Consider the following 144,179-nt stretch of genomic DNA (forward strand, 5'->3'; position numbering starts at 1 on the left):
ACCTGCCAACAACTCAATCTCCATTAAAATGATAAATTCCATGATTGCATACAGGCATAGTCTTTGTGTCTTAGAACATTCTCCCAGAAGTCACAGAAAGTATGTTAATAAATTGCTGTGCTATTTCAGGAACGATTTGATTTATACATTATTCATTTCCTAAACAATGGAACTAAAAAATCACACTTATGCCTTCCACTGGAAGTCATGTGATCCCTATTGTACGTGTTCATATTATTCTCTAATTAAACATACTTACCTCTGCAATATTTATCAGTTTGGCTCCCTGTTTGCTCATGAATCAACTCAACCTTGCTTGCCCTTTTAGGACAAAATCCTGCTAAGAACTGGACGTGAAACGTTAGCTATCGACATTTTGAAACTATATAATGAGAGTTGTACTTTGAAGGAAGCAGGGAGAACTTGATTGAGAGCCAGGAGAAGTGGACTTTCACTCCTACTATGCTCCCAACAACATGTTTGTGACTCTGAGTAATTTCTGTCTCTCGTTCTCGGTCTCCTCATCTTCAAAACAATAATTTGCCAATGGAACATGTTTATTGTACACAGCACAATAAAAATATCAGAAATTGCCAGAAGTGCGTACTATAGAAAGCATGTGTAAAAGCCAGAACAGAGATATGGGACAAAATGTATCCTATTTTTAAAGAGAGAAGGATATTTAATGATCTTTAATTTGCTACAAACTCCCTATTTTTCTTATTCAGATCCATATTTCCAGGAGAGAACAATGACCTTAGAGTACAACAGCAAGATATTCTCTCCCCAGAAGCAATTTTTCTGTGATACTGCAGTAAGAGAAGGGAGTATGATTTCTATTACTTGAATCATGACTCAAGCTCACAAGCAGCAGGACCTCTGTGTGGCAAAGCTCCTATCAGCATGAAGTAAACCAAGAAGAGAGGTGCTCTCCCAAGGAGTGGGTTTTCCTCTAATACATTCACTTTTAGTGAGAGCTTTCTCATCCCCAAGTTCTAAGTTAGACTCTAGAAAACTTCATATTAAAGAATAAACGGGACATGTACTTTTGAGCTGGCCATACTGAGCCTTTCTTCAAGACTGAGATCTCAAGGTGGGACACCTCACCTATAAAAACCCAGAAAACTTTACTATTTTAGTTTACAAATGGGAGACTCGTTAGACAAGAAACTCAAGTGTGATTTAACTAGCACTTAAAACAAAAGTTAGTTTTCGATTTTAAAATAGCAGACAGAACTATGCCAACTAGGGATGCTTTTTGATATCATAATATAATGATTTCCCCCTTTCTCTTTCTGTCCCCAATAGCTCCCATGTACACACACACACACACACACACACACACACACACACAGACACACAGACACACACACATATCCTACTGTAATTTAAATCTGTAGCTTCTTATCCTTTAATTGTCTGTACACTCATACATACACTCATTATATATATATATATATATATATATATATATAGAGAGAGAGAGAGAGAGAGAGAGAGAGAGAGAGAGAGAGAGAGAGAGAGAGAGAGAGGGAGGGAGGAAGGGAGGGAGAGAGGGAGGGAGGGAGAGGGAGAGGGAGATAGATAGATAGATAGATAGATAGATAGATAGATAGATAGATAAATGGATGGATGGATGGATGGATGGATGGATGGATGGATGGATGGATGGATAGATAGATAGATAGATAGATAGATAGATAGATAGATAGATAGATAGATAGATAGATAGATGGATGGATAGATGGATAGATAGATGGATGGATAGATAGATAGATAGATAGATAGATAGATAGATAGATAGATAGATAGATAGATGGATGGATAGATGGATAGATATACATATACTATTCTGTGTAAATACCACCTGCCCAGACTGTATAATGTTACTCTTATATGATTTTCAGGGCTAAACATTTGGTATTGGATCACCAGTTGGTGTGATCTTTCAGGTTTCAGTTTCCCTGCTAGTTACACAATTAAAAAAAGTCAGATTCTGCCTTCCAAGAAGACTGAAACAATAAAAAGTTAAGGAAGCAAAGAAATGCTAACATTGTTTTTGTATTAGTGTACACATTTTAATTAGCAAAATATAGAATAAAGATCTCAACAATATTTTCAAACACCCTATCTTTTAAGTTTTTACTGTTAAATCTTTAGTACTATTTATGGATAATGTGATATATTCAGACAAATTTTTATTTGATTAATTGCAAATTGCAAGTTCTACAAGCTGATTTTACTGTATATTGTTTTCTTTGTAACACTGAGGGTCATCAGTTGGATTATCAACATTAAGGATTTGGGGTATGTATGGTTTAAATATGCTTGGACTATAAAAAGTGGCATTATTAAGAGGTATGTCCTTGTTGAAACAGGTATGGCCTTCTTGGAAGAAGTACATCACTATGAGGATGGGCTTTGAGACCCTAGGTTAAAGCTCTGCCCAGTTTGAAAGAAACATCCCCACTCATGTCTGCCTGTAGAAATGAGTCTCTTTCTAGATGCCTTCAATCAACATGTAGAACTCTCAGCTCCTTCTCTAACACCATGTCTGTCTTGGAAGCTGCCATGTTATTACTGCATACCATAATGATGGATTGAGTCTTGGAACCTGCAAGCCAGCCACAGTTAAACCTTTGTCTGTATAAGAGTTTTGTTTGCCATGCTGCCTCTGCACAGCAATGGAAACCCTCATGAAGACAGGGCAATTCTGCTAAAAGTTGGGAAGGTACTAAATAGGTCACTCAGATAACTAAATTTGGGGTGTAGGATTCCGGTGAAGGATGGACTTGCCTGCCTAAGCTGGGTGGTTATTTAAGGAATGAAAGAATGGGGGTGGGAAGTAAACATACAGAGAAGCAGAGATAACACTTCAAAAGACCTTTTTTTTTTACTTTTTAAAAATTACATATTCTCTGTATTTATATTTCAAATATTATCCTTCACTCCCATCCCCCTCACCTTCTCTTTGCCTCCATGAAGGTGCACCCTCTCCAAAAGACCCTCTCCCACTTCAGTGCCTTCCCCTACACTGGGAAAAGGAGCCTTCACTGGACCAAAGGCCTCACCTCCAATTGACAATGCTATCCTCTGCTACATATGCAACCAGAGCCATGGGTCTCTCCATGTGTGCTCATTGGTTGGTGTTTTAGTCCCTGGGAGCTCTGGAGAGTTTGGTGGTTGATATTGTTGTTCTTCCCATAGGGATGCAAACCTTTTTAGCTCCTTTAGTCCTTTCTCTAGCTCCTTCATTAGGGTCCCCTTGTTCAGTTCGATGGTTAGCTGCAAGCATCCTCATCTATATCAGTATGACTCTGGCAGAGTCTCTGAGGACTCATCCATGTCAGACTCCTGCCAGTAAGCACATCTTGGCATCAGCAATAGGGCTTGGGTTTGGTGACTACATATGGGATGGATCCACAGGTAAGGTAGTCTCTGGACAATCTTTCCTCCAATCCCTGCTCCTCTATTTGTCCCTGTACTTCCTCCCATGAGTGTTTTGTTCTCCCTTTTAAGAAGGACTGAGGTATCCACCATCTGGCCTTTCTTCTTTTTGAGTTTCATAAGGTCTATGGATTGCTTCTTGGGTACTCAGAGCTTTCTGGGGTTAGTATCCACTTATCAGTGAGTGCATACCATGTGTATTTTTTTGTGACTGGGTTATCTCACTCGGAATGTTTGCTTCTTGTGCCATCCATTTGCTTAGAAATTTCATGAAGTCATTGTTTTCAATAGCTGAGTAGTACTCCATTGTTTAAATGTGCCACAATTTCTGTATCCATTCGTCTACACATTTTTCCAGCTTCTGGCTATTATAAATAAGGCTGCTATGAACATGGTGGAGCATGTGTCCTTGTTATATGTTGGAGGATCTTTGGGGTATATGCTCAGGAGTAGCCTTGATGTGTAGTTCGTCCCTCCTTTTTCTATTCATTTTTTGCATGCTTGAGTGTTATATGTACCAAGAAAAACCTAGGTTTTACAGACCATGAAAGAACTCCACTCTTCCTGAGGCTAAAATAGTCACTAAATTTACCTGCTAGTCTATCCTGCCCCCCCCCACACACACACACTAAAACCCACCTAGCACATGCTTTGCTTCAGGATTTTTCTCTACTGAAATTCTCCTGCTAGATTTAGCTGAGAATTTCCAAGAATCTAATGAAAATTTAATGACACTAGACAAGCTATCGGGTGAAATTATAAATACATTCAGGGTTGTAACAGTGTGTGTACATGTAGGTATATGTGTGTGGAGTGTGTGTGCATGTGTGTGTGTGGTGTGGGTCAATAATCATCATAGTGTTTCAAATTAGTTATTTTATGCCATATAGATAAAATCTTAGTCATGTGCAGTCCCTTCTTAAGGACTCAGCCTACATAGGCACATTAATTATACCTAAGTAACCTTGTTTGGGAAAACTGAGGTAACAGAAAATAAAAGAAAGTAAGACAATCAGTAGTATAGTGGCTACTTTTTCTCCTTTCAAGTGCCTGAGGGAAGTCTTTAGTTGTATACCAAAGAACTTTTTAACTAAAAAGTTAAAGAACAGTGATTATATGAAGTTTCAAGTTTCCAAGCCATATCACAAACTATATTTCAACATTTGTGAGTATAAAGATTTAACTTTCTGGTGACAATAAATCACAATGGGATGAATTCATGAGGAAACCACTTTGGAATGATGGAAAACAGTGACTCTGGCTTGCTGTGTGAAAATAGAATCATTTTTTATGCAACCGTCTGATTCCGAGACAGGAATACCAATAAAATTAATTCTGAATATGAAAACAATTTGAAATACACTTGAAAAGAAGTAAAATTTTGAGAAAACATGATGATATAATCCAAACTAACAATAAAGTATACTTTATTATATACAATGAATATTTTGGTAGAGAAGCAAATGTGTCCAAAAAAATAGAAGCAACTTTAGAACATGAAAGATTAAAAGTGACCACCCCCCAGATAAACTGGAGAAATAATCAGGGGTGAACTTAGCAAAATGATGGAGACAAAAATAAAAGAAAATTCTTAAATAAATTAAAATAATCTAAAGCCCCCATGACACTGTAAACAATGAAAATGGCAGGCTAAACATGATACTAAACAGGCAGCCTCATTGGCTGCACCATCTCAGCTTGGTGTCAGTTTGACTATGGTTGTCAGCTTGACTATGGTTGTCAGCTTGACTATGTTTAGAATGAACTACAACCCAGAATTGGAAGGTTCACCAGAAATCCTCATCTTGAGGCTGGGAAATACAAGTTTCTGACCAGATCTTGGCATGGAGACCTTGAGGCATAGCAACTATGAATCCCAGGAAACTAAGGCAAGGAGATCTCTGAGTTCAAGGTCATCTGGGACAAAGTAAGTCCCTTATCTAGGGTGGTGGTGCACACCTTTAATCTGGGACACACCTTCTGCTGAAGATCTACATAAACTCTTTGAAAGAAGGAAGATTCTTTATTCTTTCTTTTCCTCTCCTGCCTGCCTTGTGGGACTGAGCAATTACTAGATCCTTGGACTTCCATTCACAGCTGCTGTTGACCATTGTTGGGGAGTTCGACTACAACCCTTAAGTAATCAGCAAATCCCCTTACTATATAGAGACTAACCATTGGTTCTGTGACTCTAGAGAACCCTGACTGATATACCAGCCTATCTCAAAAGTCCTAATCATCACTAGAAAACAAAGTTTAAGTCAGAGAACCAGAAATGTCTTGGAATCTCTAATGAGATGTAAGAAAAAACAGAGAAAAGCATGTCAGAAGGACTTGGGCCATAGCTTCTTAGGAGAGTAAGTGCCTAGCATGCTTGAAGTCTTGAGTTTGATGTCTACCATTACAGAGGATAAGGAGAAGAAAGAGCCAAGGGAAGGTGCAGAAAGAAGATGGCTGAAAATACTGAAGAAAACAGTTGATGTTACTGTAATTTCAGGATCATGCTAGGCAAGACTCAGGTAAATGTACTGGGGGGATTGACAGAAAGTGAGTTGGAAAACCACAACCGAGTCCTTTAATACCATAAGTTCCCAAACCTGTTCTGTTCATACACACGTCAGTGTCTCTTAGTGGTTGTGACTATTGTTGTTTTCATCCTGTCCCGAGGCCAAAAGAAACACTTATCAACTCCAACTGATAAGTAGTGGTCTTGAGTAGGTGTCGTTTCACATTTTATGGACATTTGAAAAGGTAATTAATTTTTTTTTACTTTATTCTTAAATGACCCCAAATATTTACTAACATTATGCGTGCATACAGTTATTGAGTAGTAGAAATCATTTCAAATATTGGCATCAGGATTGACATTTTGTTCTTCATTTCTTGATTCATGTAAATCTTTATAGTAGTTTTCTTTTTATTACTGGCAGATTCCCAAAGATATAATGCATTGTAGAAGGATTGCAGCTCAATCCAGCACTGAAGTTCTGAGATTGATGGTCCAGTAGTATCTGAAAAAATGGGAAGATCATCCTTTGTCCTCAAATTTTTTAATATCCCATGATGTTCCCCTCAGTTTTTCATGATGCCCGGAGCATTTGAAAACCAGGTAAGGATGCAGTCAGAGGAATAAAGCTTCAGAAATAAGAAACACATGGTTAGAGCAAAGCTCTTGAGAGCACAGCTCACAAAAGTTCATAAACAGGTCATCAGTGTCCATGGATGCTTGATTGGAGAAAGTGTTGAGACCAATGGTCTGGTATTTCCTGCCTAAGCTATAGGCCATAGGCTTCTTAATTGACAGGTGATGCATCCATATAATACACAAGATATTCTGTCTATAGCTACACGTACACATAGCTAATATTAATTATTAAAAATAAAATATAAAAAAATATTAGCTTTGATATTAGGTGATCTGCCTGCACCTTCCGCTATACAATGTGTCCTGATCTTTTCCCAAAAATCAGCAACTACTTAAACAAAAGTAGAAATGTTAAAGCAATCCTTTCCATTCTAAAGGATTGTCTGTAGAACTATCTTCAGCAAATAGAAACTTTAAAAGTGTAAAATAATTAATATTCCAAAGGACACAAAAATGAGATGCTTGTTTCTGAATCCCTAAAACAAGACTGGGTGGTATGAAAAGGGAGTAAAATAAATTCTGATTGGCAAACACTAATAGGCAACACATAGAACCAAATAGAAGAAAAACAGCAAGACGAAATTTTGACTTGGATTATTTTCCATGTCATAAATGTTATGAATGTAAGTAATGACACAGTTGAGATGTGCCTAGCATGTTACTACTGGGCAAATAGGAAATAACCATGCCACTTCCATTTCTACTTTCCTGGACCATGGTTGGGGGTGGGAGTAGACATGACCATTAGAGGAGGGAATAGTAGACACAGTTTATATGAAGAGAAATTTGAAAAATGGGTTGATAATGGGAAGGGAGACCAACACAGAGGGAGAGGGAAGAAGGAGGGATAAATATAATTAAGGATATTTGAAAAAGCCTTAGGGAATTAGTCAAACAAGTTGCCAAGAGAGAAACACAGTCTGTAGTCCTATCTGGCTATAATATGTAAAAGCCACAAAAACCACCAGCACAGCAAGAGACTCTGAAAAGGACAGTAGTGGCAACCAACAGTGACCTAGTTGGACTTAGGCTCAGGGAATACAGCAGAAGGGGTGACAGAAAAATTGTAAGAGGCCAGGACATGTGCTGCTTTGTTCTTCATGAAGGGAGTGGCGTGCAGTGGAGGGAGGGGGAAGGAGGAATAAGTGAATCTGGGAAAAGCTGCGGGAAGAAGAGTGGGAGAGAAAATGATTAAGATCCATTGTATGAAATTCTGAAAACAATACATGATCATGTTATTCTTTTAAATATTACTCATTTCTGCCTTGAATATTTAAGTTGAATAGTTTAACTTGACTACCAAATACAAGTATACACACATACACACACATACATGTGCTCTCACATACAACTATGGATGTTTACGCCCCTCTTCAATTCATATGTTTAGATCCTAACCACAGCCTTCTGTAATAACATTAAGTTGGGCTTTGGGTAGTTAATTTTCACCTCGAGGGCAGTCTCCAATGAGATGAGTGTCATTAAGAGAAAGTCAGGAGAAAGGCTGTTTCGTCTCTTCTCCGAGTGCAGTCACAGGGAGACACCCACTGTCAAATGAAGACATAAGCCCTGACCAAGCATCGAATTCAAGAGTGTTGTTCTTGGACTCTCCAGCCTTAAATACTGTGAGAAATTCATTCTACTTTTGAAATTGACTGGTCTATTGCATTTTGTTATAACATCCCAAACTAGCTCACACACGCATGCACACCCTCATACATGCATGCATGCACACATCTACCTACCAACATCCTGCAAAACTATGATTATCCCAATTTAACACATGGAGAAATGCAAAACAACTACTTATGGGATTTAATTATAGTGTCACAGCAAATAACAGTGACAGAGCTTGGCCCAAATACTAAGATTACTGGTTTGTGACACTCTCTTCATTTTATGTACATTAAACAATTGGAAAAAATGATGGAAAAATGGAAATACTTCCTTTCATGGCAGCTTAGTGAAGACACTGGAAAATGTGATGTTTCGAACAATTACAGGGCACCGTAGAGTCTAGACCTACTTTACAGGAAGGTAATGCACAAGTCACCTGCTTTACCTGATATTCTTTCAAAGGTTGTCTTAAAGTACTTATGTGTGTTAGTGATAAACATTCAGAAATTTGATACACTTTCTTATGCATATCCTGAACAACCTGTATCTCTTGTTGGTAGCACAAACACCGTTTGTGAAAAATCATCTAGATTTCATCAGAGATTGTGGCTTCCATTCTTAGCAAATAGGAAAGATATGTTTAAATGCAAAGGATCCAAGGATCCGTTTTCCTAGAACACAAGCACTCATCTGTTTTAGATGAAATATAGTATGGAAAATATAAGAAGAAAGCATGTACCATGAATAAAAATGTGTCTTAAGAAGGCACACATGGGAAATTGTTGTTTGTTGTTGTTCTTTTTTAAATTGTTTTTTCAAGACAGGGTATTTTTGTGTATCCCTGGCTGTCCTAGAGCTCACTCTGTAGACCAGGCTGGCCTCGAACTCAGAGATCTGCCTGCCTCTACTTCTCATAAGTTAGGATTAAAGTCACACCCCAACACTGCCAAGCAGAGGATTTGGATTATATGACAGTGTTATTCAGAGACACAATTTAAGTAGGCTTTTGAAATAATGAATAAGAGAAAATATCTTAGTTACTAAAGATGAGTAGGAAATGAATTAAATAGGAGAAACCATCATACGTCTAAATTCATTTATGCCAGAATACACAGTAATTCCACAAATCTTCAGAGCTGTTTTGTTTAACAACTCAAAGATTTAAATGGAAGGCTTGAAAAAAAAAACTACAAGTTGATATATATAAAATCTTTTTAAAAAGGTCATCAAGAGATCTGTGGCACATTGTAACTAAAGTTAGCTTTACTTAAAAGAATTTCTCAAAATAGTTTCAAATGAGATGCCCATGTACACAAGAGAACCTAGGCCCCCCACCAAACACCAGATCCAGGAGTATTACACCAATATTGATCCAGGCACCAATCTTGGCATAGATAGTACATTTTTGAGTCTAAATATTAATGAAATGTACTTGGGGAAAATAACTTCAAATATACCACCAAGAGAAAGAATTCTAAGCTATTAGGCACAAGCAAAAAAAAAAAAGAAACGAGTGTCATCATAACCCATTCTGTAAAGAACTTATATGTGAAAAAATAGTTCCAAAATACACTTTCTTAAACACTAAGTGTCAGATATTATGTTGAATTCTTTATATACTTTATCTGATTTAATCCTTCAGTAGCTATAATGGAGACACTAATGTTTTTCCAAATCCAGGTGCTTTTATCTCTGAAGCCGTTAGACTGCAATAGTGAAAAATTCTAAAGTAAAGCAGGAAGCTTCTGCAACTAAGAGAAGAAGGGTTTTCTGTGGAGACAGCTAAATAAATTTAGTAGTTCTTTTACTGAGGACAGATAAGAGTTAACAGCATTAGAAACAAAGATAATAAAATAATAAATCATATGTGTTTCCCAAATAGCAGAATTCAGCATCAAGAGAACATGTAATTAAATTACATTCACCATAAAAAAAGACATGATACATTGCAGTGGTTGGTGTCAGACTTAATGCAGTCAGGATTCGGTGGAGACCAAAGCTATAATTAATTCCAAGAATAGTTTGCATGAATTAATTTTTGAGAGAAGATAGAAACAAGCACAAAGTTTTAATTTCATCATTTAAAAAATTGTTTCTTTATATTACCAAATTCTAGGCTCTGGGCACATAAAAGCAACGTTGCTATCTTGACCTCTGAGCAGATAGGCAAAGCTTTACCACTTTCATCATGATCTGTATAACTGTCCTTTCTAGAAGCCCCCTCTTTGCCTGTAGGGACAGATTTAGCAGGACTAGAACGTTAGTTTCTTAGCAAATCCAGATTTGTTCTGTCTCTAAGAGAGCCATAAAATTTAGGTCAAATTCATCAAGATCAAATTTAAGAACTGACACCCACAGACTACATAAACAGCTGTGACATCCTCAAAGACCTAGATACACTTCCCCAGCTCAGGAGCTTTACAGAGAATTTAAGTTATAGTCAGAATATTGTTTGGAGAATGTGGAATCAAAACTGAAAAAAAAAAAATAAATGGTCAGAAATTTTCTTAACCTAAATCCTTGCATGCCCGAGATTAGATGGACATCAGAGACTGACCCATCTCGGTCAATCCCTCAGTCTGGTTATAATCATTGTCAATCCAAAAGACAATGTAAAATGCCTCTTTGCTCTTTATCCAGAACTGTCATATACTCATCTGTAGTTAAATATGTGGGGTATAGAAGGCATTGCCTTTTCCAAGCTCTGTTGATTACCTTCTGCTCACCTCACAAAACCCAAAGAGGTTTCTATTAACTTTTCTTTACTTCCCTTTAAATAAAAAGGCTACACCTTGGGTCAGCTATAATATTGGTCTGTCAGGGAATTTATTGTAATCTTAGGCAACAAGATTGGGAAGACAAGAGTAGCATTAACACATCTGAGGGGAGAGGTGGGGAGAACATGCCTAGAACCCATGGGGACAGCCTCACTCTGAAGTGAGGTCATAGCCACACTGTTTTGTTATTTATGTATGTGTATGTTTCCATTAACATCCCATAAGACAACACTGAATACAGCTAAAAACTTAACATAAGAGGCATCATACTTAAAAGTACCTTTAGAAGAAGTAAAGAAAGTTGCCATGCAAAATTGCAGCATGTCCCCAGAAGAAAACATGTCACTTTTATGATTTCAAATAGCACAAAGTCATCCATAGGCTGAAATAGTCAATGCTCCTCACTTGCTTTTGGTTGCCAGTTATGTGCAAATTGTAATAAAGCTGCCTTTAATCAAGGTTCTCTTCCAAAGTGGACAACCCAGATCACCTAACCCAGATGCCTGATCTAAGATACTATTGCCATGACTACCAGAAATTGGCCTCCAAACACTTGCCAGTCATTCTGAGCTGCTTCAAACCAACAACTCAGTCAGTTTGTAGAATCAAATATACATATGTAAAAACAAAAGTTAAAAAAAAAAAAAACTTCTCTTCTGTGTGTGTGTTTTTAATACTAGTCGGAGAAATAATAGCATCATCCACATCCTTAGGCTGTTGAGCCAAGATGTAATCAAGTAAAGAAATCAATAAGCAAACCAGAGAAAGTTAATAAGGAACCTGAAACTATTCATGTCCACAAAGCAGGTAGGCATCATATGGCCAGGAAAATCGATGAGTGGCCTGTGTGGTCTCTGCATCCAGGTGTATAGGAAGTACAGGCTGCTTGGTGCCGCCAAGGAGGATCCTGCAGTATCTGAAGGTCAGGGCTAGACACCAGTAAACACCCAGCATAGCTTCCAACTCTGACCTTTACAGAAGGTGCTAGGAAAGCAAGGCGTGGGGGAGGGGAGTCTTTAATCAAAACCCACAGAGGCCAGGATCTATCACACAGCTGTCCTTGTGGTGCCCCAGAATGAATGCTTGCTGACAGTTTCTGCATCGGGTGGATTGCAAAATGTCCTGCTTTTCTTCCAGCAATGGGCAATTGATCTAGGAACAAAGATCCCGAATCCTGGGCTGAAGAAATGGAACCTGATTTGGCAAACCAATGACGTGTGTGAGACCAACAGACACTGAGTGGCAAGCGACAAAGGAAATTACAAATGGCTCTAAACACTGTTTTTCCATAGATCACAAAGAGAAACTGTGGTAGACAGGGGAGATGGAGCATAAAATTGGGCGGACTGATTCAGGGTTTGTTTTGATATTTCAAGTCATTTATTTTAAAAAAAAAAGTGTGTCTGTGTGTGTGTGTGTGTGTGTGTGTGTGTGTGTGTGTGTGTGTGTGTGTACACGTGAGGGGAGGAGGAAAAAGACTCTAATGCGAAGGGGCTGTCGGCAGACGATGCACAAATGAAAGCGCGCTTTCTCAGTTTCCAAAGCTCTAAATGTAGAGAAACGCGCAATTATCCTGGGACGAGGTGGAGAGAGCAGCCTCGGGAGTTAAAGGCAATCGGGTCTCTGTTGGAGGAAAGCTGGCGCTGGGGCTGAACTTCAGCGGCCTCCCGAGGTGAGCATCAGGAGGGAACCTGGCCTTGCAAGTGCGCCCACTGTGCACAGCATTCAGAGCTGCTTGATCCCCAGCCGGTCCCCGCAGGCGTCCAGGGAAAGGCACAAAGCAGAGCGTCCGGGAACCCCAGGCTCACCCTTCCAGGTCCGCTGAGCAACAGGCTGTCCAATAAAATTAAAGGATAATAAGAACGTCTGGAGGCGGACAAAACCAGAGTATGCTTCTCAGTTCTGGGGTTTCGGGCATATTCAAGGTCCCCAGGATGGGACATGGGTCCTAGGTGGTGTCTCCTTTAAAGGCACGGGCTTCGGTTGGTAGTGTGACGAGGCATCAACCCAGATCCTAAAAACCTGGGCATAACTTCCCACCCCGCGGATGGCTGCCGGGTGTCCGCCGAGGTCTGCCGGGCTTCTGGTTCCTGGGAAGCTCGCACCGATTTGGAGCTGCGCTTGCCTCCGTTGCTTGTGCCTGGAGGCCTCCGGACTGGCTTGCTGCTCTAGACCTCATTCTCTTTCAGGCACTTGACGATATACATGTTTCTTCTTCTTCTTTTTTTTTTTTTTTTTTTTCTTTTCTTTTTTCTTGCCAACAGACTATTTATTTATTTATTTATTTATTCATTTATTTATAGAACGTGTTCAATCTTTCAGAGGCAGCAACTCGTTCATTCGGTATCCGTGGATAATCAGATAAACTCACGCCTGCCTTTGTATTCTTGAAGCTTTAAACTCTGAAAATATTGATGTCCCTTCACCGAAAAGGCATTCTCAGTCCAGTCCCAACCCCCTTCGACTTTTTTTTTTCTTTCCGTGAGCATGCAGGAGAACTAGGGGTCAGCCTGGACTTTCTGATCCCACAATTAAACAGGAACAATTGGGTTTGGTTTAGAATGACCAGTTTGTCCCGCTCTTGAAAGAGAATGTTTATTTTGTGATTTGTTTTTTAAAAATGTATTGTGTAGCCAAAGAAACTTCGTCTTTTAAGCAAAGGTATTGTTCCACAGCCTCTGGGGTGTGAGTTCCGGTCCTGGGCACTACTTTTTCTGTTTTACTCTCTTCGCATTTCATCTAACTATTCTAGGTACACGCCAAATCGTTTGTCCTTAGCCGCACCCCTCCCTCCAATTGCTCTGTTCTTCAATTTGTCTTGTGTTAGCTTTGGGTCAGCAAGTCTTTTGTGCTGGGGCTCTGGGCCTCAGTGTGTGTGTGTGTGTGTGTGTGTGTGTGTGTGTGTGTGTGTGTGTGTGTGTGTGTTTCTTTTGTTACTTTCCACCCTAACACTGCAGAAATGAAACACACATGCCGCGTTGTCGCCTCATATTTTCAGATGTTTTTCACACTATTGTCTTCCCCAGCCCGTTGAAAGTGCAAAGTGGAAACACATGTACCCAAAAAAGAATTTTTTTTTGAAAGGGGACAGTCCTAGGATGGAGACTAACCTCGTGAATAAAGATAAGCAATAAATATAATATCAGATTTATAACGTGCATTGAACAGTCTTGATCAGCACTAAGGCGAGCCTCGGTGAGCTTTTCATCATTTCCATGTGTCTGGACTACAAGAAAAAATCAGTGGAGGGGGGGGCTCTATAAATCAGCGTTCATGTCAAGACAAATCAAAATAATGCTTCTATTATTTCAATCAATAAACCATTCTTATCCCCTGCATCTGATACACACAGTGTCTGTCCATCTGTTTGTGTTTGGAACTGGCAGCTTTGCCTTAGACCAAAACAACCCTTCCACGTCATGTCAATGAAATTAAAATGTTAAAAAAACAGAAATCAACTTCTCCTTCCATTTCTGTCTCGCCATTCTAGGCTCCCCTTTGAAAGCCGGGCTTGCCCAGATCAGTAAGAAATCCTTGAAAACTATGCAGACAGTGGCTGAAAAGCAACTTAGAAAGGGGATTTCCAGAGAAACCGAAAGCTCCCACCAGCAACAATCAGATCTAGGGAAGCCTCCTGGGTTAGTGCTCCCATAGAAGCCCAAGGACCTCCTACAGAGGTTGAAGGCAGGTTTGACTTGGGACTCCCCTTGGCTTCTGAAAATGCAAACTCTCCATTTCTCAGCAGCAGCAGCATCAAGATCCTTCCAGCAGGTGTACATGGCTGACAAGTTGGGTTATAATTGGGGGCAAGGCTAGCTAGAAGAGAGAAGGATGGGGTGGGAGAGAAAGGGGGATAGAGAGGCGAAGGGAAGGGAGGAGAGAGACTAGCTGGTCTGTAGCTTTGTTGGTTTCTGGTGGATTTACAAGCCTTATTTCAGAAAAAGTCTTGCCTGTAGGTTGGGCTTCTGCATAATCTTGTGCGACAGGGCCACAGCTCTTGAGAGATGGAAGAAAAGCGGAGGTGAGATGGTTTAGTACTGCACAATAACCTGAGCTTTGGGTATTCTCAAAGCTTTTGTGTTATTTTTGTTTCCATTTCGGCATCCCAAGGAACAAAATCTCAATGCTTTTTCTTGCTTAGAGTTCATTCTGTCCTGTTCTGTCTGTCCTCCATAAACATAATTTAATCGCCGGGATCTGAATCCATTCCTCTCCAGTGGGATGGGAGGAGAAGTCCTCCCATAGGGAGCCTCACACAGTGTCAGGTCTGGTAAGGTCTTTGTTTAGGTCCAACAAGCGCTTTATCCACCACACCATCGGCGCAGTAGACCAAAAAGCCCATCATTTGAGGGGGGAGGAGGAGCTCTGTTGTTTTGTTTAACAAAAATCGGTACTTTTACAAACTAAAACACACCACCACCGAGAGCACTGAGACTATAATGGATAATCTCTGAGATGAGATTTTCGTCCTACGAACTGTTCCCAAATAAACCCACGCAATGAAGGGGGGAGGGGGAAACCGGGTCAGTAATCTAGATGCACAGAGGTTTGTTTTCTTTGCTTGCTTCTGGTTTTGTTATGAAAGGCTTGCGGGTTTTCTCTCCGTGCCTCCTTCCCTGCTTCCCAGTCTCTGCTTTGTACTAGGAAGGGGCGGGAGAGAGCGTGGATGGGGTGGGGGTCGGTCAGGCGCGGAGAACCTCAGGGCCCTGGGATTTTAAGGAAAGAGAAATAACTCGGGTGAGAGGTGCGGGTTGTCTGTTCGTTTCTTTCTCTAAGGCGTCTCTCCTCTGGGTCAGAGCGATAATGAGGACCTCGTTCTTACAATCTAGGACTCGGGTGCTTTCAAACCAAAGACTCCCGACCTCCAGCTTTCTCCCATAGGTGCCCTTAGCTCTCCTTTACCTTGGTCTTTTCCCTCTCTCCTGGCCTGCCTGGCTTTCCCAGTAAGTCTCTCCTCCAGTTTCCAGTCCTTGCTTTCCTTCCCCAGGTCTCTTCCAGTTTTCAGGAGAGGATTTTGAACTCCATTATCTTACTCTGACAAGCAAGCAAATTCTCTTTCCCAGAGGCTTTTCCCATCTCCAGCTTGGGGCCCAGGAATAAATCTAAAGACCCTCCACCCCACCCCACGCAATCGGATTGGTTCACCGTTTCACACCTCAGTCTGCCCCACAAGCTAGCAAGGTTTCCAGAGATCTTCTTCTTTGCATAACCCCATTTCTAAACACACAAAAACTCACAAAAGGACTGGATATACAATGGGGGGAAAACAAAACAAAACACAAACTTTTCCTCAAGAAAAGTAATGGGCATGAAACCAGTCTGCTCACAGCGGGGGGGATTAGGGGGTGGTTCTGGAAGGGAGGAGAGCCTAATGAATCTGGGTGGCCCTGGAGACCAGCAAGCATCTTAGGGTCCAATGTGGGAGGGGAGCAGGCCAGGCTGGACCTGCTCCGCCCCTTCCCTAGACTTCTTGGTTGGGTGCTTCCAATAGCTAGTATTGAACTCTCCTGCGCCTTCTCAAGAGCTCCAGGCCAATTTACGAAGTTTCTGGGAAGAAATGCTCCGAACTAGCTCTGTTCTGGCAGAGATGTGTAGATACGGAGCCACTTAAAAGAGAGGTGGTGTTTGGGATGGTGGAGTTCAAAGAGGAGTTCCGGAACACCTACCCTACAAGCATATCACACCTAGCGCTGCCTGGGGTTTCAGACCCCAGATCTTGATAGAGGAACCTGGTCCCAGGCTGCCAAGGTGGTTCTAAGAAACCCACAAAAGGAACTGCTTTTAAGTCACAGATTCCCGTTCCTCATACGGGATTTCAGAAAACTCTATAAACGTTCCCCGTGCCTGCCAACTGAAAAACTTTCCTAGATTTTGAATATTTAGAAGACAAAACATCGATTTTTTTCCCCCTCTTTAATTATCTCTTCTCCAGATGCTCTAGGCACTGATTTCTGGGGAAAAGTAAAGGCAGAAATTTTAGATTGGAAAGCAAGGGGGGTGTTCTTCTATTTCTTTTAAAGTGGATTTTTTTTTAATTTTTTAATTTTTTACCTTTGGGTTTGTTATTTCGAGATTCATTTGCAGGACTCGGGACTCCGCTACGAATAAAACATTTTTGTTTTGTTTTAGATTTTCAAACTGACATAAGCGTTGGATCATCAGGTTTTCTTTTGTCTGCCCTGGTTGTAAATAATGGCCTTGAGATTAGCTAATTAAGGGGCATTAATCACTGATAGAAAGGGAATAAATCAAAGCCTTGTTCTAAATTTCAAACTTGCCCGTGTAGATGTACATAGCTGCTCTATCTGCAGCAGATAGGTGCTGTTTGAATTACTGGTCTTCAGAGTAAACCAAATCCACTTCACTTTTAAAAAATGAATATTGTATTTATACAGCCTGGCGGGGTCGTTGCATTAAGCGCCCCCCCTTTCTTCCTCCATTTCATAAACACAGTGTAGACCGCAGCTATTATGAGCTAAAAGGAGACACATCGTGGCTTTTCCTCTTAGCGCTATGCTTACCTTTTTTGAGACTGGAGGGGTCAGTTAAAAGAAAAGAAGAAGTAATGAAGGACGAAAGAAAGAAATAAAGGAAGGAAGGAAGGAAGGAGGAAAGACAGGAGGAAGAAAGAAAGAAAGAAAGAAAAGAAATAACCCCTAAAGGTATAAAGATGGAAGGAGGTTAGTGTGGAGGCTTGTTTTGAATCACAAATCTGTTTCTGAGGAAGTTTTCAAGGTGCTGTGACAGGTACATTTCTTAGGCTACATTCTCTGAGGTGTGTGTGTGTGTGTGTGTGTGTGTGTGTGTGTGTGTGTGTACTTGCTGGGTGGAGCCTTAGGGATGCCAGAAGCTTGGCACTCTAAGGTCTGCAAAGTTTTGAGAGCTTGGGTCGTTTCGTTCAGGACCAGAGAGGTTTTTAAATAAGTACAGCCTTTAAAAAGCAAGCCAGCCCTTGGGAGAAAGTGAAAATCTATTCCTTTCACATCAAGTCCTTGGAGTCAGCCAACACAACACAGCAGACAGTCCAGCACCCGACAGCGATCTGCTTGCTCTTAGCTCTGTATCTGTGCTCCCTGAGAGAGCCGCCCTCTCCCCACCTTTGCGCAGAAAATCTTGGGCTTCATCATACTCTTCCTCCGCCTCCTTTTAGGCCATGTCTCCTCTTAGCAGAGACCCACAGCTGAGGATTCAAGTTCAGAATCTTCTCTATGTATAGACCCGAAGGTTAGACTGGTGTCCCGAGGCCAGACTGGAGATCTAACCCTCCTGGAAGGTCTCCCCTGGAAGACCTCCCCTCCCCCAGCCCTCAAAGCTGATGTTTGGAGAAAATCTCCCCTCACAGCCTCCAACCCCTCGCCACACAGTGGGTTCTGTCCTTCACGGAACAAGCCTGGCTGCCAAGGCAGGTGCCAGTTCGCTGGAAGCTAACTCTCTAACAGCCCCCGGCTGCGCCACCCCCAACCCCCGCCTCTCTGCAGCTGCCCTTACTTCCCCCTTTTTAATCTTTTAAAAACTCCAGAACCCTCATCATTTTTTAAAAGGTCCTCAACGTACCGTGTTATTAAAAAAAAAAAAAAAAAAAAAAAAAAAAGAGGCACTGGGTCTGCAGGGGTGTCAGCAACCCAGGGGGCTAGGGGATAAGGGGACAAGGCCAGGCCCAGGGAAGAAGTGTCTGGAAGAGAAGGGGGACATTTGCATAAAGCTTTGTCTTGAGAGGGCCGAGGGTTATAACGCTAATTACTCAAGATTAATGTGAAGATCGTTCTCCATTGCTCACTAAGATTTATTTAAACACTGAACTGCCGGAGGTCCGGGCTGTAAACCATCCCACCCGGCCTCGGGGCGGGGCTTTCTCCTTGTGTGAAGTTTTTTATTTTATTTTTTTTCCAAGTCCACCGGAGACAGAAGGAGAGCTGCGGTCGGTGAGACGCTCAGAAAAGCCATCCTCGAGGATATTGTTCTCTAAAGTAACACCTCCCGGCCTCGGATGTATAAACACACCAAGAGCATTTCCCAGTCTTTTCCCTTTGCAGACTTTCAAATGAAAAAAAAAAAAAAAAAAAAAAAAACCTTTTTTGCGTTGTGGGTACAGACGCAAAAAGGAGCAAACTTGATGCTGGCGCGCCTCCTAGCGTCACCAAAGGGAAGAGACGCCATAAAGGTAAAAGCTCAGGGTTCGGTCTCTTGACCACTAGAGCTGTGGGCTTCTGGCTCCTGTGTAAGCTTGCTGACACTCATGAAGGTGTGACTGATTGTTTACTTTGAGCATGCACACGCACATACGTCCGCGGCTGCGCCCAGGCTCACTCCCAGTCAGGACTTCTGATTCCATTTCAGACTATAGAAACAAACATTATTTTCTTTCAAATATGTAACTTAATGTAGGGAGACTGGAGAGTCAGTAGTTAAAGTTTTTCTAACCTTCCCAAAGTAACACCAGACTGGAATCCAATTTAAAAAAAAATCAGTTGGTTTAATACTTAATTTTTTAATATACCTTATTTGATATTTGCTATTTTTCTGTAGAAAGCCACAGGCTTGCCGTTTCTCTCTAGGTTACTTGGAGATATTGCAAGATTCTTATCAATGTGTAAAAAAAAAAAAAAACAAAAAAAAAAAACGTGTATTTTAAGCTTTAGTATCAGGCTGTGACTTGAAGCAATTTAAGATCTCAGACAGTAAGTCCTCACTTTGCAGCTTTTTTTCCCTTGGGGGTAAATTATGTCCGCGGGAACTTCAACTTCGATAAAACAACGTCAACACAAAATTACTACTGGGAAAAGGGCAGGAAGAAGCAGGGGACTGTAAGCAAAAGACTGGAGCTTTATTCCAGAAAGCCACCGACTCGCTTTGGGCAAATATTTTCAGTAAAGGACATAATCCCAGTTAGCTTGCTAACACATCTCCTCCGCTCAGATAATGTACAAACCCCAGAGACACAAAGAACAAACATGGCTTCACAGGGAAGACCGAAGATATTTTTATGAGGTGTTAAATTCATTTCCCTCAGAGCCAAGTCATGCAAACCCAGATTGTGAACTTGCTTTGAAATGTGGATGATTTTTAAAGCTTTTACAGTATCCTTAGCAACATTTTTTTTAAAATGCTATTTTTCATAGTTTCTTAAAATATTTTCAGCTGGAATATTTAGGCAAAACAGAAAGTCTATAAATAAAATGCTCTCCTTTTATGGTAATTTTACACAAGGATTTGAGACATAAAGAACTTGGGAGAAAGACAGAGCATGTAATGGTGGGAAATACACATTCGTGGGTATCTGTCTGATTCCTGGGTATCTGTATGATTCCTAGTATCACTCTCAGAATTTTACTAGTCAAGACTTGAACTTGTAAAGCCATGGTTTCTGAAACTCATTTGTCCCTAATTACTCCCTGCCTTCTACCTACCTCAATAGTCCAGGAAGACAGGTGTCTCTTTTGAAAGATTTTGTTAAAAAAAAAAAAAAGTCAACTTCTTTTAGGATCATAAAACTGGGATTCAAAGTCTCAGTGGAGAGGACCACAACTTAAAACTACATTAGAGTGACCTTGATTGCCTGATGTATTTTGTGGTGACATATCAGGCACATAGTGACACTGTATTAATCCTCCAGATATACTGTGTCCACCTAAAGTCAGGACTGCACAATAAGAAATTCTGATGAAGCAGAAGATGATAAGGAACAAGTTTTCTGAGATATTCTTCAAAGCATAGCAATTTGTTTGGGAAAGTTACAGAAGGAAGAAAAGGAAAAAAAAGTTCACAAAGAAGCAAGTATTTGATGATTGTTGTATGTAACCACTGGGCAGTCTAACCATAGGAGTAGCTTTACATGCCCATTTTAAATCAGGAATCTGGGACATGAGAATCTCACAGCTTGGCTAACATCCAACCTAGTTATTCTGGAGCTGAAATTGTGTTTGGAGAATAATAAATGGCTATAATTAAAAAAATAACTAGCACAATTCTGCTATATGCCTTCCCTTCAATAGATTAGCTTTCAAAAATAGTTGGGGATGCATTCAGTTACACTCTGTCAAATTGGGCACCGAGGAAAACAAACCAACCACAGTTGAGTCTGAAGGAAATGGTGCTCTTCAAAAGCTGATTCCTTAGACCAGCTTGGCTCACTCTGAACTCCAGAAGCTGGCTGGCTTTCATCTGGAATTATGCTAACTGGAGGTTACGCCCTTGTTCTACAATTATTCAAAGGTATCCACATTCTGCTTGTGATCCACTCTTACTAAGTCAGCACCCATTGTCTTTGTATTTTATCTTCTATACCCGTGGGCAACAAACCCTCGTTGTTCTTTTTACCATCCAGCTGTTCTTGCATCACTATGACATTCGAAAAGCGCCCACTCATACTGAGTTGCTTCACTGTTTATGAACTCTAGGATATGGATATTCTTCCACTAATTCTTCTGAACCAAGAAACAAAGCACCTTCCATCTGGCATGTCCCCGTGCCAGCATGAATTAAAAATTTTATAATAACTATTATATGTCATTGGTTATTATAAAATTTTACCCTCAGAATGAATGTCTGTCTTGTAAGATGATTAGCTGCGATTTTCTGTAGGACACTGGTATTTTTTATAAATTTTACAACTATCTCACTTAGTCAGAAGTTAGTCCAAATGGTAGCAAAGCGTTTAAACTTAATCAATCGCAGCCCCCCTTGCAGGCAGTTTGGATTTTTTTTGTCATATTCTTGACTGGGGGCCAAAAAGAGCTGTCACCTTCCACTGTTCTCTACCTGAACCTCATCAAGCCAGAAACATTCTATAATTTTAAATACTGTGAACAGGCCGGTTCTCTTACCATGTCCTTTGCTGCCACCTGCTGTCCGCCCTACATTTTTAATGGTTTTGGGGACATTACAGAATAAGGACGCTAAGAGCATCACGACATGCTCTTTAGATCTTTAATGCACTTGGTGTCTGTAGAAGTTGTTTTTTCCTTGCCATACTCTTTATTTCAAATCAGTATAATGTAAGGAAGATTATTTCTAATTTCTTCCCAACCACAGCTGGCTGCTGAATGTTTGGATTTTCTTGTAATCCTATTATGGGCAAGGGCAGAATTTTAAGCTGAGATCACCAGTTATCGTAGAGAACTAGTTAATAGATTTTCTCTGTTCTCCCTGCTGACTTGGCACTGGGAGTGGGTTGTAAATCTGTCCTTGTCCCTTTGTCCTTACAGTTGGCCTGAAGATCTTCCTATGCACTTCGATACTATTTAACAGACCTAATTTATACATTAGATTGAAAATATAAAGAGATGTGGTTCACAGATTTTTATTATAGATCAAGTCCTATGATGATGCTCAGCCTGGACAGTTCATTTAATAATAATTAAATTAACAATAATTAAGGTGATTTCTGCAACATTTCTGGAGTACTTACTGACATTTTGGTACAGACTCAAGATTAAAACTAAGTATTAGATACAGAAATTGCATGGACCAGGTGACTCTTTTTTGTTAGTGGTATTTTACACTTGCAACTGAAACAGCAAACTTTACCATGGTACTAAAAGGTAAATGAAATCAGTGTATACTTTTCTATCAAACTCACTCTCCTTGGTCAGCAAACTGGTCCCCAGAAATGATGTTAAAGTTCTTCCCAAGGACACAGGACTTGATTCATCTTCCGTAAATGTTCAATTTCTTTATGGTGAAGTTTTCCCACCACCATGACCACCACATATTACATTTAGACCCAGATAAATCATCTCACTCAACTAAGCATTTCAGAAGCACCTGGTATACTTTGTGATGAGCCTTCTAAAATTCTGTAGGGCAAGACTCTAACTGAAAGACATCCATAAAGGTCAGCACATCCAACTTCATCTTGGGCAGAAGGCAACTCTATGCTGACCCTGAAAAATGCATTTCCCAAACAAGTTGTTGTTCTCCCTCTTGCAAAATTTTAGAATCTGATTTGTCTTTCAAATTTATCACAACCTTCCAAGGAGTGTTTTTGACAATGTTTGTGGAATAAGAAATAGTCCAAATGCTGTAAAGTGATTTAAGTGTTCCTGACTTTGAAGTAAGTGACTATTAAAGATATTTAACTAACTTCAAATGTCTTACATATTGCCGTATGTGTGTGTGTGTGTGTGTGTGTGTGTGTGTGTGTGTGTGTGTTTTCCAAAATACTATTCTTCAGAGCACCAAGCCAATCATTTTTTATGGTGGAATGTGGAAATTTAGGACTTTGTAGGTTCACTACTTGCATAGGCTTTTTTTTCCCAGAGTGGCCAGAAGTTGCCATTTTTCATTTTTGCTAACAAGCTTTCAAAAGGCTTTGCCTCCTACATTCCTTTCTTGATACAGTGTACAAAGGGGGTCTGCCTTTGTGAGCTGGAATTCTTCTAGCTGCTTCTGTAGCACCAACACATCATGAGAGTTTAACTTCAGGGGTCAAGAACAAGGGGGTAAATAATGTGCTAATCAGTGACCTGACAGTTCTCACTTAATGAGAGCCTGAGTCACATATGTGTTTGCTCATTTCAGTCATGAATTTGTTCACCAAGGTTTGCTGGAAATGTGCTGAGGGCTGGGCCTTCTTCTTGGGGCTGAGTTATACCCATCAATTAATTGATGAGTGAGTAGGAATAACACTCAAGATCCAAGAGCGTACCGTACCACATGCTTTTGAGAGGCAAGTCTGACAGAGGCTCAAAGTATGTGTTTTTGAAGGCTCAACGTTGGGTTTCAGTTTGAGCTCTATATCTTTCTCTCTCTGCTTTCTTATAGAATTTGCTTTATCCTTGTATCTTATCCCCATCTATAGAAGAGCAAATAAGAAAAGTAACCATCTCTCCAAGTTATGAAATGAGTGCACGGACACAGCATGTCCGCCCAGGTGCCTGGGATTGCATTCGTCGTGGGCTTCTTCTCACTATGCACGCTTCAGTTCAAACGCCACAGCTTCCTTTGGAATTCTGCCCATCACTGACCAGCCATGAAACACAATCTTCTCGGGACTTGACGTACATTTGTTATGTCTTTAATTTCTTATTGTTGTATCCCTCCATTGCTTTTACTTGTATTTGCCTTCTTTCTATATGTATTCATTTTTAGTTATGTGTGTGCACATGATGTGTGTTGGAGAGGGAGTGTTTGCCCTTCTATGGTGGACATCAAAGAACAGTCTCAGATATCAATTCTGCATGTCCAACTTGTCTGAGGCAGGGTCTCTTGTGTTGTTTGTAATATGCCAGGCTAGCTGGCCCAGGAGCTTCATGGAATTTCTCCTGTCTCTGCCTCCCATCCTACAATAAGAATACTTTGATTACATGCTTGAACCAGTACCCAGGTCCAACTTATGAAATGGCTCTGAGGGGTATGAACTAGGCATGTTGACCTGTTGAGCCATTTCATGGCTTTTACTTACTGTCTTTTTTTTTTTCTTTGTGGCCCACTATATTACAAAAACCACACTGACAGAGACCTCTCATTTGATTCACGTTTATGTTTTCAAACCTTACAATAATTCATAGCTACATATTCACTCCTCTTTTATAATTTGTGTGCTGAGTTGCCAATGTTGAGACCTAGGATAGGGTAGCCTAGAACTCTATACCAGAGTACACTAGCGAAATTACTATCCTTGTCATGGAAGGTGTCAGATAATTTCCAAAGAGAAATGGCATGCTCTAAGCATCTGTGGACTGTTCATCATTAGGTTGGAGCCCCGAGGACGAGACTTCAGGAAAACAAGAGTATCACCTAGAGAGTGCACACCGAGTCTTCACAGTGGCTGTGTAAATTGGGCATTTGTATCTATATTTTCTGAGACTGGAAGTTGAAAGTGAGCCATGTGAACTTACCCAGAGCCACACTGCTAGTGTCATAGTCGAGACTAAATTATTCCATCAAACATATCAACACAGAAAATTACCTTGAAACCAGATATAATATCTAATGCCTGAAATTGTCCCTTATGGACCTAATTTACTCAGAGATGCTGTGATTTTTTTTCTTGGAGTATAATGACCATCACAGCACACCACTCTTTGCTTCAGAGAAAAAGCAATTGCCATGTCTTCAGCACACCTATTTTTCTATCTTTCTGAGTTGATATGAACACAGAAACAAAACCACAAGGCAAATGAAAACATTTCTCTGAACCATGCAGAAAACTCAGACAGTATCATTCCAGAGCAGCCATTCCTTTCTGCAGGAAGATAGGGTTGCTTACATCGAACGTGATGCAGTCAACTGGGTGTGTTCATCAGCCTAACAACTGCTCATATATGGGGGCTAAGTACGACTTGGAGGATGAAGAGTCCATGCTTCAAAAGCAACAGAAGGCTCATGCCTAAGATGTAGCACGTTCTTTTGTAGTGTGTTTTACACTTTTTAATGTAACATTTTTAACTCTGTGGCAAAGACCTTATTTTCTGTTCATGTGCAGCTAGCTCTCTCACAGTATCATTTTTAAAAAAGATCTCTTTTTATTGTTTTATGTGAGTACCCTGGATCTGTCAAAGAAACACCAGAAGAGGACATAGGATCTCATTACAAGGTTGTGAGCCACCATATGGTTGCTGGGAATTGACCTCAGGAATTCTAGAAGAGCAGACAGTATTCCTAAATGCTGAGCCCTATCTCCAGCCCTCAATATCATTTTAATCTATGTCATAGCTGATGTGATTATTATGCACTTTCCAATGCTAATTCATCAGGTGTGCTTCTTGGGCTCAGTACGGCCCAAAGAGGTAACTGACTTGTCTTCTCTTGTATTGATTTTGCCCAAGGAAAATATGTTAGCACGAATACTTGAAAGTAATTAAACACCTACATTAGTATTATCATAGTATCCCGAGCCAACTGTATCAGTTTAAAATAAATTTGTTATTACAATCAATTTCCAGTATGAGTGGAGATGGAGACTTTGACAAGAAATTAAGGAATAGGGAAAAGTCATTCCTAGAGAATTGTCCTCAGTACCATAGTTGTGAGTCTGATTCTTGTTTATTGTTTTTGGGTTTTGGATTTGTTGGTATTTGTGTTGGTTTGTTGTTGTTGATGTTGTTGGCAAATTCTTTAGCTACCACTGAAAGAAAATTGTCTTTGTCTCCCTCCATTGAATTTGAGTGGCCATGTAAGTTTCAGTGACATGTGGCTTTCTGCCCGAGTCTCGGGACATGCTTGCCAGTGGAGATCATCTCTTTCAGAGTCTAGCCATCAGGCCGTGTGAGGTGTTCTGGGCAATAGATTCGCTCCCCGCCAACCAAAGCAGCTCCCAAAGAAGCTCGATTTCCTTATGAGAAGGTCTTACTCTAACCACACACACCCTCTGGCCTCTGAAGATCCTGACACTGCAACAAAAACAAACTGTCCCAAATGGAGCCTCTCTGAGCTATGCTACTGTCCAACACAACATGCCTTCATCAAAATGCCAATAGGTTTGCCACTAAGCTTTTGGAACTTTGTCACATGACTGGCATAATCAGAGTAATTGCTCTTTATCTACATTTGTTAAATATCTACATAGTAAGGATATTTCTAAGTAAAAATCATAATTCTTGAGCAGTATTGCTGACAATTCCATTAAAACTGGCTTAATAAATACTTATCCTAAATCTCCTATTTCATATTTTTATGAGGGGAAAAACAAGATCTCCAAGTTTCCAGTTATATTAGATATCTTTCCATTGCTATAACAAAATGCTCTAGAAAATGATCTTTACAAAACAAAGACTTTTTTTGCTTCCAGTACAGAGTTGCTTTGTTGGTACACACACACACACACACACACACACACACACACACATATATATATATATATATCTCCCCCTAAAGCATTCTGTTATACAAAATACTTTGTAGTATATATAATTAATATTACATTATTGACATACATTATTAATATATAATAGGTTGTATGATTATTATATATTCTATATATTATACAATTACATGTGTAATGTATATAATGTATTATATATTACATATACATATATTACATATGTAGTAAATATTTATTCAATGATACTAAAAGTAAGAAGAGGGGAAGTGACTCAGATAGAAAAAAAGATAAGGTAGAGAGAAGGAGAAAGAAGTACAAAATTTTCTTCTGCCAAATGTCTCCTCTTTGAGAGAGACTTTGAAGAACACATTTAGCATTTAAGAGTCACACTGGAAGCATTTCTGTGCTCCATGTGTTCACTGTACACAGCACTGTGTTTCATATGAATACTCTTACTCAAACATAGGATGTACGTGGACCATTTTCTCCACATAGCCTTCAACTTTGCCCTCATCTTTCTTCCATTAGTCTACTCCACCCCCTTAGACAGCATTACTTTTACTTTCCTGTCAAATATACAAATACAACTTTATGTATCTATATAAATCTATATAAACAAAGAAGAGAGAAATTCAATGTTTGTGCTTCTAAATCTTACTTAGTTCACTTACTCTGAGAATTTCCACCCACATCCATTTGCCTACCAATGACCCAATTTTTTATGATCAAATACATTTTATTATGTACATACAGCATTTTAATTAACCAACCATCTCCTGATAAACAATCAGTTTGTTCTATATCTCAACAATTGTGAACAATGTTGCCTAAACTCTGCGGTTTGGGTATTATGTGATGTCACATGGCACTATTTGATGACTGACTTCTGTCTCTAAGGCCAGCAATACTGACCAAATAATTCCATCATTATCCTCCACTAGTAAGAAAGTTCCTGGTAGAAGGAAGCATAAATAAGTAGGAATTTCATGTACATCAACTCTCTAATGTGTTTTCCCCTTGATGAAACCTTATTTCACGTTATAGTCTTGACTAACATTTTAACTAGGTCTTTATTTTGCTTCTAGACAAGAGCAGGTGTATACCTTTCCAATTCATTTCACTACAGTGTTTACTCTTGAGTTAACTGCATTTCTCTTATGCCTTTCCCAAGCAGTTATCATATATTCTGTTTACACTTACACACCTGGGCATACATATGAGTTTCTTAATGGCAATCGCTTTAACCCAATATAGTTATAGAGGCTACAACTGAGCAGCATGATGGCTTGCTTATAGTGACTGGTGGCCAGACAATTGTGTGCTACAGCAGAGCCACTAGTGCCCAGAAACCGGCTAATTGGCATCTTGTTTGTTGCATAAAACTAGTGAATGCCCACTATTGCTAGTTATTTTTATGTGTTTATTATTATACTGGTCATATCATAAACAAACCAAAAGGAAAAGCATAAAACAATGATTCCAGACCCAAAGAAGAGGAACGATTGTAAACGGACAAGGAAAAAATTAAAGAACAAAGACCATTAAAATCTCTTTACACTTTCTAGAGTAATGTTTCAGGTTGTGCTTCATGTATACTTATCCCAGCAAATATACCCAGTGCATAATTCTTTACAATGTATGTGTATATGTATATGATATATATATATATATATGTATATATATATATATATATATATATATATATATATATATATATATATATATGGCTTGGACTTAGATGAACTGCCAATTTTCGTCTGTATAATAATGTATCATTTAAAATATGAGTAGTTCTGCTACCCTGCTTTGCCTTACACAACAAATTATATCATTTTGGACTGTAAAAATCAATTTAAAATGTGGATGAATAACTAGTTATTTCCAAGTGATGACAGTAAACAGCGAGATACATCTTTTTTTTTAAAAAAAGAGATACCAAGCATGTTTCATCATCCTAAAGGTGACTAGACATAGCAGAAGACAGTAGTCATGTGCCTGTTTGAAACAAACTTGGTATTTTTTCTATTTCCTTTAAGTATAATTTCATTTATATATGTAATTGATCAAAAGCAGCAATACTCTTCTTTTTATCTCTTGCTTAAATAAGTTAATAGAAGTCTGTATCTATATCATGTAGACCTGTGTGACTAAAATTTAATTATGTCCTTGATAAGAGCAGACATCTGTGTTTTATTCACTGTTCAGTCTCTATGAAGAGATGCCTTGACCAAGGCAACTCTTATAAGAGAAAGTATTTGATTGGGGATATGCTTAGTTTTAGAGGGTTAGACCATCATTATCATGGTAGGAAACATAGTGCCCTGCAGACAGGCACTGACACAGTAGATGAGAGCTACAACCTGATCCTTAGGCAGAGAGAGGCATTGGCCTGGCATAAGCTTTTCAAACCTCAAAACCCATCCCCACGGATACACTTCCTCTAACAAGGCCAAGCCTGATCCAGTATGACCATGCATCCTCATCCTTCTCAGCTAGTGCTACTTCCTGGTGACTAAGCATTCAACTATATAACCCTATAGCTCCCAGTCTTATTTAAACCACCATACTCAGTGGTAAAGAACATTGATTGCTCTCCTAGAGGACCTGCGCTCAGTTCTAAGCACCCACATGACAGCTAACAGACATCTGTAACCCCAGTGCCAGAGAATCTTATGTCCTTTTTTGGATTCCATGTGCACCAGACACACATGTGTCACCCACATATACATTCGGGCAAAACATATACACACAGAAAATAAATATATCTCTTTTTTGTAAAGGAGACACTGTATTAAGTGTTTCCATTGTCAGGATGAGAAGTAAGCGTTGCATAATGTTGAGAAAGAATTCACTGCTGCGTTTTCAGGCACCAAACAACTGGGACAATGTAGGTATAAACTTGAAGAATGATTTCTTCTTCAGAAGCAATAGCTTCTTCATTATGATAATTGCCATGGTATGTGCTCCTGTCATCTAAGCGCTGTCTCTATAAGGCATCTTTTCTTTAACTGCAGAGACAATTTCATCAAGCAACCAGCTCTGGGAGTAAACTAACAGAATGTCTAATCCTCCACACTGAAACAAGGAAGGGTCAGGAAAGGAACCATTTTTGGAATAAACCACGAGTGGGTCACCCAGACCTAAGCAATGGTGACATGAAAGGGACATAACTATTAAAATGACGGTTACATTAGAGCCTGGTAGGATCCGAGACATGCCAGCGATTTATGTAACATAATAAGAACTCGGTATGCACGCACTTAATGAGCTATTGTGGGTGCCAGAGGATGGGTCATCGTGAGTCTCTGAGGTGGAAGAGTCTTCAGAGAAAATGCTTCTGATTCATCAACAAGAAGGGCAGCATCTGTCGCCAGAAGATTTGGGTCCTTCTTTGAAATTCTGAAATACTTCCTGTGACGATGTCACTTTAATCCCGTACGTGTTTGGGATGAAACACTTCTATAGACTGTATTAATCTGGAGAACGTGCTCATGGTAGCCCAGAGGTTTGTAAACAGTCTTTAGAATCCTGGCTTCCTTCTCCTGATAGATACTAAAGCCAAAGCCCCACCTGCTGGTGCTCCCAGCACACTGCAGTGCTCCCATGCTGTGGTACCTTGTGTACTTGTAAATCCCCCCATTAAAAAAAAAAAAAGGCCCGACCTTTTGTGAAACCAGGACACCCCAGCAGTGAGTCCAGCTCTGAAGATGACACAGAAGCAAACCTTGACCTTTTTCTTACCCCTGGCTTTCCCAGAAGCATCTTCCCGTCCAATGACACACTGCACCTCATGCAGAAGCTTTACCTCTCCCCCCCCCCCCTTTCAATTTTCTTCTCAGCAGGTTGGGCTTTGGCTGCCTGCCAGCCTGCGCTGAGAGCTCAGCATGCTGACTTGGTGCCACCGCACATTTCTTCTTCCACATAATTGTCTACAAAGATGGGTTTGGTTTGCTTACATAAAGGCATTCTTCCCCACCACGAGGCCGTGTGTGCGTTTAAGCCATTGCCTATGTAGTCTGTTTGCTACTGAGTAAAATATTTCCTGACGTGTACTTACTACTTTGATGTTTTGCACTATTTTCCATAATTATACCGTCATCGCCTTCGTCATGTGACCTGACTATATTTATTTCCATGAAAATGTTATTTTGATGTAATGCGTCAGGGCCCTCCAGAATCAAAATCTTCATTCATGCCGATATAATATGTTCTTAGGCAACATCCTCATGTCTGAATCTTATGTTGTTTTAAAGCAGGTAAGAGAGAAAGAGCAGGAAATTTTAAATAACAATTTAAATGTCAAGTCTGAGAATATTTCAAATATCAATGTGACTATCCTTTTATTTTATCAAATGGTAGCAATATCATCAGCAGGTAGGAATAAGCTTCCTCTAGGTTATTAGTGACATCTAGCTATTATTTTTTATATTTCTCTATGGAAAAAATATTTTTGCCATGTGTATCTTGTCCTTGTGATTGTATATTTTATTTGTGTGACTCTTCTTAACTCTGAGTGTAAATTGTCTGATGCTCTGAATAAAATTGCCGTTGCCTGAGACTTTATTCCACCCCAGTTTCAGGCTGTGCTCTCCCAGGTGCTTGTAGCCGACTAGAGTGGTTGATAGCCTGCTCACTGATAATAAGGTCCACATGAAAGTGTATTGGGCACAGTCTCACAAGAGTCTTCCTCCAATAATTTTTCAATTTGATATGCAAAAGTCTGGTTTTTTTAAAGAAATAAAACACAGCACAGACGAATCGAATTCTTAATTTCATTCCTTACGTTTTTGTTGTTGTTCACTTGTTTTTGGTTATTTGAGCCAGAGTATCTATCATTTTATAGTTCAGGCTAGCCTTACACTCTCAGTCCTCCAGCTTCGGCCGCTGGAGCACTGGGTTTACAGGCTGGGCTTTAGCCCTCTAGTTTCTATTAAGTTTATTATTTATTTTATTTATAATTCTCTTCAAAGCACCAGATGATTCTAGCAAGAGACCAAAAAAATTACAGAGATGAAAACTACTTCCACGTGTTTTTTTGGACCTCCAGCCGACCCTCCGCCTCTGTAATACCTTTTTATATTCCTGCAAACACTTTTATTTCTGGATGTTGCACTTGACCCCCTTGTGCTTAGGAGGTGGAAACTGGATCATTATCCTAAATGCATGATCGATTTATAGCTTCTGAGTTTCATTTTCATGTATCAACTGTACCTGACAATGAGAGACATACTTTACTGAGTACCTAGGTATAGAATAAGTTAGGTCATCAGTAAGCTAACTTGTTCCTAATGTGACCTTAGCATCACTCCTGTCCCATGGTTACCAGTGCAACTGATCAACCAAAGCGGGGTGTGTGGCATGCCAGACGAGGTATGAAGAAATTAAGAGAAAAAGGCATTGTTTAATTTTAGAGGCTCATTAGACACAGCTATAAATGTCCAAATAGACTTCTACATCATATCTATCAATGAAAATTCCCTCAGAGTTTTAAGGAGTTTTTATTAAACTTTCATGTCAGGGTGCTTCTTAGAATTTTGCAAATACATTACATAGCAGTTGGCTTTAAAAATTCCATCCCATATCTGAGTGAATTTTTATTAGTTAGCTCAGTGATGTACCAAGTCATCCAACTACCAAACAATAGGGTTTGGCCTTAGTTGGCATGGGTAAACATTCGGGCATAAAAAGGTAGGGTAGGAGATTGGGCTAGCCTCATAGAGAATCTCTTTAATCCCAGCACTCAGGAAGCAGAGGCAGGTATATCTCTGCGAGTTCAAGGCCAGCCAAGTCTACGCAGTGAATTTGAAGTCAGCTACCCACAGTAGTAAGTAATAAGTAGTAAGAACCTATTAAGTGGAACTTTCTGGTTTCTTTGGAGACTGTTGTGTCAGGTGATGTTGTTTTCTGGAAACTGTCTTATGAGAGGATGACTTTCCTGAAGCATAAACGTGGGAGCGTGTTTTGCTGAGAACAGACACATGTTTTTCTGGAAGCATCCTGGAAAGGGAACATGAGACCTTTGGCTAGAGCAGACACTTGAGAGAAAATGTAATGTTTGGAAAGAATGTAAATACAATTCAACAGGCAGTGGACGACACTCTGGTATTGGTTAGCTTGCCATTTTTTGCTAATCATCATTTTTTACGAATTAACAGAAAGAAATGCGTCAAAGAACTTCTGGTGGTATTCTGGTTGGCTTCTTGCTTCTTTGGCAAATGTGGGCCAATTGGCAGAGCCTTGTGGTTTCTTCTGGATCAAACTGCCATTGCTAATTCATGAATGGTATTTGCAAGTGAATCAAGCTACCCTTAAAGATTCCTGTAGACTGCCACTATCCTGACAAGGAAGATTGGAATTGCCCCAAAGAAATGGTTCTAAACAGGTCCAAATCCTCCCTTTTGCCCTATTAACTTTACCTTTCCAGTACTTCTGGGTGGTGGGAGGAAAGAAGGGAGATTAAAGCATTTAACAACCATTATTAAAGTAAGTTTTGAAAAATCTAAGCCTTCAATCTTATATTAATTTATTAGTTAATTTATTAATAAAGTTTATATGAGAGGATAAAATCCAATATTTGGGAGAGCAGGGAATTGAGAAGCTAGGGACTGGAAATGACATTTCAAATTTCTTCTGCATGCTGCACCAATTAAGTTCTGTACTTACTACCTTGAAATCAGAGATCATAAATACAATACTCAGTCAGATATAGGATATTTAGCTAAAAATGGCCAATGGCAAGGTTCTGAAAATCACCTCCAATCCCCTCTCTCTGTCTCAAGAAAGGAAATACTTGACACATAACAAAGAAACCAGTAAAACTGAAAAGAGATTGCTTAGCCAACTCTGAAGGAAAGCAATGTAAAGGTCATAGAACCTGGACGCATCCAGCTCAGCCAAAACATGGCTTTCACCCCTACAATTAAGAGGGTACAGGAAAAGGGTGACCTTATGCTAGAAGCCTGATTACCCCAGCTCCTTCAAACAGTGATTCCAAACATTTTTCTTTTCTGATATGCAGCTCCCAGCAGATTTCTTCCAGTCTCTTCGGGTTTTTGCTGCTCCAGTTCCATGAAGCAACCAAGAGTACAGTATATAAAATTGTCCCAGAGAAAGGAAGTAACTTGCCCTTGTGTGTTCAGAGATGCTCTTTTATGTCTGAACAACGTGAAGATGGAAAAAGAAATAGACCTTATTCAAAACCCTGGCATTCTCCTTGAAAATTTATTCTGAGAAAATGGAAGAAGGCACAAGTATAAAAGAAAATAAACAAGGTACTCTATTTTGAAACCTCTCTCAATTTAGGATCCTTTATCAGTAAGTTAACCTTATTTTATGTCTACAGCCAATATAATATTCAGTCATAGTTATGAGTTTGTACCTGTGAATAAAAAAGCTAGGACACAGGGTGAATACTAGATGAGTTTCCTTTCTGAACTTGTGGGTATTACAAAGAAGAGAAAGGAGACTGTTGAGTGTCATTTTCAGGTACATGGAGAAGGTGAGGGATGCTCAGCATGATCTACACAAAGCTGAGTCATTTGGGTGAGTCCACGAGTAAATAGTGAAAGTAAGAAAAAGAGTAGACAGTATCCAACCTAAATGAATATGCCAGTAGGAGAAGCAGGAGGCAAAGGTCATCACCACAGAGATGAGTCAAGAGTGTTAAGGTGTCACATGGATTTCTGGGCCCCTCCTATGATCTGATAAGGACAAGGGAAATTTTGCTACCTTTATTCACCTTATGTCCTTTTGATAAAGTGTAGATAAAGAGGGCACAAGTCTGAGGTTATTTTTACCAGAAGACAAGCATTACCTAAAGGGACTGCTTAATTTACCCTGGACTTTAATTACTAGTTGGTTCATTAGTGTTGATGGTTTAACCTATGAACAGGGACCGAAAATTTTAGAAAATAAAAAGTTTCAAGTTCTCCATTCATCTACATACTGTATTAGAACATTTATAGCAATATTCATATTATAAACTGTTTACTATGACATATCAGGAACCCATATATCCATATTAAATGAAGATCAGCATGATGTTTTACAGAAGCAGGTTCTATAATCTGAGATGACAAAGGTACTTGCAAGACTTTAATACAGGCTATTCTGGTGTTGGTTTTTTACAGGCTTTGCCACCATGAGATGCTCTTTCCTTCATAGTTCTCTGTGCAGTACCCTGAAATATTTCTGATGATCATGGGTTATTAAATGACCACACATTTCATATTTAACTGTGCCACTCTCTGGAAGCTGTACCAACTCTGTGTTAAGATCAAGTATTAAGAAGCCCAAATGCTTGTCCCATCTTGATTTGTTTCCTGTTGCTATAGGAAAATAATTGAGAGTGAGAAATTTACACTATAAGGAAGATTGTTCAGATAATGCATTTGAAAGCTGAAAATCTAAGCTCAGCAAGGCTGGCTATACATGACAACACAGTAGCAAAGCAGCATTATTCAAGAGCGATGGTTCAGCAACATAATTCGCTGCTGTGAGTCTTTATTTTACACACACACACATATATATACATATGTGTATATATGTATTATATATTTATATGTATATATTTATTTCAATTATGTACATAATACACTTTTATTATTTTCTGTCACCGTGTCTCTTAGTTCCTCCCATTTTTAAATTTTCTTTTTAAAAATTTATTGACTAGGGATGTAGAAATTTCTTTAGGTGCTTCTTGGCCATTCGGTATTCCTCACTTGAGAATTCTTTGTTTAGCTCTGTACGCCATTTGGTAATAGGATTGTTTAATTCTCTGAAGTCTAACTTCTTGAGTTGTTTGTATATATTGGATATTAGAACTCTTATCAGATGTTGGATTGGTAAAGATCCTTTCACAGTCTGTTGGTTGCTGTTTTGGTTTTTTGATGGTGTCCTTAGCCTTACAAAAAATGTTCAAATTCATGAGGTCCCATTTATCCATTCTTGATTTTAGAGCATAGTTCATTTGTGCTCTGTTCAGGAAATTATCCCCTGTGCCTATGTGTTCTAAGCTTTTCCCCACATTCTCTTCTAATAGTTTCTGTGTACCTGGTTTTATGTGGAGATCTTTGATCCATTTGTAATTGATCTTTGTACAAAGAGATAGAAATGATGGATTTGCATTCTTCTGCATGGTGACTGCCAGTTGAAACAACACCATTTTCCATTGAATGTTTTTAGCTCCTTTGTCAAAGATCAAGTGTCCATTGGTGTGAGGGTATTTTTCTGGGTCTTCAATTCTGTTCCATTGATCTATCTGCCAATCTCTGTACCAATACCATGCGGTTTTAACACAATTGCTTTGTAATATATCTTGAGGTCAAGAACGGTGATTCCCTCAGAAGTTTTCTTATTGATGAGAATAGATTTTGCTATCCTTGGTATTTTGATATTCCAGATGAATTTGCAAATTGTTCTTTCCAACTTTATGAAAAATTGAGTTGGGATTTTGATGGTGATTGCATTTAATCTGTAGATTGCTTTTGGTAAGAAGGCTATTTTTACATTGTTGATCCTTCCAATGTTCTTCAATTTTCTTCTTCAGAGATTTGAAGTTCTTGTCATTCAGATCTTTCACTTGCTTAGTTAGCTTCACACCAAGGTATTTCATATTGTGTGTGACTATTGTGAAGGGTATCTTTTCCTTCATTTCTTTCTCAGCATGTTTATCATTTGAGTAGAGGAAGGATACTGATTTGTTTGAGTTAATATTATGTGCAGCCACTTGCCTTATCAGGTGCTTATCATCTGTAAAAGTTCTCTGGTGGAATTTTGGGGGTCACTTAAGTTTATTAATCATGTCATCTGCAAATAGTGATATATTTTTTTAAGTTACTCTCTCCCCCTTTTTCTCTCTCCCTCCATCTCTCTTTCTTTCCACCTCTCCACCTACCTTCACATTCATTTATTTATCCATTCATCCCTGTACCTGCACCTAAGATTCTCTCTTTATTTCTTGTCTTCCATGGACAAAGTAAGCAGTATAAACAAAAGAGTTGAAGCCTTGTTCCCTCCACGTATTATGGTTTAAAAAAAAAATTGTTTTTGTCTGCGTTGAGTTTACTACCGAACTGATGACATGTAATTAATTTTTTATTTTCTTATTTTAAAAAACAGAGATAAATGTACAAATTTTAAGCATTTTTGCATAAAAGAATATGAATACATTTTTTTTCAGTACTTGATTTTTTTTAAAGGTCTGACAGTATGGATTAAAATCTTGCTAGTTACACTGAGCATAAAGTACATGTAAAACAAGATGTAACCTGGAAATAGTCAAGATTTTCTTGGTGGGTAAAGATTAAACATAATGATTTTTCACTTTTTTTGGCCTTTGCTTTTCTTGAACTTCATATAGTCTGTGAGTTGTTTTTAGGGGTGTTCAGAGCTTTCTGGGGTTAGTATCCAATTATTAGTGACTGTATATTATGTCTGTTTTGTTTTTCTGACTGGGCTACCACACTCAGGATAATATTCTCTAAATGCATCCATTTTCTTAAGAATTTCATGAAGTCATTGTTTCTGATAGATGAGTAGAACTCCATTGTGTAAATATATCACAATTTTTGTATCCATTCATCTACTGAAGGACATCTGGGTTCTTTCCAGCATCTGGCTATTATAAATAGAGCTGCTATGAACATTGCGGTGCATGTGTTCTTGTTGTATGTTGAAGCGTCTCTGGGGTTTATGCCCAGAAGTGCAATAACTGGGTCTCCAGTTATGTCCAATTTTCTGAGGAATCACCAGACTTGTTTCCAGAGTGGTTGTAAGAGCTTACAACCCCACCAACAGTGGAGAAGTGTTCGTCTCTGTCCACATTTGTGCCAGCATCTGCTGTCATCTGAATTTTTGATCTTGGCCAATCTGAGTGGTATGAGGTGGAATCTCATGGTTGTTTTGATTTGCATTTCCCTGATGGCTAATGATGTCAAGCACTTCCTTAGATGATTCTCAGCCATTCGATATTCCTCAATTGAGAACGTTTTATTTAGCTCTGTACCCCATTTTTAATAGGGTTGTTTGATTCTCTGGTGTCTAGCTTCTTGAGTTCTTTTTATACCTTGGATATTAGGCCTCTATCAGATGTGGGGTTGGTAAAGATCTTTTCCCACTCTGTTTGCTGCCGTTTTGTTTTCTTGACAGTGTCCTTAAATTTAGAGAAACTTTGCAATCTCATTAAGTCCCATTTGTCGATATTTGACCTTAGAGCATGAGCCATTGGTTTTCTGTTCAGGAAATTTTCTCCTGTGCCTATATGTTCTAGGTTTTCTCTACTTTCTCTTCTAATACTTTCAGTGTACCTGGTTTAATGTGGAGATCTTTGATCCACTTGCACTTGAGCTTTGTACAAGGGGATAAGAAAGGGTCTATTTGTTTTCTTCTGCATGCTGAGTGCCAGTTGGACCAACACCATTTGTTGAATAGGCTGTCCTTTTGCCATTGAATGTTTATAGCTATTTTGTCAAAAATCAGTTGACCATATACGTGAGGGCTCATTTCTGGATCTTCTATTCTATTCCATTGATCCACATGCCTATTTCTGTGCCAGTACCATGCAGTTTTCAGCACAATTGCCTTGTAATATAGCTTGAGGTCAGGGATAGTGATTTCCACAAATGTTTTCTTGTTGTTGAGGATGGATTTTGCTATTCTAGGTCTTTTGTTATTCCAGATGAAATTGCACATTGCTCTTTCCAACTCTATGAAGAATTGGGTTGGAATTTTGTTAGAGATTGCATTGAATCTGTAGATTGCTTTTGGTAAGATGTCCATTTTTACCATGTTGATCCTTCCAATCTATGAACATTGGAGATCTTTCCATTTTCTGAGATATTCCTTGATTTCCTTCTTTAGAGATTTGAAGTTCTTGTCATACAGGTTCTTCACCTGATTAGTTAGAGTCACACCAAGGCATTTCATATTTTTTGTGACGATTGTGAAGGGTATCTTTTCCCTAGTTTTTTTTCTCCACATATTTGTCCTTTGAGTAGAGGAAGGCTACAGATATGTTTGAGTTAATTTTATTTCCAGCCACTTTGCTGAACTTGTTTATCACCTGTAAGAGTTCTCTGGTGGAAGTTGTGGGGTCACTTATGTACATTATCATGTCATATGCAAACAGTGATGTTTTTACTTCTTTCTTTCCAATTTGCATCGCTTTGATTTCCTTTTGCTGTCTAATTGCTGTGGCCAGGACTTCCAGTACTATGTTGAATAGGTAGGGGGAGAGTGCGCATTCTTGTCTAGTCCCTGATTTTAGTGGGATTGCTTCAAGTTTCTCACCGTTATGTTTGATGTTGGCTATTGGTTTACTGTATATTGCTTTTATTATGTTTATGTATGGGCCATGGATTCCTGTTCTTCCCAGGACTTTTAACATAAAGGGTTGTTGAATTTTGTCAAATGCCTTCTTAGACTCCAGTAAGATGACCATGTGTGTTTTTTTTTCTTTGAGTTTGTTTATAGCATGGATTACACTGATGGATTTCCATATATTAAACCATCCCTGCATCCCAGGGATGAAGCCTACTTGATCATGGTGAATGGTCGTTTGCTTAGGCCATTTTCTTGGAAGGATTTTTCTCAACCTTTTACTCTGAGATAGTGTCTGTCTTTGTCTCTGAAATACATTTCCTCTATGCAGCAAAATACTGAGTTCTGTTTATGTATTCAGTCTGATAGCCTATATCGTTTTATTGGGGAATTGAATCCATTTATGTTAACAGATATTAAGAATAGTGGTTGTTGTTTCCTGCTATTTTTGCTTTTACAGGTAGAATTGTGCCTGTGTGTCTTTCTTCTTTTGGTTTTCTTGCTTAGGTATTTTCCTGTTTTTACTAGGATGTAGTTTTCCTCCTTGTATTTGGTTTTCCACCTATAATTCATTATAGTGCTGGGTTTGTGGTCAGATATTGTGTAAATTTAGTTTTGTCCTGGAATATCTTGGTCTCTCCATCTATGGTGATTGAGAGTTTTTCTGGTATAGCAGCTTGGGTTGACACTTGTGTTCTCTTAGGGTCTGTATGATGTCTGTCCAGTATCTTCAAGCTTTCATAGTCTCTGTTGAGAAGTCGGGTGTGATTCTGGTTGATCTGTTTTTATATATTACATGACCTTATTCCCTTACTGCTTTTAGTATTCTTTCTTTGCTTTTGGCACTTGGTGTTTTGACTATTATGTGTTGGGAAGAATTTCTTCTGGTTTACTCTATTTGGAGTTCTGTAGGCTTCTTTTATGCTCCTGGTGATCTCATTCTTAAGTGTAAGAAAGTTTACTTCTACAATTTTGTTGAAGATATTTACTGTGCCTCTTAGTTGATATTCTTTACCCTCTTCTATTCCTATTATCCTTAGGTTTGTTCTTCTCATTTTGTTCTGGTTCTCGTGGACATTTTGGGTTAAGAGCTTTTTGGCTTTTGCATCTTCTCTGACTGTTTTGTCTATGTTTACAATGTTTTCTTCGGGCCCTGGGATGCTCTATTCCATCTCTTGTAGCCTCTTTAAGATGCTTGCATCTGTGATTCCTGATTTCTTTTTAGGTTTTCTACCTCCAGAGTTGTCTCTTTTAGTATTTTCTTTATTGTTTCCATTTCCATTTTAATTTTTTTCTTCAATTCCTTCATCTCTTCAGTTCTGTTTTCCTCTAGTTCTTTGAGTTCTTTGATAGTTTTTCATGTTTCATCTTTAAAAGCTTCTATTTCTTTATGCTTTTCTTCCCGTTCTTGATTAAAGATCTCCATCATCATTGAGGTATGATTTCAGGTCTGAGTCTTTTTCTTTTTCTGAAATGTTTGGCATTCTGCTGTTTGCTGTGATGGGAGAGCTGGGTTCTGATTTTACCTGGTTGTCTTGGATTCCTTTGGGTAAGTTCTTTAGCTTTCTTCTTGCCATCTTGTTGTCTGTGATTATAAGTAGTCTTATTGTCAGTGTCTCTCCCGTATACCTGGCCTGTGTCCCTGTATCTCTGCTGTTTTAGCTGGCGAATGGCTTGAGCGTTTGGTCCGCACGGAAGGACCTTGGGGTGGACCCAAGTCTCTATGGCAGAGATCCTGCTCCCCTAGACCAACCGGAGGTCTCCACCTACTGCACTCTAGGCCTAGCCCTAGCCCTCTCTGTGTCCTGGCTACTAGCAGTACAGTCTCACCAGGCCTGTGTCTCTGGATCTCCACTGTTCCTGGTGGCAAATGGCCTGAGGATCAGCATGTGAAGCCCTTCTGGGTGTAAATCGAGTCCCTATGGCAGAGTTTCTGCTCCCTTGAGGCAATCGGGGACCGCACTTTCCACACGCTCAACCCAGACCTCTCTGCGCCCCAGCCACTAGCAGTGCAGTTTCACCAGGCCTGTGTCCCTGGATCTCAGCTGTTCCTGTTGGCCAATAGTGATATTTTGACATCTACCTTTCTGATTTGTATCCCTTTGATTTCCTTTTGTTGTTCAATTGCTCTGGCCAGGAATTCCAGTACTATATCTAACAGGTAGAAGAAAGTAGGCAGCCTTGTCTAGTCCCCGATTTTAGTGGGATTGCTTCAAGTTTCTCATCATTTAGTTTGAAGCTGGTTATTGGTTTTCTGTACATTGATTTTATTATGTTTAGGTATGGGCCTTGGACTTTTGCTCTTTCCAAGACTTTTAACATGAAGGGGTCTTGAATTTTGTCAAATGCTTTCTCAAAATCTAGTGAGATGATCATATGATTTTTTTTTTTTACCTTTGAGTTTGTTTATATGGTGGATTACATTGACGGATTTCTGTATATTGAGCCATCTCTGCATCCCAGGGATGAAGCCTACTTGATCATGGTAAATGATCATTTTGATGTGTTATTGGATTTGGTTTGCAAGAATTTTATTGAGTATTTTTATATCAATGCTCATGAGGGAAATTGGTCTGAAGTTCTCTTTTCTTGTAGGGTCTTTGTGTGGTTCAGGAATGAGAGTAATTTTGGCTTTGAAAAGTGAGTTGAGTAGTATCCCACCTGACTCTATTTTGCAGAACAGTTTGGAGAGTATTGGTATTAGGTCTTCTATGAAGGTCTGATAGAATTCTGCATTGAACCCATCTGGTCCTTGCTTTTTCTGTTTGTTTGTTTGTTTGGGAGGTTTTTGATGACTGCTTCTATTTCTTTAGCTGTTATGGGACTATTTAGATGGTTTATGTAATCCTGATTTAACTTTGGTATCTGGTATCTGCCCAGAAATTTATTCATTTTTTCCAGATTTTCTAGTTTTGTTGAGTACAGGCTTTTGTAGTAAGATCTGATGATTTCTTGAATTTGCTCAGTTTCTGTTTTTATGTTTTACCTTTTCTTTTCTGATTTTGTTAATTGGATATTCTCTCTGCACCCTCTGGCTTGCCTGTCTAATGGTTTATCGATCTTGTTGATTTTTTCTCCAGTTTCTTTTTGGAGGCACTCAGCTATGAGTTTTCCTCTTAGTACTGCTTTCATTGCATCTCATAATTTTGGGTATGACCTCTGCTATTTTTTCTGTGTCTCTGTTCAGTTTCTCTTCCATGATTTGTCCATTGATGAGAGTGGGTGTTGAAGTCTCCCACTATTATTGTGTGTGGTGCCATATATGCTTTGAGCTTTATTAGGGCTTCTTTAATGAATGTGGGTGCTCTTGTGTTTGGAGCATGAATATTTCGGATTGAGAATTCATCTTGATAGATATTTTTCCTGTAATGAGTAAAAAGTGTCCTTCCTTATCTTTTTTGATAACTCTTGGTTTAAAATCTATTTTATTCACTATTAGAATGACTACTCAAGCTTGGTTCTTGGAACTATTTGCTTGGAAGTTTTTCCCCCCAGCCTTTTACTCTGAAGTAGTGTCTGTCTTTGTCTCTAAGATGAGTTTTCTGTATGCAACAAATTGCTGGATCCTGTTTACATATCCAGTCTGATAGTCTTTGTCTCTTTATTGGGGAATTGAGTACATTGATCTTAACATATATTAAGGAATAGTCATTGTTGTTTGCTGTTAATTTTGTTGTTAGAGGTAGAATCATACTTCGATGTCTTTCTTCTTTTTTTTTTTTTTTTCATGATTATTTTCTTGCTTTTCCTAGGGTGTAGTATTCCTCCCTGTGTTGGATTTTCCATCTATTATTCATATAGGTTTGAATTTATGGTCAGATATTGTGTAAATTTGGTTTTGTCCTGGAATATCTTGATATCTCCATCTATGGTAATTGAGAGTTTTGCTGGATATAGAACCTGTGCTGGCATTTGTGTTCTCTTAGAGTCTGTATGATATCTGTCCAGGATCTTCTAGCTTTCATAGTCTCTACTGAGAAGTCTGGATTAATTCTGAATGGTCAGTCTTTATATGTTCCTTTTTTTCCCTTACTGCTTTTATATTCTTTCTTTGTTTTGAACATTTTGTGTTTTGATTGTTATGTGTCTGGAAGAAGTTCTTTTCTGGTCCAATCTATTTGGAGTTCTGTAGGCTTCTTGTATATTCATTGTCATCTCGTTCTTAAGGGTAAGAAAGTTTTCTTCTATTATTTTGTTGAAGATATTTACTGTGCCTCTTAGTTGATATTTTTTGCCTTCTTCTATGCCTATTATCCTTAGGTTTGGTCTTCTCATTGTGTCCCGGATCTCCTGGACATTTTGGGTTAGGAGCTTTTTGGTTTTTGCATCTTCTCTGACTCCTTTGTCTATGCTTTCTATGTTGTTGTTGGCCCCTAATATCCTCTCTTCCATCTCTTGTAGTCTGGGGGTGATGCTTGTATCTATGACTCCTGATTTTTTTCTTCGGTTTTTTATTTCCAGCACTGTCTTTTTGTGATTTCATTATTGTATTTATTTCCATTTTTGTTTCATTTATCTGTTTGGTTGTGTTTTTCTGTAGTTCTTTGGATGATTTCTCCTGGTTCTCTTGCAATTGTTTAAGGGAGTTGTTCATGAGCTTCTCTAAGATCTCCATCATCATCATGAAGTATGATTTTAAATCTAAATCTTCTTTTTCTGAAGTGTTGGAAAATCCACTACTTGCTGTCCTGGGAGAACTCGGTTCTAATATTGCCAGTTTGTGTTGGTTTCCATTGCTTGGGTTCTTAAGCTTTCCTCTTGTCATCTTATTTTCAGTGATTGTAGGTGATTTTTTTTTTTTTATGACTGGTACTTGTCTCTCCTGTGGGTCTCAAGGCCCATGGGCTCACAAGAGAGATTGCCTCTCGGTTTTCAGTTCTTTGTAAGCAGGCAGTGAATTCTGATGGCAGTGACTCAGTTCTGGCTTCCTGGGCTCAGATGTAAGATCTGTTGTGAGGCTATCCTGAGAGCTCAGACCTCTGCCCACAGGTCATGAGTCCTAATGATGGATTCATGGCTCTCTCTTTCTCAGCCAAAAAGGACCCTTTTCCAGAGAGTACCACACTCCCTGCATTCTGAGAACTCCTGGCGTTCCCTTGCCAGGCAACCAGCAGACCTGTGCATCAGGCTCACCCTTGGCCCAGGTAGAAAAGCACCTGTGCAGATGACCTGGGAGCTCAGCCTCCTGCAGCCAGATCTTGAGTCCAGGTGGTAGAAACCCAGCCCTCTCTGTGGGCTGGAAAGGACCCTTTACCAAAGAGCACTGTGCTCTGAGAACCCCTGGTGTTCCCCAACTCCTTCCAATTTTTATTAACACTGTCCCCTCAAACCTATCCATAGCAGTCCTTTCCCTGGATTCATGATTTTCAGGTTTGTTTGCAACCCATTTAGTTAAATCAGGGCCATTAGTGTAACCATTGGATTGGAATTTTCCACTGTAGCCAGATCCCATCAGTAGGTATAAACATGCAGACAATGAGTTCCACTCTAATCTAGTGATTAAAAACAAACAATCCAGCCATGAGAGGTAAGAGACCCCAAGCTTCTTCTCCATCTATGCCTGATTTTTGACAGCATGTTCTGATTACTAAAAGCACTACTACCACACAGCAAGACTACACTGGAGACCAACACATGAATCTGAGAAACACATCCAACAGATGTAAACCACAGAATCTTATATCAATTAACTTTAGGACACATAACAAAAGAAAAATCGAGATTCTGTAATAACTATTGGAGACTTATTTTTCTCTCTAATTTTAGGATAATTTTCACTGAGCGACATGGATGTTTCTTAGCAAAAACAGCTTAGGTAAGGTCTTTGGCACTAAGGTTCTTTAGCCAGGGTTAACATTTCCAGAATGTAATGATTATTATTGGTTGTGGACTTGATCATAACTGGAATAAACTGGATAATCTCTGATATATATGTGAGGAAGATCTGCTAAGTGGGAAAAACCTTCCCCTGGAATGAGCAGCACCTACTGATTGACCCAGATATTAGAAGTCTATGATGCCTTCTGCTGTTTGCCTGATGACCATAGTCCTGTGTGAATAACTTATGCTGTTGCTACCACAGCCACTGTCATCCTTTGCTGATATCCTAACACTTCTTCTTTGGTTTACCATCAGGAATTCAAGACCTATGATTCTCCAAGAAATCCACTAGGCCTTCAGTGTCAGATTGAGACTTCTGATACATACAGCATTGTAGACTGGACAGCTACTGGGTTGTCAAAAACAGCCATCATTGGACTACCCAGCCCAAATGGTGTATGCCAATCTAATAAGCACCTTTTGTAATATATATTCATTCTGTCAGTTCTGTGTTTTTAGAGAACTGTAATTTAGGCTCACTCAGAGGTCTGCCACTTGGTTACTTCCAGCCACAATGAAGTAGTTCACAACCAAGCTTAACCATCCTATCATGGAACTGATTTTCCTGAGCTATTGAAATGATATAACTGCCTAGCTGCCTTTTCCAAAAGACCATCCAGGTCACTCATTGAAATTGATAACCACTGTCAGGTACTGGCATAGAATGTTTTGGAATTACCTAATCAGTTACGGTATCTCTATGTCCTTTGGTTTTTGTTGTTGTTGTTTGTTTGTTTTGTTTTCGCTATTTGTTTGTTTTTTTAGCACAATTCCCATTATCTATTTGCTCTTTAGGTCAGTCAGAGAGCAAGTGCAGGTTGTGAAAATCAAGTACTGTTTATGGGAAGACAAGGTAACTATTCATCTCCAAGGACACCAGGTTGAATTGAAGAATCAGAAATTCTGGGAACAATATGACCCAGCACTGGAAAAGGCAGTTACAATTCAGCTGCCTGCCAACTCTGAACACAGCCTAGAAAATGGTCTATCATAAACAATTAAATTTTCAAGAAAGACTGATTTGTTATAATATTTTGCATATGACAATTCCTGATGTGACTATATCCAGAGAACTCTGTGAAGGGATTGATGCATTCTCCATGCTGGGAAATTATAACAGAGAGGCACAATGTGAATAGGAATCAACCCACAAATCAGTTCCTGAGCCAAGAATAGACCACAGCTGCCATTTAGCAATGGAAAGCAATCTCCCACGACATCCAAAAGGTCATTAGGATTTTCCAAGCCTGCAATAAATGCACCCCAGGGACTAGCTCCTGAAGAACTGTAATTTAGTATGAGGACTAGAATGCTGCATGTCCCATTGATTTTCTAGATTAAGAAAGGGTGAGGAATCAGCCTGGAGATTACAATATGATCATTGTATAAATTGCTATGGGGAAGTTCAGAAGGATTCCCCCTGGAGAGATTTTACACCAAATGAAAGATAAATATTTTCACTCAGCTATCTAAGATGTTATGAAAATTCTTCACGCAAACTTGCAGTTTTAAATTTAGAAAGCAATCAAAGGGGACAACAAAGTAATAATCTGATTAAATAATTTAGTAATTTGCTTTCATGACGAAAATGTGAAGATTCACGATTAACAGACACTTCAGAATTCACGGCATCCAACAGCTCAGTTCATAGGATTTCCCATCCGCCTTTGTCCAGCGTGGTGAATGATTAGTGTGTCACTACATGTCACCGAGTGCGGACCTACATGCACATGCCGCTGCTCCTTACTTCTTTCCTAAAATAGGTTATTCACTTTTCCTTCCTCCAAATCCTCTCATATATCCCTTTGTGCACATATATATGCACACACACACACACACACACACACACACACACACACATTCATACATTCTTAAAATATAAACATACTTGCCCAGTCTATTGTTCCAGGGAGAAGGGGATCCAATACCCTTTCTGAATTCTGTGGCTTCCAGTCACACATGTGCTGCACACACATACACGCAGGTAAAAACACGCATATGCATTAAACCTTGTAACTTCTTAAGAAACTTTTTACTCCTGGTTTCCAGGAAACCAAATGATATCCCCCTGTGTCTGCTCCTCCTCAACCTTACTCACGTTGATTACCTTTCACCCCGTCTGGAAACTGGGACGCTTTTCAGGACTGGCCTTGTCTTTTCACAGACTGACACTTTCCTCCCCACTGCCATGATTACCCTTCCTATCACTCAATTCAGAATCTTTGCCTTTGGTCTAGATTGGTTCTCAGCCCCATGTGAGTGTGAACAAATTCTTCACTTTAACCCTTGGTTTGATTCTGTAGAACACTTTATCAATTATCTAGGTGTTTGCATCCAAACTCATGATCTTCCCTGCCTGCCCCACCTCCCCACCATCCATCATTCCTCCTACTTGCTTCTTTCTGTCTTCCTCCTTTCCTTCCTCTCTTTTTCTTGTCTTTTCTTTCTTTCTTTTTGTCTTTCTTTCTTTCTTTCTTCTTCTTCTTTTTGTTGCTTTTCCTCTTTTTATCTCTTTTTCTTTGAGACAGCGTCTCAGGTAGTTCAGGCCTCTCACTTCGTAGTTTAATTTGGGATCTTTTCTCTTTCTCCCTAGTTAGGATTACAAGTGGCTGTTTCTCCAACACCCAATTTATATCATGATTGGGATGAATTCAGGGCTTCTTGCATGATAAACAATCATTGTATCAGCCAAACTATATCTCCTTTTTGGGGTGGTTTTAAAATTCACTCTTTTCTCCCTTTCTCCATTGTCTGCTGTCCAGACTAAGCAAGTGACACCAATTATATTTCATATCCTCTCCCTTCACATAATTCTGTTCCCCTTCAGTGAATTTTCACTTCAGCCTCAGCAGAATGATGTTCTGAAAATGCATGTGGAATTATAATGCTTCCTTAAGATATTTTTTAGCAACCCAATATTCTTAGGGGAAAATATGACCCAAAACCATCACAAAAGTTAAATAGCTCTCAAGGTGGCCAGTGACAACTGCAACCTCATCACTAACCTATCACCCCTCCTACTCAACATGTGTCCCTCCCACTCCCCGCAAAAGCAGATCTTGGACCACGGTTGCTTACGACAAATCAGCAGATTAGTGTTCGGGGAGTGTTTGTTGAGCAGAATGAGTGGTTCAGAGAGGTGGGCCGACTTCCTGTCAAAGAAAAATGTGTTTTAGTCAAGAGGTTGAAGCTGAGAGCACAGGGCCATTTCTCACTAGTGTTTTATTTGCAAATAATCTTCAGAACATTGTGGAGAAATTGTTATGATTTAATCTACATGTGAAGTGCTCCTGTGACCTCCAGATCCAGAGATTCCTTTCTCTTGAATTTAAATAAGCTCAATGTTGGGATTCCTTTTTTTTTTCAGTAGCCTAGTCATCTTTTCTTTTTAATTAATCAACTTTATTTTTTAAAATAGAGATAAATGTACAGATTTTAAAAGCATTATAAAACTATATGAATATATTGTCAGTACTTAATTTTTTAAAGGTTTGATAGTATACATTGAAAACTAGTCACTGATAATTGGATACTAGCCGCAGAAAGCTCTGAATACCCAAGAAACAACTTATGAATTTCAAAAAGAAGGAAGATCAAAAAGTGAAAGCCTCAGTCCTTCTTAGGAAAAAAAAAGTGTATAACGCACTCTCAGAGTGCGGTACACCTAGACCTTAAATCATTAATAATTCAAGAACTAAGAATGCAGCCTTGTGGTAACCCTCGGTATTTAAAAATTATTATGTTTAATCTTTACACACCAAGAAAACTTTGACTATTTCCATGTTATGTTTTGTTTTATATGTATTTTATGCTCATTATAGCTAGTAAGTTTTCAATGCATGCTATCAAACCTTTAAAAATAAAATCATGTACTGACAATGTGTGGGATTTTATAAGGTTTACCTTGAAATAAAAAGTCAAGAAGCATAAATCAAAGCAAAAACAAACAAGATTCTAATCTCCAGGAGTTGATTCTGTCAGAAGTTTGCCAGATCTCAAAGTTACAGATTTAAGATTAACATATTCATTGAATTTTAAGAGATCACTCTTTTGAATGCCTTAAACAAGACAAAAGATATATAGAAAGTATTAAAACCAAAATGATCCCTGAGTATACCTGACCTCATGAGCACATATCCACCCCCACAGACACATATACATGGAAACACAACAATTAAAATCATCTTTAGATAAAAAGCAAAATGGAGTTTGCTGGCCCTCTTTTCTTCTACTGACTCTCAAACTTAAAACTCTCCTTCCTGCTCTAAGAAAACTTCTGAAAATCAGGATTGAAAAATAATGAGATGGGGACAGCAGAGACAGAGACACAGAGAGAAACCCAGAGACAGAGAAACAGAAAGACTCGGATACTGTTTTGTATATTTAGTGGTCTACTATAATTTTGAATGGGGTTTTTATTTACGTAATTCATGATATTCATGAATAAAGAAAGTTGTGTCTTTGGTTTAGAGCTAGAAGAAAACTTTCCTGAGAAAGTATTGACCTCAGTGTATATTGTGTATTCAATTCTTAACTAAAATATAGCCTCTGATTGGTTAGATTTAAATTCATGCTACTTTAGAAAATGCCATTGGCACAGTGCTTTCTCACTATACTCTTTAAGAACCATATACATTAGCATTCTCTCATACCAGGACACATGCTTTAAAATAATTTTTTTTAAATATTTGGATTGTTAAGGATTAAGGAGTCCATATTTAGACTGGATGAAAGTTACTGCCAAGAAGATTCTAAACTGCACCTCTGTTCATGTCTCTTTAAACACACACACACACACACACACACACACACACACACACACACACACACACACACACACAAACACACAAACCCTTTTATGAGGCAATTTGAACTGAGGCTGACATTGTGGTCATCACAGTACTTTTAATCAAGCCTTTTTCTCCCCTCTCTCTTTCTCTAATTCTCTCTTTCCTTCAGGAAAACATCCTCCCTTGATCAGGTTCACTGAACAATCTGTGCTGCTGATGCCCTGTGGTTCAGCATGTGCTGTGTTGCAGCTGTGGAGAGGAGATGCTCATCAGTCAGTACTTCCAGGGTGCTAATCCTTGCCCCAGTTAGCTGATTTGGTCCTTGGGATTCTGACCACTGCAGTGGTCAATCACGCAGCTGCTCCATTCAACCTCATCATCTCCTTATTCTTACAGACTATTGCATCATGCTCCCAAGACAAAGGGAAAGAGAAGGAGGACATGGTCATCAAAACCTTGTGTCCTGAAAGAAATACTCAACGTGACTAGAATTTTCCATCTAACTGGCATAGCACTAAAGACTATTTCTGCCAAATACTTTGCAATCAAATGAATGTAATTGTAAGTAATTAAAAATTGGATCTCGCTGGTGTGGAAGGGGAAGTTTTTGCAATTTGCTTTGGTTCCATTCAAGATGTGTATTAATTTTGTCTCTTTTGTTTTAAAGCTATTTCTTTAACCCTTAATAAGTTTAATATTGTTTTAACTAAACAAATTTAGTTCAGAAACAAAAATATTTCTGAATTCATAATACACCCAACAAAATACAAGGCTGGTGCAGATATAATCCTTTTGTGAAAATTACTTATCACATGTCAATTAACTTCTCCAATAATCATCCAGTGTTTTTGTCACATTTATCACACTCAAAAGAAATTTAATGAAAAATCACTTATCTTAACAACTTCAATGAGTTTGTGAAATATTTGTTTAATGTTTTGGTATTTGTACAAGTAACAGAAATAACTGTTGCAAAGATCTCACTGAGCTGAGCTAATGTCAATCAATTCTCAGTAAGAAATCTATTTTATTATTGTATATAAAAAGTAATCAAGTCTTTTAAAGTTGGTTTGTATGAAGAAACTTTTAATCTCTTTATTCTGATAAGAGTAACTCTAGACCTTAAAATTTAGTATTACTTAAATCTTACTAAAAGTATTACTTTAATTAGACTATAGATTCTCCTCTTTTTACTCCTCCCTAGTTTTCCCAACTCCTTTCTGGATCAACTCCACTCTGTCTTATATTAAAAAGGAACAGGCTTCTAAGGGATAACAGCCAAACATGACAAAATAAAATATAAGATAAACCAAAACACACCACATTGAGACTAGACTAAAAAATGTAGCAGAAAGGAAAGTGAGCTAAAGACAGGTACAGAAATCAGAGATCCACTCATCCATACACTCAGGCACCCCATATCTGTTCCAGAGACAGTCACGATTCGTGCAGTGCTAGCCTCATCCCTTAGACAAGATGGTGTGAGCAGATTTGACCGTATTAGGCGCCTGGTTACAAGGGCTGCCTTTAGCTCTGCACCTGGCAAAATGGAGATATTGTCATCAACGATTTCTTCATTGGCCTTAACTACATGGTCTACATGTTCCAGTATGACTCTACCCATCGCAAATTCAATGGCACAGTCAAGACGTAGAGTGGAAAGCTTGTCTTCAAAGGGAAGCCCATCACCATCTTCCAGGAGCGAGATCCCACTAACATCTAATGGGATGATGCTGGTGCTGTGTATGTTGTGGAGTCTCCTGGCATCTTCACCACCATGGGAAAGTTCGGGGCCCACTTGAAGGGTGAGGACAAAAGGGTCATCATCTCTGCTCTTTTGGCCAATGCTCTATATTTGTGATGGGTGTGAACCACTAGAAATATGACAACTAACTCAAGACTGTCAGCAATGCATTCTGAGCCACCAACTTACTAGCCCCCTGACTAAGGTCATACATGACAATTTTGGGATCATGGAAGGGCTCATGACCACAGTTCATGCCATCACTGCCACCCAGAAGACTGGAAGGCCCCACTGGAAAGCTGTGGTGTGATGGCCATGGGGCAGCCCAGAACATCATCCCTGCATCCACTGGTGCTGCCATGGCTGTGGGCAAGGTCATCCCAGTGCTGAATGAGAAACTCACTGGAATGGCTTTCCATGTTCTTACCCCAATGTATATGTTGTGGATCTGACATGCTGTCTGGAGAAACCTTCCAAATGTAATGACATCAAAAAGGTGGTGAAGCAGGAAGCCTAGGGCCCACTAAAGAGCATCCTGGGCTACACAGAGAACAAGGTTGTCTCCTGAAACTTCAATAGCAACTCCCACTCTTATACCTTTGATGCTGGTGGAGAGTTGGCATTACTCTCAATGACAACTTTGTGAAGCTCATTTCCTAGTATGACAATGAATACGACTACAGCAACAGGGTGGTCAACCTAATGGCCTACATGGCCTCCAAGGAGTAAGATAACCTGGACCACCCACTCTCAGCAAGAACACTGAAAGCAAGAGAGAGGTCTTCAGTTGCTGAGGAGTCCCCATCCCAACTCCGCCCCCAACACAGAGCATCTCCCTCACAATTTCTATCCCAGACCCCCATAATAAAAGGAGGAGCCTAGAGAGCCCTCCCTACTCTCTTGAATAGCGTTAAAGTTCAATTGCATCTCCCCCCCAATACAGGAAGCTATAATATATACACACAGGACCTGGTACAGACTTGTGTATGCACTGTGCTTGCTGCTTCAGTTCTGTGAAATCATATGAACCCTGCTGCATTCATTTAGAGGGCCTTATTCTCCTAATATCCTCCATTCCCTCTGGCTCTTACCCTACCTTAGGGTTCCCCGCTCTTTAACGGGAGGATTTGATGGAAACATCTCATTTAGAGCTGTGTATTCAATGAACTCCCTCCTCCCTCTCTCTTTCTCTCTCGCTCTGTCTATCTCTCTGTCTCTCTCTGTCTCTCTCTGTGTGTGTCTCTCTCTTTCTTTGTGTGTGCACATGTGTGTGTGCACGTGTGTGTGTGCACGGGTGTGTGTGTGTGTGTGTATAATGTCTTGCTGTAGGTCTGTGCATCTGTTCTTACCTGCTGCAGGAGGAATCGACTCTGATGATAATGACAAGACACTGACCGACAAGACACTGATGGATGAGTATAGCAGAATATCATTAGGCAAAAGTTTACTGATACTATTTTCTAGACCAGTAATGTTTGATTTTACCCTAAATGTCTAAATTATCTAGTCTATGGTTCTTGGTTATCCAAGCAGTATCTGGTATGTATTCCATCTTGTGGAGTAGGTCTTTAAACCTTTCTCTTTTGTGATAAAACACCTTAGCTTACTGAGATTATTTTTTCTTTTCTAAAAGAACCAATTTCTTTTTAAACTATAATGAATTTATGTTAACATACAGTTGACAGATAAAAATATATATTGAGTGATATGCATGATGTTTTGACATAACATACGTAGGAAAATGATTGAATCAAGCAAGCTAATGCATTATCTACTCTCCTTTTTCAACAATATTCAAGCACATAGCACAGTAGTCTTAAATACAGTCACCATGCTACATACCAGATGTCCTGGCTTATTCATTCTAACTGGAAATTTGTACCCTTTGATTCATAGTCCCAAGTTCCCTTGATCTTGACCTTTACACCCTCATTCAGCTGCACTTCTGTGGCTCTGGCTTCTCTCATATTCTGTATAATGAGATCATATAGAAGTTGTTTTTCTTTTCCCTTGCCTTTTTCACCTAGCTTCACATCCTCCAGTTTGCCATCCTGAAAATGACAGCCTTTCCTTTTTATAGTTTAAGGTAGAATATCATTCTCCTTATATACATAAAATATTTTCCTTACCCAGTCACAGCTCAGTGAAATATAGGCTGACTTTGTATATCAACTACTATGAATGCTGCTGCCATGAACATGGGAGTGTAGACAGTTTCTTAAATACTAGACCCCCACAGTAAAACAGCTAGATCATGTAGAAATTCTGCCTTGAGGCTTCTGAGGTGTTAAAGTGTTTGCTTTCTTCTACATCCTCACCAACATTTGTTCTTCTGTCCTTTTGACAATAGCCATTCAACCAGAAGTGATGTGACATTTGAAACAGAAACTGCCTTTGCTGAAAGTCTGACTCCTTATTTGGACTCCTGTAACGGAAAGTAGATGAAAGCCTGTCAGTTCTGCTTCCTTCTGTATCAGTCTGTCCCCTTTCCTTTACCCAAAGGCATAGAGAGAAGTCATTGTCTTGAACTTTTTCTCCCAAGTCACCTTGTATTCCCAGAACAGAAGAGCCTTGTAGGACAACCACACACATGCATGGCATGAAAGTAATTATATATGATGTAGCAGCTTCAAGATAGACCAGCAGTTACCAATCTCCTAGACAAATCTAACCCAACAAGCAATAGGGACCTGTCTATACCACCGTGTAGGTCTGTAGCTGAGACAATCATGAAGGACCCACCTTCATCCACAATGCTTGTCTGTGTAAACGCTTGCCTCTTGTGCTAATTATTCCTCTATTGGAACCTCAAGTTCATGTCAGTATCAGGAAAATTAAGGTAGGGGACACTGGACTTATTTAACTGCTTTTCTTTCCATATTGACTGAATGTTTTTCTACTTTAAAAATATGCACCTGTTTAATGAATTGGCATCTAATGATAATCTGGCTTAGTCTGTTAGGACCTCAGAAGCCCAGGATACACCTACTGGTCATTTAGAAGTCTAATTTTAAGATACGTCTGCATAAGTATTTTGTCTACTCTTAGTTGGCTAATTTCTGGTTTTGCTAGTGAGTTGTTTAAATTTTCATATGTATTTTGTATACTATGCTTTTGTAAGGTACTAGTTGGAAATATTTCTTATTATACAGAAAATAAATCTGTAAGTTTTTCCCTTACTGCCTTGGTTGTTTCCTTTTCTGTATAAAAGCTGTGAGGTTTGATATAATCTTATACATCTGCTTTAACATTTTATGGAATGCTTTTGAGATCATCCCAAAATAAATTCATGGCTTATATTGATGTCATACAGCTTTCACTCTGAACAATCCTGACAGTATTTTAGTCTTTTTTTTAATAATAAGTATTAAATATATATTATTAAATAATAAAATTTTAGTGGTTTTTAATTTTTTGCTAATGTGTGTGATATGTATATATATGCACACATTAGTGAATAGTGTCAGTCCTCTACTTCCATCTTATTTAAGTCAGGGACTCTTGCTCACGCCTGCATCTATCAGATTATCTGGGATTCTCCTGTCTCTATCTCACACCTCAACACAGAAATGGCAGGGTCCACATCTAGATTTACATGAATCCCATAGATCTAAATTCATGTCTTCACACTTATGCACCAGACGCTTGGCCCACCAGGCAGTTTCACCAAGTCTTATTCTCAAAGCCTTACAGTTTCATGCTTTAAGTTTTAATCTAGTCTTACTTGTTTTTTTTTTTTTTTTTTTTTTGTGGGATAAAACAAGATCTAGTTTTATTCTTCTGCACAGGACTATTTAAATTTCACAATGATGTTTATTGAAGAGACTGAATGATACAGGTTGATCCTCTGTTATTTTGTGAAGGATCAGTTGACTATAAGTGTATAAAGTTGTTTGGGGTAAATGAAAATAGAATTTTTTAATTGAACAACCTCATTTTAAAAAGCAAAGATAAATGTACAGATTATAATAATTTTTGCATAAAAGTATACGAATACATTTTTGTAATTGCTTGGTTTTTTTAAAGGTTTGATAGTATGCATTAAGATCTTACTAGTTACAATGAGCATACAGTACATGTAAAACAAGATGTAACCTGGAATTAGTCAAAGTTTTCTTGGTGTGTAAAGATTAAGCATAATGGTTTTTCATTTCCTTTTTTCTTTTTTCTTTTTTTTCTTTTCTTGAATTTCATGTAGTCTGTGAGTTTTTTGTGGGGTGTTCAGAGCTTTCTGGGGTAAGTATTCAATTATCAGTAACTGCATATTATGTCTGTTTTTTTGTGACTGGGTTATCTCACTTAGTATGATATTCTCCAGATGCATCCATTTTCTTAAGAATTTCATAAAGTCATTGTTTCTGATAGCTGAGTAGTACTCCATTGTGTAAATATACCACAACTTTTGTATCTATTCGTCTACTGAAAGACATCTGGGTTCTTTCCAGCTTCTGGTTATTATAAATAGAGCTGCAATGAACATTGTGGTGCATGTGACTTTGTTGTATGTTGGAGCTTCTCTGAGGTATATGCCCAGAAGTGGAAAAACTGGGTCTTCAGGTAGTACTGTGTCCAATTTACTGAGGAATCGCCAGACAGGTTTCCAGAGTGGTTGTACCAGTTTACAATCCCACCAACAGTGAAGAAGTGTTCCTCTTTATCCATATCCTCGCCAGCATCTCCTGTCATCTGAATTTTTGATCTTAGCCATTCTGGTTGGTGTGGGGTAGAATCTCAGGGTTGTTTTGATTTGCATTTCCCTGGTGGCTAATGATGTCGAGCACTTCCTTAGATGATTCTCAGCCATTTGATATTCCTCAACTGAAAACATTTTGTTTAGCTCTGTACCCATTTTTAATAGGGTTCTTTGATTCTCTGGTGTTTAGCTTCTTGAGTTCATTGTATACCTTGGATATTAGGCCTCTATCTGATGTGGGGCTGGTGGAAAAAGATCTTTTCCCACTCTGTTGGCTGCCGTTTTGTTTTCTTGACAGTGTCCTTAGCCTTACAGAAACTTTGCAATCTCATTAAGTCCCATTTGTCAATATTAGACCTTAAAGCAGGAGCCATTGGTGTTCTGTTCAGGAAATTTTCTCCTGTGCCTATGTGTTCTAAGGTTTTTCCTGCTTTCTCATCTAATAGTTTCAGTGTATCTGGTTTAATGTGGAGATCTTTGATCCACTTACACTTGAGCTTTGTACAAGGAGATAAGAAAGGGTCTGTTTTCATTCTTCCGCATGCTGAGTGCCAGTTGGACCAACATCATTTGTTGAAGAGGCTGTTCTTTTTCCATTGAATGTTTACATCTCCTTCATCAAAAATCAAGAGACTGTATATGTGAGGGCTCATTTCTGGGATTTCCATTCTATTCCATTGATCCACATGCCTATCTCTGTACCATTACCATGCAGTTTTCAGCACAATTGCCTTGTAATATAGCTTAAGGTCAGGAATGGTGATTCCTGCAGATGTTTCCTTGTTGTTAAGGATGTATTTCTCTATTCTAGGTCTTTTGTTCCAGATGAAATTGCATATTGCTCTTTCCAACTCAATGAAGAATTGGGTTGGAATTTTGATGGGGATTGCATTGAATCTGTAGATAGCTTTGGTAAGATGGCCATTTTTACAATGTTGATCCTTCAAATCCATGGACAATGGAATTTTTATATGGATAGTTCAAATTTGTAGATCATGTAGAATAACAGCAACATTTTATCAGTATTCATTTTTCAAATCCATGAATATGAAATACTGTTTTTTGGATCTTCTTCAATTTCTCTCATAATATCATAAATATACTTCTCAGTGTATAAACATCACTTCCTTATTTAAATTCACTCAAGCATTTCTGAAATTATAAACAGGACAATTTTCTAGAAATGCTACTGATTTCATACATTGAGTCAGTATTCTATAATTTTACTGAAAGATTTATTAGTTCTACAAATAGTTTTCAGTGAGGTTATTGCAAAAGTTGGCTTAAAAGATCATGTCAAATTTTCTTGTCCTTTTTTTTCTTCCTACTTTCTTCTTCTTCTCCTTCTCCTTCTTTTTCTCCTTTTCCTTCTCCTCCTCCTCCTCCTCCTTCTCCTCCATCTTCTTCTTCTTCCTGTTCCTCTTCTTTCTACTCCTCACATTTCTTCTCCTTCCCCTTCTCATTCTCCTCTCCTCTTCTAAGCTCCCACTTCACAAATAAAATTTTAGAAAATAACTTTCTCATCTTACATGGAAAAATTTCTATATTTTTTATTAAATATGATGTCCACTATACATTTATTATATGAGCCTCTATTATTTGGTGTTCATCCTTTGTGCATCAAATTTATTGCTTACCCTTCTGTTTTCCTTTTTATAAAATTATGAAAGAATATCTATTTCTGCCAAGTACCTTGACTATGTCTATTGATTTCTATCATGATTCCACATGATTTCTGTCATCCAAGTTCCATAATTGTAATATATCACTTTTACTGACTTTTTCTGAACCACTCCTGAATCCCAGGGATAAACTCTACTGAGTCGTGATGTTTGACTTTTTTCAATGAATCGATAAATTTATCTGGATGTTTGGCTATGAATTTTTTCATGTACTGTCATCTGGATTAGAAATCAGTGATCAGATTTTCTTGTAGTATATTTAACTGAGTAGTTTTGACATCAGGGTAATAGTATCTTTACAAGACAAGATTAAAAATGTCCTTTCATCTTCCACTGCCCTAAAGATGTGTGCAAATAATTGGTGTTGGTTCTTTTTCCAGTGTTTCATAGAGATCACTATCAATGCCATATGGTCAAGACATGTCTTTGCTGGGAGGTTTTGTTTTTGTTTTTGTCTTTTCTTTTACCTTATTTTATTGATTGATTGCAAATTGCTCCCGACAATTTACTCTGCCCAGTTCCCCCTCACCTCTCATTGGAGAACAGAAAGTCACATAAGGGATAAAACAAATATCAATACATTGGACTAGAAAAAACAAACTGAAAGGAAAAGGTCACCAGAAACGGCATATGAAAATGGTATAAACTTAGAAAACCCCTCATTCCTAACTCAGGAATTGCAGAAAATAAAGGCTAAGCTGGGGTCCATCATATGCAAAGGACCTGTAGGGGAGAAAGAGAGAAAGAGAAAGAGAGAAGGAGGAAGGGAGAAAAAGAGAGACGGAGGGAGGGAGACAGAGACACAGAGAGACACAGATAGAGATTAAGAGAGACAGAGATATAAAGAGAGACAAATAGTGAGCCAGAGAGAGGAAGAGAGAGAGAGGGAGAGAGAGAGAGAGAGTGTAATGAGACAAAACACCTCCAATGATGCCATTAAGATTTTGTTTTTCATTGACTATCTACTGCTGGGCTTTCAGCCTTAAGATAGTTTGTTTTCCTTGTGATACTCCTTTGGAGAAAACTAAATTTTCATTCTCACGTGGTTATCAATTGGAAATAGCTTCTGGGTTAATGACGGAATAGGTGTTTACTTCTCCTTTCAGCTACAGTACCCCATGTAGTGTAGAGCAGTGAAGGTCCTGCACTTGCTGCCTCAGCCTCTGTGAGTTTATGCACGCCTCGGTCTTGTTTGTTTACAAGGCATTGTTCACTTAGTACACTCCATCCCCTCAGATTCCCACACTCTTCAGCCTCCACTTCAGGGTTTCCTGAAAACTGAGAGAGGGGTTCGATGGAGATGTCCCGTGTCAAGATGAGTGCTCCAGGGTCTCTCATAATCTGCATGTTGTCTAAATGTGAGTCTCTGTATTTGTTCTCGTCCATTGCAAGAAGAAGCTTCTCTGATGATACATAAGGAAGACATCAATTTTTAACATAAAAAAGTCATTAGATGTTCTCTGTATTTACAATTCAAATATTATCTCCTTTCTCTCCTCTCTCATCCCCCCTCCCAACTCACCTTGCTTCCATGAAGATGTTCTCACTCCCAAGCACCACTCCCACCTCGGCTCCTTGCCATTCCCCTACACTGGGAAAATGAGTCTTCACTGGACCAAAGGCCTTTCCTCCCATTGATGCCAGAAAATGACATTTATTATCTGCTACTTATGCAACTGGAGCCATGGGACTCTCCATGCATGCTCAGTGGTTGGTGATTTAGTCCCTAGAATCTTTGGGGTGTTTGGTTGGTTGATATTGTTGTTCTTCCCATGGGTTTGCAAACCCTTTCAACTCTTGCAGTCTTTACTCTAGCTCCTCCATTGGAGTCCTTGGGCTCAGTACAATGATTAGCATCAAGAATCCGCCTCTCTGTATCAGTATGGCTCTGGAAGAGCCTCCAGGGAGGCATCCATATTAGGCTCCTGCCAGTAAGCACTTCTTGGCACCAGCAATAGTGACTATGTTTGATGGCTGCATATGGGATGGATCAGAGGTGAGTCTCTGGATGACCTTTGCTTCAGTCCCTGCTCCTCTATTTGCTTCTGTATGTCCTATATTGAGTATTTTGTTCTTTCTTCTAAGGACTGAAGCATCCACATTCTGCGCTTCCTTCTTTTTGAGCTTCATAAGGTCTGTGAGTTGTTTCTTGGGCATTCAGTGCTTTTGAGCTAATATCCACTTATCAGTGAGTGCATACCATGTGTGTTCTTTTGTCACTGGGTTACCTCACTTAGGATGATATTTTCTAGTTTCATTCATTTGGCTAACCAAGAATTTCATGAACTAGTTGTTTTTAATAGCTGAGTAGTACTCCATTGTGTAATACAATTTCTGTATCCATTCCTCTGTTGAAGGACATCTGGGTTCTTTCAGATTCTGGCTATTATAAATGAGGTTGCTGCCAGTGAGCAAAGAGATCTCTTCGGAGTGCACACGGAAAGCACACCCCCACTCTGCCTGATCCAGGGACCAGGAACACAACATTGGAACCTCTGTTTCCACCCGGCGACTTTGGGGCGCAGAACAGGGTTCGGCCCATCTGCCACCTGGACCAACAGTTCCTAAAGTTTTAAAGACTGGTGAGTAGGAGATCTGGGCAGCCAGGGAGCAGAGAGACCTCTGCCGAATGTGAACAGAAAGCACACCCCCACCCTGCCTGACCCAGGTACCAGGAACACAGCATTGGAACCTCTGTTTCTACCCAGCGAATTTGGGGCACAGAACAGGGCTCGGCGCAGCTACCACCTGGACCAGTGGAGATCCAGGGACACAGACCAGATACAAGGGAAAGGCAAGAACATATTACTGACAAGATGGCAAGAGGAAAGCAAAAGAGTATATCCCAAGGAAACCAAGACAACCTGGCAACACCAGAACCCAGCTCTCCTATAACAGCAAACAGCGGAATGCCAAACAATCCAGAAAAAGAAGACCCAGACCTGAAATCATACCTCAACACACTGATAGAGATACTTAAACAACGATGGGAGGAAAAGCAAAAAGAATCAGAAGCTTTTAAAGAAGAAACAAGAAAAACACTCAAAGAACTCAAAGAACTAGAGGAAAACAGAACCAAAGAGATGAAGGAATGGAAGAGGGAATTTAAAACAGAAATTGACACAATAAAGAAAACACTAAAAGAGATAACCCTAGAGGTAGAACACCTAAAAAAGAAATCAGGAGTCACAGAAGCAAGCATTTCCAATAGACTACAAGAGATGGAAGAGAGAATCTCGGGGGCAGAAGACAACATTGTAAACATAGACAAAACAGCCAGAGAAGATGCAAAAAAACAAAAAGCTCCTAACCCAAAATGTCCAGGAGATCCAGGACACAATGAGAAGACCGAACCTAAGGATAATAGGAATAGAAGAGGGAGAATATTATCAACTAAGAGACACAGTAAATATCTCCAACAAAATCGTAGAAGAAAACTTCCCTACCCTTAAGAATGAGATAACCACAAGCATAAAAGAAGCCTTCAGAACTCCAAATAGGTTGGACCAGAAAAGAAATACCCCCGACACATAATAGTCAAAACACCAAGTACCCAAAGAAAAGAAAGAATATTAAAGCAGTAAGGGATAAAGGTCAGGTAACATATAAAGGCAGACCAATCAGAATCACAACCGATTTCTCAACAGAGACTATGAAATCTAGAAGAACCTAGACAGACATCATGCACACCCTAAGAGAGCACAAGTGCCAGCCCAAGCTGCTATACCAAGCAAAATTATCAATCACCATAGATGGAGAGATGAAGATATTTAAAGACAAATCAAAATTTACACAATATCTGACCACAAACCCAGCACTACAACGAATTGTAGGTGGAAAACACTATACAATGAGGGGAACTACATCTTAGTAAAAACAAGAAAACTCCTAAGCAAGAAAACCAAAAAGAGAAAAAGACACAGACACAACTCAACCTACAAAAGCAATAATAGCAGGAAACAGAAACAACTATTCCTTGATATCTATTAACATAAATGCACTCAATTCCCCATTACAGAGACATAGGCTATCAGACTGGATACGTAAACAAAATTCAGCATTTTGCTGCATACAGGAAACTCATCTCAGAGACAAAGACAGACACTATCTCAGAGTAAAAGGGTGGGAAAAAAAACTTTCAAGCAATCATCCTCAAGAAGCAACCTGGAGTGGCTATTCTAATATCGAATAAAGTAAATTTCCAACCAAAAGTTATCAAAAAAGATAAGAAAGGACACTTTTTACTCATTACCGGGGAAATCTGTAAGGAGGAACTCTCAATTCTTAACATATATGCTCCAAAAAAAAAAGCACCCACATTCATAAAAGAAACCCTACTAAAGCTCAAAAAATACACTTCACCCCACACAATAATAGTGGGAGACTTTAATACCCCACTCTCACCAATGGACAGATCATGGAAACAGAAACTGAACAAGGACACTGCAAAACTAGCAGAGACTTTGAACCAACTAGAATTAATAGATATATACAGAACATATCATCCTAAAGTAAAAGAATACACCTTCTTCTCACCACCCCATGGCACCTTCTCAAAAATTGACCACAGAATTGGACACAGAACGAGCCTCAATCGATACAAGAAGATTGAAATGCTCTCATGCATCCTCTCAGATCACCATGGTCTACGACTGGTCTTTAACAACAACAAAGACAACAAAAAGCCCACATACAGATGGAAACTAAACAACGCTCTGTTAACTGATAGCAGGGTCAAAGAAGAAATAAAGAAAGAAATTAAGGATTTTCTAGAATTCAATGAGAACGAAAACACAACATACCCAAACCTATGGGATGCAATGAAAGCAGTACTGAGAGGAAAACTCATAGCCCTAAGTGCTTCCAAAAAGAATCTGGAGAGAACAAACATCAGCAACTTGACAGCACACCTAAAAGCCCTAGAACAAAAGGAAGCAGATACACCCAAGAAGAGTAGAAGGCAAGAAATAATCAAAATTAGGGCAGAAATAGACCAAATAGAAACAAAAAGAACCATTGAAAAAATCAACAAAACCAAGAGCTGGTTCTTTGAGAAAATCAACAAGATTGATAAACCCCTATCCAGTCTAACTATAGGGCAAAGAGAGAGTATACAAATCAACAAAATCAGAAAGGAAAGTGGAGACATAACAACTGAAACTGAGGAAATTCAAGAAATCATTAGATTCTACTACAAAAACCTATACTCCACAAAGTTGGAAAATCTGGAGGAAATGGATGAATTCCTAGACAGATACAAGATCCTAAAGTTAAACCTGGACCAAGTAAACCATCTAAATAATCCCATAACACCTAAAGAAATAGAAGAAGTCATCAAAAGCCTCCCAACCAAAAAAAAACCAGGTCCGGACGGGTTCAGTGCAGAATTTTATCAGACATTTATTGCGGACATAACACCAATACTCTCCAAACTATTCCAAAAGATACAATCAGATGGAATACTACCTAACTCATTTTTTGAGGTTACAATAACCCTCATTCCTAAACCACACAAAGTCACTACAATTAAAGAGAACTTCAGACCAATCTCATTTATGAACATTGAAGCAAAAATACTCAACAAAATCCTTGCAAACCGATTCCAAGAACACATCAAAACGATCATTCACCATGACCAAGTAGGCTTCATCCCGGGGATGTAGGGATGGTTTAATATAAGGAAATCCATCAATGTAATCCACCATATAAACAAACTCAATGAACAAAATAACATGGTCATTTCACTAGATGCTGAGAAAGCATTTGACAAAATTCAACACCACTTCATGTTAAAAGTCCTGGAAAGAACAGGAATCAAAGGTCCATACCTAAACATAATAAAAGCAATATACAGCAAAACAACAGCCAACATCAAACTTAATGGTGGAAAACTTGAAGCAATCCCACTAAAATCAGGGACTCGACAAGGATGCCCACTCTCCCCCTACCTATTCAACATAGTACTGGAAGTCCTGGCTGGAGAAATTAGACAGCAAAAGGAGATCAAGGGGATACAAATCAGAAAGGAAGAGGTAAAAACATCACTCTTTGCAGATGATATGATAGTGTATTTAAGTGACCCCAAAAATTCCACCAGAGAAGTCCTACAGCTGATAAACAAGTTCAGCAAAGTGGCTGGATACAAATTAACTCAAACAAATCAGTAGCCTTCCTATACTCAAAGGACAAACATGTGGAGAAAGGAATTAGGGAAAAGATACCCTTCACAATAGTCACAAAAACTATGAAATACCTTGGTGTGACTCTAACTAAGCAAGTGAAGGACCTGTATGACAAGAACTTCAAACCTCTAAAGAAGGAAATCGAGGAAGATCTCAGAAAATGGAAAGATCTCCCATGCTCATGGATTGGAAGGATCAAAATTTTAAAAATGGCCACCCTACCAAAAGCAATCTACAGATTCAATGCAATTTCCATCAAAATTCCAACCCAGTTCTTCATTGAGTTGGAAAAATCAATGTGCAATTTCATATGAAATAACAAAAGACCTAGAATAGCATAATCAATCCTCAACAACAAGAAAACATCTGAGGGAATTGCTATCCCTGACCTCAAGCTATATTACAAGGCAATTGTGCTAAAAACTGCATGGTACTGGTCCAGAAGTAGGCACGTGGATCAATGGAATAAAGTATAAGATCCAGAAATGAGCCCTCACGTATATGGTCACCTGATTTTTGACAAAGGAGCTGTAAACATTAAATGGAAAAAGGACAGCCTATTCAACAAATGGTGCTAGTCCAACTGGCACTCAGCATGTAAAAGAATGAAAATAGACCCTTTCTTATCTCCTTGTACAAAGTTCAAGTGTATGTGGATCAAAGATCTCCACATTAAACCAGATACACTGAAACTATTAGATGAGCAAGTAGGGAAAACCTTAGAACACATAGGCACAGGAGAAAATTTTCTGAACAAAACACCCATGGCTCAAGCCTAAAGTCAAAGATTAACAAATGGGACTTAATGAGATTGCAAAGTTTCTGTAAGGCTAAGGACATTGTCAAGAAAACAAAACGGCAACCAACAGAATGGGAAAAGATCTTTACCAACTCCACATCATATAGAGGCCTAATATCCAAGGTATACAAAGATCTCAAAAAGCTAGACACCAGAGAATCAAATAACCCTATTAAAAATGGGGTACAGAGCTAAACAGAAGGTTGTCAATTGAGGAATATCGAATAGCTGAGAAACATCTAAGGAAGTGCTTGACCTCCTTAGCCATCAGGGAAATGCAAATCAAAACAACCCTGAGATTCTACCTTACACCAGTCAGATTGGCCAAGATCCAAAACTCAGATAACAGCAGATGCTGGTGAGGTTGCTGAGAAAGAGGAACACTTCTCCACTGTTTGTGTGGTTGTAAACTGATACAACCACTCTGGAAATCAGTCTGGCAATACCTCAGATAATTGGACATAGTACTACCTGAAGACCCATTTATTCCACTTCTGGGCATATACCTCAGAGACACTTTAATATACAACAAAGATACATGCACAACAGTGTTCATAGCAGTTCTATTTATAATAGCCAGTAGCTGGAAAGAACCCAGATGTCCTTCAGTAGATGAATGGATACAAAAATTGTGGTACATTTACACAATGGAGTACTACTCAGCCACCAGATGCAATGACTTTATGAAATTCTTAAGAAAATGGCTGCATCTAGAAAATATCATCCTGAGTGAGATAACCCAGTCACAAAAGAACAGACATAATATGCAGTCACTCTTAGTGGGATACTAACCCCAGAGCCCCGCACTGCCCCTGAAACAACTCACAGACAGTGTGAAGTCCAAGAAAAAAACAAAACCAACAAAACAAAACAAAAAAAAAGTCATGCTCAATCCTTACACACCAAAAACACATTGACAAATTCCGGGTTACATCTTGTATTACATATACTTTTTGCTCACTGTAATAAAAAAAAAAAAAAAAAAAAAAAAAAAAAAAAAAAAAAAAAATCTACAACATTCTTTTCTTTCTGTTAAACTCTCTAAAATGTTTTTCTAAAGACTTGGACAACCAGGGGACTATTGCCTGCAAATTTTTCAGTGCCTTATTTACCATGTGGAAAGAGTTTGGTTAAATTCTGTGTACTAGAAACACTGTGCTTCTCCTTTAGATGTTTTGTGTACTATTGTTCTTTCTAGGAAACCCCATTGTGGTTTTTATTGTTTCTATGTGCCCTTTTACCAGTAAAAGACGGTCTATGAATAAAAATAAATGAGGTTGCTATAAACATAGTGGAGCATGTGTTGTTCTTATATGTTAGACCATCTTTTGGGTATTTTCTTAGGAGTAGTATATCTAGGTCTTCAGCTATACTCTAATTTTCTGGGGAACTTGCAGAATGATTTTCAAAGTTGTTGTATCAGCTTGCAATCTCACCAGCATCTGCTGTCACTTGAGTTTTTTTATTTTAGCCATTCTGACTGGTGTGAGGTGGAATCTCAGGGTTGTTTTGATTTACATTTCCATGATGACTAAGGATTTGAACATTTCTTAAATTGCTTCTCAGCCATTCAATATTCCTCAGTTGAGAATTCTTTGTTTAGCTCTGTTCCCCAATTCAACCATAGGGATCACCAGCTTCTGTCCATTGGTTGGGTGTAAATATTTGCATCTGACTCTTTGAGCTTCTTGGTGGACCTCTCAGAGGGTGCTCATCCTAGGCTCCAGTTAATAAGCACACCATAGCATCAGTAGTAGTGTCAGGCCTGAGACCTCCCCTTGAGTTTGATCCCAGTTTGGGCCTGTCACTGGACCTCCTTTTTCTCAGTCTCTTCTCCAATTTTGTCCTCACAGTTCTTTCAGACAGAAAAATTTCCACCTATAATCATAATTCTCTTTCTTTGATGAGGCTTTATGTGCTTTATGTAGTTTTCAGGAACACTGTGGCCTTGTAAAACAAATTGAGCAATGTTCCTTCTGTTTCCATTTTGTGATATAATTTGAGGAGTATTGACATTAATTCTTCTTCTATTTAATTCTACACCAACACTGACTGTCCTTGGGCTCTTTTTTTTTTTTTTGTTGAGAGATTTTTAATGACAGCTTCAATTTTACTAGGGATTCTAGGTCTGTTTAAATTTCTTGTTGCATTTACGATCTAGATTTAGCATTGCAAGGTGATATATATTTAAAAAAAGTATCTACTTGCATTAGAATTACTAATTTAGTGGAATGTAGACATTTGAAATATGCTCTTATGTTCTTTCAATTTCCCGGGTCTCTGCTGTTCTGAGCTCCTTTTCAATTCTAATTTTATTAAATTGTATCTTTTTCACTCTGCCTTTTAGTTAATTTATCTAAGTCTTTGTCAATCTTATGACTTTTCTCAAAGAATCAGTTCTTTGTTTCATCAGTTGTTTGTAATATTTTTGTTCCTATTTTACTAATTTCACCCATGAGTTTGATTATTTCTTGCAATCTACTCCTTTCAGGTGTGATTTCTTCTTTTTGTTCTATTTTTTTCAGGTGTGCTGTTAAGTTGCTAGTATGAGATCTCGCCAGTTTTTCAACTTGCCTTTCAGAACCACCCAATGTGTTCCATAAGTTTGGTTATGTTGTGGATTTCTTTTTATTTCATTCTAAATAATTTCTTTATACTTGATTGCCTCATTTGATTCAGTAGTGAGTTGTTTCTCTTCCATGAGTTTGTATGTTTTTTGTTCTTGTTCATATCCATCTTTAATTTTTGGTGTTGAATAGGATGCAAAGTCTTTTTTCTTGTATCTGTTCAGACACACTCTGTGTCTGAGTGTGTGATCAGTTTTGCAGAAAGTTTCATGAGGTGCTGAGAAGAAGGTACATTATTTTGTGTTTAAGTGAAATGTTCTGTAAATATCTGTTAGGACCATTTGGTCTACAATGTCAGTTAACACCAGCATTTTTCTGTTTAAATTTTGTTGGGATAACTTATCTATTGGTGAGAGTAGGGTACTAAAGTTTCCCACTATCATTGTGTGAGGGACAACACATGATTTGAGCTATTGTAGTGTTGCTTTTATGAACTTGGTTACCCATTTGTTGGTACATATATGTTAAGCATTTGCTGGAGTTTTGGTTCAGGATTTAAGAGCACTGGGTACTCTTCCAGAGGTCTCGAGTTCAATTTTCAGCAACTACGTGGTGACTCAGAACCATATACAATGGGATCTGATTCTCTCTTCTGTTATATCTGAAGACAGTGATAGTGTACTCATATATATATATATATATATATATATATGAAATAAATCAATTTTAAAGGTTTTAAAAAAGCATTACAACATCCATTTATTGGATATTTGCTTTAGTGAGGTTCCATTTTTTCTTCTTACTTTTGAGTTTGAAATCTATTTTGCCAGATATTAAAATGGCTATGCTAGCTTGGTTCCTAAGTTTCTATTCTTTGAAGATATTTTCCATCATTTTACCTGAAGTTGATGACTATCCTTAAGGTAAAGTGTGTTTCTTGGATGCAACAGATGAGAGGGCTCTGCTTTAGAGTTAATTCTGTTACTCTGTGTCTCTTTATTAGGGAATTGAAACCATTGATATTGATATCAAGAGCAGTGCTTACTGGTATATATTAATCTTATTCCCCCCCCCTCTCTCTTTCTCTCTCTGTGTGTGTGTGTGTGTGTGTGAGTGTGTGTGTGTGTGTGTGTGTGTGTGTGTGTGTGTGTGTGTGTGTGTGTGTATGTGTGTGTGTTGCCCTCTTTTGATTTGTGGTATGGGATTTTTGATTTCTATGTTTCCTTGGGTGTGGTTAACCTATTCAGGCTATAGCTTGCCCAGTAGTGCCTTGTCTAGAGCTGGATTTATAAATAGATACTGCTTAATTTGGGCTTTATCATGGAACATCTTGTTTTTTCCATCTATTTTAAGAGATAGTTTTGCTGAGTATAGTAATCAGGGCTGGCATGTGTGATCCCTCGGAGTCTTTAGAACATCTGTACAGGCCCTTCTGGCTTTCAGAGTTTCCACTGTAAAGTATGTGTTTTTGTAATAGGTCTGCCTTTATATACTACTTGGTCTTTTCCTCTTGCAGCCGTTTTTATGCTTTTCTTTGTTTTATACATACAGAGTTTTGATTATTCTGTCTAGAGATTACTTTCTTTTCTGATCTAGTCTATTTGGTATTCTGTATATTTCTTGTACCGTGCTCTCTCCTTCTTTAGGTTTGGAATTTTTTCTTGTATAATTTTGTTAAAAATAATTTATGTGACTTTAACCTTTATTTTTTTTCCTTCTTCTATTCCTATTAGTCTTAGATTTGGTCTTTTCATGTTATCCCTGATATCCTGGGTAGTTTGTGCCAGGATATTTATTTTATTTTATTTTATTAAGTTTAATATTTTCTTCGACTGAGGTATCCATTTCTTCCATTGTGTCTTCAATGCCTAGAATTTTTTTCTTATATTTCTGATGTCCTATTAGTGAGACTTGTTTCTGAAGTTCCTCATTGAGTTTCAACTTTTTTTTTATTTCCAGATTTTCTCCAGTTTATGTTTTCTATATTTCCACATTCAGGTCATGAGCTGTCTTATTCATCCCCCTTCTAGTTTTCAATGTTTTCATATAGAGTTCTCTGATTTCTTTTTTTCTTTTTTGAGGAACATGATCATATCCATAAAGGCTGTTTGAAGGCTTTTTTTCTGTGCTCTGGTTATGCTGCCCTACTCAGTGCTTACTTGGTAGCGTTGCTGGGCTCCAGTGGAGACATATTGCCTTGGCTTTTGAATATGTTTTTATTCTGGTGTCTAAGCATCAGGGGTTGAGATTTGTGTAATTCTAGGTGCTGGTAATCTTGCCTTTCTTAGGGGTTTTGTTTCTTGATTTTGATTTTTGTTACCCTATGTGGTTCTTAAAAGGGTATGGTGCCTAATTTATCTGGGTTCCTTCTTGGTATGGCCACTGAGAGTTCTCAGTAGAATATGTCTGGTATTAAGGGCTAACACTTAGGAATGGGAAAACACTGGGTTCAGGGTATTGAAGAGGTTCACAACTGGAAGGAAAGGAGGATATTTCACCAGACTCTGCTTAGTCCTCTGGGAACAGGAGAAGAGTGTGTAAAGCAACAATAAGAAGGGCTTTGGGGTGATAGTGGGACATTGGATGTGGAGGACAGGAGGGAGAATTAGGATCTAAAGCTTGTCAACATTTGTTGCTGGCTTACTTGCTTCCTTAGCAGGCTTGCCTGGTGGGTTCCCAGGGAGTGCCTGTTGGAGTAGGTGATATGAAAACTGGATGAATTGAGAGGAAGGTTGGCAGAAGGATCTGCATGATATGGTGGGGAGGAGGACAGAGAATAGAAGGCTGCAGCAAGTAGACTGCTCTAGAGGTAGCATGAGCCTGGGGGCCTGGACTTAGTGAGGATGAGGAAGAGGTAAAGATCTGTAGTTAGCCTATCTGCCAGCATGGCTTGTTGGTTTTCAATTGTTGGTTCAGTCTTTTGGTTTGGTATTGGATTATTCCATCTTCACAGGCTATACATTTCTTAAAATTTATTCACATCTTTTGAGTTTGTAATTAGATGCTGTTTAACTATGTATAATTATCTTCTATGATAATTCATATTTCAATAGTGTAAATTTTAATGCTTCTTTCTGGTATAATTTTAGTTCTTGAATATGCTTTTCATTAATCTAGCTAAAAGTTTACCAGTCTTGCCCTTTCAGTGACCACCTTCTTTTACTGTGGTTTTATTTATTTTATTATTTATATAGACTTTTTTTTATTTATCTGCTGAAATCTTTATTTTTTCCTCTTTCTGCTGATATAGGCTATTTTAAATGTTTCTTACTCATCAGTTTTATTATGAGCTTATTTCAATTATCATTTTCTTTCTCAATGTGGGTTTTTATTATTATAGACATCCATCTCAGAACTGTCTTTGCTAATCCCATATGTCTGATATAATGTGTTTCTGTTTCTTTTGCATCAGTAAGTTTGTTGATTTCTCTTTAGATTTCAGTGTTAAGGAGTTTGCTGTTTGATTTCCATAAAGATGATTTTCAAATGAAAATGAAATTTCCTTCTCTATATCTTTAGTACTTAGCAGTACATTTTCTCAAATTGTAAATTATGAGAAGACTTGAAATATTACCTTTCTATAAAAAAGGTGTAATGGAAGAATTGCCAGCTAGTGTGTCATTTATTCACAGTCCATGTCATTCATTTTTTTCTTTACATCTTTTTCCTAGAAATCCACATTCATGTTCCAAAGAGGTGGTATCAACGTGAGATTTTCACAGTATACAAAATCTGAAAATGTTTGTATTTTTGTTTTACATAACATAAGTCAGTAGCACATTCTTAAACCCAAGTTCTACAAGAGATGAACAACCCTATTAAAATTTTATAAATATGAAGGACAGGGAACAGTGCTTGGTCACATTCCTAGTGGTACCTCTGCTGCCCTGTAGAAAAAGCATCCAGAACTTTCTGAAGGACAACGTTTGAGAGGTAACAAGATGAACCCTGCAGAAGAACAATCTAAACCTGGGAGACTAACAGAGGAACAGTTGGGAGACCATTCATATTGGATGAATTAGCTGTGTCTTCCAAGTTTTTAAATTGTGGGGATTCTAGTCTTCCTTGAAATTGGCTAAGTTCACCTCTGTACCTTCCTAGACTCTCCTTTAGTGTCTTTCGAACTACTGTGAAAATTATCCTGTGAAATGTACTCTACTGTGTCTCTGTGTTATATTATTTCCTGTGCCTAGGTTACTGCGAAAGTGGCTTTCCAGTTTTCTTTCTAGTGCAATGAACAGTGAGAACAAACTCCAACAGTAAAAGTGGAAGTGGGAATTGTGCTCTTCATGGTAGACGTCAGTCATCACCCCTTCTCAGAAAGCATAGCTTTCAGACACAGTTCACACAGATACCCACTCCTATTGGGATAAAAGGTACCTGGAACAGGCTCTAGATAATTTGACTGAGAAATAAAATTTTGCTGCATAAAATTTTGGAAGTTTCAAGACAAACATTATCATGTGTGACTTGCTCAGTCTTAATACGCTAGCTTTTCATTTTCTATTTTCTTGTACACAAAGCCATGTTTTTGTTGATGAAACATACTGGTTTCCTTCTTTTGAAAGGTATTTGCAATTCATAATGGGCAAAAATGTTATCAAACTGTCAAAGACATAAAGATTCTATAGGAAAAATGTGCACTCTGATATAAATCAAGGGAAAGTCATTATAATATTTTTTTAAGTACAGAGACTCATTTAGAGAAATATGCTCTCTGGGTACTTATCACTTACGTCAAGACTAGCTGGGCTGTCCTGTTAAAAAAATGTACCTATCCTGTTTTATTATTGCTTTCTTTTACTGAACAGTTATTTTAGCAAGTGACTACAGAGCCAAGAATTCCTTTTCGAAAAGAGTGTCCTTTTTAACCTCCTGGTCTAAACACTAATGATGGTTGTAATGCTACCAAAAGAAAGAATTATAAAATAATTTAGCCAGACGGGCACACACATCAGAAAACTTGGCTTCTTAAAATAGCATTGAGGCAGTTTAGGTAACAGACATGGTGTGGATTTGTATTGAACTCACGATCTCTTTGTGTGTGTCTCTCTAAAGCCTATGAATTCTAATAAATAAAACTTCAGACACTGCCTCCTCGTCTTTGGGATTGCATGTGCAATTGATCAACTTTTCATCCACAAACCAAGCTCCATTCATTTCATCTTAATGAACTGTCACAGCTATTCAGTGACAATGGAAGAATGATGGTTTAAGAAAAGTATGTTTTGTTTTGTTTTATTTTTACAACAGGTCTTAGTTCAAATATCACTTATGTCATTACTAGGCATATACAATCCATAATTTTAATCAAAGTGCTTATTATAAACTATAAATTCTATATATGATAACCCACTTAAAAATTCCCGTACTTTGACCAGCATAATGTCTCAGAAGGGGAAGGTGCTTCTTTAAAGCCCAGCAAACCGACTTCAATCTCCAAGAAGGAGAGAACAATCTCCACAATGTCATCCTCTGACTTCCCATTAATGCTGTGACACTTTTACTCACATGTATATACACATACATATAATGCATACAGAAAAAATGAGAATAAAGAATTATATCTTTTGGGGATGGAGAAATGACTCAGTGGTTAAGAGCCACTAGGAAACATAATTGTATATGTGTGTGTGTGTGTGTGTGTGTGTGTGTGTGAGAGAGAGAGAGAGAGAGAGAGAGAGAGAGAGAGAGAGAGAGAGAGAGAGCGTGCGCATGCGTGTGGGCTGTTTACACTAGAGTCTGTGAGACCTGGGAGAATGAAGATAAAATAGGAGGCAGAATAATGTCTCATAGGATAACGAACTTTATTCAGAGCCACAGACAATTGTTCATAGCAGCCCTATTTATAATAGCCAGAAGCTGGAAAGAGCTCAGATGTCCTTCAGTAGATGGATGGATACAGAAATTGTGGTATAGTTACAGAATGGAGTACTAGTCAGCTATTAGAAACAATGACTTATGAAATTTCTAGGAAAATGGATAAAACTAGAAAATATAATCCTGAGTGAGTAACCCAGTCAAAATGAACACACATGGTATGTACTCATACCATGGTAATTAGATATTAGCTCCAAAGCTCAAAACACAAAATACAATTCACAGACCATATAAAGCCCAAGAGGAAGGAAGTCCAAAGTCTGGTTGCTTTAGTACTTTTTAGAAGAGGGAACAAAATACTCACAGGAGGTAGAGGGTAGGAGGATCTTGGGAAGAAAGAACAGGGAAGGAAAAGGGGGGGGCAAGATCGGGTATGGGAGGAGATGGAAAAGATATAAAGAGGGTCAGGAAATTGAGCAGAGGTGGTAGCAGTGGGGGATGGGGATCTGGGGGTAGCCACCAGCAAGTCCCAGATGCCAGGAAAGCAAGATGCTTCCAGGATCCAACAGGGATAAGGTTAGTTGAAATGCCCAAGAAATGGAAGGGAAAACCTGTATAGACCATATTCAGAGGTTAGACAAGGCCCCCTGGTTAGGGAATGGAGCTACCCACTCATCTCCAAATTTTCAACCCAGAATGGCTCCTGTCTAAAAAAAAATTTACAGGAATTAAGTATGTGGCGGAGACTGAAAGAAAGATACCAGAGACTGACCCACCTAGGGGGATCCATCCCATATGCAGTTATCAAACCCAGACACTATTGCTAATGCTAAGAAGTATATACTGACAGGAACTTGATATGGATGCCCTTGAAAGGCTCTAGCATAGCTATACTGATACAGATACATGCTTGTAGCCAACTATCAGACTGAGCATGGGGTCTCCAATGGAGGGGTTAGAGAAAGGACTGAAGGAGCTGAAGGGGTTTGTAACCCTATAAGAAGAAGAACAATATCAATCTGACCTCCCAGAGCTCCCAGGGACTAAACCACCAACCACAGAGTGCGCATGGAGGGACCCATGGCTCCAGCTGCATATGTAGCAGAGGATGGCCTTATCTGGCTTCAATAGGAGAAGAGGCCCTTGGTCCTATGAACGCTCAATGCTCCAGTGTAAGGGAATGCCAGAGCAGGAAAAGGGAATGGGTGGGTGGGTCGGGGAGTACCCTCATAGAAGCAGGGGGAGGGGATAAAATTGGGGATAATGTTTGAAATGTAAGTAAAGAAAAAAACAATTAAATAAATAAAGTTTTTAAAAAGGAGTTACACGATTAAGTGTACAATCACAAAAGCATGTGTGGCAGAGAGGCCTCACACTGCAAAACATGATTTTCCATAGAAGCATATCAACAAACAACAAAACCAGTTGCAGCAAATAATCTGCAGTCAATTCAGGTAGATTTATGTTAAGTCAATACAAGATTGGAAAGGGAGAGGAGGTGGGGATAAGGAGACGAAAGGGAACAGGAGGAGTCAGGGAGAAAAAATGGAAGAGGGGAGTCAGGGAGAGGAGAAGGAGGAGAGGGAGTGGGAACAGGAGGCCTGGAAAAACGGCAGGTGATAAGGGATCTCCTAGGAGGGGAATAGAGAGTGTAGTGGTAAATCTGCCCAGTATAGATGTGCAGCTTGTGTTCCTAACTACTGAGTTGTTTTCATTGAATGGGTTTACTTGGGTTGAAGAGGATATTGCAACAAATTCACTCCTGTCCACTACAACTGGGAGGAGCAGGAAAACATCATGAAAGAACAATTCCATGTTTTGAAGAAACAATCACAAGTCTCATGTCTTGTTTTCTTGATGTTTTCTTACAAGTGTTCAGAATTTTTCTCATAGGTTATCATGAACAGGGCTCCAGTGAATATACTTCTACATTTTGTGTGTGTGTGTGAATGTTTGTTTCCGGTTCTGTTTCGTAGGTGAGTAGAAATGTATATGTTGGGGCTGGAGAGATGGCTCAGTGGAAAAGAGCACTGACTGCTCTTCTCGAGGTCCTGAGATCAGTTCCCAGCAACGTGGTGGCTCACAACCATCCATGATGAGATCTGATGCCCGCCTCTGGTGTGTCCGAGGTTAGCTACAGTGTGCTCATACATGAAATAAATAAAATTCTTTTAAAAAAAGGAGTGTATATGTTTGGGTCAAGAGATAGACGTATATCTAATTTTACTATAAACTACTCAAAGGCTCTCTAAAGGGACAAAATATTTCATACTTATATACATACTTAATGTGTATATAATGAGAATATATTCACATTAAGGCCTTCATGATAATTTAGGGCTAAAAAGATTTTTGTTTGTTTCTAATTCAGTCTTTCTATTGTACAGAAAATGGTTCTTTCTGCCTATTTTAATCTGTAGTTGTTTTGCAGCTACTAATGCAAACCATTTATCCCACGTTTATTGACCTACTTGTATGCTCTTTTTTCCCCAAGTATCTGCCTTCTCACATTTCGTTATGCCCAGAAACATGTCTCATATTACTTTTTGGTGTATGGTGAAACGGATATTCATATGCTTTCCCACAAACATGATTTAGACATACAGGTGTTAATGACATTCATGCTTCAATGCTAAATCCAGTGCATCACATGGTATTCAAAGTTCCTACTGTAGTGTTAGACAATTTCAAAAATTACGGGATTTACAAGGTCCCAAACAGTTTGTGGTGGGGTTCTGTTGTTGTTTGTTTGTTTGCTTGCTTGCTTGCTTTTTTTTGCCTAATCATGAAACATTTGAGATTTCCTCTCAAAATACAAGAACTCTTTAGTCTGTCTGGCACTCCATCTGGGTCAGGTCTCCACAGGCAGGCCCTAATTCCTGATACTCCCTACAGTGTGTCTCTCTGGACTCCCTCTCTATGAGGTGTTGACATGGAGGACAGCTCTTGCCTGCAGGGATTAAGAAATAACTTATCCCGAGCCAAATATAAGTGACCTTGGTTTAGGAACATAGATACTCCTTACTCTAATGGGCTTTTCCACAGTAGAGGTTGTATAAAAGACTACAGGAACAGAAGAAAGGCATGCAAAAGTCAACATGTATACCAATATGCTGGTGAGGACATCACTGAGATGGGCAAGCACAGAGTAGAAAAGCCTCCCTAAATTTTGCACCATATCATCTTCTTTATATTGAGGCTGGTAAAACCTACCAGCAGGTTAAAAAATAAATTCAAATGATGTGCCAAATGGTCACAGAGCTGCTTTGTCACAAACAGAGACCTGTAACAGAGAGCTATAAAAGGACTAATTATGGCCTCGAATAGCTCTCAATGTACAGAATTATATGTCTCAACAATAATGAAATCTAGTTATTCAGTTAATTTATAGAATCTTCAATTTGTATGTTTCTTCAGAATACGTCAATCTCTGTGGGCAGTAACAACCTTATCTGATAGTCAGTAAAACAAATATGCTTCTATTCATCACTCCATTTTCCGGATAAACAAATGCTAATCTGCAGGCACAGCATCAGCTCAATCAAGAGGATTTAATGGTAGAAGATTTCTATTTGGTTAGCAGAGCCTATGGACGTAAAAATGATTGAAGGAAATTCTAATTACCTGCTCCTTATGTATTGAATATAAATATATGTGAAACCTATATGCATAATTCTATACCAGTGATAAACAGAAGTTTCAAATTTTGTCAAGTTTTTTAAAAATATGTATATGTTGGGAATATTGTCCACATTTGTTGTCTGCACAATCTGAGTGGAGCAAACCTTTCAGGACACTGAAAAAACTCCAGGGATGAGTGAAACTCACAGATTCACATGGTTTAAACTAGATTTTGGGCATGTAATAAATCCCTTACTGAATTTCTAACTCTGTGCTTCATTTTACTTAGCAAACAATTTTGCAATTTAGTGACTATTCTTGAGAACATTTGTTTTCTTGACAAGATTCAACCTTTTAGGTCCTTTTCAATCCTGATTGCATCTAACACCCCCAAAGACTAAGCCCTTTCCTATCAACCACTTCTTTCCTATTGTAAGAGATTCATGTGGATGCAACACTTTTCTTCATGTTCTGAGGGAAGATGCTTTATCTTCAGCATTGCTTCTTACAATATTCTAAGGAAAAATTTTAATACATCGCCTTCTGCCACTGAGTACCTTCTTGAGTCTATATTTGTACCAAGGGAAGAATAAAAACAAAATGATGTTTTGATTATTTTTCAGTCATGTGGATAAAATCTAGTCACACATGGACGTAATGGTGTCTTAGTCTTTCAGTTCTGTTCTTTGTGTGCCTTCTGTTCAATTTTTTTACATTTGAATTGTATCATTTTTAATTGTGTGTGTGTGTGTGTGCACATGGAAGCATGAACATGCGTGTGTAAGAACATGGGCACATGCACATACACGCAGATGTCCAGCGTGGTCAGAGGCATCAGATTCCCTGGAGCTGAAGTGGTTACATGTATTTGTAAGCTCCTGATGTGCTGGGAACCATACCTGGGTCTTTTTCCGAGGTCTTACCACCAAGACATCTCCTCAGCAGCTTTTTCCTATTGTGGTTTTATTTTGTCTTTTTCTCTGTAAACAGTGGACCTTGTTCGACACTTCCAAATGGCCTAGAAATAACTGCACACAGCAGGCTGACCTCAGACAGGTGCCAATGCTTCTGCTTTGGCCTCTCAAGCTTTTTGAGATGACATGTGCACTATTATTGTGACAGTTATCATGGTGTCTTGCTGGACACTGAGCCCAAAGTCTCATCCATTCAAGGTGAAAAGTTTTACTATTGAACTAACTTCTTCAGCTATAACTTTCTTATCACCAATAAATAATGCTGTGCAGGACACAGAAATGCTGCGTCTAACCAAACCAATAAAGGCAGTCTCCGTTTATTCATTGTTAGTTGTGTATCCATCAGGATTTAGTTAAACCTCCTAGAATTGCTCACATTATCAATAATGGTATTGTGACAACTTACAACTATACTCCATTAAGCACAATTAGTGTTACATTTAAGGAGTTCTAAAATGTACAATTTTTTGTTCCTGGAATAGTATTCCTCCAAGTAGAAACAATGCAGGTCAATTTAGCAGGCTATCTGTAGTGGGAATATGGTTCTTCAAAAGAGATGAAGTTCCAGGGTGCTGGAGTAGGATTCCAAGGTGAAGAAATCTGATGTACTTGAAGAACTAACTTAAGACTTTGTAAGATAGCACCTTTCTGTGAAGTCCAGACTACTCTCAACATTCATCCTCTCACTTCAGTCCCTCACATTCTGAAATTACAGACTTTCACCACTATACACCTCTTGGGTCTCTTTGTAAGATTAATAACTGTGGTTACTATATGAGATACTATCTTCAAGATAATAGAAGAAGCTCAAAACTATACTCTAAAATATTATTTGTGAGCCTTTATAATAACCCTTTCCAACTCATGGGGTGGTCTGGAGTCGTCGTCTCCTTCCTGGAATAGACAGGGGTTCCCTGTGAAGTCATTGATACCCCCAATTCAGTTCTACAGTTAAATGGAATCAGAAGCAGGAACAGATACAAAGGTGAAACTATCCATAATGAAAAAGGCAGCCTTGCCCCGTGTGCTTTTGTTGGGAAGGCTTCACAGAAACATCCAGGATTCGCTCCGCTGTTTTTCCAACATCACTCCCACCAGCTCTTTGTCTGGCTCAACTAACTTGCCTCTGGCTTCCAGCTCTCTATTTTCCCCACTCATTCCAATTCAACCCAAAGATGGTTTCCACTACATCATAAAGGATGTCACAATCTATGTACATAGAGTTGTCCCTATAAAAATGCTGATATCAAGGGTTTTCCCACTTGACCACCAGGAACAAAGCCAAAATTATCTCTGAACTATGGTCGTTTCCTAGCTAGTGTGCCTGCTCTGTCTCTTGCTCTATTGCAGTAAATATAAACAACAAGAAAAGAATACTTTACAGAAACAAGTTGTATCCTGTCATGCCAAACAAACAACCAACAAAACAAACAAACAAAAACCCTCACTTGCTTTTTCTTTTAAAATAGAAATTTAAGTCTTTTCAATCTACCTGACTATAGTCTCTCTTCCTTTCCACAGCAACCACAGTGACCTTCTGGTTATTCTGGAAACAGTAAGACATTTTTTTCCTCCCTGTGATTTTTTTTATTGTATATTTTCTGCATTTACCTTTCAGATGTTATCATTTTCCCACATTCACATCACCTCTCCCCCTCCCATTGCCTCCATGAAGTTGCTCCCTCTCCCAACCACCCTCTCCCACCTTAGCACATTGGCATTCCCCTACACTGGAAAAACTAGCCTTCACTGGACCAAAAGCTTCTCCTTCCATTGATGCCAGACAATGCTATTCTCTGCTGCATATGCACCTGGAGCCATGGGTCTCTCCATGCGAACTCATTGGTTGTTGTTTTAGTCCCTGAGAACTGTGGTGGATTTGGTTAATTGGTAATTTTGTTCTTCCTATGGGGCTGCAGACCCTTTCAGCTCCTTCACCCCTTTCTCTAGATCCTTCATTGGAGTCCCTGTGTTCAGTCAGATGGTTCCCTGCAAGCATCCTCCTCTGTATCAGTATGGCTCTGGTAGAGCCTCCGAGGAGGCATCCATATCATGTTCCTGCCAGTAAGCACTACTTGGCATCAGCAATAGTGCTTGGGTATAGGGGCTGGATATGGGGTGGATCCCCTGGTGAGGCAGTCTCTGGATGATCTCTTCTCCAATCCCTGCTCCTCTATTTGTCCTTTTAGTTCCTCCCATGAGCGTTTTGTTCTGCCTTCAGTTAGGAATCAGAGAGTTCCCACTCCAGAAATGTAGAAGACCTGCCTATTTCAGGTGCTTTTTAAGACTGTAGTATTTCATTTTACTTATAGTATTTTATTTATTGTATTTTATTTCATAGTATTTATTTAATTTTACATAGACTGTGTTTAATCTCTCCTAATAATATTTATTATTGATAAAGCATCTTATTAGTTGCTATTTCTGTCTTTAATAGCTAGAAAATAAATCCATGTGCTGTCAAACAACTATCCTCCGTGAACTCATTTTTAGTAGATTACAAAGAGCAATCAGTATCTGAGACATAAAACTGATCAATGATTTTTCTTTGGTTGTTTTGTTTTCTAACAGCACTGGAGATTGACCCGAGAGTCTTACTCATCTTAGAGAAGATCTTTAGCACCAAACTATGTTCCTAACATTAAAAGAATGATTTGAGGTGGTCTATGTTATTCAACACCGTATTCTGAATCTTGAGACTAGAGCCTAGCATAGAGAAGATGTACAGGAAATATTTTTGAAACATTGTATATCCTAAAATATCTATTATGTTTTTACATTCTTAGTAGTCACTAGAAAAATATGTTACATTATTAAATTAAATAAGTAGCCAAAAGACGTTAACATGTTAATTTAAGTTAGTTAAATGATAGTAATTGTTTTCTTTAAATAAATTTAGATTTGTTTTTCTCCCTATTGTTTTAATTTTTGTTTCTCAAATTAGAAAGATGGCATTATGTTTGGTTGTATTTTTTAGATAAAGTTTCATATAAGTCAGGCTATCCCTGATTCTCCCATCTTGAATTTCCACCGCTAGAATCTCAGATCTGAACTCTCTATCATGTCAAGTGTATGTAAAGCTCAGGGTTGAACTCAAGGAATCATGCATACTAGATGAATACTCTTCCCCCCTGAGCTATATCTTCAGGCCATATTTCTTCTTTTTAAGCAATTTATAATTTAACTTATAAGATAATACTATAAAGATAAAATGCTTTAATTACAATAGCTTTACAGCAATGTTTTTATGATATTATGAAACAAAGGCTAATATGATTTTAACTAAAATTCTGAGGTCTTGGGACCATCTTCTAAGTGAAACTTAGAAAAGAACAATGTTACAATGTTCCTGGTCTCTTAACTTCTCAGCATCATTCACATCATCCTTTATAACTTTGGCTTGGAACAATGATAGTTCAGACCCAGTAGCTGATGTAAAGGCATGTGGCAGCAGAAACTAAGATTAACTTAATAGAACAATGTATTTTCCTTTTTAAAAATCTCACTAATTCAAAGCACCAAGTGAATCAGGGCTCTCCTATTCTATTTATTTATCTTACTCTATTATTATGGGAAACATAAAAAGTAAAATGAGCATTGATTGCATGTGTCATTTCCTATCCAAAGCTTGAAGAAAAACCATAGCCCATGCTGGGATGCCGGTTCTGCAAACAGTATTGCAAACATCTACTAACTCAAGTGGATACATACTACCAAATGCATTCATCCAGACATGGTACACAGATGAGGAATGTAGGATTGGGGATTAATAGATGCTACTAAATGTCTGCATTTTGAATTTAGTGCCGTTGCTGATTTTTATTTAGCTTTGGTATTCTAGGATCTGAACTTTACAAATTATAAGTACAGGAAAAAAAGAGGCAAATAAAAACATTCTGGAGTCTAGTCTGAGAGAGATCTTTTTTTGAATGTGTTTTATATGCAAAGCTGAGAACTGCAGTGACCTAGATAAAGGGAAAATGCATTCTAAAATGCAAAGTAAATGCTCGAAAGGAGCCAGATGAGTTTACTAAGGCACATACATTTTGGTTTTCAAGTACAAAGTTAATGTCAGGTCATTGTTTGGAAAATAAAAAAGCAATATAGAATTATATATAGAAACCATTAACATTTTCCAACCCATTGTAGATGTTCCTAATCCTGTAGCTCAGCTCACCTCTCCAGAACTACTACAAGCAGGATGCTCTATACTTTCTAGAATGTTTCCTGTGTATGATGTATATTTCTTCATAAGAAATTTTACATGAAAGCTATTGTCAGTCAATTCTTAAGCCAAAAAAAGAGAGAGAAAGTACAGACCTCGAGAACTTTATCAACTCAGTAATCAACTTACATAGAATGAGCACCATTTACTCAAAGGGGGGAGCAGCAAAATATGAATCTTACCAGAAAAAAATTAAATTTTAATGCAGATGTGTTTGATTGGAGATGTGCACATACATGTGTGCGTATATAGTGAAGGCCAAAGGACAACCTCATATATCATTCCGTGGGTTTTTTTCATCCTGTTTTGAGACAGGCTCTCATACTAAACTGAAACTATGTTGGTTAGGCTGGCAACCAATAAGCTTCAAAGATCCTCCTTTCTCTGCCTCCTCAAGTATGAGATTATAAATTCATCCTATGGCCAGCTTTAGAAAATGAAGCAGGTTCTGGTCTTGGTGTTTGCAAGGAAGAACTTGACTAGGTGACCCATCTCAACTGCACTCAAACAACAGCATGGATACCTGCAAGAAGCTATGCAAAATGTTCATTGCTCCAACAACAACAAAAAAAAAAAAAAAAAAAAAAAAAAAAAAGAAAGGAAATAAAGTTCTTTACTTGACAGGATTGATCAAGATTCCTTATCACTCTAAAACTGTGTAGACATCATGAATCAAAAACACTTCATTTTGTTGCTTGTGAAATGAAAGAAGTTACATGATGGTATTAGGCACATAGATGGAAGAATCAAAAGCAGACATGTGGAGATGATTGGTGGTGGTTTTCTGAATCAGACTTATCTTAAAGATCACTAACCTGACTTAATAAGACAGCAATAGACATGATCATTTCCAATCTATTTTGTCCAGCAAAAGTAGACTCATTTCTTCCAGTCTTCTAACCTGTGTGTACCTGCCTTACACTGAATTCTATTTTAACTAAAAGACTATTTTGATTATTCCCATTTCAAGGTAACAAGAAGAATTACTCCTTACAAATTATGGGCTAAGATCAGTGACCCCAAGTACCCAAATCCTACTTTCCCAAAATACAAATTTTACCACCATGACTGGTGCTCTTCATTCCAAGACAACGTCTCCTTCTTAATTTTATAATCAGAACTACATTTTGCATTCAATCTCTACAAATATTACTTCATTTAATGTCAACAATGGTCCTGAAGGACAAACACAAGTATTTGTGTTGCTTTAGAAATGATAACATCAAGGCTTACAGAATCTGAACAACTTGATGAAAAATAACATGTTTCTCTCTTCAGCAGTCCTTACCTTATTGGTTATCTGTTTGTTTTTGTAATTCATTTATTTTTTTAAACAACTTTATTTTACAAAACAAAGATAAATGTACAGATTTTAAGCATTTTTTGCATAAAATTATACAATACATTTTTGTCAGTATTTTTTTCAGATTTTAAAATAATTTTTACATAAAACTATATGAATATATTTGTTAGTCAGTACTTGATTTTTTTTAAAGGTTTGATAGTATGCATTGAAAACTTAATAGTTACAATGAGCATAAAGTACTTGTAAAACAAAATGTAACATAGAAATAGTCAAAGTTTTCTTGTTGTATAAAGAATTTTTTGTTTTGTTTTCTTTATTTCTTGGATTTCATAGAGTCTGTGAGTTGTTTCCTAGGGCAGTGCGAGCCTCTGGGGTTAGCATCCCATTATCAGTGACTGCATATTATGTCTGTTCTTTTGTGACTGGGTTATGTCACTCAGAATGATATTCTCTAGATGCAGCCATTTTCTTAAGAATTTGGTCAAGTCATTGTTTCTGGTGGCTGAGTAGTATTCCATCAAGCTATATTACAAGGCAATTGTGCTGAAAACTGCATGGAACTGGTACAGAAATAGGCATGTGGATCAATGGAATAGAATAGAAGATCCAGAAATGAGCCCTCACATATATGGTAACCTGATTTTTGACAATGGAGCCGTGAACATTCAATGGAAAAAGAACAGCCTATTCAACAAATGGTGCTGGACCAACTGGCACTCAACATGCAAAAGAATGAAAATAGACCCTTTCTTATCTCCTTGTACAAAGCTCAGAGACACCTTAGTACACAACAAAGATATATGTACCACAATGTTCATATCAGCTCTATTTATGATAGCCAGAAGCTGGAAAGAAGCCAGATGTCCTTCAGAAGATGAAAGGATACAAAAATTGTGGTACATTTACACAATGTAATTCATTTATTAAAATAATTATCTAATAGCCAACTTGATTTGTAAATTATCAATTATTTTATTTATCTATTTTCAAAATGTTGCCCCCTTCCAGTCCCCCCTCAAAGAGTTTTTCCTCCTATCACACTTCCCCTTCACCTCTGAAAGGGTGTGTGCCCCCCAGCATCCCCTATCACTGGCACATTAAGTTTCTACTGGATTATGTACATTCTCTCATTGAGGCCAGACAAGGCAGTTCTTTGCTATATTTGTGCTATTGTCTACAGGACAGCCCATGTATGCACTTTGGTTGGTGTCTTAGTCTCTGGGAGTTCCCAGGGGTCCAGGTTAGTTGATACTGTTGGTCTTCCTATGGGGTTGCCATCCCCTTTATCTCCTTCAGTCCTTCCCCTAACTCTTGCATTGGAGTCCCTGACCTCGGTCCAGTGCTTGGCTCTGAGTACCTATATCTGTCTCAGTCAGCTGCTGGTACACCTTCTCATGCTAAGCTCCTGTCTGCAAGAACAACACAGCATCAATAATAGTGTCAGAATTTAGTGCCCGCCCATGGGATGGATCCCGAGTAGGGCTGGTCACTAGTTGTCCATTTGTTTGTCTCTGTTTCATTTTTGTCCCTACATTTCTTTTAGACAGGAAAAATATGGGGTCAAAAATTATGGAAGTGGATTGGTGTTCCCATCCTTCCACTGGTCTAACTGCTGGAGGTGGTCTCCTCAGCTTCTATATCTATAGTTTTGGGCCTAAATTTAGGCTAAGGTCACCCACATTGAGTCCTGAAGAGCCTCCCCCATCACAAGTCTCTGGGACTTTCTAGAGGTTACCTCCACCCCGACCCCAGGCAGCTGTACATTTCTATTTATTCTCCTGGCCTTCTAGGCTTCTCTCCTCCCCCCCCCCCATACCTGATCCTCTTCCCCCCTTTTCCTACCCAGGTCCCTTCCTCCCTTTGCCTAACAAGAATATTTTGTTCCCACTAATAAGTTGGATTGAAGCATCCTCACTTGGGCCTTCCTTCTTGTTTAACTTCTTAGGATCTGTGGAACATAATGTGAGTATTTGTACTTGTTGGCTGATATCCACTCATCAGTGAGTACATACCATGCATGTGTTTTGGGGTCTGGGTTACCTCACTCAGAATAATATTTTCTAGTTTTACCCATTTGCCTGGTGGGGAATACCTAGGGAAGGCCTCCATACTCACAGAGGAGAAGGGACACGGTGGTGGGAAGAGCAACTGTGTGTGAGGGAGTGTTAGGGGAGGAGCAGCGATCAAGATTTAAAGTGAGATCTGCCACCCGGTCCAGCAGGAACTAAAGGTTTAAAAACTGGTGAGTAGGAGATTGAGGCAGCCAGGGAGCAGAGAAATCTCTACGGAGTGCACACAGAAAGCACACCCCCTCCCTGCCCGATCCAGGGACCAGGAACACAACTTTGGAACTTCTGTTTCCACCCGGCGACTCTGAGGCATAAAACAGGGCTCGGCCCATCTGCCATCTGGACCAGTGGAGATCCAGAAACACAGACCAGATAGATACAAGGGAAAGGAGAGAACATATTACTGACAACAAAATGGCAATAGGAAAGCGAAAGAGTATATCCCAAGAAAACCAAGACAACCTGGCAACACCAGAACCCAGCTCTCCCATAACAGCAAACGTCGGAATGCCAAATACTCCAGAAAAAGAAGACGCAGACCTGAAATCATACCTCAAGATGCTGATAGAGATACTTAAAAAACAATGGGAGGAAAAGCATGAAGATTCAGAAGATTTTAAAGAAAAAACAAGAAAAACACTTAAAGAACTCAAAGAACTAGAGGAAAACAGAACCAAAGAAATGAATGAATGGAAGAGGGAAATTAAAACGGAAATTGACACAATAAAGAAAACACTAAAAGAGATAACCCTAGAGGTAGAACACCAAAAAAAGAAATCAGGAGGCACAGAAGCAAGCATTTCCAATAGATTACAAGAGATGGAAGAGAGAATCTCGGGGGCAGAAGACAACATTGTAAACATAGACAAAACAGCCAGAGAAGAGGCAAAAAACAAAAAGCTCCTAACCCAAAATGTCCAGGAAATCCAAGACACAATGAGAAGACCAAACCTAAGGATAATAAGAATAGAAGAGGAAGAAGAGTATCAACTAAGAGGCACAGTAAATATCTTCCACAAAATCGTAGAAGAAAACTTCCCTACCCTCAAGAATGAGATGGCCACAAGCATAAAAGAAGTCTTCAGAACTCCAAATAGTTTGGACCAGAAAAGAAATACCTCCCGACACATAATAGTCAAAACACCAAGTGCCCAAAGCAAAGAAAGAATACAAAAATCAGTAAGGGAAAAAGGTCAATTAACATATAAAGGCAGACCAATCAGAATCACACCTGATTTCTCAACAGAGACTATGAAAGCTAGAAGACCTAGACAGACACCATGCACACCCTAAGAGAGCACAAGTGCCAGCCCAAGCTGCTATACCTAGCAAAACTATCAATCACCATAGATGGAGAGATGAAGATACGTCAAGACAAATCAAAATTTTCACAATATCTGACCACAAACCCAGCACTACAACGAATTATAGGTGGAAAACCCAATACAATGAGGGAAAATACAGCCTAGTGAAAACAAGAAAACCAAAAGAAGAAAAAGACACAGACACAACTCAACCCACAAAAGCAATAATAGCAGAAAACAGAAACAACTATTCCTTGATACATATTAACATAAATGGACTCAACTCACCAATAAAGAGACATAGGCTATCAGACTGGATACATAAACAAAATCCAGCATTTTGCTGCATACAGGAAACTCATCTCAGAGACAAAGACAGACACAATCTCAGAGTAAAAGGGGGGAAAAAAACTTCCAAGCAAACAGCCCCAAGAAGCAAGCTGGAGTGGCTATTCTAATATCAAATAAAGTAAATTTCCAACCAAAAGTTATCAAAAAAGATAAGGAAGGACACTTTTTACTCATTACCGGAGAAATCTGTCAGGAGAAACTCTCAATCCTTAACATATATGCTCCAAATAAAAAAACACCCACATTCATAAAAGAAACCCTACTGAAGCTCAAAAAATACATTTCACCCCACACTATAATAGTGGGAGACTTTAACACCCCACTCTCACCAATGGACAGATCAGGGAAACAGAAACTGAACAAGGACATTGTAAAACTAGCAGAGACTTTGAACAAACTGGAATTAATAGATATATACAGAACATACTATCCTAAAGTAAAAGAATACACCTTCTTCTCACCACCCCATGGCACCTTATCGAAAATTGACCACAGAATTAGACACAGAACGAGCCTCAATCGATATAAGAAGATTGAAATACTCCCATGCATCCTCTCAGATCACAATGGTCTATGGCTGGTCTTTAACAACAACAAAGACAACAAAAAGCCCACATACACATGGAAACTAAACAATGCTCTGTTAAACGATAGCAGGGTCAAAGAAGAAATAAAGAAATTAAGGATTTTCTAGAATTCAATGAAAACGAAAACACAACATACCCAATCCTATGGGATGCACTGAAAGCAGTACTGAGAGGAAAACTCATAGCCCTAAGTGCTTTCAAAAAGAATCTGGAGAGAGCTTACATCAGCAACCTGACAGCACAACTAAAAGCCCTAGAACAAAAGGAAGCAGATACACCCAAGAAGAGTAGACGGCAAGTAATAATCAAAATTAGGGCAGAAATACACCAAATAGAAACAAAAAGAACCATTGAAAAAAATCAATGAAACCAAGAGCTGGTTCTTTGAGAAAATCAAGAAGATTGATAAATCCCTAGCCAGACTAACTAGAGGGCAGAGAGAGAGTATACAAATTAACAAAATCAGAAAGGAAAGTGGAGACATAACAACTGAAACTGAGGAAATTCAAGAAATCATCAGATCCTACTACAAAAACTTATACTCCACAAAATTAAAAATCTAGAGGAAATGGACGAATTCCTAGACGGATAAAAGGTCCCAAAGTTAAACCAGGACCAAGTAAACAATCTAAATAATCCTATAACACCTAAAGAAATAGAAGTCATCAAAATCCTCCCAACAAAAAATAGCCCAGGTCCAGACGGGTTCAATGCAGAATTTTATCAGACATTTATTGCGGATATAACACCAATACTCTCCAAACTATTCCAATAGATAGAATCAGGTGGAATACTACCTAACTCATTTTTTGAGGCTACAATAACCCTCGTACCTAAACCACACAAAGACCCTACAAGGAAAGAGAACTTCAGACCGATCTCACTTATGAACATTGATGAAAAAATACTCAACAAAATCCTTTAAAACCAAATTTAAGAACACATGAAAAAGATCATTCATCATGACCAAGTAAGCTTCATCCCTGGGATGCAGGGATGTTTTAACATAAGATAATCCATCAATGTAATCCACCATATAAACAAACTCAATGAACAAAATCACATGGTCATCTCACTAGATGCTGAGAAAGCATTTGACAAAATTCAACACCCCTTCATGTTAAAAGTCCTGGAAAGAACAGGAATACAAGGTGCATAGTTAAACATAATAAAGGCAATATACAGCAAACCAACAGCCAATATCAAACTTAACGGTGGGAAACTTGAAGCAATCCTGCTAAAATCAGGGACCCGAAAAGGCTGCCCACTCTCCCCCTACCTATTCAACATAGTACTGGAAGTCCTGGCTGGAGTAATTAGACAGCAAAAGGAGATCAAGGGGATACAAATCGGAAAGGAAGAGATAAAAACATCACTCTTTGCTGATGATATGATAGTGTACTTAAGTGACCCCAAAAATTCCACCAGAGAACTCCTACAGCTGATAAACAAGTTCAGCAAAGTGGCTGGATACAAAATTAACTTAAAAAAATCAGTAGCCTTCCTATACTCAAAGTACAAACATGTGGAGAAAGAAATTAGGGAAAAGGTCCCCTTCACAATCATCACAAAAACTATGAAATATCTTGGTGTGACTCTAACTAAGCAAGTTAAGGACCTGTATGACAAGAACTTCAAACCTCTAAAGAAGGAAATTGAGGAGGATCTCAGAAAATGGAAAGATCTCCCATGCTCATGGACTGGAAAGATCAACATTTTAAAAATGGACATCCTACCAAAAGTAATCTACAGATTCAATGCAATTCCCATCAAAATTCCAACCAAGGTCTTCATGGAATTGGAAAGATCAATGTGCAATTTCATATGGAATAACAAAAGACCAAGAATAGCAAAATCCACACTCAACAACAAGAAAACATCTGCAGGAATCGCTATCCCTGACCTCAAGCTATATTACAAGGCAATTGTGCTGAAAACTGCATGGTCCTGGTACAGAAATAGGCATGTGGATCAATGGAATAGAATAGAAGATCCAGAAATGAGCCCTCATGTATATGGTCACCTGATTTTTGACAAAGGACCAGTAAACATTCAATGGAAAAAGGACAGCCTATTCAACAAATGGTGCTGGCCCAACTGGCACTCAGCATGCTAAAGAATGAAAATAGACCCTTTCTTATCTCCTTGTACAAAGCTCAAGTGTAAGTGGATCAAAGATCTCCACATTAAACCAGATACACTAAAACTATTAGATGAGAAAGTAGGAAAAACCTTAGAACACATAGGCACAGGAGAAAATTTCCTGAACAAAACACCAATGGCTCAAGCTCTAAGGTCAAAGATTAACAAATGGGACTTAATGAGATTGCAAAGTTTCTGTAAGGCTAAGGACATTGTCAGGAAAACAAAATGGCAGCCAACAGAATGGGAAAAGATCTTTACCAACTCCACATCAGATAGAGGCCTAATATCCAAGGTATACAAAGAACTCAAAAAGCTAGACACCAGAGAATCAAATAACCCTATTAAAAACTGGGGCACAGGGCTAAACAAAAAGTTCTCAGCTGAGGAATATCGAATGGCTGAGAAATATCTGAGGAAGTGCTCGACATCCTTAGCCATCAGGGAAATGCAAATCAAAACAACCCTGAGATTATACCTCACACCAGTCAGATTGGCCAAGATCCAAAACTCAGATGACAACAGATACTGGCAAGGCTGCGGAGAAAGAGGAACACTTCTCCACTCTTGGTGTGGTTGCAAACTAATACAACCACTCTGGAAATCAGTCTGGCGATACCTCAGAAAATTGGACATAGTACTACCTGAAGACCCAGTTATTCCACTTCTGGGCATATATGCCAGAGACACTTTAGTACACAATAAAGATATATGCACCACAATGTTCATATCAGCTCTATTTATAATAGCCAGAAGCTGGAAAGAACCCAGATGTCCTTCAGAAGATGAATGGATATAAAAATTGTGGTACATTTACACAATGGAGTACTACTCAGCCACCAGAAACAATGACTTAACCAAATTCTTAAGAAAATGATGCATCTAGAGAATATCATCCTGAGTGAGATAACCCAGTCACAAAAGAACAGACATAATTTGCAGTCACTGATAATGGGATACTAACCCCAGAAAGCTCTGAACACTCCCGAAAGAACTCACAGACTATGTGAAGCTCAAGAAAGAAAAAAAAAGAAAAAGAAAGAAAAGAAAGAAAAGAAAAAAATCATTATGCTCAATTATTACACACCAAGAAAACATTGACTATTTCCAGGTTACATCCTGTTTTACATGTACTTTATGCTCATTGTAACTAGGTATACCTTAATGCACACTATCAAACCTTTGGGAAAAAAAAAGACAAACATTGACAAAAATGTATTTATATACTTTAATTTAAAAATCCTTAAAATTTGTACATTTATCTTTGTTTTTTAAAATAAAGTTGTTCAAAAAAAAAAGGTTGAGAGGGACCAGGTTTTATTTTCAAGGGATGGACTATAGGTCCAAACATGCTTTACTGAAAGGTGGAAAGAAACAACCTAGAAAAGTTAACAAGAAAGGAAGAGGTAATTCGAAAGCTTCCTAGAATGTTGCAAAATACAGAATTAAAATGATCACATTAAAGACAAGATGTTTCAAAAAAAAGTATGTAAAGTGAATAAATGAATTGATTAGTGTAAAAACTTAAAATGAAAAACTAATATTAATTTCAAAATTGATCTATTCAGTGCTTAATGGAATAAATATCAATAAACGGGTTAATTATCATTTGTTGGTGTTTTACTATTTTTTTTCTGTGTGTGAGTTGGGCTGCTAACTTTCTTTTGACCAAAAACTGGAGTTTGCACACTTGGTTTCCCAAGTTACCAGCTTACCTGAGAAGATGAACGTCTCTCTCATGCCTTATAATCAAATGAGTCAATTCCTCATGACAAATCTCTTCATGTGGTAAGATCCTATTTAGTTGTTTCTCTAGAGAGCTCTGGCTGTATGCCAAGTACAGATTATATATGGAGAAAAGGAATGGAACCAGGCCTATAGATCTCAATAATCATCAGTGGCAACTGTTTAAAATTATTGTGTTAGATAGCTGAATCCAAAGAAATGAAGCATATATCTTGAAGTGCCTTACCTTGAAGAGACTTGATAGCCAATGGGGTTCCTACCAGCTTAGAGGAGAAGGGGATAGAGGAGAGAGGAGGTATTTGGGGAGGGATTGACTGGGAGGGTAACAATGACTGGGATGTAAAGGGAATAAGTAAAAAAAAATTTAATCTCTAAGGTATATACAGATGTTCATGAAAACAATATTAATAATAGCCTCAAAGTAGAAGCAGCCTAGACATCCATCCATTGATGAAGTGGTTACCCACAGAACAATCCAGACACAGAATACAGACGAGGAAGGACTTTAGGAACTTATACATGCTAAATCATGGCTGAAACATATGGAGAGAAAGGGACAGTTGTGACAACATTTGCTGGCGTGGAATATGCAGAATAGAAAAGGGAAATTCAATGTAGTTGACTAAAACTTCAGCAAGTGCTTGATATTTTTGTTCGTTTGCTTTGGTTTGAGGGGGTGGGGTAAAGTGTTATCAAATTAAATGAAGGTGCTGACTACACAATTATGCAAAGATATTACAAAGCTGCACAATTTCCTGACACCAGTGCCGTGTGATTGACAGATTGTGATCTCGCGTGTCAGGCAGCTTCTCAGGATCGGTGCATTATCCCAGGAGCAGGAAAGGTTCGGTTCATGCACATCCTCCTGTATGGCCAATGAATAGTCTAGAAACTAATTTGCTCCTCACTTGACCACCTGGAAAGGGAGGGAGGAAGTTGACAAGGGAGAAAGAACCCTCCCAAATCCAATCACTGTCTTTAATCTATTTTTTCCCTATGAAGTAAAATTCGCACCTTTGATACCTAAAAGATCCAGGTGCGTCCATGTCAGAGCCATAGGTTCTGCCGCACTTGTCACAGATTTATTGTGAAACACGAAGTGAGCAGTGACCCGGCTGTTTCATAGCAGCCAAACACCGAGGCTGAGGCTGGGAGGAAACACCGGACTGCTGCCTAAACGGTGACCAGAATTTCAGGAGAAAAATAGAGACCTGATAGTATGCGAAGGGCGTTCCTCTCGGAGCAGAATGCTCACTCAGCTGTTAGTACTGCCTGTAAATACAAGGCTCCTCATCAGCCACCAAATGATTTCCATGCTGTGGGAGCTTCTTTTTTTTATTCATGAATATGGTCTTATTTTAAGAATGGTTAAGATAAAGTTTCCTGGTGTATATATATATATATATATATATATATATATATATATATAACCATAAATCCTTATTCTAAAGCTTTATACATATATATATATATATATATATATATAAGGATTTATGGTTAAAGTGAGATATAATGATGCTCCAGGATCTGGGACCTGGAAAGCTTTCCCTTTCCTCTCTTCCCGTTTGAGTGCAATAAACCCTCCACTCCTCTGCTCATCTGTTCATCCATTGGATATTGAGCCCCTGGAGACCAACAGCACTGCCTTTTAAAACACAAATGATTATCATAAGTGTTTAAGCTTTGTTAAGGAAAAAAGCCCAGGTTATGCTATGAAAAAGGTTATTACCTTGCTAATCATTTTACCTGTGCAGAAGAACACCTATAATAACGCAGCCTAATGGGCTTTGTATTTTTCTATTTGTTGTAGAAGGAGAACTTTCTTTGGAGCTGTTGGCAATTAGCATTTAAGACAGAATAGTGGAAAGTAAAATGAAAGGAACAGCTCCAATGTCTTAGAAGACCTTGGAGTTTCCTTTTTTAGATTTCTGCTCCATAGTATGACAAATAGTCACACTCAGTAATAAATGTATAGCAAAGAGTGAATGGCTTAATGACTCACACTCTCTCTCTGGTATTTAAATCCTTTTTTATTTTTAAACAAGCAAGCAGAAGGCATCTAGGCTCTCACTGACCTCTTTTCACTCTCCATCCTCTTTCTTATAAACTTTTAAAAGCACCATTTATGCTGCAGCGCTTCCATCCCCATCTCTCCAGCATCTCAGCAAAATGCTTCTCTCTGCAGGCTTCTGAATACAACTGTCATCTTCAAAGGTCAGATTATTTTGCCTCTCAGCACCCATTACTATATCCTATTCCTTCCTCTTCATGCCTGTCCTTTCAAAACATTCTTGGCTTCCTTGACACATGTCTTCCCACCTTTGCAAAACTGTCTTACCCATTCTAAGAGATGAAGAACCCAACACCTGAGAATATTTAGTATGTGTCCACAGCTTCCGTTACCTTCTGCATGTCGGTATGATTTGTTCCATGACAGACTTACCTTTTATGGCTTTGAGTCAGCACCAAAAACTTCACTCCCAACTCCATATAGGTGATTGTCTTCTCCCAGCTTCACCCTGTCTCTCAAACAAGATGAACAAATGTGTTGTTTATTTCTAGCTTCTGCTGATACTACCCAAATGTATACTTCCTACTTCCTCACCCAAAGCTACACCATTTCATTTCTACTTTCATTCACATTTATCATTGTGTTTTCCACATTACGGTGGCAACAGTTTGAAAAAACCAAACACACAAAAGAGCAAAGAAACAGAAACCTTCATGTTGGTCGCCAACCTGCTTCTCCACTCTATAAGACATGTTCAAACTCTTTCATGGGTTTTCAGTGATTCTTAAAAGAAGTCCACATGTTTACAGGGCGTGACAACCTCCCGGACTTCATTGCATGCTAGCCGTTGTTTTGATTATTTCAATACTCCATGTCACTTTGAATCAAGAGTATTGAAAAGGCCTGGCATCGTCTTGGAGATCTCTACTCCCTCACCTATGAACTTCTATTCACATAGGTCTACTCTGTAACCCTGCTTGCCAACAAATCACTAGAAAACAGAGGTTTGATAGAATATGTACACAACTTAGCTTGTAGTTTCTACAGGTCAGGGGCTCTCTGAGTCTGCTTCTTAGAGTCTCGCTAGATGGAAATCATGTGCAAACTCACCTGAGGCTTAAGACACTATTCCACCTTACTTTGGGATGTTGGAAGAATTCATTTCCTGATGGTCTTTGGCTAAAGTGTTTGTTTCCTTTCTGACTGACATTAATATGTGATGAGATTAAGCAAAGCCATGCATCATGTTGCATCTATACAGCTGAATAATAATCAGCAATAAAAAAATCAAAATATTATATACACATATAAGGACAAAATGAAACTCAAACTACCCTACATGAAAATTATAGACAAAATAACATGTACTTTGGGATTTACATTGGAATGGATGAAATGATATTCTTCTCTCACTGCAAAGCTCATGGCCAATAACCCAGATAAATGATAAATTAACAGGAGAGAAGCCTCAGAAACTATTTATTAGGTTTTATGTAGTATGGGATCCTCCAGTATTAGGAATCAGGAACAATTCATGCTTTATGATATGTTTGGCAGAATAAGCAGCCAAGCAGAACTGTGATGGAACAAGGAGGTTATGAACTAGTGGTGATTATCTAAGGAAACCTTCAACCCTATTGAGATTTTTCTCAACATCTCTGCATCTCTGATGGCCAGGAAACTTTTCTCCTCTAGATAAGAAGATAAGGGAGGCTTCTCTGGTGGGAGGATCTGACCACCCTCGTAATCCTCATGAGGATCTGATGATCTGAGAAAAGCCATGTTCTGTGTGGTGGAGGGAAGATGAAGTGACTTCCCTGCTCCTTGGGTCTTCTTCCATACCAACATGCCGTGTTGTATAACAACAGTTCTCCACCCTCCTAAGGCTGCAGCTCTTCAATACAATTCCTCATGTTGTGGTGACCACACAGTCATAAAATTATTTTTGTTGCTACTTCGTGACTGTAATTTTTTTACAGTCAAGAATTGTAACGTAAATATTTTTTGGAGAAAGAGGTTGCCCAATGAGGTTGTGACCCACAAGTTGAGAACCATTGTTGAAGAGTAATATTCCCTGAATCCTGCAAGCATAAACTGGTAAAAAGGGTCATAGCGTGTGGGGAGGCAGATTGGTCGTTACTGGGAATTGGGCAAGGAGAGGAAGTTTTAGGGGCCCTAAAAACTGGTATGAAGAATCTTTGAGAAGCAATAGGAGAGAGTCAATGGTCGAGCTGTAAGCTTCAAATATTGGGGTTTTATTGTATAGCAACTGCACCTCCGTGTAAAGCTACAGCAGCAGAGGAGACACAGCATCCCTTCTGCCCTTTAAATCACAGCCTTCTTTCTCCTGGCCTTAGCCAACACCTCTGGGCTCTTTTTTTAGTATCTGCTTTCCCTCAGCTCTCAGGAAATAGCTATGGGTGTATGTGTCAGCAGATAGCCAGTCTTCCTACGACCCCTGCAGGAGCACTGGCAAGTGCATGCTCTCGGGACCATTTGGAGAGATGTAGGTGGAGAAAGTTTTATCTCAACCAAAGTGGCTTTACATAAAGGCCTTTGAACTCAATAGCACTTTGAACCCAAATTAGAACATACTGCAGCATTTAGCTAACGGTAGCCATGAAATAAAGCTCAAATACTAAGACTAATTTGATGATCATTAAAAATACATTCAAAGTGTAGTCAGAATTTTAAAGCATATACGTAGCAGATTACTATTTTAATTACAGAGACCAAATGACCAAATGTTAACAGAGCTAAATGCGAGGCCCAGTCTCCTTAGTTCAAGTGTTCCATGTCTTTTGCAGACTTTGTTCCATGTTGCAGATAAAATCATACACATGCTTTACAGATACCATGATGCAGTTTCTGTTAGAGGTAGAGAAAATGTAATTCTCCAAGGTGCACAGAAGGATTGCCAATACCTACCACTTATTAAATCATAGCCACAGCCACACTCAACTCCAAGTACTACAATTAGAGGGTGATTTCACACCCCAAATCCAAAGGAAAAATACCTGCATTGAGGGAAAACTCCAGTTACTGTCAACCACACAAATGAATGCACTTGAAAAACCGCAGCGTGCATACAATTAGCTAATAAACTTCAAGTCGATAATTATCTGAAATTAGGAAGGTGGCAAAGAAAAAGAGAAAGGCGAATACTGCATAGCAACTCCACCTTCTCCCTCAAAGCAGGCACCCCAGTGGTGGCAGTCACAACATGTTTGGGAAAACATTATTGGACTTGGTGGAGAGAACAGTCAGAGCATGGATTTCAGGAAGAGGGAACTTGAGAGGCGAGTCCTGAGAACATTGTGGTAATTGTGTTCAACACCAGGGGAAAGAAGTAGAATAATAGCAAGGTGTTGAAAAATAATACATTTTAATGGAAAGGAACATAAAACAAACTATACAATGGTGCCCTTTCAATGCATTTGAGATAGCTGTTCATTTTGAAAAGGTAAACTGGACTGCTCATAGCATTCCAAAGTGGAAAATGGGATGAGGGACTATTTTTGGATACCAGAAAGTGTGGGACTAAATCTTAAAGTCACGGCTACTTATAATCTCGCCATCTTCCAATTTTAGTTCCATGACCTAGAAAACATTAGCAACTCTGCACCCATGAGAAGTTTTCTGACAGATCAAGTCAGTAGCTGCACATTTGGACTTCTTAATAAGAATAAAGTACTCCTATAACATAAAGGTATCAAACACTGGCAGCTGAAAGATATTCCAAATATGAAATGAAATGAATTGAATTATGAAAACCTATAGAAGTTCATAAGTAAACACTCTCTATAGATAATCTAGTAACATTGATTTTTTTCAGACAGATGATTGGAAACATGCATTAGAAGAAGATTCAAGCTGCACTCAAAACCTCACACAGAAAAAAACCTCTACACGTATGCCTTCTTTTTTTGTTTTGGTTTTCAAGATTGTAATTTAATTACAAAATTTCTGCCAGGCATGGTGGTGGATGTTTTTAACCCCAGAATTTATGAGGCAGAGGCAGACAGATCTCTTGAGTTCCAGGCCAGTCTAGTCTATAAAATGAGTTCTAGAACACCCAGGGCTTTGTAGAGAGACCCTGCTTCAAAAGAAATGAAAAAAAAAATTACCATGTTTCTCCCTTCCCCTTTCTCCTTGCCCACTGTCTTGAAAATTCATGGACTCTTTTTCTATTAATTGTTATTACAAATATACATGCATTTGTGTATACATATATATTTCTAAATGTAACCTACTGAGGTTTTATAATGTTGACTGTATGTATGTCTTCAGGACTAAAGGACTAATTGGTTTCTTCTTCTCTGGGAGGACCATCTCTCCTGCCTCCAGGTGTACTCAGTTTCCTGAAGTTCTTTATGTAGAGTCAAGGCCTTGTGGGATTTTCCTGCCCACTTTGTTGTGTCTACAGGTTTCAACCTTGTTCAAATCATGTTTCGACGTCATGTTTGTGAGCGTCTATACGTATAGTTTCTCAAGTTACTAGGTGATACATTCCCACAGCAAACTCCCCAGTCCTCTGGCTCTTACAGTCTTTCTGCCTCTACTTCTGCAACATCCTGAGCTTTAGGGGCACGAGTTGTTTTGTAGTTTTATCAATTAAAACTGGGTTCCAATACTCTGCATTTTGTAGGTTAGTTGGTTTGGTTTGATCTGGTTTGGAGTTTTGTTTGTTTGCTTGTTTGTTTGGGTTTGTTTTTAATTTTTGTTTGTTTGGGTTCTTGTATTTTGGATTTGGGGGGGGGGTATTGGTATTAGTATTGATTGGTCTCCAACTGTTGCAAAGGAAGTTGAAGAGAGACAAACACTAGATTTACAAGGGCAACTGTGTATGGGTTGTTGTTAGGGATTATGCTAGTTTAATACATTAATGGTTGTAGATCTTCTCCAATAACCACAATTAGCCTAGTGATGAGTAGTTAGCTAGGCTTCCAGTACCAGATATGGTATCTATTTTATTGGGCAGGAATTAAATCCAACTAGAGATATTGGTTATAGCAAAGTATGTGTGCCCACTACTGTACCAGTAGATTATTGTCCCATGCTGTTCATTGATATGGCTCAGAGGCATCATAGCTGGATATCGCTATTGGTTGCTTCCCTCCTTTAGAAACTTGCATGGTACCTTCTGGTACCATTAATTTCATGCCTCAGAAGGGGAGGCATCGTAAAAACATGTATGTGGTGTATGTGTACGTAAGTGTGTTACCTGCCATAGTGCATACATGGAATTCAGAGAACAACTCGTAAGCGTCAGTTCTACATTACAACCATGTGTGCCTTGGGGACCGTTCAGGTCTTCAGCCTTGGCAGTAAGCACTTTCTCCACAGTGCCTTCTCACTGCCCCTCAATCACAACTTTCTTTAGAATTTTTTGACTAACTGGAGTACAAGCTGCTTTTTTGTTGGTTATTTTATCTATGCACATTTCAAATGTTGTTCCCCCACTTCTGGTTTCCCCGACACAAATTCCCTTATCCCATCTCTCCCCCACCTGCCTCTATGAGGGTGCTCCTTCACCCACTCACCCACTCTTGCCTCACCACCCTAGCATCCCCCTACACTGTGACATTAAGCCTTCCCAGGACCAAGGGCCTCCCTTCCTATTGATGCCAAATAAAACAACCTCTGCTACATATGTGGCTGTAGCCACAGGTCCCTCCATGCATACTTTTTGTTGGTGGTTTAGTCTCTGGGAGCTCCTAGGGGGAGGGGCGTCCGGTTGATTCTGTTGTTCTTCCTATAGAGTTGCAATCCCCCTCAGCTCTTTTTAAATAGTGATGGTGAACAAACTTGTAAATGGGTGACCTTCCTTTAGAAAACTATTATTTATGATATAGCTCTCTGTTACACGCAAGATAATTTTTATTAAGTGCATATACATTGCTCAGTGCCCTAGTTTGCTTCCTGGTTCTGTGATAAAACATCATCACTAAATCAGGCTGGGGAGGAAAGCACTGTTCAACTTACTCATCTCACAATCAATTATAAAAGAAAATCAGGGCAAGAACTCACTCTGAAACCTGGAGACAGAAACTGAAGCAGAGATCATGGAGGAATGCTTTTTACTAACTTGCTTCTATGGCTTCCCATATCTTACTCACCCTGCTTTTATATGCAAGCAAGCCAGGGTCACATTCCCATACTGGTGTGGACAAATTCTCAGTTGACTTTCTCTCTTCATATATGAGATGAGTGTGTGTCTACTTAGCAAAAATTACCTAGCACACTGAGGCTTGAATCCTTGTATATACTAAACAAATAATCTAGCACCAACCTACATCTCCAGCCCTTAATGGGATTTTGCTACATAGCTCAAGCTGGTCTTAAACTTGCCTTAAATACATAAACTTCTTTCCTATACCTGCTGAGTTCTAGGATTGTAGAAATGTAACCATGCCTAGTCATTAATCTACTATTTAATTAATTCTATAAACCATATCCATGATGTTGACAAGATTAGACTCTCTGACTATGTATACTCTCATTAAAATAATTAAGGAAAATATGTCTTTGACAGTGAGGTACACTACACTGCAGCCTCCTACTGGACCTTCCTGGATTTCCTGGTGTGTCTTGAACTCTTTTTCAGTCTTCATCTTCGTCTTCACCAATATTGTGAAGAAAGTCAAGAGTAGGATTCACATGCCAGAAACTTCAATGCTTGCCTCTCTGGTAGCCAGTAAGATAATAAGGAAGAAGAAATCTTTCAAGCACAGGGAGCGTTGAAGTAAGGCTGTGAGTAACCTGAGGCATCTGCTTTTTCTGAAAAAATAATGAGAATAATGAGAGCCAAAAAAAAAAAAAAAAAAAAAAACCCAAAGTCAAAAAACAAAACCATGTTTGTTGTATGTTGAGATTTAGACATTGCTAAGACAGGTTTTTAAAAATGTAGTATGTTAGCTTAGTGGTGTGTTGCAGTAAGGGTTAAGAAGAATCTGTTGCCACTGGTCGCATGGGGTCTCATTCCTCAGGAGCTCCTACTTGGGAGCTGCTCCAATGTGGAGCCGAGCACCTGGTCTCTTTCTCTACCATGCAGTCCCCCAGGCAGTTATTCACCACACCTGCCACACACTCATCTCATTCAGAGGCCCCCACTGGATCTACACTCTCCAGGTGCCTCTCGGTCATTGTTTCCACTGTCTTCCACAGCCTAGTAAAATCATGACTCAGCAATCAACAATGTATCAAACAGGTTTATATGCCAAAATCTCATTCCATAATCTCCCCACCCAAAAGCTTAAAACTAATTGAAAAAAATATAAACCGCCCACCTAGATGAGATAAATTTACTAATAGAAATCTATCCCTTAAAAAGTATACATAACTACCAAGAGCTGCTAAGAGTCACACAGATGGGTCATCTTTATCTTCCATCTTGAATCTCCCCTTCTTACTTCTCTCTCGCTTTACCAAAACTTTGCCCCAGTCTTCTCTCTCTCTCTCTCTCTCTCTCTCTCTCTCTCTCTCTCTCTCTCTCTCTCTCTCTCTCTCCCTTCCTCCCTCCCCCCCTCCCATCCAATAGTGTATTGTCTTGACCTAACTAGAGCCAGCCCTCACCTGCATATAGACAGAAGCAGTGGAGAATGGGGCAGGGGAAACGTTTTGGTAAAGCAGAAGAGAAGGAGAAAGCAGGACATTCAAGAGGGGGAAACATGTAAGCAGACATGGATTTTTTTTCAGTGTATCTCTATATGGATAAGGTTGTTATGAATATTTTATAAGGGATGGAATTATACAGGATCTTTTGACTTATTTAGGTGGATAAATTATATTTTACCAATTGTATTAGAGTATTTTGGTGTGTTCTTTGATGTTGAGACTTAATTGAGTTCAAAGAGGGTGTAGTAGCTGAATGAACAAAGCCTGTCACAGGGTTGGGATGTGTGTGTGTGCAAGGCTTAGCAACAACACTCCAAGAGAAAGTGAGTAAAAACAACATGCTGGGACAGTTGTGGACGACCAAGGATAGAAGCAGCTAGGGTGGGCCGAGTAAACAGCCTGAAAAGGGAACCTCATGAAGAGGGTGGCTTTCAGATCATGTGACAGAGTCTCATGGAGTGAGACCCCCACAGTACTGGTAGCAACACAATCTTTTTTTTTATACCAAAACAGTAGGACTCTTTTTTTTTTTTTTTCTTATTCACTTTACGTCCTACTGACTGCCTTCTCCCTGTTACTCCCTACCCCCCACTCACCAGTATCTCCCCACCTTGGCACTTCAAGTCTCTATGAGGCTAAGCACTTCTTCCACTGAGGTCAGACAAAACCGCCCATCTGGAAGAACAAATCTCACATACAGCAACAGTGTGGGCAATAGCCCCCACTCCAGTTGTTCAGGACCCAGAGGCTAAACATATGTAGATATGTTCATAGAGGCCTGAGCTCACCCCATGTCTGTTCCTTGGTTGGTGGTTCAGTCTCTGAGAGCCCCAGTGGTTCACTTAGTTGATCTGTTGGTCTTCTATGGAGTTCCTTAGGGACAGGAACTCCCTCCTATTCTTACATAAGAGTCCACAAGCTCCATCCACAGTTTGGTAGTGGGTATCTGTATCTGTCTGTGTCAACTGCTTGATGGAGCTTCTCAGAGGACAGCCATGTTACACTTGTCTGCAGGCATAACAGAGTCTCATTAATAGTGTCAGGGATTGGTACTTGTCCATGGGATGGGTCTCAAGTTGGGCCAGTTGGCCATGCCCCCAGTCTCTGTTACATCTTCAATTCCTGCATTCCTTGTAAACAGGATAAGTTTTAGATCAAAAGTTTTGCAGGTTGGTGCCCCTTTCACTCCATCAGGGTTCCTCCCTGACCATAGGAGGCAGCTTCTCCAGGCTCTGTATCCTCAATACTGTGCGTCACATCGAGGAACACCCACATTGATACTTTGGCAACTTCTGTATCCCAGATCTGTATATTCCTGAAGATGCCTTCCTCCATCAGTTGTAAAGTTCCATAGTTGGGCTACTTTAACTAAGTGCAATAAATTAATAATATAGTTTCTTTTAAAATTTTGTACTATGTAGCTCTGACTGGCCTTTTTCTATGTAGACCAAGCCTACCTTGCGTTCATAGAGATAGGTCTGCCTCTGCCTCTGAACTCTGGGGTTAAAAGCAAGGTCTTTTGGAAAATATTAATCACATTCATAAGGGATTTTTCTTCCATGGCTCATCTAGCGTAATCACCTCTCAAGAGCTCTGCTTCCTGAAACCTTCATTAAATCAGTTTTACCAGTTTGCAATTCCATCAGCAATAAATTGGGCATGTCTTTTTCCTGCACCACTGGCATATGTTGCCAGTTGTTTCATTGATCTTTGGCATTTTGACTGTAAAAAATGATGTCTTAAAGTTGTTGGATTTGCAACTCTGTAATCATTGGGGACGATGACCATTTTTCATCTTTTATTTGTTAGGCACTTCTTTCTTCTGTTGAGAACTCTCTGTTTAGGTCCCAGCCCATTTTTAAAATGATTCACTTCATCTGAAATGGTTTGGGTGCTTTATATATTATATATATTAATCCTCTGTCAAATGTACAGTTGGCAAAGGTTTGCTCCCATATTCTGGGCTTTCTCTTCTTGAATAGATTCTTTCTGTAGGCTTGTGAAAGCATTTTGTTTTATGGAATCTCACTTGTCAGTTGTTGCCCTTAATTTTATGGCAAACAGAGTGATGTTCAGAAAGTCCTCTCCTACACCTGTAACCTATGTGATATTACCAATGTCTTCTTCTAGCAGCTTCAGTGTTTCTGGTTTTATACTTTGATTTTCAATGTACTTAATGTTAGCTTTTGTGCAAGGCAATAAATATGGTTCTAATTTTTTTTAATTATTTGGCATCTTTTGTTTACATTTCAAATGTTATACACTTTCCTGGTTTCCCCTCCATACCCCTTGCCCAGCCCCCTCCTCTTGCTTCTATGACGATGTTCATCCATCCACCCTTTCCCACCTCTCCACCCTGACATTCTCCTACACTGGAGCATCAAGCCTTGGCAGGACCAAGGGCTTCTCCTCCCACTGATGCCCAACAAGACCATCCTTTGCTACATGTCCAACTGGAGTCATGGATCCATTTATGTGTACTCTTTGTAAACAATCTATGATTGTTTAGACCCTGGGAGCTCTGGTTGGTTGGCCTTGTTGTTCTTATGGAATTACAAACCCCTTCAGCTCTTCAATTCTTTCTCAGAAGCCTCCATTGGAGACTCCATTCTCAGTTCAATGGTTGGCTGTGAGCATCCACCTCTGTTTTTGTCAAGCTCTGGCAGAACCTCTCAGGAGACAGCTATATCAGGCTCCTGTCAGCATGCAATTCTTGGCATCAGCAATATTGTCTGGATTTGGTGGCTCCATATAGGATGGATTCCCAGGTTGTGCAGTCTCTGGATGGTCCTTCCTTCAGTCTCTGCTCCAAACTTTGCCTCCATATTTCCTCCTGAGAATATTTCTGTTCCCCATTCTAAAAAAGATTGAAGCATCCATACTTTGGTCTTCCATCTCCTTGAGCTTCATGTGGCCTGTGAATTGGTATTTTGGGTATTCTGAGCTTTTGGAATAATATTCACTTATCGGTGAGTGCATACTATGGATGTTTTTTGTTTGTTTGCTTGCTTGCTTTGTTTCGGGGGGGTTGTTTTGTTTTATTTTGTTTTTTATGTGGTTGGGTTACCTCACCTATAGGTGCAGATTTCTTTGGTGGAAGGAAGGGGGTAGAAGGAAGACTGTGGATCTTGTCAAAGTCCTGCTCTTTGCTCTGGCAGCACTAGCATTCCAAAACTGTACTTAGTACTAAAAGAAATGACGAGGGAATATGTTAATAGAGCATGAAAACCAGGAATAGTCTTACAAGAGATCAGAAGCAAATGATCAGTCAAAAGGCAGTACAAAAGTATCAGAGGCCCAATGGGCTCATGTCATGGTAATAATTGCAGGTTTAAAATCATGGGCCTAGGCAAGAGGCCAACATGTTAGGAAAAACAAGCAGAGCTCTGCAAGCAAGCTGTGCTCACAAAACAAGACTTGTAACTGGCTCAGAGCATCACAATCTGGGTTTTGTGGTGGTCTTTAGGGTTTTCTCTCTGCCACATTTGCCTACTGATGTGTCCCTGACAGCTAGATAATTTACAGAAAAACAGTAATAGCTCACTGTAGTTTTGTGTATTTTACTTTGCAAAAAAGTGCATTGATTTTGCGTTTCCCACTCTTCCTAGAAAAACTCCTTAATTTGGTTGCTATGCTATCCTTGGACAGGTACCAACCACCCTCTAACAGTATTTTGTGCTCTTGGTTCCACTCTTCTCTAATTTTGTCTTATTTCATTATTTTGTTTCATTATTTGAGAATTTCTTTTCTTAATTTTGTTCTTATTGTGGTAATAACACCAAACTAATCCAATAATCTTTCCAGCTACTCTTCATACTATTAACTATAAATACAAAACCTGGCAATATCTTTGAGTCCCTTCTGTCATATTTGAGTGACACTCCATGCCTGTTGTTTGAGGACTCTTCAATCCCCTATGCACTGAGTCCTTAGTAATCACCTTCCCACTCCGATTCTCTGAAAAAGATGGTCTTAAATATCTCATAAGTTAAATAATGCAGAATTAGTCTATCTGTGATTGGCTTATTTAAGATAACATAATGTTCTCAAGGCTTATCCAGGCTGATGCTTATGAGAGTATTTCCTTCTTTATTTCTCAAAGCTGAGCAGCACTGTATTATATATTTAGATCACATATTCTCCATCCATTCATCTGATGAAGGACATTTAGGTTGTTTACACACTCTAGCTATGGTGAATAATGCCACAATGAAAATAAGAGTTATTTCAATTCTTCTGGATAAATGCCCAGAAGAGCTGTTGGAATCCATGGTAGTTGTAGTTTTAATTTTTTAGGAACCGCCACAATATTTTTTATAGCATCATAGCAGCAGTATGCAAAGGCCCAAATTTAACCAAACGCCACTAGCGTTTCTTTGTGTTGTTCAAATTACTATTTGTTTGTTTGTTTTGTTTTAATAAAAGCAAAGCTAACAGATAATAGGTCCTGTTGCCACTTTAGTTTGACTAACCTTAATTAGTTACACACAGGAATTTTCTTCAGTGTACCTTCTGGTCATTTGTATGCTTTCTTCAGTTAAAGTGTTTGCTCCTGTCCTTAGGCTATTAGAGACACCAGATTTCAAAACACATAGTGACATTTAATTAAGACAGGAATGTGCAGCGCACTGACAGAGGTAGGAAAGGAAAAGAGAACTGAGAAAGAAGAAAACTCATACATATGTGTGGTCAACTGGACTTTGACAAATTGCCAAGACCGCATGGTAGGGCAACAGTTGATCTCTTTAATGAGTGGTCAAAGTGCAGATCCAAGACAATGACATTAAACCCTCACCTCACACCATATAAAAATAACTCCTAGTGACTCACAGTTATATCTATAGATCAGTGCATCTCAGAACCCTTATCTGAGAAGCTTCTGTTTACAGTAGATAGAACTTAGCACAGAGATCCACAATTGTTTAAATGGCAAGGAATAAGAGAATGTAAAATATTCAGGCCTAAAAGGAACGTAGGTAATGTACCTCTCTTCCAGGACTCTGGGATCATTGCAAAAAGAGGGTGCACAAAAAGTATAAGACCCAGAGGTAGTCGATGAGTACAAGGAAGCTATGAACAGAACATGGCAGCACGCACATAGGAAAATGTATTCTGACCCCATGTACAAATCTCACTTGAGCCCAAACCAGACAAATCCCAGAATGATGAGGAAAGTTGGCCACACAATCTCACCCCTCTCCAAGGAGTGAGTAGTAATTGTTACCACCTTGGAGAGGAAGAGGCGATTTTCTCTAACTATATATCCATTGATATAAACAATGCTCCTGTGGAAGATCATACATCCAAGACTATTTGAACAGCATAAATTAGTCTTAATGGGTCTTAAAAATATTGTTTTGATGTTCCTTTGTATGCCAAGAATGATTTCTTTGTCCTCCAAATTAATTTTCTTTCTAATCGTGGTTCTCATTTTTGTCTTTCAGGAGAGATGTCCCAAAATGTGATATAATGCTGTTTGGACACCCCAAGTGCCTAGCAGGACTTTGACAGTGGTAAATGTCACAGAGGGATTCAGTAGGGATATGGCCACATCCTTAAGGACCCTAAGATTTGTTGATGATAATTGGTTTCTTCCCTCTGGAATTACTCTATTCGTTTAGAAAATAGTTTTCTAGCCTTCTGCTTTATATATCAGATTGGTCCCAAAATTCTTAAAAGAAAGAATTCGGTATTGGCATCATTTTCGTTCACAATACTTAGAATACAACTTGCCCCTGTTGTCAAGTTGTTCTCCTGCATCTACAGAATCCTCAGTGTCCTCTGTGGTGAAGAAAAGTCACCTGGATATTTGGCAAGGAACTCTTGCCAGTCTCCAGAGCAATTTCCTAAATGCTGCCAGTGTTCTACCTCTTGCTCCAACTCTAGTTGAATAACCAAATCTTTCCCCAAGTCTGTGGTAAAGACTAGCTTCATTTTCTAGTTATCCTGCCCCTCCTTCAAAAACCTACAAATGTTTAACATATGTGCTACACTTTTATAAAGACTGTGGACCTTTATCAAATAATTTTAAGTTCAAGATTAGCAATAGTGGAGCAAAGGAAAGGGAATATTTTATTGGGGTGACATTCCATTAACAAATCTATGCATCTGAAAAAACTAACATGATATGATATGAATGCAGGGTCTAGATGTAATGGGAACCTAGACTATCAAAAGATAAAAGTTACTTAGAGAAACTGAACTGTGCAAGATGGTTTGATAGGAGCCAGTTATTTAAAATAAACACGTGTTTATAAACAATTATGTCGAAGGTTATCAGAAGAGAGAATGTCTTGTGCCTTTTGAAGACAACACCTTCTACATACATGTAGATTTCTCTCATTTCCTGAGCACAGGAGTAATACTGAAATAATTTAATGCAAAAGGTTAGTTTGGGACAAGTAAGGTCCATTCTTTGAAAGTCAACAGATTGGATAAGTTCTCCAGGTTGAGATATGTGCTGATGTTTCAATAATGCTAATTTGATTATGACTGAGATGAAATGGACGACAGTTATCCTTTGTCCTTCTGTGCAGTGTTTCTTGTTTCTTTTCTTGCAGACAGGGTCTCCCTATGTAGCCCAGGATATCCTACCTCTGGGTACTGCATGATGTGCTTAGAGTCATTTGCTGTCAAACTTGGCCCTATACTGGTTTTCCAGAACACTACACAGACTTGTAGTTAGATATATTCAAGAACAAGAAATGGCAAACAATTATAGTATATTTCTTCCTTGTAGACTTTTTTGTTTGGTTGGCTTTTGGGTTTTGTTTTTTTGTTTGTTTGTTTGGTTTGCTTGTTTGTTTGGGGCTTTTTGCTTTTGGGGATTTTGTTTTTCTTAGAGGGATTCAGTCAAAAAAAATGTTCTTTTACGTACAAACTCATGATTTTTTTTTTTTTTTTTTTTTTTTTTTTTTTTTTTTTTTTTTTGCTGTGGTCAAACAGAAGCTTTTCTCCTGAAATCACAATGATGATTTAGTCAGACATGGTGTAATCACTAAGTTAGTATTTAGTGAGAACATGAGGATCAACAACCCAGTCCCAGGGAAAATAACCATCAGTTATTTAGGGCCCTGAGTGCACGCGCTCTGCTTCATCTCATCTGAAAGGCAGCAGGTTCAGCAATTTAGCATCTCTCAGCACCACAGCGGGATGCTGATTAGTTCGATACTGAAAAAGAAAATGCCACCTACAGAATAATCAGTTCTATTTCTTCACTGGTGGGCAAGAATACGCCTGCTACCTATCCAACTTCCTGGGAAAAACAAAGACCACTTCACTTTCTGCTCTTTGTTCCTACCCCTGTCACATGATTCTTTACCTGACTTGAAAGAGAGAGTCAGGCGAATATCCTGCCTGGGGTGCAGGTTTGTGTTGGGGGTGGGGGGCTGAAGGGGAAAGGAGGAGGTCTACAAGAAAGGACATGGAAGAAACATCAGTGAAGTAGGTTGAGTGTCTTCTCATATTGAACTTCAGTTTGTTAAAAGGCCATGTTATTCAGACTTTGATAACTATGGCAAGTACCTGAGGAAAACAACTTACAAGGGAGAACTACTTATTTTGGTTCTGGGTGTCAGAGATCAAACTTCAAGCTTAGGGGAACCCATGGCTTGGGGCCTGAAGTATGACAGACTGTCAGAGTGGGGAGAGGGAGGGGTGTGGCAGGGGAGGCTGCTTATACCAAGACAGACAGGAAATAGAGGATCCATAGAGCAGGAACTAGGAGTAAGCTTCCAGAGGCATGTCTGCAGTGATACATCATCTAGTTAGACCCCAGAGCTTATTTTGACCATTTCCCAACAATGCCATTATACTATGAATCTATCAAAGATCTAATCAGTTGAATGATTATGTCAGAGTCCTCCAAATTCATCCACTTCCAGAAAACTGACCAGCAACCAAGTCCCCAGTATAGATTACCTGTGAGAAGTATTTTGTGTTCAAATCACAGCAAAGAAATATCTAGTTTACCTTCTGCAGTGCCCCAAATTATTTTTCCTGCAATTTATCTTTAAAAAAAAAAACAAAACAAACAAAAAAAAAAAAAAAAAAAAAAAAAACATGGTATCATTCCATTTCTCAAAACCAGACTTGAATGTCACCTTATTTTTAGGATTAAAACTGAAAGTTGTTACCATGGCCCAGAAGACTTTGTGATCTATCAGCTGATAACTGGGCAGATTCATGCCCTACAGCCCCTGCTGTGTTGTTCTGCTTAGGACAGCAGCTTCTCTTGATGAAGCAGTGCTTCCTCCCACCATGGGTCTTACAGAAGAAGCTTTCTCACTAGAATAAAACCCTGTCCTTCGTCCACTTGACTCATTTTGTAAGTTCAGCCTGAATTCTGCTAACAAACCCTCTGATACTCACATGCTATTTTTTCTATTAAGAAAAATTGCTATGATATCAATAATTGGTAGGTAACAATTTTTCCTATTTATTTCTTCTGCCTAAATAATTATTCTAATTTTTTTTTCTTGTTTGCTTCCTTTTTTAGTAGTCTAGAAAAGGTTGTAGACTGGTCACATCTGTTTCTTGAGGCCTCAGCAAGAATGGCTTTAGCACTTCAGAGTTTTTTTCTCCCAAGGGCAAATCCACAGGCCAGGGACTTTGCACATGGAACTCTTTTGATGCCCTCCCATAGTTTCCTGGAGGGTGTCTCCTCTGCTTGGACTTCACAATTTAATGCCCTGTTCCTGGGTGTTAATGTTACAGAAGATGGAAAGTAGAAGGTGACAGTCCGTAAAAAACATTGGTTTCCAAGGAGACACAGCATCCCTTCTGCTTTGCTGGTTATGGCAGTGAGCAAGTTCCCTGGACTGAAAGGAAAAGATGTGTTAATATGCATTTCTTTATTTGTTAGTAGAAGTAGTCAGAAGAGCAACTCAATACTCCTGCTTATCTCTTTAAAGAGGAAAGCCAGAGCCCCCTGCTTTTGCTTCATTTCCCATCCTACTAGAGTTGTCAAGAATCTCTTGAAGCAGGTGGAAAAATCACATTGTTAGCAACATAAAAATGTGACTTTTATGGAGTCTATCCTTCATGAACTCAAGGACTAATAAGATTCATCAGCTGAAACAAAATCTGGTTAATACTTTTTCTCTTTTTCAACATTTTGTACAGGTAGTTTCTATTTAATTTGGACATTTAGATAATTGAGTTTTTAAAAAATCACGTAAAGGGGAAATTTATAAAATTGATAGCAAAAAATAATAAATAAAAAATAGGAAGACTAGAAACCTACCTTTAAAAGTCGGCCATGTCAGTGATTAAGAAGAATGCAAAACAAAACAAAATAAAACAAACCTAAACAGAAGTCAGAAGTCAGAGCTCTGGAGAGAACATGAGGCCAAGACTCCAGCCTCAGTGAGGTGGCAAAGGAGAGTGATGGGGAGTGATCGAACTTTATAACATTGATGGGATTAAAGACACAGATGTGGAGAAGGGTCTTTGGTTATTGGACACGGTGCAGATTCTTTACATTAAGTAAAAGAATATGGTAGATGAGGTGGTGGCCTAGAAAACAACTTACTGCTTTTGCAGAAGACCCAAGTTCAGTTCCCAGCACCCATGTTGGATCACCCACAGCCCCCTATAATTCCAGCTCCAGGGGATCTGGCACCTCTGGCCTCTGTGGTGCATACACTCATGCATGTGCCGCCACGGGGACACAAATGCACACACATAATGAAAAAATAAAATAAACTTAACAAAGAATAAAAATTGGCCTAAGATAAAAGTTCCCACATAGGGAAATAGGCTACATAGGGTAAATAGACTTGAGGCAGCCCAGGACATCAGTATCATGACTGTAATTGCTGTCTCTACCAGAAGAGGAATGGGGGACTCTGGCATCCACTGAGCAGCAGGATAGAGACAGCAGACATAGAAAGACAGGGGAAAGGGTCAGAGACCCTGATGGATCTGTTAGAGCATTGTAACTTCATGTAGTGATACATAAAGAAACAAGGGCAAATAACTGGGAATATTAAGGACTCTGTGTGTACAATTGAGAATTTTGGCCTCTCCAGGATAAGACATGGCCTGGGACATGGGAGGCACCCAAGAATCAGTGGGAATGACCTTAGCTGTGAATCACTACTTTGGGGATATGGAACCTGAAGAGGCCACCTCCAGTATCCAGACAGGAATCCCAGTGGAGTGATAAGGACACTAACCCACCCACAAAACTTTCCACCTAAAATTGATCCTGTTGCAGTAATGCAGTCATCAGGGAGGGAATTGAGACTGAAGGAATGGTCAATCAATAATCAGCCCAACTAGAGACCCATTGCACGGACAAGTACCAATCCCTAACACTATTATTGATACTGTTATGCTTGCAGACAGGTGCATGTTGTCCTCTGAGAGGCTCCACCCAGCAGCTGACTCAGACAGATGAAGACACCCACACCCAAACAGTGGTAAGAGTGTGAGAATTCTTACTGAGGAATAGCAGAAAGGATTGTGGGTCCCAAAGAAGATAGGAACTCTACAGAAAGACAAATAGAATCAACTAATTTAAATATCTGGGGCTCTCAGAGACTAAACCATCAACCAAAGAGTGTACACAGGCTGGACCTAGGCCTTCTTGCTCATATGTAGCAGATGTGCAGCTTAACCTTTTCATGTGGGACCTGAACAACTAGAGTGGGAGCTTCCCAAAGGCTGTTGCCCATGTTGGAAATATCTTCCAGCTTGGCTGCCTTGTCTGGCCTCAGTGGGAGGAATGCCTAGCCTCACAGAGGCTTGAAGTACAAGCATGTGTGTGTGTGTGTGTGTGTGTGTGTGTGTGTGTGTGTGTGTGTGTGTAGGAGGGATATACAGAGAGCCTTCACCTTCCCAGAGGAGAGAAGCAGAGGGGGAAAGGTCTGTAGGAGGGGTGAGTGGGATATAAATTGAATGAGTAGAAAAAAATAAATTAAAAAAATTTGAGCTCACAACTCTGAAGTCTACATCATCTCTGTCACATGTCACTTGCGAGTCCTGACAGGCCTTATTCCTGTAGACTTACGTCCACCAAGCGGGGGTGGGGGGAATATGAAAGATTTGTGTAGGGAAGTGGCAAGCTGACAGTTTTCCTTTAGTGATTGATTAGTCAATCATTGGTAGAGATACAAACACCTGTGATCTCAGCAAAGAGGCCGAGCCAGGAGTTTAAGGATAACCTGGGCTATGTAACAAGTTCAAATCCCATCTGGACCACACAATAAGGCACCTGGTCAAAAAACCAGAACCAACAGATATTGCTCAGTGTTATAAGTTAATGAAGCACAGACACCTGGGTTTCATCCTCAACATTAGAAAAGAAAATAGATTGATAATGTGGGTAGCCAATGAGTACCATAAAAACAAAAGAGATAGACTGCACTCCTATGCAGGATGAAAATGCTTCTGCATAGGTGCAGTGCAAAGTATATGGGGGCAGTCCTTCTAGAACTCTGATGAAGTGACTAAACCATTGGCGCTTGCATCTTTCTTCCAGGATGAAAATGTGACGTCAGCTGTAAGTAGTCTGCCTAAAGTGATACTTCAAATTAGCACTGATACAGGGGATAAAATTCTAGTTCTGACTCTTTTTTTATTAATGTAATACAGTTGCTGAATGTCTCTGAGCTTCTGTAAAGTCTGGTGCTCAGGAGCTTAAGAAGTATCTGCTGAGCCACTGATCGGATCAGATATACCTGGATGGGAGTGATTCGCTTTCTGTCTTCCCTTGTTATGGAGACCAAAGATTCTGATTCTAACAGAGACTGAAACCTCCATTAATGACCAGTAGTTGGACCAGCAGCCAAGTTTATGTCCATAACAAAGATAATTAAAATTAGGATTCTTTCTAGAACTGTGGTCCATGAAGACAATTTTTATTACTAAAAGGGATATAATAAGCATGCAATTTCTTACATACTATATAGTTCCTTCATATAATAGCAATGTTTAGAAAAGACTAAGATTGGGGAGGGGGATTAAGTGACGTGTTGAAGAAGGTACACGTGATTACTGATTGGCTCAAGGTTAAAATCCACTCTTTCTGCTTTGAGTTATAATGCAATGCTAAGGCTTTTAAAGCTTTGTTCATTCTACTGGAAGTTTAGAAAGCCAGATAAATAATGAAAACTCATTCTTTAATAACCTTCTAAAGATTACTAAAGTGAAGGATTTACTTCTCTGCTCATCAGGTAACTCATTAATAAAATAGACTTCATAAATCTACCTCAGATATTAGTTTTGAAGCTTAACTGAAACTATGGGTAAGTAACTCTTACTCGAGAACAAACAATACATAGACAGAGGAGCTGGAAGTATAGATGGGAACTATGAATGTAGAGCAAATTGATTTTTGACAAACATTCCAAGAACATGTACTGAACAGAAGACAATCTTTTCAGTAAATGGTGCTGAGAAAATTTGATAGTCATACTCATTGAATGAAGTTAATCCTCCTTTACTAGTTATTTAAACATCTTAACTCAAAGTAAATCAAAGACAATGTACTAGAAGAAAGCAGAAAACATGTTTCAGGACATTGGGATGAGCAACACTTTCTTGAAGATGACTCTAAAAAAACAGAAGAACAAAATATAAATCAAACAAAAAGCTCCTCACAGAGGACAACAGTGTGATGAACAGCACCCAGGATGTGAGAAAATTCTGCGCACTATAAATCTGATGAGAAACTCCCAAAACACAATAGGAAAAAAGTAAGCAATATAATTAATAATGGAGAGCAATGGATCTAAATAGACAATGTTGGGGTTGGTGTATACAAATAACCAGTACAGATAGAAAGAATCTCAATATAACCAATTAACAAGAAAATTCAAATTAAAGTTTTCAATGAAGTATCAGCGCGCCCTGGAAAAAGACTACTATCTAAAAGATTATAGACTTTAGTAAAAATGAAAAAGAAAAGGAATCATCTTACACAGTTAAGGGGAAGTGTGATAGCACAAACATTATCATTAATAATCCAAGAGTTAAGAATATAGCCTTGTGGCAATTTTTGGTATTCAAAAATTATTATGTTTAGTCTATACATTCCAAGAAATCTCTGACTGTTTTCATATTACATTCTGTTTTACACGTACTTTATGCTTATGGTAACTACTAATATTTCAATGCATACTATCAAACTTTTAAAAGAATAAGTACTGACAAAAATATATTCATATATTGTTATGCCAAAAAGCTTTTTAAAAATCAGTACATATCTCTCTCTTTTTTAAAAATAAAGTTGAAAGAGAAAAACGATAAAAGAATTATCTGTGACTTATCAACCCTCCTGTTAGTATAAAAGGTCAGGGGCTATCCTGGAAGGTTTCAGCCATGCAACAGATCTAACACAACAGGTTTATTGGGGAAGTAGGGAATGTAAAAAGCCATCTTGGAGTAGGTGTGTGTGTGTGTGTGTGTGTGTGTGAGAGAGAGAGAGAGAGAGAGAGAGAGAGAGAGAGAGAGAGAGAGAGAGAACAGACAGACAGACAAAACAAAAGATGAAAAAAAAAAACAAGACAGTAGTGATCTGCACCTAGCAGTGGCAGGTGATGACGTGAGCTTCTGCCGTTAAGTAGCTGAAAGGCAGACTGGCAGAGCATCTAATTTACAGCATCCTCTCTATAACATTCCTCACTGAGTATAGACACAAGGAAATGAAATCACTACACCAAGAGATATCTGCTCATTGCATCATCCGTCACAACAGCAAGGATGAAGGAACAACTGAAGCTCTAACAGATCATGATGGACAAAGATTGTGACACGTGTATACCATGGAGTACTATTTACCTATGAAAAGGATGAAGGTCTGTCATTTGTTCCAAACAGATGGAGCAAGAGAAAGTCATTCCACGTGAAGTAAGCCAGGTACAGAAGACAGATACCAATAGTATATGGAGAATCTGAAAGTTTATAATTGCTGCATGCCATTAAAACCCTCTGACTTGACCTAGCCTTGGAAATAAGGAAATTGACACTCACAGCCAGCCAACAAAACATCTCTGATTCAAACTCACACACTATGGGCTCTTACATTTATGTCCTTAACCAACATTCAGTATCACCTTTCCTGTCCTGCTACTCCATGAAACATTTTATTGTTCTCACTCTTTTCTCAAAGAATCTACGCTTATTCGTCACAATTCCCAAGATTCAACATTGACTCTTTAAAGATGAGCAATATTCACTTCATGAATGTTGTCATCCAACTCCTAGATTTTCCTTTCTCTTCTTGCCTTTTAAACCCTCACTGCCTTTCATAATGTGTCAGTCAAATGAACCTAGCTCTTACATTCCACAGCAGTGTGCTCAAATTTCCTAATGCTTGCAACCCTTTAAGACAAAACAAGGCTGCCCACTTTCTTCCTACCTATGCCAAATAGTACTGGAAGCACTCGCCAGAGCCATCAGACAGCAAAAAGAGGTCAAAGGGTTACAAATTGGAAAGGAAGAAGTCAAAATATCACTATTTGCAGATGATATGATAGAATAATTAAGTGACCCCAAAAATTCCACCAAATAAATTTTACAGCTGATAAACAATTTCAGAAATGTGGATGGATATAAAATTAATTCAAATAAATCAGTAGCCTTCTTCTATTCGAGGGACAAAAAGAAATTGGAGAATCAACATCCTTCACAATAGTCACAAAGAAATAGAATACCTTGATGTGACCTTAACCAAGCAAGTGAAGGATCTGTATGACAAGAACTTCAAGTCTCCAAAGAAGAAAATTAAAAAAGACCTCAGAAGATGGGAAGATTTCCCATACTCATGGATTGGAAAGATCAATATAATAGAAATGGCCATCTTGCCTAAGGCAATCTACAGATTCAATGCAATCCCCATCAAAATTCCAACGGAATTCTTCATAGAATTAGAAAGCAATTTGCAAATTCACTTGGAATAATAAGAAAACTCAGAATAGCAAAAACCATTCTCAACAATAAAAAACTTCCAGGGGAATCACCATCCCTGACCTAAAGCTGTATTAGAGATCAATTGTGATTAAAAAACTGCAGGTTATTGGTACAAAGATAGTTAGGTGGATCAATAGAACAGAATTGAGGACCCAGAAATGAACGAACACATCTATGGTCACTTGATCTTTGACAAAGGGGCAAAAAACATTCAATGGAAAAAGGACAGCCTCTTCAACAAACTGGCAGTCAGCATGCAGAAGAATGCAAATCGATCCCTTCCTATCTCCTTGTACAAAGCTCAAGTGCAAGTGGATCAAAGACCTCCACATAAAGCCAGGTACATTGAAACTAAGGGAACAGGAAGTAGGGAAGAGCTTAGAACACAAAGGCACAGGAGAAAACTGAACAGAACACCAACAAATCTAAGATCAAACATCAACAAATGGGACCTCATGAAATTGCAAAGCTTCTGTAAGGCTAAGAACACTCTTAAGAAGACAAAATGGCAACCAAGAGATTGGGAAAAGAACTTTACCAACCCTACATCTGAGGGCTAATATCAAACATATTCAAAGAACTCAAGAAGTTAGACTCTAGAGAAGCAAATAATCCTATTAAAAATGGGGTGCAGGGCTAAGCAAAGAATTCTCAACTGAGAAATATCAAGTGGCCAAGAAGCACCTAGAAATGCTCGACATCCATAGTCTCCATGGAAATGCAAATCAAAACACCCCTGCGATTCCACCTCACACCAGTCAGATTGGCCAAGATCCAAAACTCAGGTGACTGCAGATGCTGGCGAGGATGCAGAGAAAGAGGAACACTCCTCCACGGCTGGTGGAACTGTAAACTTGTATAACCACCCTGAAAATCAGTGTGGCAGTTCCTCAGAAAATTGGACACAGTACTACCTGATAATCTATCTATTCCACTCATGGGCATATACCCAAAAGAAGCTTCAACATCTAACTAGAACACATCTACAATCATGTTCATAGCAACCTTATTTATAATAGCCAGAAGCTGGAAAGGACCCAGGTATCCTTCAACAGAGGAATGGATACAGAAATTCTGGTACGTATACACAATGGATTACTACTCAGCTATCAAAAACAATGATTTCATGAAATTCCTAGACAAATGGATGAAACTTGAAGCTATTATCCTGAGTGAGGTAACCCAGTCACAAAATAACACTCATAGTATGTACTCACTTATAAGTGAATACTAGCCCCAAAAGCTTGGAATATTCAAGGAAACATCCACAGAACTTATGAAGCTCAAAGAGAAGGAAGGCCAGAAGTGGATACCTCAGTCTTTCTTAGAAGGAAGAATAAAACGATCATGGGAAGAAATAAAGGGACAAATAGAGGAACCAGGATTGGAGAAAAGATCACCCAGAGACAGCCTTACTTGGGAATACAGCCCATATGTGCCCAATATACCCAAGCACTATTGCAATTCCAAGTAGTGCTTACTGGCAAGAGCCTGATATGGATGCCTCCTCAGAGGCTCTGCCAGAGCCATACTGATACAGAGGAGGATGCTTCCAGCTAACCATCAGACTGAACAGAGGGACCCCAATGAAGGAGCTAGAGAAAGGACTAAAAGAGTTGAAAGGGTCTGCAACCCCATGGGAAAAACACAATTATCATCTATCCAAACCCACCACAACTCCCAGGGACTAAAACACCAACCAATGAGTTTGCATATAAAGAGCCATGGCCCAAGGTGTATATACAACAGAGGATAGCATTTTCTGACATCAGTGGGAGGAGAGGCCTTTGGTCCATTGAAGACTCGTTTTCCCAGTGTAGGGGAACGTCAAGGTGCTGAGGTGGGAGAGGAAACACCTTCATGAAGGCAATGGGAGGAGAAGGGGGAATGGGATTGTGGAAAAGGAATAACATCTAAAATGTAAATGCAAGAATTTCCAATAAAAATTTGGGGGGAAAGAGAAAAGAAAAGAATACAAAGAGCTAGAGGCACAGCAAAAGTACAAGAAACTCTCTGAAGGACTGAACAGAGAGGTGCCCCGTGAAGCATTGGCCTTCATCATCAGGAATTTTGGTGGGAATGTATCCTGGGACAAGTCTTTGTGCATTGGATTCACCTATGACATCACAGGCTCTTTCATCACGCACCAGATTGTTGACCCGCCCATACCCCCATCATGGGCAGGTACTATATACCGCCCCAGTGGGTGTTTGACTGTATGAATGCCTGGCTCCTGTCTGGGGTGCAGCTGCCCCCACATTTTTCACCCTTCATATCTGAGAAGGAAGGAGATTATATTCCTCCCTGAGAAGCTGAAGTTCCTGGCTCTGCAGCAGGAAGAAGACCCAGGAAATTTAAAAGGAAGAGGAAGACAAGAACGATGATGACGATGGCAACTGGAGTGATGCTGATGTTGCAGCAGAAAATGAGGAGGAAGATGTCGAAGCTGCAGACCTGACAGCTTTGGAGCAGCAAAGGCTGGACCCCAGGTGATGGCTGGCGCAGTGAAGCTGGCAGACAAGCAGCGGAGGAAGAAAGTGAGGCTCGGTGCCTGGCTATTGTGATAAAAACATGAGAGGATCAAGTGTGGTAAGTGACACAAAATCTGAGAGGCTAACAAGCTTGTAGAGACGACGCTGTGAGGTCTGAGGAAAAGGCCAAGCGGACGAGGCCTGTGTGAGCTCCAGTCGTCCCTCGCTGAGATTTGGACTTGGCACAAGCAGCTAGTGAAACAAACACACCAGTCAGCACGCTCAGCCTTTTGATGGTGTGTGGCCAACCCTAGCCTCCTGTGTGGTTCATTCGAGGATCTGGGCAAAGAGCCCTCTAACCAACTCAGTTCTTAATCCTGGAGTCCGTCTGACATCCGTATTTTCCTTGGCTTTCCACAGCCTCCTCCTTAGCTGTGGCCATCTGTGCTCGGCATGCTGTCATGGAGTAAGGATGGAGAGCTTTGTGTTTAAATGGTAAAAAGGAAAGGAAAGCAACTCAAAAGCCTGAACCTGAAGACCTCTGGTCCTACAATAGAATCTGTGAGTCAACAGTTAATTCTCAAGTCATGCCCAAGCATCTAGAACTGTGCTTTAACACACACACACACACACACACACACACACACACATACAATAGTTCCAAACACACTCTGATTCCTTTAAGGCAGACCCTAAACCACCCAACTGATCCTACAGAGGACAAACAACCTTTTACAGCACCCCTGATTCATTTAGTTTTTACAGTAGAGACCTTTATTTCCTTTCTTTCCTGCACTCTGTGTCTCCACTCTTGTTTTTCTTTGGCTCCAGTGGCCAGCTGGGATTTATGAAGGATGTAATGCTCTGTAGCCTTTCAAAGACATAGGTGTATTTATGAGCCTCTTGCACTGCATTTACCAGCCCTTCATTTTTCAGACCTCGGTCGGAGCACTTTCACTGTTTGTAAGAGTCTGAGGAAGGTTTCCATAGAGGGGCCCCTGGAACACTTCACAGCAAACACAAATCAGAGTTTCAACAACAGCTAAATTACTTCTTCCCAATGCTGAGGCACTGACATGTTCCACAGAAATGTTTACGATAGCTTTGAGGGCCTGTACTTCATAAAGGAAAGATTCATTTCAGCACACTGGGCCCCCCCCCATCCATAGTTAAAAGAAAGTATGCACTTTTGAAATCTGTTTGGAAAAGTGGCCCCTTGCACTTCATCTTATAAGAAAAATTGTAACAAATGCTGATTTGTAATAAAATATACAGACAGTAAATCCTACTCCCAGGAAACAACATAAATGAATTTATTGCCATGAATTGCTTTCATAATTTTTTTAAAGAACCAGAACAAATGGAAGATACTCATAATTTCACAGAAATAAATATCTCTGAGGCAGAAACACCGCATTAATCCTCTTGTTCTGATGATGATGAACAGTTGGAGACTTGAGAAGGTAACTGTCTTGGCCATAGCTACCACAACTACTTGGGAACTGAATGCCATTTCTCCCCAAGACACAAGGACACCAGAATGAAAAACTTTGACTGTGTTTTCTTCTTTAGTCACCTAAAAAGCAGCCACCTCGGAGATGCTGCCTCTCTCTTATTTCTCAGTACCAGGGGTTGACCCAGGGCCTCACATACTAGGGAAGAGTACCACCTTGGAGTGAAAGCCCTGGTTCAAGCTCTTGCAATCACATGGATGGAAGATCTTTTAAACCTAACCAACGGTTCGTAGTAAAAGGCGTAGTGCAATCAATACTAGTTGCTGGACATCGAGTGGCCAGCCAGCCTCCCCATCTTATGGATACAGATCTTTACAGTTATATCATGAGGTGTCCATGTGATGACATTCAGGTCAATATCTCAGCTTATTTGTTGTCATCTGTTGGGATGGTCTTAGGATGGTCTTACTCACTTCCAAGAGACATTGTCACCACTAATGTCATACATGCAGGGTACATCTGGGTTTACCAATGGTATAGCTCCACTGGAAATATGGAAATATTTTTCTGGCCTGTAGATACCTGTTCACAGGCAACCCTGAATACTATGCTGATTATAGGGACTGTGTGTGTGTGTGTGTGTGTGTGTGTGTGTGTGTGTGTGTGTGTGTCAAGTGGGCACAAGCTGGAGTCATTAGAAAAGGAACTACAATGTGATAAATTGCTTTCCTCAGATTGACCTGGAGGCAAATCTGTGGGAAACTTTCTTGATTGGTAATCCTTGAGGGTAGCACCACCAAGGCAAGTGGTTCTGAGCTGTTTAAAAATGCAGTCTGAGACGTTCTGCCAGCACCTGACTAATACATATTCATATACTCACAGCCAACCATTGGACTGAGCCAGAGACCGCAATGGAAGAGCTGGGGGAAGAAATTAAGATGACTGAAACCCTATAGGAAAAACAATATCACTCAGAGCTTCCAGGGATTAAATCACCAACCAAAGAGTACACATGGAGGAACCCATGGTTCCAGCTACATATGTAGCAGAGAGTTGCTTTATCTGACATTAGTGAGAAGGGAGGCCCTTGGTCCTATGGAGGCTTGAAGTCCAAGCGTAGGAGAATGCTAGAGCAGTAAGGTGGAAGTGGGTGAGTGGGTGGTGGAGCACCCTGAGAGAGCCAAAGGGAAGGGAGATGGAATGGGAGATTGTGGAGGGGAAACTGGGAAGGTGGATATCATTGGAAATGTAAACAAATAAAATAAGTAATGGAAAAATGTAATCTGAACAAGCCACATGGAACAAGCTTATAGGCAGCAGTCCTCCATGGAGTGTTTCAGTTCCTGCCTTGAGTTCCTGTCTTGACTTTCTTCCATGTTGGATAGTAAGCTGTAGCATGAAATAAATGTTCTCCTACCCAAGTCTTCTTTCACATTCCACTCGTCAGTTTTGGGAATGTCTTGTTGTTACTGTTTTAATTGCTGTGATTTCATGTTTCTTTTTATTAATTTTTGAAGCAGGGTAACTCGGTGTTGACCAAACTACACTTAGTCTCACCATCCCTCTGCCTTAGCCCTTCAGCTATGGGATCACAAGTGTTTACTAGAAACTTGGGTATCTAACTAGGTTTCTATGATTTCCTTTAATGTCACGTTATGCTGCTGTAACTGCAACTAAACCATCTATATTATTTCCTTTCATTGACAGGCTTCCTTTTGTTTTATAATTCCTTAGGTATAAAAGAGTCAACCTGGCTGACCTTAGGTAGGATGCCCATTTCAGCACTGTAAGGAATGTGTGATATTATCAGGACACCAGACACCTCAGCAGAAATCTAGATGACACCACTGTGGGATCCACATCAAAATCAGACATACAAATCCCTGTGATTCCCCTTTCATTTTATTTTATTTTATTTTATTTTTTACAAATATACATAAACTTGCAATAGTCAAAGTATTTGAATGAATAATGCCTATATTTTAAAACTGATGATGTCATTTCTGAATCCCAACAATAGACTGAACTTTGGCTCCAATTTACATTTTTGCAGATATTAGCTATCCCATAATTAAATAAGTGTAATCTAGAAAATCTTACATCACAGGAACTGAGACACTGGACTAACATGGTGAGGCTCTTTCTACACAGGGAGAAAATTCCATTACTTATGCTGATTGTACATAAGGCAAGAAAACCCACCCTTGAGCTATGCCATCTCCAATCTTCAAAGCCACACTGTTCAGAATCCTTGCCTTTGTACCAAGTGTATAGGCTCTAGTTCCTGCAGTAAATACTTCAGATAACTGAGAGTTATTTTTAAATACACATGTATGATTACCTAAAAATTAATTCTCATTTATTTACTTGACAAAATGGTTTGATTTCATAGTGCTGGGTAAAAAAATAAAAAGGAAACCCTTCTTTTCTCTCAAAATGTAGTAATTCATAATTGCCTTTCTATTCTTTAAGTCAAGACACACCATTTTCTTTTTTTTTTAACAGGGGTCATACAGATATATTTTTTTTTCAATTTTATTAGATAATCTCTGTATTTATATTTCAAATGTTATACCCTTTCTACCCCAACTCCCCCTGCTCCCCACCAACTTACTTCCATAAAGGTGCTTTCTCTCCTAATCACACTCTCCACCTCAGTGCCTTGGCTGGTTGATCATGTTGTTCTTCCCATGAGGTTGCAAACCTTTCAGCTCCTCTAGCTCCTTCATTGTGGTCCCCATGTTCAGTCCGATGGTTATCTACAAGCATTCTCATCTGTATCTATATGACTCTGGGTGAACCTCTGAAAAGGGATCCGAAGACACACCATTTTCAATCGACCCAATTGGAAGGTACATGTGGGGCTGTGCTGGTCCAGAATCAGGGCTCCATTCCAGAGGTGCTGGACTCTGGCTTTCAGTATGAACTTACTCCGGCCAAGTAGAGCCTCCAAGACAGTGATTTAGAGAGAAACTCCTCTCATTTACTGGAAAACATAAAAATGCAATTATGTAATTTGCAATTAAAATGAGGCTTTGGGTCTTTAAATTTAAATTGCTGATTCTCTTAACATATTGCCTTATATATTTTGTATTTCCTGTGATTATATCTTCTTCTCTGTGATGCAGAGGCCATACATTAAGCTTTTCAAACTCCTCATGGCTATTTTTATGGTACCTTATGCACTGTAACATCTACTGCCTATTGACTTAAAGTGGGTGCAAAGCACTTACATTTTAATTGCACCTTTTTTTAGATTAGATTGAATTCTTGAACTGAATACATAAGGCATAAACACAAAGCTATTTACCATTCTTTATTCTGTGAGAGTTTGTTTTGAAATTTGAATGATCTTTATAAAAAATCCAATTCTCTGGTTTTCGATTCAATCAAAGATATTTGAAGTAAAAATAGAAAACAAAACTATGTCAAGACTAATATAAAAGTCGCAGTCAATGGTCTTAGAATCTATTACCAGGTTCACTTCCCTAAAACAATTTCGCCTAATCAAAACAATCTCCTAAGCAAGTGCACGTTCCCAATGAGAAATACTGCTACAAGATACTTCTTTGCAATTACTACTGAGGTACAGATTTGGAAAAAATTGCGTCATTGAAACTTCAATTATCTGCTCAGGCACAACCTCGTCCTAGAGTTTAGTCATTATTGAAAAGTCTGTGCCAGATCAATGGTCTGAGACAAGAGCCTGCATCTTCCTACTAACTCTTGTATTAAAAATTACTGATGTATCTATCTTCTCACACATTTATTTTCTTGAGAGGAAGAATAATGTCCTGTGTTCTTCTGTGAGATTCTGGTGAAAGATACAAGAGGATCTGGCCACTAAGACTGCATTTACCTGATGCATCATTGGACATTGTGGTGGATGTAGTGGTTTGAATGAAAACAGCCCCCATAGGCTCGTATGTTTAAATGTTTGTTCTCCAGTTAGAAGAACTATTTGGGAAGGATAAGAAGTGTGGCCTTGTGGGACAAATTATGTCAGTGGGAGTGGGTGGAGTTTGTGATTCAAACACCCACATTTTCATTGCTGGTGGGATTGCAAACTGGCACAACAACTGGAAATCAATCTGGAAGTTCCTCAGAAAATTGGAAATAGCTCTTCCTGAAGACAGAGATATACCACTCCTCAGCTTATAACCAAGATGCTATATCATACCAATAAGGACACATGTTTCACTATGTTTATAGCAGCTTTATTTGTAATAACCAGAAGCACCTCAACTGGAGAGTTGATACAGAAAATGTGTATCATTTCACAATGAAATACTACTCAGCTATTAAAAATTATTATGAATTTCCTAGGTAAACGAATGGGATTAGAAATTATAATCCTGACTGAAGTAACCCTGACCCAAAAGGATATGCATGATATATACTCACTGATAAGTAGAAATTAGCCAAAAAGAACAAGCAGGAAGGCACATGCAAGGATGCTTCAATCCCACTTAGAATGGGAAACAAAATAATCACCGCAGACAGAAGGATGGAGGAATCTGGGTGGGAAAGGGGAGGGTACAGGGAAAAGGGAACTCTATCAGACTGGGGAGGGGGAGAAAGGAAAGAGGACCAAAGGAAAGAAGAATGAATGAAAATATCCAGCCTCTGGGGGTGGGAAGTGAGCAAACCCTCTTTGGATGGCCTAATTCATTGCTTCTTGTTGTACTCCTATTTTATATTCTACTTTGAAAAATAATACTCATAAAAGCATCTGTTCTTCTAGGGCCAGTGAGAATTTCCTATTCATTATACAATATTTTTATTAGCTAAAAGTTTTTCTGGATGTGTACATTTCCAATGCTTGAGATACAGAGACAGAGGTGCAACTTGTACAGATTCAAGGCCAGCCTGGGCTAAAGGGTGAAATCCAGAATATTCTTGCAACATAGAAAGATCCTGCCTAACACAAACAAACAAACAAAAATGCATCTTAAACTGGCTTTTTTGTTTCTTCTGTCAGGCACACTTCCCTATTCTGCAGCGCTTGTGGACTCCATGAGTGCTCCTTATTCTCAGCATCAGTGTTCGCACTACAGTGCAAATGCCAAGTGGGAAAAAACCAGATCATCTATGGTTTTCATTTCTCTTTTGTGCTTAGTATGAAAACTGTCCCCCTTGGATGTAATAAATTAACATTTGCATCCTTGCGAAATATTAAATTAATGATTATAAACCTAGATTCACTAAGATTAAGAAGAATTAACCTGAAATATTCCTTTGCACCATCTTCTGCTGTGATAGCAGATATGTCAAAACTTCCTACCCCTGTGTCATGAGCATCACTTCTGTAATATCTGTAAATGGAAATGCTAGTACAGAATTTGTCACATGAAAGTGATGGTTACTCTAGGAATCTCTCATGGGTGCCAGATATTCATGATCACTGGACCACTAAACTAACTGTGCCACTAGGTAGGGCTATATCAAAAGAACCATCCATGGAAAAGGACCTGGAACATGAAGTTATTTGAACTCTCAGTTACACACCAACAACAAGAAGAGGAGACGACTGGAGCGGTCAGCACCACAGCACAAATTCAGAGGATCAGCTCAGATTCTAACCACATATCCAACGGACGGATAGAGCAGAGCAAACACTTCCACTTGCCCATCTATTTGTTTATTCATTCTAGCATCATTGTGGAAAACCCAAGGATGCAAAAATACTGCATGGTGCTAGAGAATACCAAGATCCAATCTGACCCAACTACAGTTTCTTGTTTAGTGTGGCCATTTCAGCAATAGATACAGAGATACCCATGAAGCATAACTTGGCAACATGTAATTCTAGCTAGAGAACTGGAGGGCTTGAGAGGCTGAATTGGGTGAATCACATGTTTAACAGTGTCTGAACTATATAGTAAAACCCTGAAAGGGAGTGAGAAGGTGTTATTATTTACAATGTAAAGAATGCTTGCAACCAGTCTAAGTCTAAGGCTATGCAGAAGGACTAAGTATGGCACTGAGCTCAGAAACAGTTTGTTCGAAATTAAAGTTGATCTGTCACCTGAACCATGAAAGGAGCTCCAACACACTCATGGAGTGTCTGGGAGGACATTTCAGGCTCGGCTGTAAAAGGTTAGAATGGAAATCTGAAAGATGCTAGTGTATACTGTGGTCAGACTGTGATGCAGAGCTCAGAGAGGATAAAGGCAAGTCAGGTGTGGTCTGTTTCTCACTGCAGTAGCATTGATATCATTTTTAAGACATAATGAACACAGACCCTAGCAAAGCTTATAAGTCATGAGATAACTTGTTTTTCTTTCTGCTGACTGGATGGGGATAAAGATGAGCAAAGAAAGATTCCTCAAAGGTTGTTGTGCTTCTCAAAGTCTATGACATCCAGGGGTGAATTTTACATAAAGGATGGGTGCACAGGCAGAGAAAAATGCTTGGGCTTAAGATCAACAGAGAAGGCGGAAGTCACATGCCTCAGTAGCAGGGACACTGGAGGAATGGAGAGGAAGACTAAAGGGTGGCAGCCTTTGCATGTAGGGAGGTATTTCTTCAAAAGTAAAAAATAAATAAATAAACAAAACTCTTCAGAAGACTGAGTAAAAGATGGATAGGATATTTGGGAGTTAGATTAAATACCAACATGGTTTTGTTAAACTTTAAGTCCTATTTGGTTGGATGGTTTTTGGTTTGGGTTTTGATTTTTTTTTGGCACATATGTCTGTGCATCTGTGTGTGCTTGCAGCAGATACTGTGGAGACCACAAAGTGTGTTAGATCCTTGACTCTGGAGATAGAGGGGTGAACCTCTTATTATGGCTGATAGGAACCAAATAAGAATCTTATTTGGAAGAGCAGCAAGTGTTCTCTGTTGAACTGTCCTCTCTCCAGCCCCAAAGTTCTTTTTTTTTTTTTTTTTTTTTTTTCTTTTTTCTAAAAGATACAATAGCTACTATGGAGCTCCAGCTCTTGTAACTTTCCCATTCCAGATCCTTTATCTGCTTTGTAGAAGGTCTCCGTATGTAACCCAGACTGGCCTGGAAATCACTGTAATCAGACATGATCATACAAACATGTCTCTGCACATAGACACTGGAATAATTGTCTTAGATTTACCACTAAATTCACCCCCACGCTTTTCCTAATAAATTGATTGGATGCTCCACTTTGGGAAGCACACAGCTTTTCAAATCTCAAAACCAAACTTTGATTCTCTCTTCATGATGACTCCTCTATCCCATTGGGTTTTGTAGTTTCAGCCATAGTAAATGCAGATGCTGTAACATACAAAGTTGTAAAGGAAAAGAGAATACACTTTCATTGGAAAAGTTAAGGTAATAATTTATTTATCTCTAAAATATGTTAAGTGTTGTCTTGTTTTACTTCACAATTTTTATTAGTCATTTTATTTATATACATTTCAAATATTGTCCCCTTTTCCAGCCTCCCATCCACAACCTCCCATCCCACCTCCCCCTGGCTTCTATAAGGGCACTCCTTCACCCACTCACCCACTCACCCACTCACCCACTCACCCACTCAGTCCTGCATTGCTCTAGCATCCCCCAATGCTGGGGCAACAGCCTCCATAGGACCAAGGGCCTCCCCTCCCATTGATGCCATATAAGACAGTCCTCTCCTACATATGAGGCTGAAGCCATGGGCCCCTCCATGTATATTCTTTGGTTGGTGGTTTAGTCCCTGGGATCTGTGTGGGGGAGTCTGGTAAGTTCATATTGTTGTTCTTCTTATGGGGTTACAATCCCCTTAAACTCTTTTATTCATTCCCCTAACTCTTCCACTGGTGTCCCTGGGCTGCGGCAACCTACAGATTTACTTCACAATTTAAAGTAACTTTTTATGCTTCTGAGAGTTTCCTGAAGGGCCCTGAGACCCTTTGCTTGGCACAAAATATGAACAATGCCACTATAGTGATGTTACTGAAATTTTATGTAACCTCAACCATGTTCTTAGAGTTAGGAGGGTTCATTACAGGTGCGATCACAGTCCATTTCTTTTCTCCAATGGGTTTCTCTTCTATAGCACTGTGATAAAGTGACCATTACTTCTCCAAAGCCATTTTCATTGACTTACCACACTCAAGAGCCTCCAATGGGTTCCATTAGTCTTGTCGGATTTAAGTGCCAGACCTGCACTCTGCTTGAACTCCTCCATCAACTGACTACTTCTATTTTTTCTACCTCCTAACTTCATAAACACTCCTTTCTATAGATAGCCTGCTGAGGCTCAGAACATCTTAGCAGAATCCTTGGTCCTTCCCTCTCCCTGGTCTTTTTTCTTTATCACATTTCACTCTACAGTACCCGCCTCCTTATCTCTCTCTGTCTCTGGTCCTTCAGAGATGGCTGTTGCTGTTGGTGGTGGTGTTGTTGTTGTTATTTTGAGTAAACTCTTCTGTATTTTGTTCCATGGGTTGTAGTACCAGAGTATGAGTTTTTTGTCCCAGTGTCTGTGTTTGCTCACCTTGTGCTAAATCACCAATCTTTCATGTTTCTGTGTCCTTAGCTGCACATGTAAGAAATAGGAATTTTGAGAGAATTAGATAATTTCTTCCTACCAAAGGCTCAGATCAGGCCCTGGAATTCTGAAAGTGCCTATTAACAGTTAAGTATAGTTATTGTGGTCTTGCTTGTATTGGTTACAGATCACGTGATTTATTGCCTTGCTTTTTGTCACTGTAAGTAAAAGTTCTTCATCCCAGAGTCAGCCTTACTGCCTTTCAAAATCTGACATTGAACTTGATTGGGAGCACTTTTATAGACAAAATTGTAAAATTATCATTTAAATCATTGCATTATTAGTCAACATTCTCAGTTTTATGTAAGTGAAATTGGTTCAAGTTTACCTTTGCCCTTATGATTTGTCGAAATTGGATTTTTTAAAAATGCTAACCATCCTACTTGCAAGGCTTCTAAAATGAATACTATGTTTAAATTAAATTTTGATTATTTATTATTATCAACAAAAGCATTCACCACCATGTTGGACCCTTCCATCCCATAACCTCCTCTCCTCACCCGACCTCTGTTATTCCTCTTGTCACATTTGTTAAGAACCGTGCTTTCTCATAAGTCATAAGAAGAAGACCAAGGAGGCCATTAGGTTTATAGCCTTACTTTTTTAGCTAAAAGAGTCTCACTTTACCACAGTAATATGTTATGGTTTGAGAATGCACATAATTGGACTTGGTGAAGTGTGGCATAATAAATTTGAACCAATAAAGCCACATACAGATTCTAAAATAATGGAACACAGTCCATAAGGCAGAAGTTTTACAGGAATGATTTTAAACTAGGAGACCCATCTTCAATTTCTAGTATGGTTTTGTTCTGAAGATGCATCATTGCCAATGTGTGGTTATAACTTCACCCTATGCTTACAGTATGTTTTTCTTAAAGCAAAGAGGGAAAAGGAATAAGGCTGGGAGATCCATGTCTACTGGCTCTTCCTTTCACTTTATTTTCACCAATTTTATGTGAAGAGAAGGTTCAAAATACCCTTACCTAAAAGAAATAGGAATCTACTGCATTAAACTAATGAGACAGTAACGATATATGGTATAAATAGTGAATTCAAAATCCCAGACGAAAACATGATGTTGTGTTATATGTTCAAGTAGGTGAGCATTCATTCAGTGTGCAGCTATTCCTCTGTGGTCTTCTGGGATGGATCAACAATCTGGAGTGCATGAAGATGGTCATTGAAAGCTGCACATTTTTGCTTCAAGATGACTTAATGACAAGAGGCTGACATTTGATGTTGACCAGTTGTCTAACAGTGGGTTACAATCAGCCTAACAGTTCCTAACAGGTACAGACAGCACAAGATCTGGACTAGATAGAGTTACAATGATTTGCTACAACCATATTATTAAATCCACTCTGATGCTTAATTTTATGTGTCAACTTGTGCAACTTCTTGTAACCAGTTGTTCTGTTGTGTACCATGTTGTTTGGAATATGCACTTTTAGATGTGATTGATATTAAAACATATAAACTTTAAGTAGAGTGCCCCTTAGTCAACCAAAAAAACTAGAAGAGGTTGTGATTATTTGAGGATCTTTTAAGGAAGGAAAGAATTATGGTTCTGATTGCTTTTGAACTTGAAATTACAATATCAACAAGTTCTGCGTCTCCTGCATTCCAGCCTGCCCTATAGAATTGAGCTTGAGAGAATTGAGCTTGAGAGATCCTGTATGTACATGATGAAAGTCCTTAAATTTTCATTTATTGAGCTATTTATATACTTATCTTTCTACTTCTCTAGAGCAAGAAATACTTATCTCCCAATCCCTGAGTTAAACTGACTTAGTAGATAATCCCACAATCTCTTCTGCTGGTAACATGCTGTCAGGTGCATTTTATTTACTTTTTCATTCTCTGGATTGCATTTTACTGAAATTGAACAATATAGAAGAAGAATATAAAGAGTCAAGAGTGATTCCAGAAAGTGCTGTGCTTGTGCTACAGAATGAATATGACATAGAGCAGCAGATAAAGATTATGTTAAAGGGAGGAGAGAAAATAGAAAAACAATAGTTATGCAGAATGATAAAGTTGTACAAGGTCACCATAACTCATATCTGTTCCTAATCTAAATGCCTAAATCATTTGCAAAACATGGAAGAGTTTTGTTTTGTGTCAAGGTAGCAATTTAAGTCATATTTTCCCCACAAAATAGAACCATCATTTCTGTCATATATCTTCAAGCTATGCCAGTAAATGGTTGAACGGATTTCATTTAATCATCTAAGGGATTGATGCTGAAATGTACTTCAAGCGAATAAGTTAGATGTTAAGGATATATCAAATTCTCTAGAGGCTCATGATGAATTCTAAGAGGATAAAACCACTCTCTGTTGTTTGTAGATAAGAACTTTTAAAAGTGGTTTTTGCATTTGAAAAATAAATTGAATGAAATTTTTTTCTAAGTAGGGCATATTTCTGATGACTAAGATTAGTAAATTATATCTACTCCAAACCAAGTCAATAATGGATCATCCCCAGATATGCATGCAAAAAAATGGGTTGCACATAAATTATTGCTGAAGTAGTAGATAGAAATTTAGTGTACCTCAGAAGTGACTTAAAGAAACCAAAACTGGGAAAGTTCCCCAAAGGCTCTCAACATAATTAACTGAGAAAGCAGGACTTTCACCAGAGGCTCAAATGAAGGTCATTAATAATTTCAGGAAATAACTAACCCATTCGCTGTTTCTGTGGGACAATAGTTGGTGTGGAATCTGAAGAGCATAATGAAGTTTATCTCTCAAGTGATATTTTTAAAATTTAGTATCCAAATGAAAAACTGAGCACTCTTTACATGAGAGGGAACTCAAGCTAGAGAGAGCCATAAATTGTCAGGGAGCTGCACTGCAGAGCATGCCTTACAAATGGCACAGCTGTGATTGATGAGGAAAAAACATCTCCTAACATCACAGTAAACATTTTTTTTTTTACTAAATATTTTCAACCTTCAATTCCCCCAAAGAAACAGATAGCCCAACTGCAGGTCTTCGCCACTCTCTTCTCTCTGCCAAATCCAGACCCCAGCTCTGTAGAAGACCACGTGCTGCACTCTACTACTCCTTCCTGTGCTCATTTCTCCTTGATCATGAAGGTCTTCTCCACGAACTTTCTCAGCCCTCAAAGCAGCAGTCCCACCAGCCAACCCTGCCAGAGAGGCAAGTACACCAGCTAAGCAGTTAGGCAACAGTCAGATCCTCTCTCATCCTTCTCCTCTTCCTCCTTCTCCTCCCCCAACATCATGTTCTTCCTCCTCTTTCTTCTCTCTTCCTCCTCCTCTTCCTCCAGATCCAATTCTCTAGTCTCATCACAAGCTTCACAGCAGACTAACGGCTGAGGGCTCCCTTTCCTTTCTGTTTCTTCTCCAATGGATCATACAATTCTTACCCTCCAAACTTCCTTCACCTGACTTCTTGCTTTATCGTAGGCCTCAACACCAATAGTCACTAACTGAAAACCCCCAGGCTACTTAGTCTAGCCAAACAGATAGGCTGACTGTAGATCTTTGCTTCATGCTCCATTCTTCTGAGTCCAATCCTTCAGACTCATGCTCCTGTCTGTATCAGACATCCTGCTGTGGATGCTTCTTATTCTCTGGCACCACTGCCAAGAGATTAAATTAATTCTGGTCCAGTGCATGCCTTCAAGCCTGCTCTAGCCCATTCCTATCCCTAAGTTTCAGCACCCAATGCACAGAAACATATTCAACCCAGTAATCACAACTAGAATGTTTTCCTCTACTAAGAACCAGATGGGGCAACAAAAACCAAGGAACAAAAAAAAAAAAAAAATGCTCAACAAAGACAAGACAAGATAAGAGAACCTACAATATAATCTCAACACCAGGTGTCAATGTAAACACAAAATCAACAACATCCAGAGTCTTCAATCTAGTGCAGCAATCCTACTACAGAAGTTTTCACAAATATAGAAGAAACACAAGGCTTTAACATAACCTTTGTAGATATGACTGAAATCCTTGAAAAGAATCTAGTAAAACACAAAGAAGTAGTGGAAGGAAATGGATAAAATAGTTAAAGAACTGAACGTGGAGGCAAAATAAATAAAATACACAAAGGAAAGTCTGCAAAGGAAACATTTAGGAACTTGCACAAGAACCCGAGAGGAAAGCATCACCAACAGAACACAAGAACTTGAAGAAATAATCTCAGGCATTGAAGACATAATATAGGAAACTGATACCTCAGCCAAAAGAAATGTTGAAGCTAAACAAACTTCCTGACACAGAATGAGACACGTTGAAAAGACCATATCTAAGAATAATAGGAACAGATGAAGAAGAAGAAGCCCAAGTCTTAGGCACAGACACTATCTTTAATAAAATCATAAAATTTCCTAAAGCCAAAAAAGGTGTTTATCAAGGTATAAGCAGCATCCAGAATACCAAATAGATCAAAAAAGAAGTCATCCCTATTCATAATAAACAAAACACTCAATTAAAAAAAAAAAGATAAGACTATTTAGAAGGTTCAAGGGGAAAGGACCATATTAATAACTGAAAGCAGACCTATTAGAATAACACCCGACTTTTCAACAGAGACTCTAATAGCCAGAAGGGTCCAAACAGATGTTATACAATCTCTAAGAGACCACAGATACCTGCGTGGACTATAGTACCCCCAAAGAACTATCAATCCCAATAGCTGGAGAAAAAATATTTTGTGATAAAAACCAAATGTAAGAGTATCCATCTATAAATTCACCATTATACAAAAACAAACAAAAATATATCCATCGATAAATACAAAGGCAATATAGTGAATGCTTTAACTTGAAGAGTTTAACAACACCCAAGAAAACACAGGAATAAATAATATCATACCAACACACATACACACACATTCACACCCACACACATACACACACACAGACATGCACACACACACACACACACACACACACACACACACACACACACACACGGGAGGGGAGCATCACAGCATATCAGCAAACTAACAGGTATCAAGAAACATGCTAATTGATTAATATTTCTCAAAACAAGTAGTCTCAATTCAACAATAAAACAATGCTGATTAAGAAAATGAATTTATAAAATAGGATCCTTTCCTTCTGCTACATCCAAAACACACATCTCAACCTCAAAGATAAATATTACCTCATAGTAAAAGAATGGAAAAAGATAATCCTAGCAACCAGACCTAAAAAAATAAAATAAAATAAAAAAGAATCAGTATAGCCATTTTAATATTTTCAAAAATAGCCTATAAACTAGAATTAAAAAGAAGAGATAAGGAAGAACACTGCATACCAGTAAAAGTAACAATCCACAAAGATAAAATCACAATCTTTTATGTCTATGCATCAAACACAGCAATATATGCAACAAACATTAGGAGACTCATGTTTATAAAGGAAACCCCACTACAGCTTAAATGAGAAAAATACTCTCTCCAAGAGACAGGTCACCCCTATGAAAACTGAGCAGAGAAATTCTGGAGTTAATTGACATCTTAAGCCAAATGAATCTAACATATTTACAGAATATTTCATCTAAGCACAAAAGAATATACTTTCTTCTTAGCACCTCATGGAATCTTCTTCAAATTAACCACATATTCAGATATAAATAAAGTCTCAATAGATACAATAAAATTGAAATAAGTTTTTGCATCTTGTCTGACAACTGCAGATTATCAACAAAAGAAAAAAACAGAAAAATTACACACTCATGAATTTGAACAACTAAGTAATAAAAAAAACAGATCAAGTCAAAAAATTAAGAAAGAAACTAAAGACTTAACAGAACAGAATGAAAATGAATACACAGCATACCCCAACTTATGGGCAAAACAAGGCAGTTCTAAGGGGCAAATTCATAGCATCAAGTGCTTACACAAAATAATTGAAGTGATCTCATACTAACAGCTTCTAAGTAAACATCGTAAAAGTGTAAGTGCCAAGAAATAATTAACCCCAGGACTGTAATCAATAAAATAGAAACAACAAAAACATAAACAATACAAAAAAATCAATAAAATTGTCTTAGTTCTTTAAGACAGTTAATAAGGTTTTCAACCAGTTAGGCAAGATGAGTAAAAGGTGGAGAAAGAACAAATAAATTAATACAATTATAAATGAAAAAAGACATTACTACAGGGACCAGAAAATTTTAGAGAATCATGCAGACATGTTTCAAAAACCTGTATTCCAAACATTTTTAAATCTAAATTAGATGGATAATCATATCCATATACGCTGAGTGGCCAAGTTAAATCAAGATCATATAAGCAATTTAAACAAACCTATAACCCCCAGTGAAATAGAACCAGTCATTAAAAATCTTCCAACAACAACAAAAAGTCTAGGGCCTGATGGTTTTAATGCCAAATCTCAACCAGACTTTTCTAAGAGTGAACATCAATACTCCTCAAATTATTCCAAAACAAATTTCACCCAATTTGTTTTATGAGACAACAGTTACCCTGGTAAACAAACCACACAAAGATTTAACAAAGAGAATTGTAGAACAGTTTTTCTTACGCACAAAGATATAAAAATTTTCAAAAACAAACAAAAATATTTATGGACCAAAGTCAAGAATACATCAAAAAGATAACCTACTATAATCAAGTAGGCTTCCTCTCGGGCATGGAGAGAGGCTTTTAACATACTTAAATAGATAAATATGATTCACTGTATAAGCAAGCTGAAAGACAAAAACAAATCACATGATTGTTTTATTAGATGCAGTAAAGACATTTGACAAAACTTAATACCACTTCATAATAGAAGTCCTGGGAGATTAGTGATGTAGGGCATATATCTCAACATGAAGATAGTTTACAACAAAAAAATAGCCAACAGGAACTTCAATATAAAGAAACTCAAATCAATTCCACTAGAATCAGAAACAAGACAAGGCTGTCCACTCGCCATACCTGTGCAATATAGCACTTGAAGGCTTGGCTAAGACAACAGAATAAGATCGTGGAGATACAATTTGCAAACAAAGAAGTCAAAGTATCATTTTATGCAGATGAAATGACAATATAAATTTTTACCAGAAAAATCCTACAGCTGAATAATGCTTTCAGCAAAGTAGATGGATGTAAAATTAATGCACAAGATTTAGTATGGTTCATATATACAAATGACAAATGGACTAAGAGAGAAATCACAGAAACAACAACTTTCACAATAGTCTTCAACAATAAAATACCTTGGGCTAAGTCTAATCAAGCAAGCAAAAATCTTGTATGATAAAAATTTTAATATGTAGAAGAAAGAACTGGACAATGATACCAAAAGATGGAACAATCTTCCATGGTTTTGGGTCAGTGGATTAACACACTAAAAATGGCCATCCTACCAAAACCAATCTACTTATTCAAAGCAATTTCTACCAAAATTCCAATACAGTCCTTCACAAATCTTGAAAGAATAACTTTTAGATTCAAATGGAAAGACAACAAACCCAGGTAGCTCAAACAATTATAAATAATAAAATGTCAGAGGAATCACCATCCCAGACCTCAAATTGTGCCACAGAGATACCGTCATAAATGCTGCATGCTACTGGCACAATTTGTGATACAGTGAATGCAGAATTGAACTGAAACCCTAGACACATAAATCCACATACCCACGAAAACCTCGATTTTGATAAAGAAGCCAGAAATTACACTAGAAAAAGATCACATCTTCAACAAATGGTGCTGGGCAAACTGGATGGCTACATGGAGAAGAATGCAAATTCATACTTATGACCTTGCACAGAATTCAAGTCCATAAGGATCACAGACCTTAACATTACATCAAATTCTTTAAACATGATTAAAAAGAAATTGGCATATATCTCTGAACTCATTGTATAGGCACTTCCTGAACAGAACACCATTTTCACACAAAGAAAGACCAAAAATTAATAAATGGAACCTCATGATACTGAAAGCTTTTGTATGAAAAAGGAAACCCACATTTGGACAGAGCAATCACCTATACACCTGGCAGGGGTCTAATATCCAAAATATATAAAAAACTCAAAAACTTGGATATCAAGAAAAAACCCAAGATAAATAAGGTGAACAGGTCTATGCAGAGAATTATCAAAAAATGAAATTCAAAATGGCTGTAAAACAGAAACATTCAGTACCCATAAAATATCAGAAAAATGTAAGTCAAAACTACTTTGAAATTTTATCTTATGCTCATAAGAATAGCTCAATACGCTTATTTTCTAATGAGAGACAGAGGGAAGATGGCTTCAAATAGGAGAGGATTCGGAAGAAAAACTGTTTGGAGAGGAGAAGGAAAGAAAAACATAATGACAACATGTTACATTAAAAAAATCTCTATTCAATAAAAAGAAAAAAAGGAAGCAGTTCACCAAATAAAGCAAAGGCATTATACCTTAAAATATTTTCAACCTTGTGATTTCATTTTCAGCTAAAGTGTCAATGTTTTTAAAGGTTCTCAGAGGAAAAGAGTTTAAACAGCAGCCATCTAATCTCAAACAAAATCAGACTCACCTTTTGTTTTATCTGGAATGGAAATGAGCAAACAATAACTCCCCCTTCACCTCTTCCAATGGGACTGACCACTTGTTTGCATTTCTTTATATATTTACAAAAGTATACAATAAAGTTTCTCAAAATATGATTAAACTACAAATTTGAAATCAACAAGCACAGGTTCTTTCTCATAGAGGTGGCAATTATAACTTATTTGAAATGCATTTCATTAACATATATGTGCGAATCAACTTGATAAAGGGATATCCAAGATTTGTGCAGTGGAAGAAGGAACATGCATTAGAGATAAAAGCAAGTGCACATGTGATGTTTTCTTGGGGAATGTTTTGCATTGAACATTCTTTTTTTTTTTTTTTTTTTTTTTTACAGCCAGATCCACTTTTATTAGGAACAAATGCAATCTCAAATCAGTACAAGTAGGCTTCAAAAGTTAATATTAATGGAAATCATCCAAATTACACGTAGGTCACAAATAACTACACCACATAAAAAGGGAGAATATCTCATGGTTTTCATGGCAGTGGGTAAGCAGTCTTGCACTTTGACTGGTCATATCTGTCACTCTCTGGGAAGAACAATGCAGACTAAAGATGGTCTCTAGAACATATCTAATCACCTCAGAACTGCCCTTGAGGTAGGTTGGTATTAGTAGCCCGTTTAATCAGGACTTGCCCAGAATGAGTTTCAGTGCGTCCTTCTGAGCTGATGTTCTTTCTGGACACTTAATTCACGATGTTGAGATGTGAGACTGTCAGATACTTGGCCTAGGAGGTTCTTGGGATGATTAAAGACTTCATCTCTGGGGGTGGGTTTGTTACAAGAGAAACGATAAAGTAGCAAGTCAGCAACTCAGTGGCCAAGAGAGGCCTTTGCTTAAGCCTCAGCAGATGGTGGCTTTGCTAACCTTTCACAGCACCTCATTGGAGCTACAGTTTCAGAGGTTACACGCAGAGATCAGCATCCCAGGGAGAAAATTTCCCTGAGCGCCGCGGCCGTTCATAACATGTTCAGCAATGCTAGCGAGGGTAATACAATTGAATATACTCAAATTATTTCCCACCAAATTTGAGCATTTACTAAAAACAATTTTCCATAACGAAGCCCGTAAAAAAATGTCTGCACATCCTTGTACTGATGATTCCCCTGCCAGCCTCTTGTCTACACCCACTCCATCTAAGGGGTCTCAAGGTTAAGGAAAGAAGTGAGGCTGGGCTCACAGGCACTACAGATTAGGAAAGAGATAAGGCACCTAAATAGATTAGCACATTCATGAGGAAACTGTTATAAATCTACCTTTGAGAGGATCTGAAAGATTGTCCTTTACCTAAAGACACTGGGACCTCAGCCTGAGGTATCTATGTAGCCTTGCTTTGGAACATGGCCTGAATCAGATCCAGGGACTAAGATCAGAAGAGAAAGAAAGCTGATTTTATTGTTCAACTTATAAATCAGGCATCTGTGACCTGGAAAACTAAAACCATCTCAATAGCATTTCCAGAGGCTTACAGGTCAGCAGATCTACAGTGATTTTCTACTTCAACAAAACAGCTCAGAGCATGTGTTCAATTAACATAGGAAAGAACACTACTCTCCTGTTTGTAAGATCATCAGATGAAGGATCAAAATCTACACTGTTTAGCTCAGCCTTTGTTGTCAATGGTAGATTCTTACAGGTTGGGCCACATCCCCTTGACTCAATTTTCTATGTTGTCAAATAGAAATAGTGACTTGTCTAAATAGTTTATTGAGTTAAGGCAATGAGAAGGGAGATGCTATATAAGAAAGTCTCCCTTGAGGGAAAAAATGCTACTTTGTTGCAATATTTTATTACTCCGATTCATCTAGAAAACCATCCTCTGTTTCAATAGCTTTGTAGATCTTGCAGCTCATTTTCTTTTTCCATTTGAACAGCAGAACAAATGTTCCATAAACTCCAGACCATGGAGAAAAGAAACCGCCTCTCACAAGTTTTAGAAGTTGGTACTCCATCATATTCTATTGGATCAAGGTGAAATTGTTTCTCTGAAGTTTGTGGCCCCATTAAAGAGAGAGCAGCTGGCTCTTAGGGTGAGATTCCGGTCAGCCAGGGGATTGAATTATTATTGAAGAGGCCAGGATGCAAGAGTGGAACATAAAGACTCTCTCCATATCTTCCTCACTTAGAATCTGTATCTATCCCACCTTTATTGGTGGTTCCTTCTTAAGTCATAAGTACAGAGCAGAGAGCAAGTTTACCCCGTATTGGTGGAGAGACACATTTCCTCGAGGGTTCTCTGTGCTCACATCCCATAGGGCCTAGGAGGAGCCTCAGAAATCAGTCGGTCTAGTGCATTTTCTAAAAAATACAAACTCTCTTTGGTCAAATGTGCTAAACATCAGTGTAAGACCTTCTGAGCCATTTTCTGGCTGACACAGAAAGAAGGAAATCTATCCACACAGCCCTGACCCTTGCTCCTCAGAGCCATAGAGCTCTGTGGAATGTAGTCTGAACATACAGCATCTCCTCCTTCGTTTTATTATCCAAGAAAAGAATTTATTTTCCCATGAACCACATTTAGGCACTACCACTGGTTTGTCACTCAGAGGTAAAACATTAAAGAGATATGAGCAAAGGAGGGTTGGGGATTTGGGGGCAGCAAATCTAAAACTCCAGTTGAGAGGTGGAAGAGACTGTAGCTCCTGTGGACTTATCTCTGGATATTTACCTCAGAGAAAACAAGAGACTTTATTCACTTTAAAATCCTGCCAATAAACATTATGCTGTGAATTTTTATTAAAGTATGTGACTTTTTAAAGAAAAAAAATAACAGCATTTTTCAAAGATGGCATCATTTTCCTTGTTTGCAAGATTGTTTTTTGTCCTTTTGGTTTGGTGGGGTTTGGCACTAGGATCTTTCTGCTAGTGTGACAATCTATCACTGAGCCATATTCCCAGTGAGACAAGCTGTTTTAGTGTCTGGCTGAAGAGCAGAGGTATGTGTAATCACACTGGGCATAGCCTCTGGGAAATATCACCCAGGGTTTGCAAGGCTGCATTAGGAAAACACAGATGGTATCTGAGTAGTAGTGTTTTAATAATTCCCAGAAACAAGATCCAGAAACTTCTGGGTCTATAAGTTTAGAATTCCTATGGCAAGTTGGCAAACATGGTAGAATCCATGGAAATCTTGCAGGCTAGCTAACCTAACAAACACAGCAGTGAACAAGAGACCACAGGTCAAAAATAAAAGACAATGTTGTCCTGTGACCTCCACATTTGCACAGAATGGAAAGGCATGCACACAAACTCTGGGCATGTGCACACATACATACATACACACATAGAAATGAGCACAGACAAATATACATAATATCACAGGGAGACAGAGAGAGAGAGAGAGAGAGAGAGAGAGAGAGAGAGAGAGAGAGAGAGAGAGAGAGAGAGAGGTTAAACATTAAAACCAAAACAAGAAAGATGTAGCAGCTCACAGCTTTACTTCTGATTTGGAAGCAGAAGCAAATCTGTGGGAGTTTGAAGCCAGCCTCATCTACAGAGTGCAATACAGGCCAGCTAGAGCTATACACATGAGGAAATTCTGTCTTGATAATCAATCAAACAAATGACAAATAGATAGATAATAGAAATATACAAGGCAAACAACAGAACAAGAATTACACCTGATCTTTTCTTCTGGCCATCACACACATGTGCATCTACATATACCTACACACAACACACACACACACACACACACACACACACACACACACACACACTATCTAAACCAAAGGTAGAAACAACTAAATCTTGTTTAAAACAGCATCATTCAGTTCACTGACATTGGACAGAGATAAAAGAAATATTTGACCCACTTGATTTTAGACTTTATTTAGATTTTACACATATACTCTGTTTACACAGTGTAACGAATAAATGTAGATATTATGTAATTGCAACTGAGGTAGAAGATATAGTTTATTGCTAACAGTTTAAGGGCAAATTCAAGAAACAGGAAGGGTTGGCAAGGGTGCTAGGAGAGCAACGTGAAGGGTCCCCACTCAGCACTACAGAAATCTCTTTGTTAGTAAAGAACGAAATGCCTTACAGTCTTTTTGTTTGCTCTAATGTGCTCCTTGAGCTCAGGGAGAACTCAAGAATCATCCTCAGAATGACTGACAAATCTTCCAGTCAGCGTGCTCAAGACTAAGCAATAAAAACAATAAAGCTTCTACCGCCATTGTTTCTCCTGTCAAAATGAGCTGCACGTTGAACTCAACCACATGTCACTATTCTCTTAACATGTCACTACATGACCCACATACCCAAGTCACTATGTCACCTGTGTCCATGGGACAATCTGGGTGAGCCCTGCAGAAGCAGAGGGCACAGCCTCAGAGTGCTGAACCCATCTGTAAGAGCTCTGCTGTGTTGTTTTGTTTAAGTGATGTGTTTCACACCTACTCAGCATGGAAGAGAGCCATAGTGCATTTTACAATCGGAAGATGTGGTCTTTTATGAGCAAACCACAGAGAGTGGTAAGAGCCTGATACACTTAGAAGTTTAACTTTTATAATTCTTACTAAGAACAAAACAATCAAGCACACTATATGAAACAACACATAAGCAAAGCCCACGCACAAAATACCCACATTAGAGATAGAGAGACAAAAGAATCAGGAGTTCAAGACTAGTCTCAGCTCCACAGAGAGTTTGAGACTAGCCTGGGCTATATGAGATACAACCTGAAAAATAAAAAGCAAAGCAAAACAAACAACAAAGCAGCTACATTTATCAGCTTTGCTTTTTCAGTGTACTGAAAATAACGCATTTCTAAAAAATTATAAGTCGTTTTTGTTAGGAACAATATTGCTAAGAAATTTAAAAAAATGAAGAAAAAAAAAAAAAGGAAAACTAGAAGGCACAGAGGAAATGCCATTCCCTTCTGCTCCTGTTTTGCCTTGCAAAAAAACACATTGAGCCAATAGTGCTTCGGAGCTCAAAGAAAGTTGTAAGAGGTATCTCTAATTATATCCCAAACTTCAGGCCTCCAAAGCGTATTCCTTGAATCCCAGTATTCCTGGGATGGATACAGCAAAATATTAGCGTTTGAGGAATATGACAGAGACAGCAACCGTGGGATGAAGTGATTTCATGAATTTTAGAATGGTCCCAGAGAAGGAAGGGCCAGGTGAACCGTGACACAGACCAGAATCCCTCTGGCATGTAGGGATGACTATAATATGGGAAACCCTGAAGCACTCACAGGGATAAGTGGTAGGTAACTGTTGCTTTGAGGAAGACTGTCTAGAAAATTTATATTGCCCTTTCCTTACTTTTTTTTTTGAAACTAAAAATACATTGCATAGCTTTACTAGGGGGAAAAAAGGGGGTGTGTGTGATTTTAATAGAAGGCACGGCTCGGCTATGGCAAGTCCCCACTGGGGAACACAGAAGGAAAGACAGGCTTGCAGTTAAGGTGATCTCAGTGGGACCTGAAACAACACAGAGGCGCAAATTCGCTGTACCCTGTCACTGGTGTCTGCTGATCAGGACCAGAAGACCCTGACCCGCTGGAGTAGGGACGGGAGCAGTGGCACCCGAGTGGCTTTTCTAAGTGGCCTTTAAGCAGCTGAGGGAATGTGAACATAAACACATTTCCCATGGCCTGCTGTTGGGAAATGAAGAACACACGCTACGCTGCCCAGCTAACGTGGTCTTCGTCAAGGCGCTGCCCAGCTAACGTGGTCTTCGTCAAGACCCTGAGCCTCCATACCTGTGGCAGGTGAAGAAAATAATGATATACCCCAGGACGATGCGATACGGCATGACAGTGCCAAGTCTCTCTTCTCTTTCCTTCTAGACAGCCTACGCTACTACCCTGTGTGTAGCTATTTAGTTGTGTGATCATTTACGACCCAATATCTAGACACTGTTATAAAAAAATACATTTTTGACCTTTTGACTTTAGACAAGACTTATACAAAAATGTTCTTTGCCGGACAACCATTGGATCAATATGTGTCCTCATATATAAGATTCTCTTCACCATATACATTCAAGGACTTTCACAGGCTACAAAAGTATTCATGAATGTTTTCTACCTAGAGATGTGTGGGCCTGCCCCAGACCTGTTAGCATTCTCTCTCTCTCTCTCTCTCTCTCTCTCTCTCTCTCTCTCTCTCTCTCTCTCTCTCTCTCTCACACACACACACACACACACACACACACACACACACACATATATATATGATGAGAATTTCACATACTATATTTTAGCATGTTCACACTGGTCTCCTAACTCTTCCCATCTCTACTACCACTCCATACTCACCTATTAGCTCTGCTGATATGCTCCTTAATGTGGGGCCATCCACAGGAGAATATTCAATTTATCAGGGATATATCCTTAAAAAGACTAACTTCCCTCTCCCCAAAGCTTGCAATCACCAGTAGCTTCTCATCTGGGAGAGGGGCCACCGTCCCCTCTCTGCTGGGATTTTGTTTTGACTGCAGTTCTTACTGGTCTTCTCCATACTGTCATGGCTACTGTGAGTTCCTATGTGCATCTTGCTGGGTCTGGAAAATACTATTTTGTTTTGACTTTGTCTAACTCTCTTCTGCCTCTAGAGCAGTAATCACTTTTGTTTGCAGGTTATATTTCAGGCTCACCTGCAGTTCTGCCTTACAAGCCCCTCCCCCACATATACCGTGTGTGTGTGTGTGTGTGTGTGTGTGTGTGTGTGTGTGTGTGTGTGTATGTGTGTGTGTGGTTGGTGTGTGTGTGTATGTGTGTGTAGTTGGTGTATGTGTGTGGTTGGTGTGTGTGTGTGTGTGTCTGTTGTGTGTCAGTGTGTTTGTATGTGTTTGGAACAGCACCAATGTCTCCCTTACTTCCATGTACTACTTAGGAAGTTTGTCATTTTTGTTTTGCAGCTATTAAGTCTAATATTCTTAAACTATTGGTAAGTCTGCTCCCAACTTATCAGCGGTAATTGGGCTGTTTCTCTTGTGAAGCACAGAGCTCATCTGCCTTGAAGTTATGCACATATGGACATAGATCAGCAGCTCTGTCTGGACCAAAATCAGTGTTTTAGAGGATGCAGTTGCTTCTCAACAAATTCTTGGCATGCCTAAGGGTGATAGCTG

This window comes from Micromys minutus (genome assembly GCF_963924665.1).
Source record: "Micromys minutus genome assembly, chromosome: 20".
NCBI lineage: Eukaryota > Metazoa > Chordata > Mammalia > Rodentia > Muridae > Micromys > Micromys minutus.